Source organism: Hypomesus transpacificus, chromosome 8, assembly GCF_021917145.1.
Source record: "Hypomesus transpacificus isolate Combined female chromosome 8, fHypTra1, whole genome shotgun sequence".
Lineage (NCBI taxonomy): Eukaryota > Metazoa > Chordata > Actinopteri > Osmeriformes > Osmeridae > Hypomesus > Hypomesus transpacificus.
This window is the reverse complement of record NC_061067.1, coordinates 9,429,510-9,571,789: the sequence shown is the minus strand read 5'-3', so window position 1 is coordinate 9,571,789 and position 142,280 is coordinate 9,429,510. Positions and strand designations below refer to the sequence as shown.

The following is a 142,280-nucleotide window of genomic DNA, read 5'->3' as shown; positions in this document are numbered from 1 at the left end:
CGTTGTCTGATCAAGTGGGCCTGTGCGGCACTGACAGACCTAACTCTACGCCACAACATTGTATTTATTCATCTACCAAATGTGTTTTTTTTTGTCTGATCAAGTGGGCCTGTGCGGCACTGACAGACCTAACTCTACGCCACAACATTGTATTTATTCATTTAGCAAATGTTGTTTTGTTTTTTTTGTCTGATCAAGTGGGCCTGTGCAGCACTGACAGACCTAACTCTACGCCACAAGAACCCACAGTCATCTCCAGCCTTCAAAACCAACTCAAGATCATGTCACGCCACAGCAACCTACCAGCCACTCAACAGCCTTCCAAATCAACGCAAGATCACAACACAGCAGCAGTTTGTCACGCCATGACAAAGGACCAACAGAGCAACTCACCACCACACGACAACCAACCAGCACTTGTCACCACAGGGATAGTACGCCTCCAACCCTACAATTCACGTTGTCTGATCAAGTGGGCCTGTGCGGCACTGACAGACCTAACTCTACGCCACAACATTGTATTTATTCATCTACCAAATGTGTTTTTTTTTGTCTGATCAAGTGGGCCTGTGCGGCACTGACAGACCTAACTCTACGCCACAACATTGTATTTATTCATTTAGCAAATGTTGTTTTGTTTTTTTTGTCTGATCAAGTGGGCCTGTGCGGCACTGACAGACCTAACTCTACGCCACAAGAACCCACAGTCATCTCCAGCCTTCAAAACCAACTCAAGATCATGTCACGCCACAGCAACCTACCAGCCACTCAACAGCCTTCCAAATCAACGCAAGATCACAACACAGCAGCAGTTTGTCACGCCATGACAAAGGACCAACAGAGCAACTCACCACCACACGACAACCAACCAGCACTTGTCACCACAGGGATAGTACGCCTCCAACCCTACAATTCACGTTGTCTGATCAAGTGGGCCTGTGCGGAACTGACAGACCTAACTCTACGCCACAACATTGTATTTATTCATTTAGCAAATGTTTTGTTTTTTTTGTCTGATCAAGTGGGCCTGTGCGGCACTGACAGACCTAACTCTACGCCACAAGAACCCACAGTCATCTCCAGCCTTCAAAACCAACTCAAGATCATGTCACGCCACAGCAACCTACCAGCCACTCAACAGCCTTCCAAATCAACGCAAGATCACAACACAGCAGCAGTTTGTCACGCCATGACAAAGGACCAACAGAGCAACTCACCATCACACGACAACCAACCAGCACTTGTCACCATAGGGATAGTACGCCTCCAACCCTACAATTCACGTTGTCTGATCAAGTGGGCCTGTGCGGCACTGACAGACCTAACTCTACGCCACAACATTGTATTTATTCATCTACCAAATGTGTTTTTTTTTGTCTGATCAAGTGGGCCTGTGCGGCACTGACAGACCTAACTCTACGCCACAACATTGTATTTATTCATTTAGCAAATGTTGTTTTGTTTTTTTTGTCTGATCAAGTGGGCCTGTGCGGCACTGACAGACCTAACTCTACGCCACAAGAACCCACAGTCATCTCCAGCCTTCAAAACCAACTCAAGATCATGTCACGCCACAGCAACCTACCAGCCACTCAACAGCCTTCCAAATCAACGCAAGATCACAACACAGCAGCAGTTTGTCACGCCATGACAAAGGACCAACAGAGCAACTCACCACCACACGACAACCAACCAGCACTTGTCACCACAGGGATAGTACGCCTCCAACCCTACAATTCACGTTGTCTGATCAAGTGGGCCTGTGCGGAAATGACAGACCTAACTCTACGCCACAACATTGTATTTATTCATTTAGCAAATGTTTTGTTTTTTTTGTCTGATCAAGTGGGCCTGTGCGGCACTGACAGACCTAACTCTACGCCACAAGAACCCACAGTCATCTCCAGCCTTCAAAACCAACTCAAGATCATGTCACGCCACAGCAACCTACCAGCCACTCAACAGCCTTCCAAATCAACGCAAGATCACAACACAGCAGCAGTTTGTCACGCCATGACAAAGGACCAACAGAGCAACTCACCACCACACGACAACCAAACAGCACTTGTCACCACAGGGATAGTACGCCTCCAACCCTACAATTCACGTTGTCTGATCAAGTGGGCCTGTGCGGAAATGACAGACCTAACTCTACGCCACAACATTGTATTTATTCATTTAGCAAATGTTTTGTTTTTTTTGTCTGATCAAGTGGGCCTGTGCGGCACTGACAGACCTAACTCTACGCCACAAGAACCCACAGTCATCTCCAGCCTTCAAAACCAACTCAAGATCATGTCACGCCACAGCAACCTACCAGCCACTCAACAGCCTTCCAAATCAACGCAAGATCACAACACAGCAGCAGTTTGTCACGCCATGACAAAGGACCAACAGAGCAACTCACCATCACACGACAACCAACCAGCACTTGTCACCATAGGGATAGTACGCCTCCAACCCTACAATTCACGTTGTCTGATCAAGTGGGCCTGTGCGGCACTGACAGACCTAACTCTACGCCACAACATTGTATTTATTCATCTACCAAATGTGTTTTTTTTTGTCTGATCAAGTGGGCCTGTGCGGCACTGACAGACCTAACTCTACGCCACAACATTGTATTTATTCATTTAGCAAATGTTGTTTTGTTTTTTTTGTCTGATCAAGTGGGCCTGTGCGGCACTGACAGACCTAACTCTACGCCACAAGAACCCACAGTCATCTCCAGCCTTCAAAACCAACTCAAGATCATGTCACGCCACAGTAACCTACCAGCCACTCAACAGCCTTCCAAATCAACGCAAGATCACAACACAGCAGCAGTTTGTCACGCCATGACAAAGGACCAACAGAGCAACTCACCACCACACGACAACCAACCAGCACTTGTCACCACAGGGATAGTACGCCTCCAACCCTACAATTCACGTTGTCTGATCAAGTGGGCCTGTGCGGAAATGACAGCCCTAACTCTACGCCACAACATTGTATTTATTCATTTAGCAAATGTTTTGTTTTTTTTTGTCTGATCAAGTGGGCCTGTGCGGCACTGACAGACCTAACTCTACGCCACAAGAACCCACAGTCATCTCCAGCCTTCAAAACCAACTCAAGATCATGTCACGCCACAGCAACCTACCAGCCACTCAACAGCCTTCCAAATCAACGCAAGATCACAACACAGCAGCAGTTTGTCACGCCATGACAAAGGACCAACAGAGCAACTCACCATCACACGACAACCAACCAGCACTTGTCACCATAGGGATAGTACGCCTCCAACCCTACAATTCACGTTGTCTGATCAAGTGGGCCTGTGCGGCACTGACAGACCTAACTCTACGCCACAACATTGTATTTATTCATCTACCAAATGTGTTTTTTTTTGTCTGATCAAGTGGGCCTGTGCGGCACTGACAGACCTAACTCTACGCCACAAGAACCCACAGTCATCTCCAGCCTTCAAAACCAACTCAAGATCATGTCACGCCACAGCAACCTACCAGCCACTCAACAGCCTTCCAAATCAACGCAAGATCACAACACAGCAGCAGTTTGTCACGCCATGACAAAGGACCAACAGAGCAACTCACCACCACACGACAACCAAACAGCACTTGTCACCACAGGGATAGTACGCCTCCAACCCTACAATTCACGTTGTCTGATCAAGTGGGCCTGTGCGGAAATGACAGACCTAACTCTACGCCACAACATTGTATTTATTCATTTAGCAAATGTTTTGTTTTTTTTGTCTGATCAAGTGGGCCTGTGCGGCACTGACAGACCTAACTCTACGCCACAAGAACCCACAGTCATCTCCAGCCTTCAAAACCAACTCAAGATCATGTCACGCCACAGCAACCTACCAGCCACTCAACAGCCTTCCAAATCAACGCAAGATCACAACACAGCAGCAGTTTGTCACGCCATGACAAAGGACCAACAGAGCAACTCACCATCACACGACAACCAACCAGCACTTGTCACCATAGGGATAGTACGCCTCCAACCCTACAATTCACGTTGTCTGATCAAGTGGGCCTGTGCGGCACTGACAGACCTAACTCTACGCCACAACATTGTATTTATTCATCTACCAAATGTGTTTTTTTTTGTCTGATCAAGTGGGCCTGTGCGGCACTGACAGACCTAACTCTACGCCACAACATTGTATTTATTCATTTAGCAAATGTTGTTTTGTTTTTTTTGTCTGATCAAGTGGGCCTGTGCGGCACTGACAGACCTAAGTATACGCCACAAGAACCCACAGTCATCTCCAGCCTTCAAAACCAACTCAAGATCATGTCACGCCACAGCAACCTACCAGCCACTCAACAGCCTTCCAAATCAACGCAAGATCACAACACAGCAGCAGTTTGTCACGCCATGACAAAGGACCAACAGAGCAACTCACCACCACACGACAACCAACCAGCACTTGTCACCACAGGGATAGTACGCCTCCAACCCTACAATTCACGTTGTCTGATCAAGTGGGCCTGTGCGGAAATGACAGACCTAACTCTACGCCACAACATTGTATTTATTCATTTAGCAAATGTTTTGTTTTTTTTGTCTGATCAAGTGGGCCTGTGCGGCACTGACAGACCTAACTCTACGCCACAAGAACCCACAGTCATCTCCAGCCTTCAAAACCAACTCAAGATCATGTCACGCCACAGCAACCTACCAGCCACTCAACAGCCTTCCAAATCAACGCAAGATCACAACACAGCAGCAGTTTGTCACGCCATGACAAAGGACCAACAGAGCAACTCACCATCACACGACAACCAACCAGCACTTGTCACCATAGGGATAGTACGCCTCCAACCCTACAATTCACGTTGTCTGATCAAGTGGGCCTGTGCGGCACTGACAGACCTAACTCTACGCCACAACATTGTATTTATTCATCTACCAAATGTGTTTTTTTTTGTCTGATCAAGTGGGCCTGTGCGGCACTGACAGACCTAACTCTACGCCACAACATTGTATTTATTCATTTAGCAAATGTTGTTTTGTTTTTTTTGTCTGATCAAGTGGGCCTGTGCGGCACTGACAGACCTAACTCTACGCCACAAGAACCCACAGTCATCTCCAGCCTTCAAAACCAACTCAAGATCATGTCACGCCACAGCAACCTACCAGCCACTCAACAGCCTTCCAAATCAACGCAAGATCACAACACAGCAGCAGTTTGTCACGCCATGACAAAGGACCAACAGAGCAACTCACCACCACACGACAACCAACCAGCACTTGTCAGCACAGGGATAGTACGCCTCCAACCCTACAATTCACGTTGTCTGATCAAGTGGGCCTGTGCGGCAGTGACAGACCTAACTGTACGCCACAACATTGTATTTATTCATCTACCAAATGTGTTTTTTTTTTGTCTGATCAAGTGGGCCTGTGCGGCACTGACAGACCTAACTCTACGCCAGAACATTGTATTTATTCATTTAGCAAATGGTGTTTTGTTTTTTTTGTCTGATCAAGTGGGCCTGTGCGGCACTGACAGACCTAACTCTACGCCACAAGAACCCACAGTCATTTCCAGCCTTCAAAACCAACTCAAGATCATGTCACGCCACAGCAACCTACCAGCCACTCAACAGCCTTTCAAATCAATGCAAGATCACAACACAGCAGCAGTTTGTCACGCCATGACCAAGGACCAACAGAGCAACTCACCACCACACGACAACCAACCAGCACTTGTCACCACAGGGATAGTACGCCTCCAACCCTACAATTCACGTTGTCTGATCAAGTGGGCCTGTGCGGCACTGACAGACCTAACTCTACGCCACAAGAACCCACAGTCATCTCCAGCCTTCAAAACCAACTCAAGATCATGTCACGCCACAGCAACCTACCAGCCACTCAACAGCCTTCCAAATCAACGCAAGATCACAACACAGCAGCAGTTTGTCACGCCATGACAAAGGACCAACAGAGCAACTCACCACCACACGACAACCAACCAGCACTTGTCACCACAGGGATAGTACGCCTCCAACCCTACAATTCACGTTGTCTGATCAAGTGGGCCTGTGCGGCAGTGACAGACCTAACTGTACGCCACAACATTGTATTTATTCATCTACCAAATGTGTTTTTTTTTTGTCTGATCAAGTGGGCCTGTGCGGCACTGACAGACCTAACTCTACGCCACAAGAACCCACAGTCATCTCCAGCCTTCAAAACCAACTCAAGATCATGTCACGCCACAGCAACCTACCAGCCACTCAACAGCCTTCCAAATCAACGCAAGATCACAACACAGCAGCAGTTTGTCACGCCATGACAAAGGACCAACAGAGCAACTCACCACCACACGACAACCAACCAGCACTTGTCACCACAGGGATAGTACGCCTCCAACCCTACAATTCACGTTGTCTGATCAAGTGGGCCTGTGCGGCACTGACAGACCTAACTCTACGCCACAAGAACCCACAGTCATCTCCAGCCTTCAAAACCAACTCAAGATCATGTCACGCCACAGCAACCTACCAGCCACTCAACAGCCTTCCAAATCAACGCAAGATCACAACACAGCAGCAGTTTGTCACGCCATGACAAAGGACCAACAGAGCAACTCACCACCACACGACAACCAAACAGCACTTGTCACCACAGGGATAGTACGCCTCCAACCCTACAATTCACGTTGTCTGATCAAGTGGGCCTGTGCGGCACTGACAGACCTAACTCTACACCACAAGAACCCACAGTCATCTCCAGCCTTCAAAACCAACTCAAGATCATGTCACGCCACAGCAACCTACCAGCCACTCAACAGCCTTCCAAATCAATGCAAGATCACAACACAGCAGCAGTTTGTCACGCCATGACAAAGGACCAACAGAGCAACTCACCACCACACGACAACCAACCAGCACTTGTCACCACAGGGATAGTACGCCTCCAACCCTACAATGCACGTTGTCTGATCAAGTGGGCCTGTGCGGCAGTGACAGACCTAACTCTACGCCACAACATTGTATTTATTCATCTACCAAATGTTTTTTTTTTGTCTGATCAAGTGGGCCTGTGCGGCACTGACAGACCTAACTCTACGGCACAAGAACCCACAGTCATCTCCAGCCTTCAAAACCAACTTAAGATCATGTCAGTCCAGAGTAACCTACCAGCCACTCAACAGCCTTCCAAATCAACGCAAGATCACAACACAGCAGCAGTTTGTCACGCCATGGCAAAGGACCAACAGAGCAACTCACCACCACACGACAACCAACCAGCAATTGTCACCACAGGGATAGTACGCCTCCATCCCTACAATTCACGTTGTCTGATCAAGTGGGCCTGTGCGGCACTGACAGACCTAACTCTACGCCACAAGAACCCACAGTCATCTCCAGCCTTCAAAACCAACTCAAGATCATGTCACGCCACAGCAACCTACCAGCCACTCAACAGCCTTCCAAATCAACGCAAGATCACAACACAGCAGCAGTTTGTCACGCCATGACAAAGGACCAAAAGAGCAACTCACCACCACACGACAACCAACCAGCACTTGTCACCACAGGGATAGTACGCCTCCAACCCTACAATTCACGTTGTCTGATCAAGTGGGCCTGTGCGGCAGTGACAGACCTAACTCTACGCCACAACATTGTATTTATTCATCTACCAAATGTGTTTTTTTTTGTCTGATCAAGTGGCCCTGTGCGGCACTGACAGACCTAACTCTACGCCACAAAAACCCACAGTCATCTCCAGCCTTCAAAACCAACTCAAGATCATGTCACGCCACAGCAACCTACCAGCCACTCAACAGCCTTCCAAATCAACGCAAGATCACAACACAGCAGCAGTTTGTCACGCCATGACAAAGGACCAACAGAGCAACTCACCACCACACGACAACCAACCAGCACTTGTCACCACAGGGATAGTACGCCTCCAACCCTACAATTCACGTTGTCTGATCAAGTGGGCCTGTGCGGCACTGACAGACCTAACTCTACGCCACAACATTGTATTTATTCATTTAGCAAATGTTGTTTTGTTTTTTTTGTCTGATCAAGTGGGCCTGTGCGGCACTGACAGACCTAACTCTACGCCACAAGAACCCATAGTCATCTCCAGCCTTCAAAACCAACTCAAGATCATGTCACGCCACAGCAACCTACTAGCCACTCAACAGCCTTCCAAATCAACGCAAGATCACAACACAGCAGCAGTTTGTCACGCCATGACAAAGGACCAACAGAGCAACTCACCACCACACGACAACCAACCAGCACTTGTCACCATAGGGATAGTACGCCTCCAACCCTACAATTCACGTTGTCTGATCAAGTGGGCCTGTGCGGAAATGACAGACCTAACTCTAGGCCACAACATTGTATTTATTCATTTAGCAAATGTTTTGTTTTTTTTGTCTGATCAAGTGGGCCTGTGCGGCACTGACAGACCTAACTCTACGCCACAAGAACCCACAGTCATCTCCAGCCTTCAAAACCAACTCAAGATCATGTCACGCCACAGCAACCTACCAGCCACTCAACAGCCTTCCAAATCAACGCAAGATCACAACACAGCAGCAGTTTGTCACGCCATGACAAAGGACCAACAGAGCAACTCACCATCACACGACAACCAACCAGCACTTGTCACCATAGGGATAGTACGCCTCCAACCCTACAATTCACGTTGTCTGATCAAGTGGGCCTGTGCGGCACTGACAGACCTAACTCTACGCCACAACATTGTATTTATTCATCTACCAAATGTGTTTTTTTTTGTCTGATCAAGTGGGCCTGTGCGGCACTGACAGACCTAACTCTACGCCACAACATTGTATTTATTCATTTAGCAAATGTTGTTTTGTTTTTTTTGTCTGATCAAGTGGGCCTGTGCGGCACTGACAGACCTAACTCTACGCCACAAGAACCCACAGTCATCTCCAGCCTTCAAAACCAACTCAAGATCATGTCACGCCACAGCAACCTACCAGCCACTCAACAGCCTTCCAAATCAACGCAAGATCACAACACAGCAGCAGTTTGTCACGCCATGACAAAGGACCAACAGAGCAACTCACCACCACACGACAACCAACCAGCACTTGTCACCACAGGGATAGTACGCCTCCAACCCTACAATTCACGTTGTCTGATCAAGTGGGCCTGTGCGGAAATGACAGACCTAACTCTACGCCACAACATTGTATTTATTCATTTAGCAAATGTTTTGTTTTTTTTGTCTGATCAAGTGGGCCTGTGCGGCACTGACAGACCTAACTCTACGCCACAACATTGTATTTATTCATTTAGCAAATGTTGTTTTGTTTTTTTTGTCTGATCAAGTGGGCCTGTGCGGCACTGACAGACCTAACTCTACGCCACAAGAACCCACAGTCATCTCCAGCCTTCAAAACCAACTCAAGATCATGTCACGCCACAGCAACCTACCAGCCACTCAACAGCCTTCCAAATCAACGCAAGATCACAACACAGCAGCAGTTTGTCACGCCATGACAAAGGACCAACAGAGCAACTCACCACCACACGACAACCAACCAGCACTTGTCACCACAGGGATAGTACGCCTCCAACCCTACAATTCACGTTGTCTGATCAAGTGGGCCTGTGCGGAAATGACAGACCTAACTCTACGCCACAACATTGTATTTATTCATTTAGCAAATGTTTTGTTTTTTTTGTCTGATCAAGTGGGCCTGTGCGGCACTGACAGACCTAACTCTACGCCACAAGAACCCACAGTCATCTCCAGCCTTCAAAACCAACTCAAGATCATGTCACGCCACAGCAACCTACCAGCCACTCAACAGCCTTCCAAATCAATGCAAGATCACAACACAGCAGCAGTTTGTCACGCCATGACAAAGGACCAACAGAGAAACTCACCATCACACGACAACCAACCAGCACTTGTCACCATAGGGATAGTACGCCTCCAACCCTACAATTCACGTTGTCTGATCAAGTGGGCCTGTGCGGCACTGACAGACCTAACTCTACGCCACAACATTGTATTTATTCATCTACCAAATGTGTTTTTTTTTGTCTGATCAAGTGGGCCTGTGCGGCACTGACAGACCTAACTCTACGCCACAACATTGTATTTATTCATTTAGCAAATGTTGTTTTGTTTTTTTTGTCTGATCAAGTGGGCCTGTGCGGCACTGACAGACCTAACTCTACGCCACAAGAACCCACAGTCATCTCCAGCCTTCAAAACCAACTCAAGATCATGTCACGCCACAGCAACCTACCAGCCACTCAACAGCCTTCCAAATCAACGCAAGATCACAACACAGCAGCAGTTTGTCACGCCATGACAAAGGACCAACAGAGCAACTCACCACCACACGACAACCAACCAGCACTTGTCACCACAGGGATAGTACGCCTCCAACCCTACAATTCACGTTGTCTGATCAAGTGGGCCTGTGCGGAAATGACAGACCTAACTCTACGCCACAACATTGTATTTATTCATTTAGCAAATGTTTTGTTTTTTTTTGTCTGATCAAGTGGGCCTGTGCGGCACTGACAGACCTAACTCTACGCCACAAGAACCCACAGTCATCTCCAGCCTTCAAAACCAACTCAAGATCATGTCACGCCACAGCAACCTACCAGCCACTCAACAGCCTTCCAAATCAACGCAAGATCACAACACAGCAGCAGTTTGTCACGCCATGACAAAGGACCAAAAGAGCAACTCACCATCACACGACAACCAACCAGCACTTGTCACCATAGGGATAGTACGCCTCCAACCCTACAATTCACGTTGTCTGATCAAGTGGGCCTGTGCGGCACTGACAGACCTAACTCTACGCCACAACATTGTATTTATTCATCTACCAAATGTGTTTTTTTTTGTCTGATCAAGTGGGCCTGTGCGGCACTGACAGACCTAACTCTACGCCACAACATTGTATTTATTCATTTAGCAAATGTTGTTTTGTTTTTTTTGTCTGATCAAGTGGGCCTGTGCGGCACTGACAGACCTAACTCTACGCCACAAGAACCCACAGTCATCTCCAGCCTTCAAAACCAACTCAAGATCATGTCACGCCACAGCAACCTACCAGCCACTCAACAGCCTTCCAAATCAACGCAAGATCACAACACAGCAGCAGTTTGTCACGCCATGACAAAGGACCAACAGAGCAACTCACCACCACACGACAACCAACCAGCACTTGTCACCACAGGGATAGTACGCCTCCAACCCTACAATTCACGTTGTCTGATCAAGTGGGCCTGTGCGGAAATGACAGACCTAACTCTACGCCACAACATTGTATTTATTCATTTAGCAAATGTTTTGTTTTTTTTGTCTGATCAAGTGGGCCTGTGCGGCACTGACAGACCTAACTCTACGCCACAAGAACCCACAGTCATCTCCAGCCTTCAAAACCAACTCAAGATCATGTCACGCCACAGCAACCTACCAGCCACTCAACAGCCTTCCAAATCAACGCAAGATCACAACACAGCAGCAGTTTGTCACGCCATGACAAAGGACCAACAGAGCAACTCACCATCACACGACAACCAACCAGCACTTGTCACCATAGGGATAGTACGCCTCCAACCCTACAATTCACGTTGTCTGATCAAGTGGGCCTGTGCGGCACTGACAGACCTAACTCTACGCCACAACATTGTATTTATTCATCTACCAAATGTGTTTTTTTTTGTCTGATCAAGTGGGCCTGTGCGGCACTGACAGACCTAACTCTACGCCACAACATTGTATTTATTCATTTAGCAAATGTTGTTTTGTTTTTTTTGTCTGATCAAGTGGGCCTGTGCAGCACTGACAGACCTAACTCTACGCCACAAGAACCCACAGTCATCTCCAGCCTTCAAAACCAACTCAAGATCATGTCACGCCACAGCAACCTACCAGCCACTCAACAGCCTTCCAAATCAACGCAAGATCACAACACAGCAGCAGTTTGTCACGCCATGACAAAGGACCAACAGAGCAACTCACCACCACACGACAACCAACCAGCACTTGTCACCACAGGGATAGTACGCCTCCAACCCTACAATTCACGTTGTCTGATCAAGTGGGCCTGTGCGGAAATGACAGACCTAACTCTACGCCACAACATTGTATTTATTCATTTAGCAAATGTTTTGTTTTTTTTTGTCTGATCAAGTGGGCCTGTGCGGCACTGACAGACCTAACTCTACGCCACAAGAACCCACAGTCATCTCCAGCCTTCAAAACCAACTCAAGATCATGTCACGCCACAGCAACCTACCAGCCACTCAACAGCCTTCCAAATCAACGCAAGATCACAACACAGCAGCAGTTTGTCACGCCATGACAAAGGACCAACAGAGCAACTCACCATCACACGACAACCAACCAGCACTTGTCACCATAGGGATAGTACGCCTCCAACCCTACAATTCACGTTGTCTGATCAAGTGGGCCTGTGCGGCACTGACAGACCTAACTCTACGCCACAACATTGTATTTATTCATCTACCAAATGTGTTTTTTTTTGTCTGATCAAGTGGGCCTGTGCGGCACTGACAGACCTAACTCTACGCCACAAGAACCCACAGTCATCTCCAGCCTTCAAAACCAACTCAAGATCATGTCACGCCACAGCAACCTACCAGCCACTCAACAGCCTTCCAAATCAACGCAAGATCACAACACAGCAGCAGTTTGTCACGCCATGACAAAGGACCAACAGAGCAACTCACCACCACACGACAACCAAACAGCACTTGTCACCACAGGGATAGTACGCCTCCAACCCTACAATTCACGTTGTCTGATCAAGTGGGCCTGTGCGGAAATGACAGACCTAACTCTACGCCACAACATTGTATTTATTCATTTAGCAAATGTTTTGTTTTTTTTGTCTGATCAAGTGGGCCTGTGCGGCACTGACAGACCTAACTCTACGCCACAAGAACCCACAGTCATCTCCAGCCTTCAAAACCAACTCAAGATCATGTCACGCCACAGCAACCTACCAGCCACTCAACAGCCTTCCAAATCAACGCAAGATCACAACACAGCAGCAGTTTGTCACGCCATGACAAAGGACCAACAGAGCAACTCACCATCACACGACAACCAACCAGCACTTGTCACCATAGGGATAGTACGCCTCCAACCCTACAATTCACGTTGTCTGATCAAGTGGGCCTGTGCGGCACTGACAGACCTAACTCTACGCCACAACATTGTATTTATTCATCTACCAAATGTGTTTTTTTTTGTCTGATCAAGTGGGCCTGTGCGGCACTGACAGACCTAACTCTACGCCACAACATTGTATTTATTCATTTAGCAAATGTTGTTTTGTTTTTTTTGTCTGATCAAGTGGGCCTGTGCGGCACTGACAGACCTAACTCTACGCCACAAGAACCCACAGTCATCTCCAGCCTTCAAAACCAACTCAAGATCATGTCACGCCACAGTAACCTACCAGCCACTCAACAGCCTTCCAAATCAACGCAAGATCACAACACAGCAGCAGTTTGTCACGCCATGACAAAGGACCAACAGAGCAACTCACCACCACACGACAACCAACCAGCACTTGTCACCACAGGGATAGTACGCCTCCAACCCTACAATTCACGTTGTCTGATCAAGTGGGCCTGTGCGGAAATGACAGCCCTAACTCTACGCCACAACATTGTATTTATTCATTTAGCAAATGTTTTGTTTTTTTTTGTCTGATCAAGTGGGCCTGTGCGGCACTGACAGACCTAACTCTACGCCACAAGAACCCACAGTCATCTCCAGCCTTCAAAACCAACTCAAGATCATGTCACGCCACAGCAACCTACCAGCCACTCAACAGCCTTCCAAATCAACGCAAGATCACAACACAGCAGCAGTTTGTCACGCCATGACAAAGGACCAACAGAGCAACTCACCATCACACGACAACCAACCAGCACTTGTCACCATAGGGATAGTACGCCTCCAACCCTACAATTCACGTTGTCTGATCAAGTGGGCCTGTGCGGCACTGACAGACCTAACTCTACGCCACAACATTGTATTTATTCATCTACCAAATGTGTTTTTTTTTGTCTGATCAAGTGGGCCTGTGCGGCACTGACAGACCTAACTCTACGCCACAAGAACCCACAGTCATCTCCAGCCTTCAAAACCAACTCAAGATCATGTCACGCCACAGCAACCTACCAGCCACTCAACAGCCTTCCAAATCAACGCAAGATCACAACACAGCAGCAGTTTGTCACGCCATGACAAAGGACCAACAGAGCAACTCACCACCACACGACAACCAAACAGCACTTGTCACCACAGGGATAGTACGCCTCCAACCCTACAATTCACGTTGTCTGATCAAGTGGGCCTGTGCGGAAATGACAGACCTAACTCTACGCCACAACATTGTATTTATTCATTTAGCAAATGTTTTGTTTTTTTTGTCTGATCAAGTGGGCCTGTGCGGCACTGACAGACCTAACTCTACGCCACAAGAACCCACAGTCATCTCCAGCCTTCAAAACCAACTCAAGATCATGTCACGCCACAGCAACCTACCAGCCACTCAACAGCCTTCCAAATCAACGCAAGATCACAACACAGCAGCAGTTTGTCACGCCATGACAAAGGACCAACAGAGCAACTCACCATCACACGACAACCAACCAGCACTTGTCACCATAGGGATAGTACGCCTCCAACCCTACAATTCACGTTGTCTGATCAAGTGGGCCTGTGCGGCACTGACAGACCTAACTCTACGCCACAACATTGTATTTATTCATCTACCAAATGTGTTTTTTTTTGTCTGATCAAGTGGGCCTGTGCGGCACTGACAGACCTAACTCTACGCCACAAGAACCCACAGTCATCTCCAGCCTTCAAAACCAACTCAAGATCATGTCACGCCACAGCAACCTACCAGCCACTCAACAGCCTTCCAAATCAACGCAAGATCACAACACAGCAGCAGTTTGTCACGCCATGACAAAGGACCAACAGAGCAACTCACCACCACACGACAACCAACCAGCACTTGTCACCACAGGGATAGTACGCCTCCAACCCTACAATTCACGTTGTCTGATCAAGTGGGCCTGTGCGGAAATGACAGACCTAACTCTACGCCACAACATTGTATTTATTCATTTAGCAAATGTTTTGTTTTTTTTGTCTGATCAAGTGGGCCTGTGCGGCACTGACAGACCTAACTCTACGCCACAAGAACCCACAGTCATCTCCAGCCTTCAAAACCAACTCAAGATCATGTCACGCCACAGCAACCTACCAGCCACTCAACAGCCTTCCAAATCAACGCAAGATCACAACACAGCAGCAGTTTGTCACGCCATGACAAAGGACCAACAGAGCAACTCACCATCACACGACAACCAACCAGCACTTGTCACCATAGGGATAGTACGCCTCCAACCCTACAATTCACGTTGTCTGATCAAGTGGGCCTGTGCGGCACTGACAGACCTAACTCTACGCCACAACATTGTATTTATTCATCTACCAAATGTGTTTTTTTTTGTCTGATCAAGTGGGCCTGTGCGGCACTGACAGACCTAACTCTACGCCACAAGAACCCACAGTCATCTCCAGCCTTCAAAACCAACTCAAGATCATGTCACGCCACAGCAACCTACCAGCCACTCAACAGCCTTCCAAATCAACGCAAGATCACAACACAGCAGCAGTTTGTCACGCCATGACAAAGGACCAACAGAGCAACTCACCACCACACGACAACCAACCAGCACTTGTCAGCACAGGGATAGTACGCCTCCAACCCTACAATTCACGTTGTCTGATCAAGTGGGCCTGTGCGGCAGTGACAGACCTAACTGTACGCCACAACATTGTATTTATTCATCTACCAAATGTGTTTTTTTTTTGTCTGATCAAGTGGGCCTGTGCGGCACTGACAGACCTAACTCTACGCCACAACATTGTATTTATTCATTTAGCAAATGGTGTTTTGTTTTTTTTGTCTGATCAAGTGGGCCTGTGCGGCACTGACAGACCTAACTCTACGCCACAAGAACCCACAGTCATTTCCAGCCTTCAAAACCAACTCAAGATCATGTCACGCCACAGCAACCTACCAGCCACTCAACAGCCTTTCAAATCAATGCAAGATCACAACACAGCAGCAGTTTGTCACGCCATGACCAAGGACCAACAGAGCAACTCACCACCACACGACAACCAACCAGCACTTGTCACCACAGGGATAGTACGCCTCCAACCCTACAATTCACGTTGTCTGATCAAGTGGGCCTGTGCGGCACTGACAGACCTAACTCTACGCCACAAGAACCCACAGTCATCTCCAGCCTTCAAAACCAACTCAAGATCATGTCACGCCACAGCAACCTACCAGCCACTCAACAGCCTTCCAAATCAACGCAAGATCACAACACAGCAGCAGTTTGTCACGCCATGACAAAGGACCAACAGAGCAACTCACCACCACACGACAACCAACCAGCACTTGTCACCACAGGGATAGTACGCCTCCAACCCTACAATTCACGTTGTCTGATCAAGTGGGCCTGTGCGGCAGTGACAGACCTAACTGTACGCCACAACATTGTATTTATTCATCTACCAAATGTGGTTTTTTTTTGTCTGATCAAGTGGGCCTGTGCGGCACTGACAGACCTAACTCTACGCCACAAGAACCCACAGTCATCTCCAGCCTTCAAAACCAACTCAAGATCATGTCACGCCACAGCAACCTACCAGCCACTCAACAGCCTTCCAAATCAACGCAAGATCACAACACAGCAGCAGTTTGTCACGCCATGACAAAGGACCAACAGAGCAACTCACCACCACACGACAACCAACCAGCACTTGTCACCACAGGGATAGTACGCCTCCAACCCTACAATTCACGTTGTCTGATCAAGTGGGCCTGTGCGGCACTGACAGACCTAACTCTACGCCACAAGAACCCACAGTCATCTCCAGCCTTCAAAACCAACTCAAGATCATGTCACGCCACAGCAACCTACCAGCCACTCAACAGCCTTCCAAATCAACGCAAGATCACAACACAGCAGCAGTTTGTCACGCCATGACAAAGGACCAACAGAGCAACTCACCACCACACGACAACCAAACAGCACTTGTCACCACAGGGATAGTACGCCTCCAACCCTACAATTCACGTTGTCTGATCAAGTGGGCCTGTGCGGCACTGACAGACCTAACTCTACACCACAAGAACCCACAGTCATCTCCAGCCTTCAAAACCAACTCAAGATCATGTCACGCCACAGCAACCTACCAGCCACTCAACAGCCTTCCAAATCAATGCAAGATCACAACACAGCAGCAGTTTGTCACGCCATGACAAAGGACCAACAGAGCAACTCACCACCACACGACAACCAACCAGCACTTGTCACCACAGGGATAGTACGCCTCCAACCCTACAATGCACGTTGTCTGATCAAGTGGGCCTGTGCGGCAGTGACAGACCTAACTCTACGCCACAACATTGTATTTATTCATCTACCAAATGTTTTTTTTTTGTCTGATCAAGTGGGCCTGTGCGGCACTGACAGACCTAACTCTACGGCACAAGAACCCACAGTCATCTCCAGCCTTCAAAACCAACTTAAGATCATGTCAGTCCAGAGTAACCTACCAGCCACTCAACAGCCTTCCAAATCAACGCAAGATCACAACACAGCAGCAGTTTGTCACGCCATGGCAAAGGACCAACAGAGCAACTCACCACCACACGACAACCAACCAGCAATTGTCACCACAGGGATAGTACGCCTCCATCCCTACAATTCACGTTGTCTGATCAAGTGGGCCTGTGCGGCACTGACAGACCTAACTCTACGCCACAAGAACCCACAGTCATCTCCAGCCTTCAAAACCAACTCAAGATCATGTCACGCCACAGCAACCTACCAGCCACTCAACAGCCTTCCAAATCAACGCAAGATCACAACACAGCAGCAGTTTGTCACGCCATGACAAAGGACCAAAAGAGCAACTCACCACCACACGACAACCAACCAGCACTTGTCACCACAGGGATAGTACGCCTCCAACCCTACAATTCACGTTGTCTGATCAAGTGGGCCTGTGCGGCAGTGACAGACCTAACTCTACGCCACAACATTGTATTTATTCATCTACCAAATGTGTTTTTTTTTGTCTGATCAAGTGGCCCTGTGCGGCACTGACAGACCTAACTCTACGCCACAAAAACCCACAGTCATCTCCAGCCTTCAAAACCAACTCAAGATCATGTCACGCCACAGCAACCTACCAGCCACTCAACAGCCTTCCAAATCAACGCAAGATCACAACACAGCAGCAGTTTGTCACGCCATGACAAAGGACCAACAGAGCAACTCACCACCACACGACAACCAACCAGCACTTGTCACCATAGGGACAACCCAAAAAAAACACAAAAAAAACTTGACCATCTGTTGATGTATATATTTGTTATAGTTCCTGTTTCCCCTTCCCTCTCCCCCCCCCTTCCCTCCCCCCCCCCAGAAAAAAAAAAAACCTTTACCATCTGTTGATGTTCACTTTGTTATAGTTCCTGTTACCCCTTTCCCTCCCCCCCCCCTTCCCTCCCCCCCCCCTTCCCTCTCCCCCCCCCCCTTCTCCCCCCCCCCCTTCTCTCCCCCCCCTTCTCCCCCCCCCCCCCCAAAAAAAAAAAAAAAAAACTTCACCATCCGTTGATGTTCACTTTGTTATAGTTCCTGTTACCCCTTCCCTCTACAATTGATTGAATTAGCCGGTCTGTAGAGATCTTGGGACGAAGCCACTTTGTTTGTGTTTTACTGATGCAGAATTCGGTCAAATAAAATCGATAGACGTAGCCTAATGAGTGGCACATAACGTGAAGTAGGTCTAACATTGCATTTCATTTTATTTGAGTTTTAATAACTTGTCCAGTGCAGTGGGGCAAGTAGCACTAGCCTAAATTTCTCTTCCAGACTTCGAAAATCCACTCTTCCCGGAGAAGGCTTAGCTACATGGCTAGACTGTTGCTACAGATCAGAATCCATCATATCTTGGACACCCAAAATCAGCGAATCTTGCAGCCAAACCAAGTAGCCTATTCGGCGTCTAGCTGGCTACTTGTTACTAAGTTACAACTTTGTTGCATGAGCATTCTTTGTTAGCTACAAACTTCTGCTGGGCGTCTATAGCATATGGTCTAGCTGGCTATTTGTAAGTAACAACTTTGTTGCAGGAGCATTCTTTGTCTACGTTGCGAGCTAACAGTGTCCGGTAGGCTTCTTCGCTATAAATAATGATGTCCCTATAAATAATGATGTTAAACCGCACTTGCAGCGCTGCTTGATTGAATTAGCCGGTCTGTAGAGATCTTGGGACAAAGCCACTTTTTTGGTGTTTTACTGATGCAGAATTCTGTCAAATAAAATCGATAGACGTAGCCTAATGAGTGGCACATAACGTGAAGTAGGCCTAACATGGCATTTCATTGGGGTGTGCTTGCATCGGCAAGCACAAACCATTGTTATCTCACATATATATTATTATTATTTATTGTTTCTTTTCGCCCCCCTAAGGATACCTCAATATTTGGACTACATAGACAACGTCGATGTCAAAAGGTTCGTCTTGGTAGCGATTGCGTTGGTTGTATTGGGATTTACGTTCCATTGCACGGTTTAAGTAGAAATTGCATTTTTGTGGCGAAAAGTGAAGTTAACGGTGGCTAACTTGCTAGCCACAGTCACTGACGCCACTAACGTCACCAACGTCACGAAAACTCGCGTGACTATCTCTAGCAGAACATTAGTTTAGCAGCTCATGGGAGTCAGATGGCTGTGCGGTGAGGGAGTCGGGCTAGTAATCAGAAGGTTGCTGGATCGATTCCCCGCTGTGCCAAATGACGTTGTGTCTTTGGGCAAGGCACTTCACCCTCCTTGCCTCGGGGGGAATGTCCCTGTACTTACTGTAAGTCGCTCTGGATAAGAGCGTCTGCTAAATGACTAAGTGTAAATGTAAATGTAGCTCGTTAACTTCTGGGAGATGGCTAGGCTAACTGCTTTACTGCAAGGCAGCTGCAGAAACGCCACAAGCAAAGAGGCCTGGGTGACTATTTGCTCATTTTACTTCGTGATATTACACACAATTGTAATGTGTATTTTACAATACAAGCTAATATCATTAAGGAAGTACATCTACTTTCGGAAACAGTCTACTATTTCACTGAAGCATTAGCATCATGACATTAGCCTCGGTTGCCCGGGCAACACATACTACGGCGGTCTATGATGCATCTGTTTTCAATCGTTCAAATAAACATTCCTCACAAATACATTTTCGTTGTAGGATTTATTATGACATTAGATTACAAGTAAACGATTTGTGGGTAAAATTATCATTACCTGTGGTTTCAAACCAGTGTAGCTCACTGCATTGCTGTAGCCTAGTCTAGTAGCTAACAAAAACATCTCCACAGCTGTTTACAGTACTAGTAGGAAGTTGAACGGCGGCACATGTTTGCCACTAACCTTACTTAAATAAAAAGTATTTCAATAGGTGAAACTATCTGACTAGTCACTACTAACCTGAACTCCATTGCTACAGCCTAAACCTTGTCAATCTGTTCATGAAAATAATTCATTTCAGCCTAGACCATACAACGGAAGTAATGTTAAATCAAATTCAACCAACGCAATCGCTACCAAGACAGTCTAGCAGTAGTAGTAGCCTACAATTTACCGGGGCAACTTCTCCACACAGCAGGGCTATCTCGCATTTTGCCTTGTTACTGACAATGATCGCTACCACAGACATTTTTATGAATGAGTGATTTTCCCCTAAATAAATGTCAAGCTTATTTAGTCTACGTTTTTGGGGGCATATTTTCAGTTAGCCTATGGTACTATTTGAATCGCGATTCCATCTGAGATAGCTACTGCTGGTAACATTGTCGTTAAAATAAGCTTCAAAGGGTGTTCTTTATTAATGAATGAATGCAATAAGAGTAAGCTAAATGCCTGAAAATATCACAAGACGGGAAAAACCATACAGGAGCCTGGTGGCGAGGTACAGTGAGGTACAGTAGTGAAATGTTACTGATAGTGCAACCAGTAGCTGAAAGTGACAGAGTATAAGTGACTAGTGTGCAGTAAATCAATGTCCATATATCAGTGTCCATTCAGAAGCCTGATGGCCCTTGGGTAGAAACTGTTGTCCAGTCTGCGTGTGCGCGACCGGATGCTGCGGTAACGCCTGCCAGAAGGCAACGGGGTAAAGAGACTGAAAGATGGGTGGGAACAGTCTCTTAGAATCCTGCCGGCTTTCCTTAGGCAACGTGTGTAATAGGTGTCCTGTAGGGCTAATAAACTAAATAAACATTCCTCACAAATACATTTTCGTTGTAGGATTTATTATGACATTAGATTACAAGTAAACGATTTGTGGGTGAAATTATGTGGTTTAAAACCAGTGTAGCTCACTGCATTGCTGTAGCCTAGTCTAGTAGCTAACAAAAACATCTCAGCTGTTTACAGTAGGAAGGCACTACCCTTACTTAAATAAAAAGTCTTTCAATAGGTGAAACTATCTGACTAGTGACTACTAACCTGAACTCCATTGCCACAGCCTAAATGTTGTCAATCTGTTCATGAAAATAATTCATTTCAGCCTAGACCGTACAACAAAAGTAGGCTAATGTTAAATCGAATTCAACCAACGCAATCGCTACCAAGACAGTAGTAGCTATAGCCTACAATTTACCGGGGCAGCTTCTCCACACAGCAGGGCTATCTCACATGTTGCCTTGTTACTGACAATGATCGCTACCACTGACATTTTTATGAATGAGTGATTTCCTCCTAAATAAATGTCAAGCTTATTTACGTTTTTGGGGGCATATTTTCAGTTAGCCTATGGTATTATTTTAATCGCGATTCCATCTGAGATAGCTACTGCTGGTAACGTCGTTGTTAAAATAAGCTTCAAAGGGGGTTCTTAATTAATGAATGAATGCAATATGAATAAGCTAAATGCCTGAAAATATCACGAGAAGGGAAAAACTTACAATGACGTTTATTGGCTTAATGCTAAGAGCTTCTTAAGAGCGTTCTAAGAGCGTTCTAGAGCGCTCTTCGAACGTTCTTAAGAAGTTCTTATGAGCTTCTTAACGAATCTGGGAGACCTGGCCAATGACGTTTAAGTCATAGAGATTAGGTCAATTTTTACACCGGTCTGCCAAATGTATTCGTTTTGATTCAACTATGAGGTTCTGATCACCTATGAGGTTGCTGATCACCATTCCCTCTTGCAGGGGAAGAACGAGCATTCTTTGTTAGCTACAAACTTCTGCTGGGCGTCTAGCATATGGTGTAGCTGGCTAATTGTTACTAAGTAACAACTTTGTTGAAGGAGCATTCTTTGTACATTGCGAGCTAACAATGTCAGTTAGGCTTCTTCGCTATCAATAATGATGTCGCTATAAATAATGATGTTAAACCGAGACCACTAAGCCCTCAAAGAAAATGTATGGTCAAAGAAACAAAACAAAGGTTTGAGGTTACTCTGAAAATTATTAATAAAATAGGCTAATGTAATAATAAAACTGCTAAATCCTTCTCTAACTAGGCTCCTCTATCTTCCATGATGAAACATAACATTTTTTAAGTAGCCTAATCAATAAGCCTGCGCTTGCCCTCATTACAATGATGCCGATCAGGGCGGTAAAATTACAAAATAGGACGCGAGTGTCTCAGAAATAATATAGAGCTATTTGTCTTTAAGGCCAACCAATGAGAATATTGTGAACAAAAACAACACAGACGGCAAATAAACAGGCAGATGTTAGCCTTGCATTGTTTGAAAAAGAAGAAGCGGGAAGCCATCTAGTATATAATAGGCAGATGTTGGATGTTGGATCATATCACACCATGGAAAACCAAAGTCGTCCGCACGTCTGGATCGTTGGCAGCTCGTTGGTCTACTGGCTTGCGCGGCACGTGGAGGAGGTTGGACTGTACCCCGACCTTGCACTGGATTGCCATATTGAATGGGTAGGGGTGAGGGGCATGAGGTGGGCAACACCAGGGGCCTCATACATAAAGGATTGCGCAGCTTTCATACCAGAAGATGGCGTACCGCCAAAACTCGAAAAGTAGGCCTACCTACGCACAGAAATATTCACATGTATAAAACCGTTCATACGCCAGGTCCTGCGCACCTTTCCTTTATAAATCACAATCAACGTGAGATTGACCGCACGTGAACGAGCCACTGACCCCGCCTTGCCTCCTCCCATAAATTAATATACAGATGGCCTATAAATGCGCTCCTGAGGTCATTTCGTTGTCTGAATTAGGCCTACCATATTTCCTCGAAGAAACGGCGCACCAAAAATGAACGTTAAACACCGCAGCGTTTATTCGAAGAAATACGGTGACTGTGAGATCGAGGTTCTGACAACAGAGGTGGAGACGAGAAAATGTGTCCTGTTTGGCGGCCTGTCATCAGGTATTAGTGACAAAAGAAAGTCGGCAGAGTGGAAAACTGTCACTATTTGCGCCCTTTCTTGTTTTTAACCTGCAGCACTTTGAGATTTAGCTAAATGTAAAGTGCATCACAAATACAATTATCATTATTATTATAGGGCCATCAATGCTGTGGGTTTAGAGAACCGGACCAGGGCAGAAATTAAGAAGAAATGGTCCAATATAAAACTTTAAATGAAGAAACGAAAGGTGGCGCATGTAACAGTATGGCAGCTAAAGGGTTAGCGTGACATGCATTTTCTGAGTGATTTTGTCGTTCGTTTGACAGCCTCAATTTTAACAGAAGTTATTATGTGGTGTCGGTATAAACAGAAGGCTATATAGCATTTCCCGTTTCGGGTTTTGGCATTTTGATGTGATCATCCACATTAATGATCAAACTTTTATTTTTATGTTTTTTGAATAGTCAACGTCATAAACGTACTAGTAGAAACTTTATTTTGTAATGTTTGGTGAGTCTCTGCACTTTTCGGTTAGAATTCGCCATGTTACAGAGCCAGACAAAACTGCTCAAAAGTTTCTGTGACAGCCCGCACATTTTCACGTCAAGGAAATCTTTATACATCACAAAGTGTGCGTGAAAAACAGCGTACGCAAGCTTTTTTTGCGTACGCAACGTTTATACATGAGGCCCCAGGAGACGAGGCCCCAGGAGACTATGGGCAGCTGGGGCAGCCGCAAGCACACCCTCACAATTTCCCCAGACATTGTATGCTCTCTAGTTTAATTTGAGTTTTAATAACTTGTCCAGTGCAGTGGGGCAAGTAGCACTAGCCTAAATTTCTCTTCCAGACTTCGAAAATCCACTCTTCCCGGAGAAGGCTAGCTACATGGCTAGACTGTTGCTACAGATCAGAATCCTTCATATCTTGGACACCCAAAATCAGCGAATCTTGCAGCCAAATCAAGTAGCCTATATATATAGATAGGCCTTATATGGCTACAAACTTCTGCTGGGCGTCTAGTATATGGTCTAGCTGGCTATTTGTTATTAAGACAACTCTTTAATGTGACACATTAGGCTATTACATGCAGGTTTTAAATTGGCTAAATATACCGGTGTAAAAAATGACCTAATCTCTATGATTTAAACATCATTGTAAGTTTTTCCCTTCTCGTGATATTTTCAGGCATTAGTAGCCTACTCATTGCATTGATTCATAAGCTTCTTTTAAAAAATGTTACTGTACTGTACCAGCAGTAGCTATCTCAGATGGAATCGCAATTCAAATAGTACCATCTGCTAACTGAAAATATGCCCCCCAAAACGTAAATAAGCTTGACATTTATTTAGGGGAAATCCTGCATTCATAAAAATGTCAGTGATAGCGATCATTGTCAGTAACAAGGCAGAATGCGATAAGCCCTGTGTGGAGAAGCTGCCCCGGTAGATTGTACTACATACTAGACTGTTCGTCTTGGTACTGTAGCGATTGCATTGGTTGAGTTCGATTTAACGTTACATCCGTTGTACGGTCTAGGCTGAAATGAATTATTTTCATGAACCGATTGACAAAGTTTAGGTTGTGGCAATGGATGTGCCGCTGTTTGAATTCCTACTGTAAACAGCTGTGGAGATGTTTTTGTTAGCTAGCGTTAGTAGACTAGGCTACAGCGTTGCAGTGTCGTGAGCTATACTGGTTTGAAACCACTGGTAATTATAATTTTACCCACAAATCGTTTACTTGTAATCTATTGTCATAATATATCCGTGTGAGGAATGTTTATTTTAACAATTGAAAACAGATGCATCATAGACAGCTGTAGTATGTGTTTCCCGGGCAACAAAGGCTAATGTCATGATGCTAATGCTTCAGTGAAATAGTAGACTGTTTCCGAAAGTAGATGTACTTCCTTAATAATATTAGCTTATATTGTACATTACACATTACAACTGTGTGTCATATCACAAAGTAAAATGAGCAAATAGTTATCACCCAGGCCTCTTTGCTTGTGGCGTTTCTGCAGCTGCCTTGCAGTAAATCAGTTAGCTTAGCCATCTCCCATAAGTTAACAAGCTGCTAAACTAGCGAGCTTTTGTGACGTTAGTGACGTTAGTGGCGTCAGTGACTGTGGCTAGCAAGTTAGCCACCATTAGCTTCACCTTTTGCCACAAATTCTTAATGTCTACTTAAACCGTGCAACGGAACGTAAATCCCAATACAAGCAACTCAATCGCTACCAAGACGAAACCTTTGACACCTAGGTTGGCTATGTAGTCCAAATATTGACTGAGTTTTAGGGGTGTGAAGAGAAACAATAATAACTAGAGCGGGTACAATTTCTGGGGAAATTGTAGGGTGTGCTTACTTGCGTCGGTTGCAGGTGGGTCCGTTTTCCCTTCTAGTGATATTTTCAAGCATTTAGCCTACTCATATTGCATAATTCATTAAGAACACCCTTTGAAACAAGGAACCCCCTTTGAAACAAGCTACTGTAACAACGTTGTCACTGGCAGTATTTCAGATGGAATTGCGATTCAAATAGTACCGTCTGCTAACTGAAAATAAGCCCCCCAAAACGTAAATAAGTTCGATATTAATTTAGGGGTACATGGCTAATTCAAAAGCAGTTTGCTAGAGGCAAGCTAGCTGCTGTTGCTATCCACATTTCAATGATTGTTTGAAAGCGCCGGAAATGAGAACGTTTCTTTTGCAAGGGATAATGTGTAGAACGCCGGTCATTAACGGGAAAATAAGCCCCGACAGGGCGAACAGCACCTCGACGAGAAGCGGAGGGGTTTTGTTTCGCCTTGAAGGGGCTTATTTTCCCAATAATGACCGGCGTTCTATGCATTATCCCGCTTATTACACGGCTACTTGCCAATAAAAATAACTTAACACAGTTTGTCTTTTTACAATGTATTTGTTACCATTCGTATTGTTGATCAGCAGAGAAATTGTTCGCCATCCGAGGCAAAAAGGCCACTTCCCTTGACAGCGGTCAAATGTGCATAGCAACGGTCAAATATGAGAAAATTGTTCACCGCAGAACGTTGGGATGCCCCATTCAAGTAAATGGAGCATTCTGCAGCATTAAAGAACAGCCATAGACATAATAAAGCCATAGCTGTGGCAATGTGTGGCATTGAAGACAGTACTGTAGCCATGGGCGTCAGCAGCATTTTGAGAGTGGGGGGGACACATTATGCGGGGGGTCTGGGGGTTGTTCACCTAGAATTTTTTTAAAGATGTAGATGCAATTTCCTGCATTCTGGTGCATTTACCACAACAATTTACCATAGTTGTAATACATATAGGGGCTGGACAAATATTTTGAAAACTAAACTTCCCAATAAGCAATGGGACATCTTCAACTACCTGTCACCTTTCAGCACTCACCTTAGCAACAGAGCCGTCTCCACTGCCCCTGCATGCTGCCCCTGCCTCTGACTCACTCTCAATCTCTACCACCTATATCAGGAGACATGGAGATGCATTGAGCATTCTTTCATATTGATAATAATAAGCTTAATGTAGATTTTTCATATGAAGATTTCTGAGATGTAAATCATGTTATCAGCATTTAAAATTCAGAATTGGTATAGGTTTAGTAGCCTAATAATTATGTAGGCTACATAAAAAAAGCATCTCCCTAAAGCATGACTGGACAGTTCAGAAATGATCAAATTTGTGTTCAAACTTGTAGTCTTTTCCACAGATCACATCCTTAGGATGTAAGCTTTCAGAAAATACATGGTTTAGGTGGTTGAATCAGTTTCCCTAAATGGCACAGCCCAAAAACGTATCAGCCATATAGCCTACTCCATTTACCACTACCGAATTTATTATGCATTGGCAGCATACTAATATGGAGAGATGGACGTGTCTCTTGTCTCATTAGATAACATCCTACAGGGTATAAGCTTTCAGAGGATATATGGTTTTAATGGTTGAATCAGTTTTGCCTTCATGTTACAGACTAACATGTAGCAATAAAATTCTGCGAATTGCCAAAATTACAAGTTGAGCAACCTTATTTAAATTGAAAGACAATGTTAGACAAACTAGACAAACTGGCATGTTAGCTAAGGTTAACTCCAGATTAGCTCACGCTTGTTATGGCAATAAAAAAAACACCAGCAATTTATTTTGTAGCTACTTGGAAAAAAAATCCTTGTCATCTCTTTCTGCCTGAAACAGACGCCCCAGCTAACAAGGGACGTCCTGGGGACGTTCGGCGACGTTCCTATTTGGTCCCCTATAGGTCATACCGTGACGTTATCCTTAGGACGTCCCTAGGACGTCCTTAGGACGTTATTAAAGTTCCTAAAAGGTCACAATTTAGACAATTTAGTCCCAGGAACATCCCTGGTTGGTTATGATACGATATTATGTTAAAAAAAATTTGGGGACATTCGGGACGTTCCAGGAATGTCCCAGGAACGTCCCTGGTTAGTTATGATATGACATGTTTAAAACTTTCGGGGGACATTCGGGACGTCCCAGGAACGTCCCTGGTTGGTTATGATATGACATTATGTTTAAAACTTTCGGGGGGTTCCAGAACGTCATTCGTCATAAATGTAAATGACTAAATGTTGTTCATAACGTAACCATCTAAATTCCGAACTGATATTTTCGTTTGTGTGTCATTTTGTGATGTGAAATTGCTCGAGCTATAGCCTACTGTCACTCTGGAAACTGTCGTCGTCGTCGTCGTCGTCGTCGTCGTCGTCGTCGTCGTCGTCGTCGTCGTCGTCGTCGTCGTCATCTGCCGCTTGTCCGGGGATCGGGTCGCGGGGGGCAGCGACCTAAGCAGGGAGGCCCAGACTTCCCTCCCCCCGGCCACTTCCGCCAGCTCTTCCTGGGGGACCCCAAGGCGTTCCCAGGCCAGCCGAGAGACATAGTCCCTCCAGCGTGTCCTGGGTCTTCCCCGGGGCCTCTTCCCAGTGGGACGTGCCCGGAACACCTCACCAGGGAGGCGTCCAGGAGGCATCCTAATCAGATGCCCGAGCCACCTCAGCTGGCTCCTCTCGACGCGGAGGAGCAGCGGTTCTACTCTGAGCCCCTCCCGGATGACCGAGCTTCTCACCCTATCTCTAAGGGAGAGCCCGGACACCCTACGGAGAAAGCTCATTTCGGCCGCTTGTATTCGCGATCTCGTTCTTTCGGTCACTACCCATAGTTCGTGACCATAGGTGAGGGTAGGAACGTAGATCGACTGGTAAATAGAGAGCTTCGCCTTTCGACTCAGCTCCTTCTTCACCACGACGGACCGATGCAGAGCCCGCATCACTGCGGACGCCGCACCGATCCGCCTGTCGACCTCGCGCTCCATTCTTCCCTCACTCGTGAACAAGACCCCGAGATACTTGAACTCCTCCGCTTGGTTCAGGATCTCCTCCCCGACCCGGAGATGGCACTCCACCCTTTTCCGGTCGATTACCATGGCCTCAGATTTGGAGGTGCTGATTCGCATCCCAGCCGCTTCACATTCGGTTGCGAACCGCTCCAGTGAGAGCTGAAGGTCACGGCCCGATGAAGCCAACAGGACCACATCATCCGCAAAAAGCAGCGACCCGATCCTGAGGTCACCAAACCGGACCCCCTCAACACCCTGGCTGCGCCTAGAAATTCTGTCCATATAGGTAATGAACAGAATCGGTGACATAGGGCAGCCCTGGCGGAGTCCAACCCTCACCGGAAACAAGTTCGACTTACTACCGGCAATGCGGACCAAACTCTGGCACCGGTCGTACAGGGACCGGACAGCCCCGATCAGGAAATCCGGTACCCCGTACTCTCGGAGCACCCCCCACATGAGCCCCCGAGGGACACGGTCGAACGCCTTTTCCAAATCCACAAAACATGTGTAGACTGGTTGGGCGAACTCCCATGTACCCTCCAGGACTCCGCGGAGGGTATAAAGCTGGTCCACTGTTCCACGGCCAGGACGAAAACCACATTGCTCCTCCTGAATCCGAGGTTCGACAATCCGACGGACCCTCCTCTCCAGGACCCCTGAATAGACTTTCCCAGGGAGGCTGAGGAGTGTGATCCCCCTAAAGTTGGAGCACACCCTCCGGTCCCCCTTTTTAAAGAGGGGAACCACCACCCCGGTCTGCCAGTCCAGAGGCACTGTCCCCGATGTCCACGCGATGTTGCAGAGTCGTGTCAACCAAGACAGCCCTACAACATCCAGAGCCTTCAGGAACTCCGGGCGGACCTCATCCACCCCAGGGGCCCTGCCACCGCGGAGCTTTTCAACCACCTCGGCGACCTCAGCCCCAGAGATAGAAGGGCCCCCCCCGATGTCCCCAGACTCTGCCTCCACGTCGGAAAGCGTGTTGGTGGAATTAAGGAGGTCTTCGAAGTATTCCTTCCACCGATCCAGGACGTCCCCCGTCGAGGTCAGCAGCGCACCATCCCCACCGTATACAGTGTTGACAGAGCACTGCTTCCCCCTCCTGAGCCGCCGGATGGTGGTCCAGAACCTTTTTGAAGCCGTTCGGAAGTCATTCTCCATGGCCTCGCCGAACTCCTCCCATGCCCGGGTTTTTGCCTCCGCGACCGCCAAAGCCGCGTTCCGCTTGGCCTGCCGGTACACATCAGCTGCCTCTGGAGTCCTACCAGCCAACAAAGTCCGATAGGCCTCCTTCTTCAGCTTGACGGCATCCCTCACCTCCGGAGTCCACCACCGGGTCCGAGGGTTACCGCCGCGACATGCACCGACCGCCCTGCGGCCGCAGCTCCGGTCAGCCGCTTCAACAATGGAGGCCCGGAACATGGCCCATTCGGACTCAATGTCCCCGGCCCCCCCCCGAGACATGATCGAAGCTCTCCCGGAGGTGGGAGTTGAAGCTCCTTCTGACAGAGGGTTCCGCCAGACGTTCCCAGCAGACCCTCACATTACGTTTGGGCCTGCCAGGCCTGACCGGCGTCCTCCCCCACCATCGAAGCCAACTCACCACCAGGTGGTGATCAGTTGACAGCTCCGCCCCTCTCCTCACCCGAGTGTCCAAGACATGCGGCCCCAAGTCCGATGACACGACTACAAAGTCGATCATCGAACTGAGACCTCGGGTGTCCTGGTGCCAGGTGCACATATGGACACCCTTATGCTTGAACATGGTGTTCGTTATGGACAAACCGTGTCTAGCACAGAAGTCCAACAACAAAACACCACTCGGGTTCAGATCGGGGGGGGCCGTTCCTCCCAATCACGCCCCTCCAGGTCTCACTGTCATTGCCCACATGAGCATTGAAGTCCCCCAGGAGGACGAGGGAATCCCCAGGAGGAGCGCTTTCCAGCACCCCCCCCAGAGACTCCAAAAAGGGTGGGTACTCTGAGCTGCCGTTTGGTGCATAAGCACAAACGACAGTGAGGACCCGTCCCCCCACCCGAAGGCGGAGGGAGGCTACCCTCTCGTCCACCGGGGTGAACCCCAATGTACAGGCGCCGAACCGAGGGGAAACCAGTATTCCCACCCCAGCTCGACGCCTCTCACCAAGGGCAACTCCAGAGTGGAAGAGAGTCCAGCCCCTCTCAAGGAGACTGGTTCCGGAGCCCACGCTGTGCGTCGAGGCGAGGCCGACTATATCTAGCCGGAAACTCTCTACCTCGCGCACCAGCTCAGGCTCCTTTCCCGCCAGCGAGGTGACGTTCCACGTCCCTAAAGCTAACTTTTGCAGCCGAGGATCGGACCGCCAAGGCCCCCGCCTTCGGCCGCCGCCCGTCTCACACTGCACCCGACCCCCATGACCCCTCCTGCGGATGGTGAGCCCACTGGAAGAGGGTCCCACGTTGTCTCTTCGGGCTGTGCCCGACCGGGCCCCATGGGAAAAGGCCCGGCCACCAGGCGCTCGCCATCGAGCCCCACCCCCGGGCCTGGCTCCAGGGGGGGGGCCCCGGTGACCCGCTTCCGGGCAGGGGCAACTGAGAACCATTGTTGTATTTCTTCATGGTTGGTTTTTTGAGCCACTCTTTGTCTGGTCTTTCACCTGGAACCTGTTTGCCTTGGGTGACCCTACCAGGGGCATGAAGCCCCCGACAACATAGCTTCCAGGATCACTAGGACACGCAAACCCCTCCACCGCGGTAAGGTGGTGACTCAAGGAGGGGATTTAAAGTTGTGTATATGCATTTTTTTCTTTTCAATTACAATTACAACCTCTCCATCATATTGTATCCTTTTGGCATTGGAAAGATCTCAATGAGAGCTTTAATTTCATTTTTTATAATCATATTTGCCCAACATGGCACTCATGCCTCTTTGGTTCCAAGCTCCACAACCCTTCCTAAAAGGAACCGAGATATAATCACCCTCCTTGTTCTCAAGATAATAGACATGACCCAAATACATGTTTTACTCGTTTAGCGACGTAACAAACGATAGCTTCGGCCCAAACCTAATGAAAAACCACATCAGAAATATCTTCAACCAACGCACATCCACACATGGTAGGTCCGGCAGGCCATCTGTTTCACTGTTGGCCCAGTTGACCGCCTGTTTCTGGAGAACATGCTCTGGGGTATCAAGCTGGCGTCTGCATCTGATATGGGCCAGAGGGCATCTCCAAGACGTCACGCAATGCTCACATGGCTCCCTCCGAAAGCCTCACTATGGCTGCCATGCATGGGGCCGGGTGCATGAGACATGCCCAGACACAACACTTTGCCCTCACTGTCTGAGGTTAGCAGCACTGAACGAGTCTAATTTAGCAATCTCAGTCAAGTCTGTAGGGGTACAATGCTTTCGAAAACGGTGTTTCATTTCGTTCGAGACCAATTCAATGAAGATCTCAACTGAAAACGTTTTAGTCTAGGACTAGGCTTGGCTCATGGTCCACTTTGGCTGTGCAAGCATGCAGTGAAGAGGACTCCGATTCTACCTGTTGAGTGTTCAATCAGATAACAGGAGATGAGGAGCGTCACTTACTGAGATCCGCCCCAAGATCTCATCCCCAGCTGCCTATAGGTCAGTCGTGACTGTTTGTGACGCCAGGGGTCAGCCGTGGTCTTATCGGAGCAACGACCGAGGGCGCTCAACTCGGACCACAATCAATTGTTTTATGCATTACTGCAACAGTGACTCAACATGGGGCGTGGGGCGTGGGGCGTGCTCGAGCTGAATCATCCAGTGTTCCTTACAGCTGGCCCATAAAGGCTACACAACAACATTCTCCAATCACAGAAGTCTTTCATGTGGTTGAAGCTCACTGCAGGATCACTCTAAGTGAGACAGCGAGAAACATCTGGACCAATCACCTGTTGTTGTGGCTGGAGCGGTATCGTAACCACGGGTCAAGCAGAGTGCGCAAATGTACCTATTGCTTTGACCTAGGTAGAAATGGGATCCCATTCACCGTGATACAAGCTTCCGCTGGGAAAAAAAAACCATTTGGCAAATGAATCATCAGCAGCCTCAAAGTCAATCAGGGGGACTTATCTAACACTGAAACCCCCATCTTCCCTCTGCCTCACCGCTGGCAGCGGATAATGACCGCGTGTGGAAACTCGTCGAGCCAAACACGAGGAGGGTAAACAAACGCGGGGTAACGTTGCGGGCACGTGAGACAAAAAGAATCTCTCCCGCTCAGGCCTCGAGGCAGCCTCTGCTGGGGCGAAGAGAGAGAGAATGACCATCGAGAGAAACTCAAGGACGAGCGCAGGGAGCTTTGACCATTGGGCGACAACTTTCTCTCCTCTCCTCGCCGCCCCCCTCCCAATCCCCCCCCCCCCCCCCCCCCACCCCCCCATTCGCCCAGCGATCGAGTGGGAGAGAGGACACAAAGCCCATCTCTGCCTTTTCTCATCATTCAATCTTTGTACAGTAGCTCTATCGCTCGCTCGCCTATTCAAAGGGCCAGGGTCCTTCAAACTGCCTCCTGAGTCCTCTCTCTCTCTCTCTCTCTCTCTCTCTCTCTGTCTCTCTCTCTGCATTTCTCTCGCTACCTATCTCCCTTTTCTCACTCGGCTCGAGTTACCATAGGAACGGCACGTCTTTAACAGCTGAATTCCACATTGGGAACACCATTGGGTCTGTATAAACACATTAAATCACTGTTATTGACCATTAGTTTGCTGATTGGTTCTGAGTGCTAATTCAGTTGGTTTCTAAAAGAAACATATCCATCAAAAACGTAATTCCAGTCCAAACACTAGGCACTTGTTACAAGTTGAAAGTTCAGGATTGGGACTGGTTAGATTGCCGTGTGTTAAGGGAGGATATTACAGTAACATAGTCTGGTGATTGTTGAATCGGATTCCACGTACAGTATTTCTTCGAATAAACGCCGCCCTCGAATAAACGCTGCCCTCGAATAAACGCCACACCAAAAATGAACGTTGTGTTACAAACGCCTGAAAAATATGAAAACGGTTATTTATTTGGTTAAATTCAACCCCAGTATTTATTACAAATGTACATAACTTTCTGCTCGGCTTTCTGTTTGAAAGCTAATGTGTATGAACGTTTCGGCATGCTGCTTCAGATTTCTACACAATGTAGAACACTTGTACTTGAGACAGTTGTACTACCAACGCACACCTAATTGATAGCCAATGAGAAAGGGAGTTGCCGCACTCATAGACAAACAAAGAATAGACAAGGTCAGCGGTAAATGAAACCTGCATTTTTAGCTGCATGATTCATTTGTTCATTTGTTACAATGCCAACAACAAAGTTGTCTATGGCTGCACTGCAGCTACAATTCACAAAATCTCTCTTACTAATTAAACGTCGCCCTTGAATAAACACTGCACCAAAAATGAACGTTATTTAATATACGCCGTGGCGTTTATTCAAAGAAATACGGTATTCCATAAATGTCATACAATGAATAAAGAAACAGAGAGAGAGAGAGAGAGAGAGAGAGAGAGAGAGAGAGAGAGAGAGAGGGGGGGGGAGGAGAGGGAGAGAGAGAGAGAGAGAGAGAGAGAGAGAGAGAGAGAGAGAGAGAGAGAGAGAGAGAGAGAGAGAGAGAGAGAGAAGAAAAAGAGAAGGAGAGAGAGGATGAGAAAGGAGAGAGTGTGTGAATGGTGCATATGGACCCTTACAGTTAAGAGTCTCCTTACCAACTCCTCATGTAACGACTGTGCCGCAGTCAGAAGTAAACAACACCTAATCCTTCATGCTCTGGTTCTCTCTCTCTCTCTCCATGTTTCTCACAACCACTCTCTTTCCCGATCTCTCTTTTGTCCTGGCCCAAGTCACATGGCTTTTTTTCTTTAAAATACTGGACAGGTCAAGAGGGATGTACAGTTATTTGAGTGCCAGGAGTTAGAAGTCACACAACACCATTCTACCAATCAAAGATCCATGCATGTCAATCAAATGTCTGGTCCACATTTCTGTGAATCAAAGGCCAAATCAGTGAAGCGACAGTGAAACTCCTGTCAGTTACAATGGCTCCATAATTGCCTTTGTCCTTCACTGTGGTGCTATTCTAATTAGCCCTGTTCTGAAGCACATAGATTACAGTGACAGAGAAAATGTGGGTGGAACAAGGGTACAATACACTCATAATTCATCAGGTAAAAGCTCTCTCTTACAGCAAGGAAGGCATCAGAGAAAAGGGAGAAAGAAAGAGAGAAAGAAAGCCTTTTCTAAACTGAACTGAGAGAGAGAGTAAGTGAGAGCTAGACAGTGAGTGATATATACAGTAGGGCGAGAGATAGAGATAGAGAGGGAGAGTGCGAGAGCGATAGAGATATATATGGAGAGAGAGCGATGGAGACAGTGAAAGGGTGATTTAGTAACAGAAGAGAGAGAGAGAGACAAGGACAGAGACAGAGAGACAAGGACAGAGACATGGATGACAAGAACTTAATTGTCCGTTTCTGTCACATTCTGTCCTCCTCTGAAACAAGTGCCCTTAGCTGCAACCCTGAATGCCTATCCTCTCTATATCTCCCTCTATCTCTCCCTCCCCCCCCCCCCTCTCTCTCTCTCTCTCCTGGCTTGACTTGTCTCCTCTCTCTAAATCTCTTTGTGTGTAGATTTGCGTCCCTCGTTATCTCCTGTGTTGTGTCTTGCGGTTTGAAACACAATCTGTCTTTCACACTCTCTCTCTCGTCTATATTTGGTGTCATTTGTCACCACGTTTCCTCTTCGTTGCCCTCCCATGTATAACAGCAGTATTGTGTACAGCTTTAATTTTATGCACTTGTTCCTTGTCAATTGCATTATTATATTGTGTTTGACTGGCACCAACCCTGCCTCACTGAGTCACCATTCGGCCATGACACAAGAGCACGAGAAGAGTGTTCATCTTACATAAGCTCTCCCCTCTGCGAAGGCCAAGACACACACACACACCCACGCACGCACACAAAGGCCCTGAACCAATCAAAGCAGCGATGACCTGTGGGTTTCAGCAGCACCACACACACCGACACGGAACAGGTGAACGCACACGCGAGTGTACGCCAACGCGCAAAAGGATCTTCTGTTTCTCTCGTGCTGTGACCAGAGGGCAGTGTTGAACGGGGGGGGGGGGGGGGGGGGGGGGGGGGGTTGAACTAAGAGGCCTGTGCTGTAGAGCACATAGAGCAAGCGTAGCATGGCTAGTCTGGGAGCCTAGCAAAGGGCTTGCAGACAGCTGAAGGACTGACAGGATGCCTCCCCGAGGACCATCCACTTCCACTCTGGTACATTCTTGTTTGGGCCTAGAACGCACTCTGTTTGTATGCCGTCTTTCATGTGGGAGGATCGAGGTTCTCATATCCATCTTCCACTAGGCACAATGACATATTCATGATGGATAAAGGGAGAGACGGTACGGACCATTGCTCGTATCTGTGCAATATTGTCAGCACTGAAATGGGTTTTCAACCCACACGCATCATGGTGCTTGTGTTATGATGGATGTTTCATATTCCTCCAATTTGGGTAAAAAATCCTTTTAGGTTCAGGGCAAGTGACAAACTCAACCCCTTTCGCTACCAAACAAAACAAACAACCTCCTCCGTTCTTTTTGAAGTACATTGCATTTCAATAATGCATTCACACTGAACTTTGTGGTGCTTCCTCAAGCCAAAGGTTTGAGTATAAAACATTCCAACAATCCTTTTACTCCCTCCTCTGAGGGACTGTTTGGTTCCCGATAGCACTGCCCTGGCACTGACCTTTAACCTTTAACCCTGGCTATGAGGCCCCATGCCCACACCAGACCAGGCAGAGCACTGGCCTTACTTAACACATCCCTGGATGTCAATCCTCGCTGCCAGAAGGTATGGCTGCGCACATGGGATCGCAGCTCTTGCTCTCCATTCTCTCCACCGCCATTGGCTGTGTCAGGGAGATGTCCATCTCGGTTGCCATAGGGGCTGTCGACCTGGCGAAATACAAGGTCAAGCTCAAGACTCGGAAAACACCCTACAGTACATTTCCTGTTGATGTTGCTTTCTCTTTGCGCTGTTTTCTTCTCCGTGTTGAGACAAGGGTGGTTCGGTGTGTCAGCCGCCCACCGTAGAGTCATGCCATAGACAACAGCCTGGTGTGTGTCAACTCATAGCCCACGTGTTAGGATAAATCCCCCAATCTTCATACACCCAGTGGAGCAGGCGGGCTGTGGAGGGACAGCACCTCAGTGGCTGGGGGCTGACCCGCTTGAGGTGGCCGCTAGCTGGCTCTCCCACCACCTGAGGTCGGCCCTGACATCCAGGGAAAGGGTTGTGCCTGTGCTGCACTGTGAAGTTCAAGCTTTGTCTTGTGGGTTTTTTAAGTCAGGGTTTGGATCCTTAGCCTTTAACGTTCCAGGGGATACCCACCCCATGATTTGACCTATAGGTGGGACAGTGGTTGGTAGACACCAGGGATCCCAGTTCAGCCAGGTGTCACATGATATCCAGTTAGCCAGTCAAACAAGACTATGCAGGTACAAACACAATCATACACTACATACAAATGGAAGTAAGTACATGGATAAACTAAACATTGTGAACACACACAGCAGCACCATGCTGATAAAAGCACGGTCTGGTAGGATGCCCTTTCACCACTAGGTGGAGATATTCACTATTAAATGCATTTTGATTCATTTCAAAATAATAGGACCACACTGATTGGTCAAACACTAAGCGGTGTTTGTGCCGGGGTAAATTAAGATTTTTTTCTGACACTGTTTTATCATTAATTTTTTGGAAAACCCAGCAATTTGATATTCCGTATCTTAAGATATTAGCATAGTTATGTTGGTTGTGTACTTAGTGTCACTGGTGGAATTGGCTAAATAAAATCATTTGCGACCTGTTTTTCTTCAAACTCACCATTTAACCAAACTGCAGTGTTGCAGTGGGGATGTGGTTGTGTTTGAGGTTGATTCAAACATTACAGAGAAATTACATGAAGAAAAGTGCTGCACTGTCACACACACACTCTCCTCTCTTCTCCTTGACATAAATTAGCACCACAGGCCACAGATGGTTTCAGAGGAGAAGATGTCAGTCCCTCTCAGAAAACAGGAGGCTGTTTATATCTAGAGGGTTTTGTCCTGGAGTGGTTTTTCCAGATGTCCTCTCTTTCCCCAAGAAGCTAGGCAATATTTATATGTATTCATATACTAAGAACATATACACCATATAACTATAAGTATATATAGTTGAATGAAGTCAATCAATGGATTTGAAATGTAAACAGCAGTCTGTTACCTTTGTATTTGATCTATTTGTGACAGTTTAATTTACAGTTTTCAAAACAGGAGTAATGCCTGCAGTCTAAACCATGACCATGTCCTTATATACAGCACACATCATTCCCAAATCCTTCAGGGATGTGTTTTCATTGTGCTGTAAGGGCTGGCGGAAAGTTGAATTCCCTAAAACTGGACACAGCTGGACTTTCAGTTGGTTCTATTCAAACCTAGCCAGCACAACAAGACTGAAAATAACCTCAATAAATATCCTATTCAGTTGCTAATTTGTCATTGTCATTCATGGATACAAGTCGAACAAAGTGGATTTCTGTCTTCTTTCATTCAGGAAACAGGTTTTGTGTCAAACAATGACCACGATGCCATACTATGAGTGTTTGCACAAATCTATGTTTTGAACGAGCTGAGTATAAGGTAGCAGGCCAGTTTAGGATTCTTAAGTATGTCCCATAGTCACATTAAAGGCCACTAAATTATTTGAGATGGCAGTCAATGGGTTTTCCGACTGGGAGTATAGGGGAAACACTAGCGGCCTGGGGTAACCTAGGTGAGCACGTATGGGGAACGGATGTGGTATTCTGGTGGGTGTCTGGGGAGGCTGGTGAGGCACCAACAATAGGGCTTGTGTTGAAGTAAAACCTTTCAAAAAGCTTACTCATCATGAAACAACGCTGACCTCCTATAGACGAACATAACAATGAGTTATAGGCCTATGCTAGAATGCATGTTTAAACAATTGCTGAGAAATAAGAGAGAAACGACAATGAAAATCTCTCATTAGGCCAACAAGAAGGTCCACAGCATATTACGGGGCCAATGTGAAGCTTACACTAAAAGCTGAAATCCAGTAATAGCTTAATGGGAACTTGTGTGTAAGCTTAAGTCGTTTTTCTTACCGCCAAAAGATTCCGAGACAGCTTCCAAAGACCGCGCGAGACCACCGCTGTCTTGCGCTTTCAGCACCTTGGAGAGCGACTCCCGTGTGTCCTGACGTTGACCACCTCGTTGGCACGAGAACATTGTCGACCGAAGACTTCTCCGCTTTTCTGGAATGGACTTGCAACGCTCCGTCTCTGCTGTAGAGCCGACTTGCACTACAGTGTTCCTGGTTTTTGTAACTGCAGATGTAGCGGAACCCATAGCAGTAGATCGACGTACGTTCCACTGCTGATGACAACTCAAAAAGTTAACCGATTAATCAAATGTTTCGGTTGAAGTGTTGTCTTGGGTCAACCGGAGCATGCAGACCATCATGTCCACCATTACAAACAAACAATGTGCAAAAAGGGGGCAAAACTAGGCTGTTTTAGAACAAATGTGTTTGTCCAAACGCTGTTCTTGCAAGTCAATAATGTTGTGTGTAATTCAACAACTAAAGTTGCCCACGAGTTTTACGCATGGACGGTCACCCGCACCCCCGGGGTGCGCCAGTGACGCATGCAGGCGCCTGCAATCGTTGGAGTTCCGTTAAAAGTGCAAAGCCATGACAGGAAATCGAGGCATTCAATAATTCAACATCTCAAGAGTCTCTGTTTGTTTTGCTGGCCAAAATATTACACGCACTTACAAGGTCACAGAGTATCAGCATGTAGGCTATTCTATTGTACAGACTCGAATTCCTAGCTCCAACTACAACACTCAAAACTAGAACATACTTTTAGCCAAAGGGGGTCACTGAAAGTCCACACCTAATAATGGGCAGTAATTAGGGCAACCATCAGTAGGATGGCACAAATCAACACTATATTGATAAACACTATATTGACCATACAAGTGCTGTCCTATGGAGGGAGAAAAGAGTACACAGTGATTTAACCCAGTTGTACCATATAAACAGCCGCTGCCTGACATCCAACGGGATTGACTGATACTCAAGGAAGTACCATCAATTGTCCGCTAGATGGTAGTCCTATATCGCACAAAGCCCTTCGATAGTGCTAAATTAGCGATTCGGCTGAATTCCTAGTCAAGATCGTTTTTTAAAACGATAATAAGACAACCTTGTTTTTGTTATTTAAATGTACTGAACATAAATAACGAAAAACATCAGATGTTTTGTTTTTCTTCAAAGTTGTATTGAGGTTCAGAAGCAGAGACCGTTTGGTGTTGGTGTAGGTTGCGTACATGAAACAGTGCTTCAGTCTTTATTCATGATAATTTGGTAAAATTTGATAAGAAAAGAAAACAGCCATTGTGTCAGTGTTGCTGTGGTTACAGAGTGTAAACTAGAGGCTGCAGCAGTGATGGACAGAAACATTCAGTATAGCTGGTTTCTTCTCTAAACAATGTTCTAATTCTACTCTACTGTAGGATATCAGCACAACCCTATCAGCAAGCCCCTCTATCATGGTGACAAGGCACTTTTAAAGCTGTTCTTAAAATGTTTGCACGGTTTGTTTTTGTGTTTAAGTATACTTTTAACGGTCACTGAAATTAACAGAAATATCCCCTATTCCTTCTCCCCATTTCTCAATGTGTCAGCAGTCCTCAAGCGGAGGCAGATCTCTTCTTCTTGAGTCTTGCTGGAAAAACTCCAGCTCATCATCTCTCAATGTTGACCTATCCTCCTCCATGGATTCTGAAGTAATAAAGATGATTGGACAAACAAATTATGTGTACAAAAATCCAATCATATCCAATTACAAAGTCCAACAAATAGGTGACATGATATCTGAAATCCAATATGTTAAAACATGATTGCTTCATGTTGTTGTTATTTTTCATTGTCACAAAATGTACTTTGTCTCCATAAGTACAGTCCAGTCAAGACACTCACGTATTAGATTTGAACATTATTGATAACCATGACACGGACATAGGTATCTAATGGAAGCACTCCCTGCCTCCTCGATGCGACACATACATACATGACATATGAGGCAGGGAGCAAAAGAGATGTAATCCCCCTGATGGATAGAACATACAGACAGCAAGGGGGAGAAGGGGATGTCGGAGGGTGTCAGCTGCACCGATCAAACAGCAACCGGGAGTGAGTGTGTGCGTATCCGTGCAGCCTTTTAATGCCGCCTTATCGGACGTGGCCCAATGGGCTTGAGCTGGCTAACACAGGTGTAGTTAATGAGCGTATGACGCACACTGTCCGAGTGCCATGCCTGAACTAGCGTCGCTCATTGTGTCCTGTAGAGCTGGGAAGTGAAGTTCCATTATGGACTGTTTCTATCATTCATGTATTTTCAGGGCCTTGGCTTCTACTGGGACTCTGCTGCTGTAGAACAAACGGCCTGGGAGCTGTGCTGCCAAAAGCCATGTCGTCAGGAATTTGTCCTCAATACAGTTCAATTAATTGCAATGATTTTCAATCGTTTTATAATAGAAAACTGTTGAAAGGGGGATTCAACTTACCACTCAGGTTTAGAGTAGAAGAGACATTTTGCATATGAGTGGTAATTCTGGGAGAGAGAATGAAAGAAGACACAGGGATTGAGGGACGACAATGGGGGTGAAGAGAGAGGATAGAACAGGGAAAGCGCATTAGACAGATTCCAGAAACGGCCATATATGACAGACTAATCATCCTAAACCGCCAATTTAGGGAGAACGACTGGTAGTAACCAGGTTGTTAGAGAGTTTGTTCAGCTCATGCACACACACACACACACAAACACACACTTTCTTTATCTTTATCTCTCTGTCTCCTCTTCCTGTAAATCTATTAGTATCACTCTCCTCTGCACTGTACCCCCCCCTTCCTTTATCGGTCTCGAGCCGAAGGTCTCCTCCAGCTCCCTCATCTGTCGTTCCAGAGTCTCGTGCTGGCAGGGTGAGTGGAGGTATAGGGATGGGACGTATGGCACTGACGCGTCAATGCTTGTGTCGCAAAGCCAATACGCACAGTTTCGATCTTTGGATTGTAAAACACTGATGCCCTTCTAGCTCCATTTACTCATTAGGTGTGAGTCAGTTGTGATCAGATTATGCTGCAAAAAAACATAACTGAAACAGAACTGAATTTCTCACATCCCTGCCGGTGTTCTTATCTCTACCACCTGTCTCTGGTTTTCTCCGTGCACTTTTCCATGCAAGGGTTAAACTAAATGCAGGAAAATGCAATGATGCAAGTCTTGAGGTCACTGGCTAATCACCTGGGTTGGACACACTGCAGCAGAACTGTTACATTCTATTTTACAGCGGTTGATTGCTGTCCAGCCTCTGCATTGGATCGAATGGTTATACTGAGACTGCGCAGCAGCCTGGCAGTCGGGCACTGAACCGGATCGGTGTAACATCCTGGTAGCCCTGTGGTGCACTGTAGCCTCTGAGCTATCTTGATCTTGTCAACGTTTTCTGAATGACTAAATGTAAATGTCATTTTCTTTGTCACACCTCACAGCTTTTTCGACAGGCATGATCACCATACTGCACAACAAGTTTAGCGCTCTGCTAAACTACTCTACACCCCTTCAGCTCATGAATACACTCTGGCAGCGTGGACAGAAGGTTTTTTGTAGCTGTTAGATTTAGGCATTTTGAAACTTCAACACATCATGTCACATACTTGCAACAACCACTAAAGGTCAGGTTCCATAGCACAAGCTAGAGCCATCGAGATGGCTCCAGGCCATTTGTCTGGAGCCATCAGACATGGTTCCTGGCTTCTGTGTGTCTTGGAGCTAGAGACATGAGTTGGCTTTTGTCTACAACCACCACAAGATGGTTGAGGCCACAAGGCATGAGCATCTATATGGCCATACCTGGCTATGGACCCAGTCAAGATAGACTTTCTCCTCTGACCTCCAGACACACCCATCCCTTCGCCTTTACACCTTTTGTAATTTCCACACTATAAATGCTTGTACATTTCTGTAATGACTGAGAAGAAGAAGCAAGAAGGCCAACGCCGTGAGCAGCAGACGTGCCTAGTGCATGCTGGTGTTGTGTCGCGGTGACCGTGGCTAGTGGCTGAATAAAACACATTCTCTCGCTAAGCCGTCTTCTACAAGTCTGTTATTCCTGAACAAACTCACTTGAACCAAGCCCGGGCCTTCGACGATTTCGCCGGAAAGCAGCGCAATCTTTCATAGCGTACATAGTCTCAAAATTAGTGTAATTATGACTTTCCCCCAAAATCGGTCTGATTTGCTTCTTTTGTCCCACATATCCAACATGGCTGCTGAGAATTCCTTTATTTACTCCGAGAGTTGCGTGTGATGAAGTATCCGGATACGTTTCCCTGCACAAATTCCCTCCATGTCTTTGACTTTGGAGTGGACTGCTGTTTAGTTCACACACAATAAGCCATTTTTCCGGTGTGATGTCCCTTTTCAATTCCTTTTCCCATTTGGCCTTAATCCAGCTTTCCTCACAGACCCAGTCAGATGCATTTTGAGGAATTCAAAAATGTTCATCTGTGGATAATTTAGAGGATGATAGAAATGATTCAAATGGACTGAAACAAGACATGTGAAATGCAGAGCAGCATTGGGAAACACTACGTTTCATTTATTATTACATCATCTGCTTAAATTCACAACCTAAATGTGTGTGTGTGTGTGTGTGTATGTGTTTTAGTATACAAAACAAAAGAAGCCTCTCCTGTGTAAGAACAAGTATTGTCTTGTGGGAACCAGAACTATGTCAGAATTGGAGTAAAACTATGCGGAAAGGAGAGGCCTCAATATCTTATCAATCTTTATCATGAAAATATCTGTCACACTGAAATGACAGTTAAAATATCTGACTTTTAGTTTACCAGAACTCTTCCTGGTCCCTGTCCCACTTTTACCTTCACGGAAGTATTCATGCTTTACTTAATCTAAAGTCTTGAAGTCTTGAAAATAAACATTTTTACAGTCTAGAGGGTCCTAAAATGTAAAAATATTCTTACATTGATTGGCTGCTGAACTTGACCATCCGAAAGACTTGAAATACTTATAATAGGGTCCACGAATGGTCATGTTTTGCCATTGGTCGATTGCACAATGCTTTAAAAGGAAAATAAATGTATATCCCTGTTACGCCACAACTTTAGTGGCCCTATGGGGCAAACAAACATTCCAAAACAAACATTCCACCACCGACCCAAAACAACTACTAAAAACACCCTTTAAAAGTACAAAATCCATGGGATTTATTACAAACCAGTACACAAAACTACATGACTAAATATCATGACAATTTATCACAACACTACACAATCCCAGGTTGAGAGGCAGCAAGCAGTTCCCAAACTAGAAGTCTCCCATCTGCAGCAGGAAACTGGAGTCTTTATCTGCTGCTTGATCACCTGGCCAGGTGCATCTTATCTGGCAATCAGGGGGAACCCAACCTGGGCGGAGCTACAGAAAAGGGATGGAAAGTGACAAACAAAGAACACAACACATGTGGTCGTAACAAGCCCTTCTGTGTGTCACACCAGCTTTATTTCATGCTTCCGTGTTCTAACCACACACACATACACACGCACACTTCTGAGTGAGCTCTATTACTTTGTTTGGAGGAAATGTGACTGTGATACATTTACATTTAGTCATTTAGCAGACGCTCTTATCCAGAGCGACTTACAGCAAGTACAGGGACATTACCCCCAAGGCAAGTAGGGTAAAATGCCTTGCCCATGGACACAACGTCATTTGCCACGGCCGGGAATCGATCTGACAACCTTCAGATTACTAGTCTGATTAACCGCTTAGCCATCTGACTAACTACTGTTTATTTTATGTTGAACAACTACGAACAAAATGGGCATTTTAATCATGTTTGAAGTAAGGGCATTTAAGTCATATTTGAACTATCATTATATTTACATGGCTGACATTTAAGAAAGTTTCTCAGTTAGAGAGATATTTGTTCTTCGTTTTTCTGCTTTTTACTGCAGCAACCCCAAACCCTCACTCCTCAGTGGACTGTTATTTTTAAGTTTTTCAGTTATAGATAAATTTTTTCTGCATTTAACTGCAGCAACTGAACACTCAGAGTGGACTCTGTTGAACAGGTCACTAGGGAGTTTTTTTCCCGTAGTGACAGGAGACTCTTTTCAGCTTTTTCAGCAGCCCTCAGCAAGAGCGAGGACATGTGAGAGGGCATGAAGGCTTTCTTTTTGTCTGCACGTCCCAAAGTAAGATCTTTTTATTTTAACTTTAAAGCAAAACTGAACGCCCACTGGGTGTAGGTGGGCTGAAGATGAAATTCAGTTCTTGACATTGTAATAAAACTCAGCTATTTTTTCATGTGTTAATGTTTAGGTTGGACTCTGCTGATTATCATTATCAGTTGAGTAGTCAGGTGCAATGTCCTTCTAATAACGCCACATGTATGGCAGATCAAAGTCAAAACCTGTATGGACACTAGGGCAGGCCTGCATCGACGTGAGACCAGCATTGGATCTATTATGTTTCCTTGCCCAGCACTAAGAGAGACAGGATCAGTCAACAGTGAACAGCCTCCTCTCTCTCTTGATCCTCATCAGTTTATTTGTGTTCCTTTTGCACACCGCTATGAGCCATGTGCATGACATGAACAGACGACAGCAGCAGAGAGATGCTCAGGCAGTTATGTGTGTGTGTGTATACACAGTATAAGTATGTATGTATTTATTCATTTTTTAATGTAAAATATATGTATTTATTCATTCAGTTCTTCAATTTATTCACACTTTTATCCACAACGACTCAGTACAGTAGAGATATCCATCTATTTGAGTATGTGTGAATTCCCTAGCTATCAAGCCATCATCTTGGTGTTATGAGCACTTCATTCTACCACTTCTTCCAGGTGAGGTGAGGACACAGGCCTGTCTTGAGGTGAGGGCGTAAAATGTGTATCGTGTATGTGTCGTGCATGTCTTGAATGTTTGTGTGCGTGTATAAATCTGTGGCCTTTTTGTACATACACCTAGCGTTGACAAGATCCTGACAATGTATACCTGTATATACCAATGTATACTGTGTACCTGACAATAAAAGACTTGAACTTGAACAATGAGAATGTGCACTAGTGTAATACTGCACAGTCATCTTTGAAACATCTGATAGAATTGTATCTGTATGCTGCATAATAAAGATGTCATACAATATTATTGAGTTATTGAGTACAAAGTTTAACTATGTAACAAGTAAAAAATAATAATAATTACATTCTGTCCAGCAGTTTTCAACATGCTTCAGACAACGGGCCCACATGCCCTTTGTGAAATGACTGAATAATGATTAATACTAGTGCAGTTTGCTGGCTAGTTTTGTTGATAGCTAAGATTAGCTAGTGTTTGATACAGATTTATCAGGACTCTGGCATGGAACAGAGATTGCTATCTTTTTGTGTCACTAATCGAGTATATCTGGAGAACTGCGTAATGGAGATGTATATTGAAGCATGACGCAAGCAGTTAAATGTAATTTTGAGTACAGTAAGCTTTAATGATCACCAAAGTCACAAGAAGATAGATATAAATCATTATAATTATTTTTTCAACTAACAGTTCTGGAAAGTACAACCAAATGTCAGGATCACTTCAGGATATTTGAAGTCTCTGGATACTGTTGGTTAAAATCTGCAAAATAGGTGTGTTTATCCATATGAACCAAACTGGAACCGGATAACAGAACAGAAGCATAGCATGATTATGACTGTTCTAATTAAGGATGTGTTGGAAGATCAAAAAATTATTAAAGGGTGCGTAATGATTAAGTAATTGAGCTGCAGGGTTTTTCCAGCAGGGCTGCCTCTGTGTTAGAGCAGTGCTCAGTGCTCAGCGCAGTCGTAGATGGCATCATTCTTCAGGATGAGCCAGAGATGGCCCAGATCATAAGACACATGTTTCACCTGTCTGCTGTAGAGAGGAATGCGGGTCCAGCCGGTACCTTCAGGTTTACAGGTAGACGTGGAATCCCTGCAATGGAGACATTTCACTTCTATTCATGAGGGAATCATTTACAGTTGAGAGTAAGATGTATCACTATTATGAAATTATGACAAAATACAGAAGAGCTTGTGAAGACAAACCTGCGGTACACGTCTCCTACAGAATTCACTCCATAGACAGACCCGTCACTTCCCACCTCGATCATAGACAGGCGACCTGGAACCCCCTGCCAGGTACCTTCCCCCTCACAATTAAAGGAGCTCACCCCCTAGATAGAGGACCCAACAAAGACTGATAAGCAAATTAAATTAATTTATTGATTAGCAATTATTCAGCCCAGTCCAGCCTTACCTTCCTCACAAAGATGTAATCATTACTGTTAACACCCCAGCAGCTGTAAGGACCACAGCTGTAGTACTTCAGTCTGCCAGGGATATTGCGCCAGTTCAAAGCACTGTTTCTTTTACTGTAGCCAACTGTGTTCTTCTTTGGAAGACAGAAGATGGCATCTCCATGATTGGCTCCTGCCACAAACTGGTCTCCACCAGCATCAATCTGCTTCAAGAGACCTGATCCAAAACAAAAACATGAACTTATGGTTTCTCATGATCCCATATGGAAAAGGTCTGTAAAAAAACATATATGAATTACACTTGTCATGTACAACACTGGCACAACACATCTCTGAGAAAGAGCTTGCATATACATTTCACACAGAAATGGTACAAGGTCCTTCAACATGCTAAGTAGTTCATATATAAAACACTGTTTTTTGTGTTACCTTATCTGAAAGGGGCCATAATTAGGTTTGTTAACACACTGTTATTATACTATATCAAAATGAACATAGATGCATTTTACAATCTTTCTCCATATGGGTTGACATCATCAACTAGACACATTCTTTTTCTGTTAAATCTTACCAGCACATTCCTATGGAATTATACAGGTGCACATTGAGGTTGTAGACACATTGCACTTTTATCTGTTTTAAAATGACTACATGCAAACCTTGTCTGTATTGGTGGCTCACAATTCCATATATTGTTATTAGTGTAGTTATTCTTACCAGGTACATTCACCCAGTTAGCCCCAACTAGTTTAAAGATGTGATTCGCTCTGTTGGCTCCCCAGACTCCTGCAGGTCCCACGGTGACATGCTTCAGTTTGCCTGGCAACTGTGTCCATGACGATCCATACCTTGTGAAGATGCAGTCGTGTTTGTTGACCCCGAACACTTGTCCAACACTTACATCAATCTGCACCAGGGCACCAGAGACACGCTTACATCTATACGCTGCAAGACAAAAAATGACTTAAATGGGGTGGTGGTTGGGGGGTGGAGGGGGGTTGTCAGACACAGCAGGGAAAGATGGAAGATCAAAAAAATGGGGGTGGTGGGGTTCAGAAGTAGTATGACAGATGAGGGAAATCTGGAAAACATGCACAGGATGCAACAGTCAGACAAACTTACCCGCACACGAAGTCGGCAACAGACAGTGCAGGGCAAAGAGGAGTGTTGCGATACGGAGAGCCATGGCCCACCCAGATTTTTATACCAACCAATGTCCGTCACAACTATGTCAGAAGGGGAGTAAAACTATGCGGAAAGTAGTGGCCTCACCACCACAACTCAAGTTTGAGCAGATTTTATCAACAACCCATCTGTCACACTGAGATGAGTATATCATTTATCTGACTTGTATTTTCACAGAACTCTTCCTGGTCCCTGTCCCACTTTCCCCTTCAAGGAAGTATTACGTAATGCATGACTTGTATTCAGTGCCAATCAATGTGAGCTCTTTTTGATACACTTTGACATATCCTATATGAGTTGCAGGTAACCCCCCTCAGAAGGTGACATATCCCTCCATTTGTCTGTGTGACTGTGATCCCTATCACTAAACACCAAATTCCATGTGATTCATTATTATACCAGACTAAATGACTTCGGTATTAAACTTTACGCAAATCCGTATTGTATTAATTATAAATCTGTGCACTTGAGTGTTGTGTTATTTTATTTAAATGAAACGTAACATGATAGGACTAGGTAGGTCTATACAGTGCCCAGAAAACAAATGTTGATGATTCGTCAACATTGTCAACAGTAATAATATTGAGTAAAAATAGAGTCCCCCCAGTTCACAATAGGCCTACATATCACAAATGTTAAGAATAAGAAAAAATCTGTGTAATCTAGTTTAATTGTTAAAAAGACTATCGTATAAATACTGTCCACCCGAATTAACACATCGTATTGTGAATGCGAGTCTGGATTCCCGAGTTTGCGCCCCAGTGCAGGGAACCTCGGATGTTATTCTCTAACTTTTACTGTGAGAAAATGACACAATTCTACATTAATGCACTTAGCAGACGCTTTTATCCAAAGCGACTTCCAAGAGAGAGCTTTACAAAAGAGCATAGGTCACTGATCATAACAACGAGGTAGCCCCAAACATTGCCAGCAGCCAAAACATGAAGCATACATTGTGAAAAACCAAATAAGTGCCAAAGGGAAGAAACATAAGAGCATGCAGTTAAACAAGTTACAATTAAACAACATGAAACTCAAAAAAGTGCAAGAGTGTACCTGCAGAAGAACAATCGGTAAAGCTTTTGAATAATGGTCCGTTGTTAATGAGGAGCTATGCAGAAAGTAATAGGTAGTTCTACATTAACACTGAATTTAACACTATTAACTGATATGGAACCAAGATTAACTAAGCAGAAAGTAATAGCGAATTTAGTACAAAGGTAGCTCCTTGGTAGGTATTTGAGTATTACTAAATAAATATATCCTCATTGAGAACTAATTGTGAACTATGACCAATTAAGAAAGAATAACCAGTCAGTGTCCCTGATGGAGGAGGGAAGCTGATTCCACCATTGGGGGGCCAGACAGGAGAAGAGCTTGTGTTGGAACCGAGCGCTCTTGAGCGGTGGGACCACCAGACGGTTGTCAGAAGAAGACCGTAGGTGGCGGGTGGGGGTGTAAGGCTGGAGGAGAGACTTGATGTAGTCGGGTGCAGTCCCGTTCACCGCTCGGAAGGTCCGTACCAGAGTCTTGAATCTGATACGGGCCGTGATGGGAAGCCAGTGGAGGGAGGTGAGGGGCGGGGTAACATGGGAGCGTCTGGGTAGATTGAAGACCAGACGGGCCGCCGCGTTCTGAATCCTCTGGAGAGGGCGGGTTGCGCATGCAATTCTAACGGCCCACAGATGTATCACAATATTTTAATGTGCGAGCACTAATGAACAAAATGAACACATTTTGTAGCCTGAATTAAAATATTAAATAACGTAGGGGAGTCTACCGTCGGAGACCACCACTACGCCTCATTCAGCCAGTTTAAACAGCTGCTAGATGACGCTGTCCATTTTTCTATTTTCTGATAGTATTAAGAACAAGACAAAGACTGGACACAAAACAGGAACCTAAATACACGAAGCAAACGACACACATGTGGACACAATGATGCTAACGAGAACGAGACACAGGTGAAGACAATGACAGGGAAACACTAGGGCAGGGCAAAAAACTGAAACCGGGGGGGCACGGCTGTGGCCGCGACAGTACCCCCCTCTCAAGGGACGTCACCGGACGTCCCACAAGGCCGGGTAGGGGGTCGGAGCAGGTCCAGAGGACGACCCGGAGGCAGGGCAGAGGGTCGGGGCAGGTCCGGAGGTCGGCCCGGAGGCAGGGCAGAGGGTCGGGGCAGGTCCGGGGAACCACCCGGGGGCAGGACGGGCACAGGGGAGAGGAGGGGACAGGAGGCGCCTGGGAGCGCGGACGAGGAGGCAGTACAGAGCACAGTACAGAGATAATCATGTGTGAGGATGAGAAGTCACATTTCTGGAATGATGAGGTGCACAACAGCCTGGCAGAGTTTAATTCCTCATTTTTCAGATCATGTCATATTTACCTTCATTCTTAGAAGTCATGTGACCCACAACTCCTAGGAATGCTCAGGATTTCTATTGGAGCGTCATCTGAAAAACAACTGCATTTCCTCAAACAAGACATGGTTTCGATTGAGCCCTTTACCAGCACAGCACGGGCAGGATGTTCTTCTACTACAGAAAGTTTCAGTTTAAAATAATTTCCTCATAAGTGAAATGGTTTCAACAAAACCCAGAGAGAGAGAGAGAGAGAGAGAGAGAGAGAGAGAGAGAGAGAGAGAGAGAGAGAGAGAGAGAGAGAGAGAGAGAGAGAGAGAGAGAGAGAGAGAGAGAGAGAGAGAGAGAGAGAGAGAGAGAGAGAGAGAGAGAGAGAGAGAGAAAGATAGATAGATAGATAGAGACGGGGGGAGAGAGAGAAAGTGACAGAGAGAGAGCGGGAGGGAAGGCCATAAAAGAGAGAAAGTGACAGAGAGAGAGGGTAAGTGACAAAAAGGGTGAGGGTTCGTATGCCCCCCCCCCTCACTGTTTTCACTGTGAGCACTGGGGTGCTCGGTGCTATCTGAGAATTTATTTGGCTCCCAATACCACTGTCCTGGCACTGACCTTTAACCTTTAACAATGGCAAGGCCCCATGCCCACACCACACCAGGAAGAGCACTGGCCTTACTTAACACATCCCTGGATGTCAATCCTCGCTGCCAGAAGGTATGGCTGCGCACATGGGATCGCAGCTCTTGCTCTCCATTCTCTCCACCGCCATTGGCTGTGTCAGGGAGATGTCCATCTCGGTTGCCATAGGGGCTGTCGATATGGCGAAAAACAAGGTCAACCTCAAGTCGCACCCTACAAGTCGAACAAAGTGGCTTTCTGCACTAATCCAACACATTCACACTGTCATGCTGATCCTCAGTTAATTGATAATTCATGCAATATTATCCTTTTTAATATCTATTTAATATCTTATACTTTACCTATTGTTTAGTTGTTTAGAATTGTTAGTCTATTGTAAATTTCTACTTTTTATTTATTTAAGTATATGTTTATTTCATGCACCTTCCCGCCACAGTAAATTCCTTGTTTGTGTAGATGTACATAGAAAATCAATCACTGGGACTCTGCTGGTGTAGAACAAACGGCCTGGGAGCTGTGCGGCCAAAAGCCATGTCGTCAGGAATTTGTCCTCAATACAGTTTCTACACACCGAAACCCATTCCCATGCATCGTTGCTATAGATCGTTGCCCCCGACGACAACACGGGGGTGTACAGAAGACAACAACTGAGTACATCGGAGAGGGGTTTGCTGAAGTCAGACAGTGCCACCTGGAGGACATGGGCTGCCTTTACAGACAACGAGGGCAGCGTGAGGGTTAAATGTGTTTTTGACTAGCTCTTCTCACTAAATGTTTTGTTGCTAGTTGGTAATTGTACCCCGAGTGCCAATAGAATTATGTAACGCACACTATTTGAAATGTGTTTGTTGTTGTGTCTCAATGATTTTTTTTGTATTTACCTAAACTAGTATTTACCTAAATAAAAACTATTGTTTTCATTCACGGGTTACTCTTCATGGGGACTGAGGGCAGGCCTATATAAGGTAAAGGGGTAGGGGGGGTGGCCAGGTCCAAGGTGATGTCAGAGGCCTAGCAAAGCACCCTTTGTCATGGGATCGTCATGGAGCCAGCTACCCCAGGGCAGAGCCCCCAACTCGGGCTCTCCCACAGGCCAACCTGCAGGTGAACGGGTATCACGATCTGGGGGGGATTGAGCCTCCTAGGTGGGTGTGCAGTAAGTCCCAGGTCCTCCGTCACAGAACCACAAATTCCAAATCTAAATGTAATTCAGCTTTATTTAAACAATCAAGGAAACAAAGCCAAAAATAACTTTTTAAGAAAGCTCTGCCAGAAAAAATTCCAAGAAATGATGATTATATAATATTATGTTAACACATTTGTATGTTGTTTAGTGTCTGCTAAACTAATTACATGTGTGTGTGTGCGCACGTGTCTAAAACCCTATGCAAAAAACTAATGGGTTGCAAATGTAATAATATAATAACTTGACAGTGATGGGACAATGATGCTCAATCTAATTAAGCCGACTCTCATTCATAGACCAAAGATTAAACAATTTTTTATTTTTATTTTTAAATACAAATTGTTTAAAAAATAAGATTGTACAAGAATGAGACGTTGTACCAGAATTTTACAGAACCGCTATAAATTCATCCTCTTCATCATTCTTTGAAGCCAAGTGTTGAATGTAAGTAGGGGTCCATATCATACAGGAGACGTCTCATCACAAAACATGACTCATTTCCTTTCCTCAGGACCATGTCGATGGTCGCCCTCGCTCTCTCTTCCCTCTGTGTCTCCACCTTCAACGCCTCTCGCTCACCATTGCTGATCACTCCCTCCTGCAGAAGTCTATCCAGCACATTATCCAGGACAGGCTTGGACACTTGCTCCACAAACCCCAGTCTTGCAGAGCGCAGCTGCTCCTCTGCAGAGCCCTTCTGAGCATGCTCAGTCTGCCTGCCTCCCAGCGATGAGGAACCTGCTTGTGTGGAGGAAACCCAGATGTGTTCAGCTGTTCGGAGATCAAGTGTTTCCTGTGTTCTGCACTACTTCCTGCGTTGCTGTTTTTTCTGCGACCGACCGACCAATCCAGACTCAATCGACCAATACTTTCCACATCGACTAAAGATTTGGTCGACTATTAAGGGGCAGTACTATACTTTAGAGTGGGTGGGGCTTCCTTCTATTCAAATATCTTTGTGAGTGGGACTGGCATCAGGTTGGTGGACGTTGTTGCCAATCATTCACTTCAGTAAAGTTCTGCAGAAACAGAAGCCTGAATGTGGACCCTGAGGATGTCTTGTACCTGTTAGTGGAACACGTGCCGCCCACGCCTCCTCTCCTTTTCCCGCCTTCGCCAGAAGCCTCAGCCCCACCTCCTCTGCGTGGGGGCTGAGAAACACCTGGAAGGTGGGGTGGTAGTTTGGACCGTAGTTCCAGTAGAGCTGAACACGCTGGACCACAAACGAGAGCATTGTTAGCCCCCTAAATCTGAACCGTCTGTCTGATTTGGACAATGTCATGTTTTAAGGGGGAACCAAATGAGGATGAAATAAACCCAGATCATATAAAAAAAAAGGTTAGGAACCTAACGTTAGACAACGACATTATTACATGATGAGCGAGTTTACCTTCGGTTGGATCAATTCGGCCTCCACCGCATCACAGCAGAGGCTGTAGACTTCTCCGTGAGAGAGTGTGCAGTCCGAACACACGTCTATGAAGGAGCCCACTCTCTGCATCCTCCCCACCTGAAACAACACCATGTATTCAACATGTCAGCATTTCACCTTCTTGGCAAAGCTCACCAATGTCTAACCTTTATTTCAGTGGTTCTCAATCCTGGTCCTCGGGAGCCCCTCCCCTGCATGTTTTAGACGTTTCCCTCCTCAAACACACCTGATTCAAATGAATGGGTCGTTATTAGGAGCATTCATTTGAATCAGGTGTGTTGGAGCAGGGACATATCTCAAACATGCAGGGCAGGGGGTCCCGAGGACCAGGGTTGAGAACCACTGCTTTATTTGACCACTTTCAATCCATCCTTAAAGGACTTGTGGTGCAACCATGGCGATTAAATACTGATGTGTTCTGGGCGTGTTGGAAGGACTACCTCTTGGTATGGAACGTTGTGTGGCAGAACCACCAGGTTGAGAATAGAGCGCTTGGGGCCTAGTAGTTGGAGGAAGGGCAGCACCTTCCCCCTACTGGTGAGAAAGGGTATGACCCGTCTCACCAGACCCCATAGGGGCAGGTCTGTGATGTTCACCACCACATGCGTGTCGGTCACCCTCAGGGGAGGCAAAAGCTCCACGTCATCACCACTGACATGAGCCACAGACAAGGACTTGAGACCCGCTCCTGTAAAACAGCCAGGTGTCATTCAGCGGAACTTCAGAGTGGAGTAGGGCAAGCGTGGTGTGAGTGAGTTGTGAGAGGTGTGGAACTCACCGGAGGGAATCTCACAGTGTGGGAGGTGCAGCTGAGAGACGGAGCCCTGAGGACAGCTGATGTTGAACAGGGGTCCTGCAGGCATCTGGCCTGTGGAGACCAGCATACCTTCGTCCCATTGGACAGTTTTGTAGAGCACCTCCCCCTCTCCCTCCATCTGAAAGGCCAGACCTGTCAACTTGCACTGGAACACACCTGCATGGGGGCACTGGAGCCTGGGGGACACGGGACAACAGTGATTATGTCCTTTATGGTAAAAATACAGGAGAAGATTAAGAATACCTCTTATAACATAAAACTGAACCATTACCTGTATGTAGTCTCTGAAAGTTGTGAAGTTAATTCTGGCATCAGAGAAGTCGGGATCTGATAAGAAAAGAGAAATTCAAATCATCAAACTGTAACGTTCTTCACATACCTGTCACTTTAGAATAACAACTGTAGTTGTTACAGATAATCTGCTAGTCTACGTACCGGTCCTTGTGTTACCATGCTGTGTGCAGGTTCAGGGTTTAATCTGGTGTGTGGAGATCTCTGTGGTTTAATCCCTGAGTTCAAATTGAGAGTCAATTTGAGTTCAAATACCCCTATCCGTTGCTATGGAATATTAAAATGATGGGTATCGAATTGGTTCTACTAACAATTATGTACAGTATGTACCAGAGCTGCTGTTAGTACAGTAAATAGTCAGATACTAACAGTTTGGAGAGACACCTTCTATACTCTTGGCTCTTTTCAGAGGCAGTGGTGATGATGTCTGATACTCTTCTGAACTCCAGTTAATTTCTTTACAAACATCCATCTCAGGGTAAAACACATCTCCACTGTTTGCTGCTACCATCTCATCTATCTTGTCCGGCAGCTCAGTGACCTGAGCGTCATCACCCCTGTTCTCACTGTTGAGGACGTTATACCACATTTCTCAACAAGCCACTGGAGGGCCTTCTCTTCTCTGTCAATGTGCTGCTCAATGGTTGTGTCCCCCAGACAGTCCCCATAAGTGAACAGTCCCCCCCCCCCCCCCTCGGCAGCACAATCCTCAGCTCTGAGAGATGGAGGGAGTTACCTGTCAGAGACAGAGGGAGAGAGAGCAACAAAGAGGAATAGAAGGAGAAACAGAGAGAAAAATGTAGTTTAGAGTCTCATTCATCTTTTTCATATTATAAATGTACTGAAAGATTGAATAGTGGTCAATTATACTGTGTTGGTAAATACAACTGTCAATAAACTACGGTGTGTTCTTAATCAAATACACCGTTTATACCTGAGATGGTGCAAAAAACCCTTCAAACGTTCGCCTTAACAAACGCTAACATGATACACTTCCTGTTCGTGGTTAAAATTGGACTGAAACACTGAAATGAAGACTGCTTACCTGAAGCCATTGTTGATTCTCCTCCGTTTGGTTTCCTTGTCTTTTTACTCCTGGAGAAATCGGAGTACTAGCAAGGTCAAAAAATATCCAAGTTATGCCTACGTTATAAACAGAAATTGGACAAGATACACTGAATGAAGTAACATAGACGCGCAAACACAAGTGAAATGTCGTCTCGAGGTGGGGGGCGGGATTTCCTTGTACGCAGCAAAATGTTGGTTGGCCCCACCAAATCTCACTCCAAGGTTTTTTGAAAAGTTAGCAGTCCTGTTAGCCTAAACAATTGTTACCGAGGTGCTACGTGACCTAGTGCTAACATCCTAAACCCTAAATCCTAAATCTGTTAAATTCAGACCGAGAATCTTGTAACGTGGGTATTGCTGCTGTTTTAAAATTAATTTGTTGATCTGGCTCACAACTAATTCTACATTCGATTTACATTTAACCATACCACACAGCCTAGGACGACGAGGGAAAGTTGTCTGTTGGTGAAAGAGAAACTACTAGACCAAAGTTGTTTTTGAGGATAACTGCGGAAGTACAGAGTGCCACGTGACAGGCACTGTACACAGGTGTAATCTGGATGAGCGCTTCGACATAACTTCATAACTCGAATAACTTGCGGCCATGTTTTGCTTTGGATTTCCTTCAGACATGTTGATCTGGCGCTTAAGAAATTAAAATCACAGCCTTGATACTGTAATGGTACTGGAAAAGATCTCAAACAATGTAACTGATATAAGTTTTGCCTTATGCATCTAGGGCACTTTGCAGTGATCAGATATATCGTAAAAAATGTGTTTGCACGATGTTAGTGACAATGGTTTACATTAAACTTAAACTCTAAAGAGCCATTGAAGCTCATTACATTTATTTTCCTCAGAACGGATTGGATAGTTGAGAGAGAGTGAACAAATGAAAGAGGAAAGATCATTACAGGGCGAACAAGAGCAAGGTTTGCCTTTCACTGTACAACCATGTCCACATGACCGGATCAATATTGAAAAGAGCAAGGAAAACTCCAATATTCACTTCAATCTTTAATCAAAACAAAATAGCGTTACAATAAAAAACACACCTTAATTAGATGCATTTCCGATTATACATGCCTTCCAAATGGGCTTGGTTTTAAGGGGCCCCCCTTGAAAATCTGACGAAATCTGAAGAGTTCTGTGAGACCCCCATTGGTAAGGCCCTCGTTCTGCTTTTAACTTCAAACAACACCATTTATTTTTCAAAGGTTTGTTGAGGTGGTACAAATCACACAGTCTCTCCACCCGCTCCCGGAACTTCAGTTACACGTTCAAATCTTGACTGAAACGGGTGAAGAATGAGCCAGACGGCCAGGTGTTTAAAGAGTTGCTCCATACAATTTCAGGATCACCGTGGTGCAGAAGAATAACATAGTGGAGCTCAAGGTACACCCCTCCACATGAAACATTTACATTTGATTCATTTGGCACACCCAAAGTTACATCCAAACAGTGAAGTACATCCGAGAATCAAGGATCAGAAGTGCTTAGTGTGGTGGAGGACAGTCAGGGTCTGCATGTTTTATTTGCATTTCGAAGGTCGAAATCATAAAAAAAACGATCACTCTTTAATGATACAACCACAGAAGAACATTCACCACTCTCCCTTCATGTAAACAATTAAGTCAAGCAAGTTCAGGCAAAACGTTTTTTACCAAAATGTATCCTAATTCCTCTCCTAAAGGGTCCGCTAAAGGAACACATAAACTTTCAGATCTATAAAGATTTCAAGGAAACACAAACACTGTTTGACCTCACCCAGATGCTTGGTGAACAGTATTAGCTGTGAGTTTACGCTGCTGGGGTACGGTGTGCATGCTCACGTCTTCCCATCTGTCTGGCCCATACCATCGTTGCCGTGGGAGCAGGATTCCGTGATGGTCTAGGCTTCGGGGACAACACCAAGGCTGCCGTCATCCGTCTGGGTCTCTTGGAGATAGTGTCCTTCTCCAAGCTCTTCTGCAAGATGAGGAAGAAATGCCTTTCAAACTCAGTATCCAATTTAGGTTACAGCCGGAACACAAACACGCACACGTGTGTGTGTGTGTTGTATCCCTGAAAAGGGGAGATATCAATACTTGGACACAATGCATTCCTTCTGGCGGCCTCTACCGGCCTCTGCAGGCATGACTAATCAATCACAAACGTCATCTCTCAAATGGCTCAACAAGTAGATCAAAGATTATACATTGCCTGTTTATGACCTGTTTATAAATTAATTTCCATGTTATGCCCCTTTGACCTATTCAATTGATCAATGATCAGCTTCCAAAATAAAATAAATCAACCACAAAATCAATCTATCACATGTGTACTGTAGGCCTATATGAATGAAAGATAAGATAGACTATATGGGCAAATAGCAAGGCTGAAATGTGATCAATACTGTTTGAGCAGGAGCACATAATAAATCCTTGATTTCTCCCCCAAAGGGCCAGGTTCTCCAAGGTCAGTCCCACTGATGGTTTCTTTGTGCGGATACTTGATCATACTTTATCTCCACATCTGGGGAATATTAAAATGAGGAGCTGGAGGTAGAGATGATCAACGGTCGGAAGCTGCAAGGTCCATAAACCTCTGTTGAAGTGTACAATGTTTTGATGAAAAGAGACATGGTGAAACAGTGACTCCAACATCTCCCTCTCTTTAAAGAGGTGTTAGCATTAGCATGAACATTAGCCTTAACATTAACGTCAGCCTTAACATTAGCATTAGCTAACACTGGCCTCTGTCCATTTTTTTTCACGAGCCAAAACAATGTGGTTTATTAACATCTGCTACATTGATGTAAGTGGTACATCAATGCATACATTTACAACTTGGTGCCATGTGTATCTGCCTCTCAGGTACCCACTGTAGGCAGGAGTTCTTCACCTGCGTTCAAAACCACCCTCGTCAGCACATGAGAAGGGGGAAGCTGACCTCAGCCAGAGACCGCTCCTGAAGTAACGCTACTCTACCACCGGGGGGAGGGGTTCTCTAACTCCAAGCATATACACACTGTGCCTATTAGAACAACATATCGAAATCTGTTTTATGTTAAATGTGTTTTTGACTAGATCTTCTCACTAAATGTTTTGTTGGTCATTTTACCTGACTGCTAATGCAATTATGAAACGCACACCATTTGAAATTTGTTTTTTGTTGTGTTTAAATAATGAAATACGTCGTTTTTTTAAAACTTTTTTTGTGTAGTGCAGAACTACTATTTACCTAAATAAAAAGAATTGTTTCAATTCATGGATTATTCTTCATGGGAAACGAGGGCAAACTGATGTAAGGTAAAGGGTTAGGGGGGGGGGGGGGGGGTGGACAGGTCTGAGGTGAACCAGAACCCCACCACACACAACCATTTATTTCAACCATACACACAGCCACACAACTCTCATCCAACCACACACACAAACCCACAACCATAATCTCTCATCCAACCACACAAAAACCCACATTCCTCCCCCACAATCCCCTAAACTCACAGGCAGGAACTAGATGTTAGGGAAGAAGTGGATGTCGGGCCATTCCGTCAGGAAGTAGTCTTTGTCCCCAGGAAGACCAGGGAATGCTCAGACAGGTATCTCCTGATCTTCCAGATGTTGTAGAGGGTGAATCTACACGACCAGGAGACTACAGCAATGTGGGCAGTGAGGGTGAGCTTGTCATCCATGGTAACCCCGAAGTTCCTGGCAGAGGATGATATGTCTATGCAGCTCTCTCATCCACTACCTCAGTGATTTTCAACCACTGTGCCGCGTTGTGCCGTGAGAGATCGTCAGGTGTGTGGTGAGACCCTCTTAAAAGATTCCGACAAAGCTTCCAAATACCGTGCGAGACAACCGCTGTCTTGCGTGTTCAGCACCTTGGAGAGCAACTCCCGTGTGTTCTGACTTTGACCACCGTTGGCACGAGAACATTGTCGACCGTTATCTTCTCCGCTTCTCTGGGATGGACTTGCAACGCTCCGTTTCTGCTAGAGAGCCAACTTGCACTACAGTGTTCCTGGTTTTGCAAACGCATATGTCGCGGAACCCATAACAGTAGATGGACGTGCTGCATGATTCCTGTGCTGTCCTAATAACTCAAAAAGTTAACCGATTAATCAAATGTTTCGGATGAAGTTCTTGTCTTAGATCAACCGGAGCATGCAACATCTCGAGTCTCTGTTTTGCTGGCCAAAATATTACACGCACATGCAAGAATGTGAGATTCAGCAAGTTATTCTAGCGTATATAGTCGAATTCCTAGCTCCAATTAGAACACTCCAAACTAAAACACACCTTTAGTCAAAGGGGGTCAATGAAAGTCCACACCTAGTGGGCAGTAATTAGGGCAACCATCAATGGGATGGCACAAATCAACACTATATTGACAAACCCTATATTGTCCAGACAAGCGCCTGGGGAGGGACAAAAGAGCACACAGTGGTTTAACCCAGCTGTCCCAAATAAATAACGTCTGATGGCCACCGTAATTGACTGATCCTTAAGAAAGTACCATCAATTGTCCGCTAGAGGGTAGTCATGTATTACACAAAGCCCCTCGATTGTGATAAATGAGCTATTCGGCTAAATTCCAAGTCAAGGTAGTCTTTTAAAAGGATAATTAGACGACCTTATATTTGCTATTTAAATGTACTTAAAATAAATAATGAAAAACACATCAGATGCTTTGTTTTTCTTCCAAGTTTTATTGAGGTACAGAAGCAGAGACCGTTTGGTGTTGGTGTAGGTTGCGTACATAAAACAGTGCTTCAGTCTTTATTCATGATAATTTGGTAAAATTTGATAAGAAAAGAAAACAGCCATTGTGTCAGTGTTGCTGTGGTTACAGAGTGTAAACTAGAGACTGCAGCAGTGATGGACAGAAACATTCAGTATAGTTGGTTTCTTCTCCAAACAATGTTCTATTTCTACTCTACTGTAGGATATCAGCACAACCCTATCAGCAAGCCCCTCTATCATGGTGACAAGGCACTTTTAAAGCTGTTCTTAAAATGTTTGCACGGTTTGTTTTTGTGTTTATGTATACTTTTAACGCTCACTGAAATTAACAGAAATATCCCCCTATTCCCTCTCCCCATTTCTCAATGTGTCAGCAGTCCTCCAGCGGAGGCGGATCTCTTCTTCTTGAGTCTTGCTGGCATCACTCCAGCTCATCATGATTCTGAGTCGACTCATTGATGACCTATTGGAGAAAAGACAGGATTTTCGGATGTCATTAGATGATCTCTACTGGTTTTTCTATGCTACCAATATGTGTCCTACTGATTTTCAGTCAATCGATCATTCATAGAAGACTCACATGTCCATCTCTGGTCTCAATAGTCTTGATCACAACCTTTTTGGACAGGTTGTCCATCATTGGTCGAGCCTCCACCATGGATTCTAAAGTAATAGCGATGATTGGACAACTAAAGTGTGTATATACATATCCAATTTACATAAGTCATATCCAATTACAAAGTCCAAAAATAGGGGCAATTACTTACATAACACCTGAAATCCAATTTGATAAACATGACTGCTTCATGTTTGTTGTCACCCCCCAAAACTGTTGCCTTTATAAGTACAATTTATGTCCTGTAGAGCTGGGAAGTGAAGTTCCATTATGGATTCTATCTATAATTCATGTATTTTCAGGGCCTTGGTTTCTACTGGGACTCTGCTGGTGTAGAACAAACGGCCTGGGAGCTGTGCTGCCAAAAGCCATGTCGTCACTAATTTGTCCTCAATACAGTTCTATTCACTGCAGTGGTTTTCAATAGTTTTATAATAGAAAACTGTTTAAAGGGGCATTCAACTTACCTCTCAGGTTGAAAGAAGAGAAGTTGGGCATAGGAGTGGTAATTCTGGGAGAAAGAGAGAATGAAAGGAGAAAGAGGGATTGAGGGACAACAATGGGGGGGGGGGGGGGGGAAGAGAGGGGCGGACAGTTGGGGAGGGAGGGAAGGGGATAGAGCAGGGAAAGCACATTAGACAGACAGCGGAGGATTCCAGAAACTGGCATGTAAAGCACAGACAGACTAATCTTCCTAATCCGCCAACCTCAGGAGAATGACTGGTAGTAACCAGGCTGTTCCAGAGTTCATTTAGCCTGACTCATGTACACGCGCACACACACACACAAACTCTCTTTATCTCTCTCTCTCTCCCCCCCCCCTCCCTCCCTTTCTCTCTCTATCCTCTCCGTCTCCTCTTCCTGTAAACCTATGACACGGTATCACTCTCCCCCATTCCTTCACCCCCGTCTTATTCCTTCTCCCCGGTGTCACCTGCTCTCCTCTCCCTCCAGAAGTTTCCTGTAGGTGGCGATCTCGATGTCCAGGGCCATCTTGACGTTGAGCAGGTCCTGGTACTCCCTGAGGTGGCGAGCCATCTCGTCCTTCATGTTGCGGATGTCATCCTCCAGACGGAGGATGGTGTCCTGGTAGTTAGCCGCCTCCAGGCCGAAGGTCTCCTCCAGCTCCCTCATCTGTCGTTCCAGAGACTCGTTCTGTGGGAGGGACGCGGATTTGGCGGTCAGTCTCATACGAACGGCATCCACCCTTAAACAAAAACTCAAATTCCTCTTTGTGTTCGTAAATGCTACTTGGAAGACGAGCTCGAGCGGGGGGCTTGTTCGCTCGAGCGTCAAACTAAATTGGACGTTTCATGCCGGCGTCAAGGTGGCGTCTCCTCCTCCTTTCCTCACTCTGTCAAATCGAGCCCTGAGGAGAACAGCCCCCCCTCGCTGGAGCCGCGGTTCTATTTTAATGCTTCAAGTCTCATTAAAGTTGCATGCGCCTTGACTCAGCACATGATCAGAATAGCCGGTTCTCTGCTACAGTATGCTGAGGTACGGTTCTGAGGGGGCGGGTTAGGGACGGGAGGCTCTGAAAGGAAACGAGGCTGGCGTGAGATAAACCTCCCTTTTTAATTTGATTTTGAGGTGACAAAGCTTATCCTGGATCAGCATTAACGGGTGAAGCCTCTTTGTCGTCTGAGCGGAGCCGAGGGCACTGGAGACAGGAAGCGAGGGGGCTTACCGTTCCTTTGAGGGCTTCCACGTCGCAGGTGAGGACCTGCACTTGACGCCTGTACTCGTTGGCATCCTGCTTGGCCTGGCGAATGGCGTCGGTGTTGCGCGCCGCCGCCTCAGTCAGGTCGGTGAACTGGAAGGTTGCCGGGGGGGGGGGGGGGGAAGGAAAAGCGCATTAGACAGAGCATCGGACGGTCCCATGCCATGCCACACAAACACTGACTCATCTTACTAGTAGGCGGATGGGGGGGACTTATATTGATTGTAACCGGGGCATTGTTAGGACAGCACCACATGTATTCAATGTTCGTTGCCTGCATTCAGTAAAGTGAGGTCGGGTTAGGTTGAGAGCGTTGGTGTGACGGTGGAAAGGAAAGCGCGCGTGTGTGTGTGTGTGTGTGAGAGAGACAGTTATACGACTGACGCTTGCGTCAGGAGTGTCCTCGTACCCTGAGATTAAGTGATGAAATCCCTCTCTCCTCCCTCCATCTTTCATCCCAGTCTTACTGTTTCACTCCAATGGGATCTGTCCCTACCTAAACTGATCTTTTACAAAAAATAAGGACAACATGCTACCCCCCCAAAAATCCCCTTGATTCCCCTTGGTGAAGATCAATATGCTTTTAAACGAGAGAGTGTGTGTGTGATTTTGTGTGTGTGTGTGTGCAACGTGAAGGACTCTCCTGGATCTCCCTCAGGGGGATTAGCCACTCTCAGCAGAACAGATGGTACCGCACACACACACACACACACACGCACGCACACACACACACACGTAGAATAACAGAAACAAACGTATCCGTCCACTGACCTTTGACTTGTACCAGTCCTCGGAATCCTGCATGTTCTTGTTGGCCAGAGTCTCGTACTGCAGCCGGACATCCCTCAGAGCGGTGGTCAGGTCAGGCTTGACCACGTCCATGTCTATCTGAACATGCTGCTCGTGCATCTGAGCATGCAGGTCAGCGACCTCCTGCACACCGAGCAGGGAAGAGGTGGGGAGAGGTGAGGAGGGGAGAGCAGAATTGAGGAGAGGAAAGCATTCAGTATAGGTCTGCTTGCTGCAGTATTACCATCCTATATAATGTTTGACCCATTATTGGGTTGTTACACATGAACACATACTTTTCGACAAGGCGAAACCTGTCATCCAGTGTGTCGACGTCACCCAACAGATGACTTAGCCATCAAGCCCTTTCTCCCCGGCACATACTTAATCATTCCATGTGCTATCCTGATCCACTCCCTCATAAGCCTCGGTGCTCTATTCCAGTGTGGGTAATCACCATGGCAATGACCCCTGAAGGGTTGACAGGCTGATCCAATCAGGGCTGGGTGACAGTGGCGTGCAGAACGCCGTCTCTGACATGGCCCCTGAAAGGATCTGGAACTGGCCTCCAGCTACCCCAGATGAATACCTTCAAAGTCATTGCGTCAAGTGGCGAGTCTGTCGCCATCTCTCACCTCGTCATGCACCTTCCTGAGGAAGATGATCTCCTCCTGTAGAGACTCCACCTTCCTCTCCAGGTCCAGGCGGGCCAGGGAGGCGTTGTCCACATCCTATACACACAACACACGACGACACACAACACAGGATTGGTGTATTCTCCATACCGGTCATCCATCCAGCATCGTAAACATCCACCATGTGCTGTGAGCTTCTCATGTTACTGTCGGAAATCTCCTTTTGACCTGAGTGTCAGATGATTGCATTTGCATTGCATTTGCATTGCATTTGTTGTTGTGTCTTAGCAAACCTCACTGCTAATCGGCGCAGCGCAGCCTGGGTATGTGGGCTGATTAAGACAGACCGTGTCCTGTGTTTGTCTTCAGTAACACAAGCAACAGGAAGGGAGATAATGAGATTACCAACTTCCCGTATTTAAAGTCAAAGACGATCGCACAATTATAAATATGCCAGTGGGAAATCCTCATTTTAGGTAGGTGTCTTTGAATTGTCTATGAGAGAATCTCAAAATGTTGCAGGTCAATTACATCAAATAGCCTACATTCTATGCTCAATTAGGTCCAATTTTCTATTGATCCAAGCATAAGGTGGCACCAGATTGCTTTCTGCTCTCAACCGTGGCTTCCCAAAGGGCTCTCAGTGCCAGCACCAGATGTACTTGACCAAACACGGTCAGCTTTTGTCTGGCTGCTGCTACAAGTAGCGGCCTGTGTCATCGCACACACACAGCCACACACAAACACACGTTTACACAAACACACAGACAAACACAGCCCTCCGCCTCCCACCAGTTCATGGTTGTGTTGCCTACTCGGACAACAGCTTGCTTTGTCATTTACCCACAAACCCCCTCTCCCCCATCCAGTGCAGTAACAATGGCGTGAGGGAGAAACAGCTTTCCTGCCATAATGTCCCCCGGACAAAGCCCACTATTGAGCACTGCCTTAGGCCACTGACTGGCAGGAGGGCTTGTAAGACTTGGCAAGACACACTGACACACACACCACACACACACGCACCAAGTCAAACTTCTAGGCCTTTGTTGAGTCATTTGAACTGGATGTACCACTTCCCTCCTCTCATTATTAAATAATGAATTTGATAAAATACATTTTATTCCGATTATTCCATCTTGTTTCTTTAGACAATATTTGTGGACTGATCAAACAGACTAGGGGATGGCAGGGGCGTAGGCCTACCCAAAAACTAAAATATATCCGAAAAAGTATGCACCGGGTGCACACTGCAAAGTAAATAAGTAAAAAACCCTGAAAAGATGCCTATCCATATTTATCTAGGCCTACCCAAAAATATTTTTCTGGCTAAGCCCCTTGTCCGTGGTAGATTATTTGACTGCAGATTAAGAGGTTGCAGGATCAAATCCAACCGGGTACATCGCCTAGGTCTGCTAAATGAATACTTTAGCAATGCTACCAGATTGATATGGACTTTTCATGGGACTGCATTGGAGCTGAACCCAGAATATTGCTCTGGGCAATCTGAGGTTTCATCTGTAACCACCCGGTTACAGAGTAGAGACAACAAAGCCTGTTTCTACTGTAGATCTCTATCCACGTCCATCAACAAGGTAGGTGGGGTTGAAACCACACCCAGTTTTTTCACAGTGCAACCCCATATATTCCAACATCAAAAATGACACATTATACTTCATTCATTAAAATAATCAGATGTTGTTATGGACTGGTTCTGGAGAATGAACTCGTCTGACTGATTGACTGGTTGTATACAGCAAACGACTACTTAATGCTTCAGATCAATAAACCAGGCATCGCTGTGTGGGAGCCTTCCTAACAAAGGCTTGGGATCAGCTATGGTATGCCTTACATCTGGAGTTATTCTGTCATTTCCAAGGGGGGTTTATTCAAAGGGAAAGTGCTTCACATGAACTGGATAACATGCAGTACCTGTCTGTAGCTCTGTAGGTTATGTTCTGCCTCCTCTTTCTGCAGCATTTCCTCCTGAAGTCTGGATGGGAGATTGGAAAGTATTACACAATGCAGCCCCCACAAGTACCACACCCACATCGGAGAGAAAATCACGGAGCAGTAAAGCCAGAACACCGAAAGAACCTTCAACATGGAATATGTTTTACTCTTTTGCATCGTAGACGCTCTAGTCAAGAATCAGCAGCTGGTCACTGTCAAAATTACAAACAGTTAAGGCTGTGCAGTTTCCTGAAAAAACATTTCGTGATGGCGTAATAAGTTGATGGCAAAACACAGAAAGGCAATCGTGTTTTTCTGCGTTTTTAACTAAAGAAAGGCATCCAATCTAATGCTAGCCAGAGCCAGCAAAAAATGATTAACAATAGTCTTTTAATCTGTGGGTTGTTTCGGATCTGCATGCGTTAGAACTATTGCTTGAGGCAACGATTGTTTTCTTCTTAATTAGGGTAATTAATGAATGGCACTTATTTGAGCGTAATTTATACATAGACAGTAAGTAGACTATATTTAGTTGTGTGAAGTTCGTTCATACTTTTCTCTGAGCCGCTCTATGTCGTCCCCCAGGTTGTCCCGGTCCACTTCGACCCGAGCTTTCTCATTTGTCAGCTGGTCCACCTGCCGCCGTAGTTCTCTCATCTCATCCTCGTAGAGGTCCCCGATGCGGGACGTTCCTTTCCCTTTGAGCTGCTCCAGCTCCGCGATCAAAATCTTATTCTGCTGCTCCAGAAATCGCACCTTGTCGATATAGTTGGCGAACCTGTCGTTGAGATGTATCATCTCCGCTTTTTCGTTGGTCCTGTTGGCTTTGAACTCTATGTTGATGGCATCCGAGAGAGCGAAGTCAACGTTATCCGATGAAAGTCGGGGCATTGGGGCACTGCTACGGAGACGGTTGGTCTTGGATGCAAAGATGCTAGGCGGCGCGGAGGACACACTATAGGACATCCTGGAGGAGCGCACGGGGCTCGAGTACTGGCGGCTTGAGAAAGTCGACCGGGCCATTGCGGGACGCTCTCCGCCGAACATCCTCTTGTAGGAGGAGGGTTGCCGGGTGGTGGTTGACCGGTTGCTCATCATTTTGTAATCCGTTGGTCCCTAAAATTACAATTTTCTTCAAACGATAAAGGGATTTTCCACAGACAGATGCAGATTCTGCAGGACTTTCAAATGACTGTGATGGATAGCAAGTTCAATTTACCACTGACCCAGCGAGAACTCCGCATTGGACCAGAGTCGTCTTTATAGTCCACTCCCTATGCTAATGACATAGCTGTGCACGGAGTTTGAGTGACACAGCTGGGAGCCTGTTAAACAGCGGCATGCGTTCAGATAGAACGGTTCATGCCTTCTGTTCAAGGGGTGTTTTCCAACTAGGTAAAACCAATGCAGTGCGTCATTTAATGCATTTTACGCTTGAGCCCTAATAGGCCGTATGAATTAACACAGGGTATTTGGTGTACGGATATGCTGTTGGTATCAATCCTTTAAGGGAATTATCTAGAAACCAGATTTTTGCAAGTGAGCCTTAACACCATGTATTCATTTTCCAAATTTTTTATTTAGATCTGCCTATTTAATTTGATATTTGTATTCGCATATTAGCCTACATAAATATAAAAAGTCTAACAAACATGTTGCTCAGACAAGGCATAATAGTTTACTATAAAATCGTAGACCTGTCTCTTATTTCTTTCAAGAGGCATCCAGTGCGATTCCTAACATCGGAACATCCGGAACCTTTCTTTTTAATACCGTCTTTGATCGGAACTGCACCGACAGGCACACGTGTGCTTGTTTACATGCTGCTTTCAAGCCGCAATGTCTTAGTTAAATATGGATAACATCAGGGTATTAGAGTTGTACAGCGGAATTGGAGGAATGCATTATGCTCTGAAAGGTATTAAAACAATACTTGATATGTATTGACAGCGAAAGTGTATGCTATAGCTAAAAGCTGTCGTCTTTGGCTTGAGTAGATTCAAGGGAAAGCGAACATTAAATAGCATGACAACCAGCTGCAAAGTTATCTGTTATTATGTTAGTAGGTACAGTGATATTACTAGATTAATGACTGCTGACTGGCCTCCTTTTGTTTTCATGTTATATACTTTTGAATAGTTGTTTGTTTTTTTGTCTTACGTGGGGAATGTGGCCTAACTCTATTGGCAAGTTTGCTAGCTCATACAGTACGTGCACAATGAGTTCATCCGTTCACACCTTGGCTTTCAACAGGTGTCACTGTCTTCATGTCGATGGTCTTCAGTCTTGTATGGGTGTGTCAGTCAGCTTCATAATGATTGACTAGAAACATCGTCCAGCGCCGTCAGGATTGACTTGAGTTAACAAGATAACATGTTGAATAACCAACCTAACAGCAATCAAAACACATGTTCGACATATCATTTCCATGTCTTTTCTCCAGAGAGTGGGGTGGCCGCAGAAGTGGTGGCTGCTGTGGATGTGAACACCACAGCCAATGAAATCTACAAACACAACTTCCCCAGCACTCTCCTCAGGCCCAAGACCATCGAGGTGAGCCTGACCCCTGACCCCACTCACGCTGACATAATTTAGGATTAAATGGCGTCTCACCCAAACAGTAAGCCTGACCCCACCTGAAATCATTTCCACTGTAACTTATAAGCGGACAAACAACCTTGGTTACCTATTAAAAGTGAATTCAAAAGGAAAAGGAAAACAGTAGTTATTATTATAATGGGAATACTTCGAAATCATTTTTCATCATCCACAAATTTGGTGTTTTCTAGGGTGTTTGTATGTCTCATGACCAGTTTTCTAATAAACATTTGGAGGTGAAACAGTAACTGCAGATGGTTAGTGTAGGGGTAAAGGTTGTTTGCTTTGTCAGCATCCAGTTCGGATGCACAAGCCTTATAACACGTCTGTTATAGAGCATCTAATTAAAGTTTAGGGAAATGGTACCTCTGACCTGCAGTATAATATTGTTTCCTGTCTTGGTTGTGAAACTATCGAACATGAAAAAAGTCAATCCCTGTAAGTTAGTATATCTGCCGTGTGATTGAGCCGCATTATCTAACAACTTATATACCATAGTTAGACTCACACTGTGGGCTACTATGAATGGCAGTAGCAAGTGACATTGACACCTGGCCACTGATTTTGTCATTAACAATGATTTTTTGTTGTTGGTTTTTTAGGGAATGACATTGGACGATTTCGATAAATTCGCCTTTGACATGATTTTGATGAGCCCACCTTGCCAACCTTTCACCAGGTGCGTTTTTGAGTGCGTCTGCCTGTGTCCGGCCCATAGCCTTTAGAAAACACAAACCAAACTGTATGACGTGTGACATTTAAATGAATGGATGTTTTGCTCTGTAGAATTGGCCTACAGGGTGACGTATCTGACCCCAGAACAAAGAGTTTCCTCTATATCCTGGATCTACTGCCCAGGTCAGACACTTACATACCTTTTTTAGACCCTTTAGAAATGAGAATCAGCCGTGGCTTGTCATTGGCCACCACTTCGTTGTCTAATGCCCCCCTTTGTTGCCTATTTCTGTCGCCATTGAATCATTGCCTGGTTTACAAAAGGGGTTACTGATATGTAGTAGGTTCTTTGTTTCACACAAAGCTCATGGACAAGTTGATCACCAGGGCTTGTTATTTGTCTTTATTGTGTATAAGAGTCCTTTCTGGAACTGAAGGGTGTTCATGTGCGTCGCTATGAAGTAGGCTTCTGTTTCCAAAATGTCCCCCTTCTCTGTTCTCAGGAATTCAAAAACGGTGATTTATATTTGTTATCCCTTTTTAAAAAAATCCCTTTTCCCTATATCTATAGACTCATTAAACTGCCACGCTTTATCCTGTTGGAGAACGTAAAAGGATTCGAGACCTCCTCTGCCAGGTAACCGTGGATACGGGTAGGGTCCGGGGCGAGCAGGGGTTACCATGGTAGCACCTTTGGCAGCCAACGGGGTCCCGGGACATGCTGTGTGCTTGTTCTTGTCTCTGTCACGGTACAGCAACACTTTCTGCCTCAGTAGGAAAACACCAGCAGCCCATGTCTCTGCTATCAAGTCACTGGCCTGCCTGTGATTCACTGCAGGGCCATTTTTACACAACATGCCAACAGTCCCTCATGTTACCAAGTTGTTATACAACTTTATACCGCATATCTAACATGTGCTATCTGCTCTTCCCTAGGGACTCTCTGGTAAGCACCCTAAAGGACTGTGGATACACCTACCAGGAGCTAATGGTCTCCCCAACAAGTGTAAGAAATGTTTGTAACACGGGATAAACCTACAGTCAGATCAGATGGCGAGCAGGCAGCACCTTCTCCTTCCGTCCTCTATTCAGCGTACCCTAACTCAGCTGTGATGATTGAACTCATGATTTGTGAACACAGCTGGGGATCCCCAACTCCAGACTTCGATACTTCCTGATTGCCAAGGCTCCACCCGGAAGCTTCTCCTTCCACACCTCCTCCGAGGTGAGAACCAGACGTCTTAACGCTGCTCTTAAGCATGTTAATGATTATAGCTCGCTACAGTATATTCTAGTGAGGCCTATACATGCCATGGTATTTCAGGTACTGTATGACTGAGTCCTGATAGCTTTAATGTTATTTTAAAGTGACAATACTCTTTTCTTCCTTGAATAGATTCTAGAAGGCTTCCCGTCTCCTGCTGTTCAGGTTGTTCCAGAACCTTCCTTAGTCGAGCCTGCTTCCTGTAGAAGCGCCTGCCAGGAGGAAGACGAGGAGAAACAGGAAGAAGGAGAGGGGCAAATCCTGTACAAACTAGAGACGGCCAAACAAGCTGACAGGAAGTCGAGTCAGAACAATGACACGTCGCTGCGACAGATCCGAGACTTCCTGGAGCTCGTAGCAGGAGAAGGGACGGAGGACGGCGAGGAGGCAGAGAAATACCTCCTCCCAGCTAAGACCCTCCTGCGCTACGCTCTGCTGATGGACATAGTCAGACCCACCTGTAGACGATCGGTTTGCTTCACCAAAGGGTATTGAACCCCGCTGCTGTATCTCCTCTGGAAATGAATGCCCGTCTCTCTCTTTCAATCTGGAAAGATTATTGTAAACTACAATTATACATTATTTCCCCCCAGTTGGTGTCATTTGTCGCAATGCAGAAGTGTACCTTCATAACAACTCCTCCATTGTGTGCCATCGTCTTTTCCTCAGCTATGGCCACTACGTAGAAGGAACCGGCTCTGTCCTACAGTCTTGCTCGGAGACAGAGGTAGGTCTCCGAGATCCACAAACAGAACTCACAAATAGGACGCCACGCACGCCGTCATTTCCGAACGTTTCCGTGTTGGCGTCGTGCAGGTGGAGGAAGCATTCAGAGGTCTGGAGCAGCTGTCGGAGGAGGAGAAGCTGAAGCAGCTGTCCAGGCTGAGGCTGCGCTACTTCACCCCCAGAGAGATCGCCAACCTCATGGGCTTCCCCAAGACCTTCAGTGAGCCAGGCACACACACACGCACACTCCAACCTGCTCTTAACATGTCTGTAAATACATAGCACTAAGTACTGGGGAAGCAAAACAAAAGTATGAAATGAATGGTCACAGGAATGTGGAATTTATTTGCCCCCCGTCCCCACCGCCAAACCTTTATTAAACTTGCTGTCTTTATCTTTCTCCTTCAGCCTTTCCAGAGAACATCACAACCAAGCAGCAATACAGAGTTCTGGGCAACAGTCTGAATGTTCATGTGGTGTCTAGACTCATACAGCTAATGGTGTCCTAACCACAAAAAACCCTCCTGGAGAGGAGGAAAAGAGACTTGATAATCAGACCTTTCTGGAAGAAATGTAGCCTGACTGGGCTAGCCAGGCTGAGTTGGACTACAACTCCATGGAGTCATTGTTTAACTTCCCCCCCTGATACGAATGGCCGTGTGTCGACCAGTTTCCATGCTCTGCTCATCTATTGTTCTGGATGGATGGAGATCAAATGCTGCTGTTGGTTGGTTGGTGCCGCTGTATGTGTGGGTTCAAATCCCCAAAAGACTACAGCAACTTGAGTTTAGCTTGATTCCTAACTGAATAAAATGTTAAATAAATGCTTTAAAAAAACTTGTATTCTGTTTTTTTTTTTTTTATTATTATTGAACTGTGTCTTTTTCAGAAGATGATCAAATGTTTATCTTTATCAAAGACGTCCAAGTGATGTAAAATATTCGTAACCTATGTTCCAGCACGTTTTATCGAACTTCATTCAGACCTCAACCTGCACCTCAACATATCCCATTGTAAAACTGAGACCTAAAAAACAAAGGTTTTCAATCCGTCTCTGCTTTCCTCTTAGCTAATGTTCCCAGCAATTCCCTCAACCCTTGGTTACTCATCTCCAAAAGCATGTGATGGGCCATGTCAATCACCTCATAAAGAGGTATAACGGCTATGTAATGACACCAGCAAGCCTCCTTCCCCATATCCTTGCCTCCCTCAGTAAGTTTAGGGAGTTTTTACAGGTCCAAGCGTGCGGCCTTTGGGAGATCTTTAGAGTCCAAGTGCTCATCAGTACGGAGCTATCCAGAGTCACTGGAGCACAGAGCTGGTTCAGACAACAGAAAAGTGTCGGTAGCGTCTGGGGGCAGCTCTCTCAGCATGGCTTGGACACAGCGGCCCGTCTGGTTGGTGTTCGGCCTCCTCTTCCTCGCAGGACTGCAGGGGGACCCGGGGGGGCACGGCCACGGACGCAGCAAGAGGGACCTCAGCAATGACCAGTGAGTTTGGGCGATCACGGTTTGTATCCATTGAAATGTGTTTGGTGTAATGTGAGGGCTTTGGATGACGGAAGAACAACATGTGTCTGTTTAGTTTGGTGTTTTGATGTAATGCACACTCATTTTATGTTTGGTATTTCTCAACATCGACTCTACTGTAAGTTATTAAATGGACGCATCTTTGGTTTGAAATGCTGTGTCACGTGTCTTGAAACTCACACAATATCAGGAATGGGATCGTCCTTGTCATATTATTTAACTTGGGGGGGGGGGGGGGGGGGACACATTTAGTATTCCGAGAAACATGTTACTGGTGTATATGTCTGTAGGCCACGGATGCTATCAGACAACGGTCACCTGGTCTTCTCCACGGGAGACAACAAAGAGATCCGCTTCCAGACCTCCGGAGCAGGCTCTGTTAAAGTGGGGAACGAGGACCTCACACAACTCATGAGTCAGGTGAGGACACGGCACACACGGCACACACGTCACACACACACATACAAACACAGGCACAAACACATATTTCAGTGTGCATCCCTGTTGTGAATCTCTTCTCTCGGTTCCGGTATCTGGGGCTTCAGTTTTCTGAATGTGTGTCTGTTGTATTCTAATTGGATCAAACCTTGTGATGTTGTTAGCGTCCCCATGGAAATGGCACCCACAACATTGAGATGATTCTTTTATCTAATCTGGTCCTAACCTTGCTGACATTTTGAGGTAGCCATTGGCGTGAATGGGTTATGGTTAAGGTTCTGCTGACCCTATTCCAAATATTGCATCTTTCTAGAATGTTCCTATGAGCGTGTATGACTACAGAGCTGCTGGCTCTCACATGAGCAGGTGAATCATTACCTGCGGCCCGCAGACACAGCATTTCTGTTGGAAGCCGGTCCACCATAAAAATATTATTACTTTTTACAACTTCTCTATCTCTAAAGCACATTTTGATTGAAACAACGACTGTGTGATGACAGGACCCACGATGTTCTAATATTACACGTTGTCATTCCTTTTGTGATTTCAGATCAAGACTAACAAAGCTGACATCGACACTATAAAAGCCAGTGGCGGGGGAACGTCACCTGAGGTCACCAACAAACTCCAGGAGCTTGAAACAAAGGTCAGACACATTTACATATAATCATTTAGTAGACGCTCTTATCCAGAGCGACTGACAGTAAGTACAGGGACATTCCCCCCGAGGCAAGTAGGGTGAAGTGCCTTGCCCAAGGACACAACGTCATTTGGCACGGCGGGGAATCGATCCGGCAACTTTCTGATTACTAACCCGACTCCCTCACCGCTCAGCCATCTGACTCCCTCCCAACACTCCGTGCCATGGTCTATCGTCAGTCCATACACCATATAGCCTCGATCAGCTGTTGTTAATCCATCCATCTTGTTTTCCTTCCCTCCTTTCAGGTTACTTCACTCGAAACAAAAGTCACAGCATTGGAACAGGTAAACGTACAGGCCCTTATCCACCCACGTCGTTCCAGAGCCGTCCTGGTCTGCGACGGCCTTGTGTGACCATGAGCATCCCCCCCGTCCCCCCCCCCCTCCCCCGTCCCCCCCCCCTCCCCCGTCCCCCCTCCCCCTCTCTCTCGTTGCCCCTCCAGACGGTTCAGAGGAGGACGTGCACCAGTAACCCCTGTCAGAACGGAGGCACCTGCCTGGACCTCCTGGACTCCTTTCGCTGCATGTGCCCCAGCAACTGGGGGGTGAGTCCTACACCCCCACCACACAGGGTCACAAAACCAGAGACGTGCTAGTGTGTTGAATAAACAATGGTGGTTTTGTGTGTGTGTGTGTGTGTGTGTGTTATTCACCGCAGGGCCCTAACTGTGCTGCGGATGTGAATGAATGTCAGACTCTGACGGGGTCGGCCCAGGGTTGCCAGAACGGGGCGACGTGTGTCAACACGCCCGGATCCTTTACGTAAGCCCTCGCCCCTCAGCCCTCACCCATCACTCCTCCCCCATCCCCCCTCGGCCCTCAACCCTCGCCCATCACCCCTCGCCCCTCAGCCCTCGCCCATCACTCCTCCCCTATCCCCCCTCGCCCATCACCCCTCAGCGTTTCAGCACTGGTGTTACCATGCAAGTTGAACGGGTCGACCTCTGTCCTCCTCTCTCCCCCCATCAGGTGCACTTGTTCTCCGGAATGGTCGGGGTCCCAGTGCACGGTTCGCTACGACGACTGCAGGGGCGGAGCCCAGGATCTGTGCGTGCACGGGATGTGTATCGACGCGGACAGGGTCGTTCCCAACCAGGTACCTCTGACTCTCTCGGTCTGGAACATTCTCGACAGGGATAGATTCGGGGATAAAGACAGAAGTCCTATCTCTGTGGGAACCTCTCCAGCCTTCGTTTATGTCTGAGTTGTGTGGTTTCTGCAGGGGCGTGTCAGGACATAGGCAACCTAGGGCATCACCCAGGGGGTCGGTCACCCCTCAATAATACCAATATTTGGGGGACAATACCATGTATTGTTTATCAAATCATATTATAAATGAATATCAAGTTTTTACGAGTCACGTTAAGACTTCTTCAATTGTCATGTGAGATAAAGAGAGATTATTTTTCCCGCATCTGCTGTTCCACTTTTTAAAATGTGTTTTGTGTTTAGATTAGTCAAATCAAAAAGGGGTTGCGGATCTCGCTTAGGGCACCAGAATGGACACAAACACTGAGCAGCCCTTTAGTCTATCCCTTCATAGGTGTGGAGTCACAGCAGTTTCTTTTCAGCTCTATTCAGTTACATGGAAAACCAATGGTCTTCCCTGACTAGACCGTGGTTTTCTCCGTACTGGCTAAGTGGCTTTCATTAATTATGACTAGACTAGAACATTCCTCACAGCCAAGCGCTCTTCCCTGCTCCGCGCAATTAGCTCTCGGAGATGAATGGCCAATTAGTTTGGACGAGACACGGCTCGTTGGAACAAAGCTTGATTAAGGACCCCCATCGGAGGTTAAGAAATGTTTTTCATAATTAACCAGTACCGCCCCAGCACGCTGGGTAGTCAATTACACTCTCTCATTCTAGATAGGTCATCTTGACGGGTCATGTATTATGCCGTGACCTTTCAAAACGGCTCACTTACAAACATAAATGGCTATGGCTCTATGAACTCAAAGTAAATCTATTGAAATCGACATATTTAATGGCTCGTGTAAAAATGCATCATGAGAGCACAGCTTCAAAATGCATATTATATGTACACATTCGATTGAATATTCCAGTGAAACTAGACCAGTCGTGTCAACAGGAATCCATCCATGCCCTGTGCTCTTGTGTCTGTGCAGCCCATGTACAAGTGTATTTGTGAGACGGGATGGGGCTCTCCGCCTGGTATCCCAGCATGCACGGCAGACGTGGACGAGTGTAGCCTTCCGACCAAGCCCTGCTCCGGAAACCCTCCAGTGGACTGCTTCAACACTCCAGGCTCCTTCTACTGTGGCTCTTGCCCTGCAGGTGAGCCCTCTGACCTGAGGTCGGATCCCTTCCGCAATGCTTTATGGGATGGAAAGAAAGAAGTCACTCGACGATTCTAGAAGAACTAGAAGATTCTAGAGACTGGGAACACAGGACAGTGCAACACTGGCGATAGACTGCCTGGAACTCTGCTCTCCCTGAGCAGGACCTGAATCAGAGATCATGATCTGACTAGGCACGCTTTGGATCTTGTCTCAGTACTCTGAAAATAGTAACATCCTGATTGAATCGCCTCCCCGGACGACCAGCCAAAGTGGTAGAGCTGTCCATGTCTGGGGGTGTGTGTGTGAGCGTGTGTCGTGTGTTTGTCTGACAGAGAATGAGAGAGAGACAGATACAGTAGACCGTGCGGCAGTCAAACGCAACAGCGTGACCCTCTACCCTACTACAGCGGGTGCCATGCTTCTCCTCAGGTTGGCACGGCAACGGGTACAGCTGCCAGGACGTGAACGAGTGCTCCACCAACAACGGCGGCTGCTCCACCTCTCCCATGGTGCCATGCCTCAACACCATGGGTTCCTACCACTGTGGAACCTGTCCTCCAGGTCTGAGAGCGTGATGTCACTTGTGAAGTTTGGTAACACGGTGCATGTAAATACAGACAGGATGTCACGGTGAGGAGAGTGGTTACTCGCTTGGTTCATGGATTTGTTGGTCCCTGTGCAGGATATGAGGGCGATGGAAGGTCTTGCACTAAGGTGAACATCTGTGCCAGCAACAATGGAGGGTGCTATCCCATGGCTACCTGCACCGCCACGCCAGGTACACACACGCACGCACACGCACGGACGCTGATATGGATGTTTCTTCGGTAAAAAAAAAAAACCTTAGTCAATATCTGTCCCACAAATGTCCATAACATGTGCGCACCTGCACACACACGCACACACAGCCTTATCTTTCAGTATTTACTGCATCTCATGATCACCTGCAGTGTGCATAAGACCGAGCCATTAAGTCAGGTGTTTACAGCTGTACCAACCGGTTACACCCAGTTTAAAGGGAGCAAATCTTTACTTTGATGATGATAGGGTCATAAAATCACACAGAGACAGCAAAGGAGGAAGGAAATAGCCTGACATGTTACCCAACCTTACCTACCCAATCCTTCTTGTACATTCTTTAAACTTTAATTACGCTTTAAGCTTTTTTTTTTACATTCATAAGGATCGTTTCACCAGATCCTTGTTCTGAGAAGTTAAGTCGAGTGCCTGACAGACAACAGTCATATATTGTGGCCTCTGTAATGTAATGTTAACAATCATTTCAAGCATAGTTTCCTCCTAAACAGACCAGAATACAGATACCTAACATCTTACATTGCACTCGTATAGTCATATCTTTATATTTCTTGATTTCTTCACGTACCATATCTATTGCTAAGCGGCAGCCTACCAAAGCTACTTCAATTATCACTGTGGCCCCTTCACCTCCAGCATGTGGTAAAACTCTAACGTCCCCCCTGTCCTCCAGGCTCCAGTCTCCCAGTGTGCACCTGTCCTCCAGGGTACGTGGGCAATGGCTACGGCCCCACAGGCTGCACCCAGACCAGCGACGTCTGCCAGACCCACAACCCCTGTATCAACGGCCAGTGTGTGGTGAGTCACTCAGCCCCAACCGGTGTGGACTCGACCCATCCTGGTCCACCCGGCAACAGGCATAGCAGGGCTCGGTTGTGAGATGTGATTGGGGGAAATTACTGTTGTCCGTCCACCCCAGCCAACCACCAGCAGCCAGGGGTACATGTGCACCTGCAGCCCGGGCTGGGGCGGGGTGAACTGCGACCAGAACGTCAACGAGTGTGCCAGCAGCCCCTGTCAGAACGGGGGCACCTGCACCGACGGCCTCAACGGCTTCACCTGCACCTGCAACGACCAGTGGACGGGCCCGCTCTGCCAGACCCCCCAGCAAGGTAAGAGGCCTGGGGAGGGGGGGTTTGTGTGGGGGGAGGGTGGGAGGGTATTAGTGGGGCGGGCAGAGATTGAGAGTTCTGAGGTGTTGCGCCGTGTCATTGGATTCGTGCAGTGGGTGTGTGTGTACAGGGAGTCAGGTGGCTGAGCGGTTAGGGAATTGGGCTAGTAATCTGAAGGTTTCCAGTTCGATTCCCGGCCACATCAAATGACGTTGTGGTCCTTGGGCAAGGCCCTTCACCCTACTTGCCTCGGGGGGAATGTACTTACTGTAAATCGCTCTGGATAAGAGCGTCTGCTAAATGACTAAATGTGTGTCTTATAACCTGTGTGTGTGTGTTTCAGCGTGCGGTGGCAACCTGTATGGTCCAGCCGGAACCTTCAGCTACCCCAACACCCCTGGCAGTGACCAGTACGACCATGCGGTCAGCTGTGCCTGGGTGATCCGAGCGGACGCCAGCAAGGTCAGTGTTTGGACGTCGATCGGATGGCAACCATTTTTGGGGGGGTCTTCACACAGAGTGTTCTATCCTGCCGTAGAACGTGTGGACCTAACCAGACGTTCTGTGTTTTTTTCCTTCTCTCTCCCTCCAGATTCTGCGCATCACGTTCCCTCACTTCGACCTGGAGCACAGCGCCAACTGTAACTTTGACTTCCTGCAGATCCACGATGGCGACAGCGCCTCCTCCTTCATGCTGGGGAAATACTGCGGCACCAACGCTCCGGCCGAACTCCACAGCTCCCACAATGCACTGTACTTCTGGTTCCGCTCCGACCACTCGGTCAGCGCCGGGGGCTTCACTGTGGCCTGGGAGTCTCAGGACCCAGGTGTGTGTGTGTGTGTGTGAGGGAGTGAGTGAGTGTGTGTGTGTGTGTGTGTGAGTGTGTGTGAGTGAGTGAGTGTGTGTGAGTAAGTGTGTGTGTGTGTGTGAGAGTGAGTATATGTGTGTGTGTGTGGGTGTGAGTGAGTGTGTGTGAGTAAGTGTGTGTGTGTGTGTGTGTGTGTGTGAGAGTGAGTATATGTGTGTGTGTGGGTGTGAGTGAGTGTGTTTGTATGTGTGTGTGTAAGTGTGACTGTGTGTGACTGTGTGTGTGTGTGTGTGTGTGTATGGGTGTGTGTGTATGAGAATATAAGTTTGTGTATATAATATGTGTGAGTCTCTGAATCTAAAATCTGTGTTTCTGCGTGTCCCCAGTATGTGGTGGCCAGCTAACCGCTCCCCATGGAAACATCAACTCACCCGGTTACCCTGGCAACTACCCCCCGGGTCGGGACTGTTACTGGATGCTGGACGTAGGCCCTGGCCTGCTCATCACCTTCGCTTTCGGAACACTCAGCCTGGAAAATCACCCCGACTGTGAATATGACTACCTGGAGGTGAGGCGCCATGGCAACACTGAGGCAGTCCCATTGAGGACTAATGACTGAATGAATTAAAGAATGAACTAAGAATGAATGAATAAATGAAGGAAGAAAGAAAGAAGGAAACAAACCAACAAAGAAAGGAAAGGTGGGAGGAAAGTCAGCAAGAAGCTTCAGGGAAGGTGCTCTCTCCACCTGCCTTAACTAATCTGGGTTCCCTTGGGTTCTAGATCCGGGATGGTCTCCTCCCAGAAGACCCGCTTCTGGGGAAGTACTGCAGTTCCTCCTCCCCCGCTCCAGTCCGGACCACGGGCCCTGCAGCCTGGGTCCACTTCCACTCTGACTTCATCACAAACGACAGAGGTTTCCACATCACCTACATAACCACCCCGTGTAAGACTCGTTTCTGTGGTCATGACATTGAATATACACACACACACACAATTACACTCTTCTCACAGTAAAAAAAACGTTCAAACCACTCTCGGGGAGAGGTTTTCCCAGCATTAAGATTTTTGTCAATCCTTCTCTCAATTTGGTTTGTTTTCAATCCACTTCCTGTTTTGGGGATCAGCCTGACTTTATTTCCTGGTGCCTGTGTGTGTCTCAGCTGACCCCGGGTGTGGAGGGACTTTCACGGAGAGCGAAGGCATCCTCATCTCTCCTAACTGGCCCAACAGCTACGCTCACAACCGCCAGTGCATCTACGTCCTCCGACTTCCTGTCGGAGAAGTGGTGTCCCTCAACTTCACTCACATGGACCTGGAGACGCACACTGGATGCCTGTTCGACTATGTGGAGGTGGGAGGCGGGCATCGTGTGTGTGTGTGAGTGTGTGCGTGTGTGTGTGTGTGTGTGGGGGGGGGGGGGGTGCTGATAAGAATGTGATCGTTTGTGTCATTTTATGTGGAGTTGTTTACTGTTGAACGGAATTATGAGAAGATTTATATTTGTTTATGGGGATCCGGGGACTGTATTTATATATCCTACCTCCACCTCCTCCACCTTCACCACCTCCTCCTTTTCCAACTCCTCTTCCTCTACCAACTCCTCCACCTCCTCCCCCCTCGCAGGTGCGTGACGGTGCCAGCGAGACAGCTCCCCTGATCGGGAAGTACTGCGGCACCACCCTGCCTGCGCCCATCTCCACCACCTCCCACTTCCTCTGGCTGCGCTTCAAATCAGACAGCTCAGTCAGCAGGTCTGGCTTCAGGGCCCTCTACGAAGTCGGTGAGACCTCCAAAAGAACCTCCGTTTGTGCTGCACAACACGGTATCTCCAAGTCTGAGAAGAGACTTGGGGTACTCGAATAGTTAAGATCCATGACGCCCTTGTCTGAAGCTGGGGCAGATAGGGACTGGAGGTGGTGCAGCCGTGTAGACTGGAGAGGCTGGTCTCTACGGGTTAGAGATCCCCTATCCTGGGCTCTGCCAAACCCTTATCTCATTGATCTCTCTCCTGGTAATGACGTTTTCCTTACCCATACCCCTCCTTCCCCCCAGCCCCCCAGTAGGGGGTACTTCCAGCCCGCTGCAGTTAGGCTGGGTGGGGCTGTGTGAGATGGAAATAAAAAGGGCTTGTAAATTAAGCTGACGCTCCCGTGGGTGTGTGTGTGTATGTGTGCATGCATGTGTGTGTGTGTGTATGTGATTTACCGCACCTATTATACAGGCATAGATGGTTCTGCTCCGCTAGCACTTTTGCCTGTGATTAAACATGCTCTTGAACCGTGCAGAAGAAACCCTGAAGGTCAGCCAAGCGAGCTTTTTATGCCCCTATCCCTCCTTCCCTCCATCCTCCCCTCCGCGATTCCCTTCATCCATCCAACCCCCGCCACCCTCCCTCCCCTCAATCCACCTCTCCACTCTACAAACCCCCTCCGTCTCCCTGTGGTAATGGGGCGTCCGACGGCCTGCATTAGCAGAGCTGTGTGGAGTCCCAGTATGAATATCTGATGTGCTTCCGAATGTGTGTGTGTGTTCCTCTCACACGCAAGTGCGGTGCTGCGGGAGGCAGCAGGCCAAACAGTACTGGAAATGACCGGAATGTTCTGTGACAGAAAACTGAATTCACGCAAATGTTCCTAGTCCCTGTCCCGGCCTCACCCAAGTCTCCCTCTCCCTCCTCCGTTTCTCCCCAGGTTGTGGTGGCACTTTCTCAGGGACGGGTCAGATTCGATCGCCCTTCCACCCCGTGGCCTACCCCCACAACAAGGAGTGCGAGTGGGTCATCAACCAGCCCATAGGATACATCGTCACGCTCAACTTCCTGTCCTTCGACATCGAGGGTGGAACCTGTCGATACGACTTTGTTGAAGTATGTCGCCATGGAGCGTGTGTGATGTTTCGACATTCGCTGCACATACGTAACACGGAATCGGTGATATCTGACCGAAAGATAAACAACACTCTCTGTAGGTCAGAGATGGTTCCACGGTCAGCTCTCCTCTGATTGGACAATACTGTGGCGGCACAGCACCCCCCATGATCCGGTCCACCCAGAGGTCCCTGTACATCCGCTTCAAGACCGACGCCTCGGTCAGCAACATGGGCTTCACGGCCGCCTACGACAAGGTCATGGATGGTAAGTCCTCTCTCCAGACAGCGTGGTATGTGGAGGGGATGTGGATAAGGGATTTATGTTGGTGAGAGGACTAGGTCCGTTCCTCTTATCCTCTCTCCTGTTCTCCCCGTCCGCTCTCGCTTTCTCTCTTCCCCTCTCTCTCTTTCTCTCCCTCTTTCTTGCGCTCTCGCTCTCTCTCTGTTTATTTCTCCTTTTCTTTCTCCCCTGCCCTCTCTCTCCCCCTCTGTTTCTCTCTCCCCCCTCCTCCCAGGTTGTGGGGGCACTCTCATCAGCTCATCCGGTTCCTTCAAAAGTCCCGGCCACCCCAACGGTTACCCGCACGGCGCCAACTGCACCTGGTTCATTTCCGTCGTCCCCGGCAACATCATCCGGCTCATGTTCACCTCCTTCAACATGGAGTACCACGTCAACTGTGACTTTGATTACGTGGAGGTGTACGACAATGGCACTGTGCAGACGGGCACCAAGATCGGCAGGTAAGCGACCATACGAAACCATGGCAACCACAGTTTGGCCTATTGAACTACTCTGGTGGTATAAAAAGAATGGAAGTCAAGTCCGAACCTTAAGGATTGACGGAATTCTTACTACCTTAAAAAAATATACCTGTGTAATATTTTGGATATGTATTTTGAGTTTTTGTGATGACATCTGGGGATTTTTTCTTCTGTGTAGATTCCCAGTGTTAATTTGAAGTGTTGTCTGATTTCCCCTGTGTGTGTCTGTGTGTGTGTGTGTGTTTAGGTACTGTGGGCGATCTGTCCCTCCATCCCTAACCAGCACAGACAACCTGTTGACCGTGCTGTTTGTGTCAGACACCAGCCTGGCTATAGAGGGATTCGCCGCAAACTACATTTCCATCAATGCCACCACTGGTACCGTCAACAGAAAAACAAATAAACACCCAAACATTTCTTGTGACATTTCGAGGGTTAATGGGGTTCAAATGGGGGTTCAAACCTAGTTTACATGTACATTCTCCAACGGTAAAATGGACGACGACAATGATGATTAAAATAGAACTGCTCACTCTCAGCCTTGTTGCATCACACATCGCCATTTCATCCTTCAACCTTTCGGACCTTGTCTTTCTCCCTCCATCTCTCCCTCTCTTTGCGTCCGCTCTCCCTCAGACTGCAGCGAGGTGTTCACGGCTCCCACGGGAGAGTTCAGCTCCCCCAACTACCCCAACAACTACCCCCTGAACCGGGAGTGCATCTTCACCATCGTCGTGGAGCTCAACATGCAGATCATGCTGAACTTCACCGACTTTGACCTGGAGGGCAACCTGCCCAGCTGCGGTTTTGACTACGTGGAGATCAGGTGAGAGAGGACGGGTTCACGCCTCGCAGGAGAGACGAGGCGTCGTCTCGGGTTCAGGCTCTCTGGACTTGTAGTTGTCTTCATGTCGATGTTCTCTGACTTGTACATCTCTCTCTCTCTCCCTGTCTTTCTCTCTCTCGCTTTGTCTACCTCTCTCTCTTTGTCTCTCTCTTTGTCTGTCTCTCTCTCTCTCTTCTTTCATCTTTTCTCAGAGATGGAGGTTACGAGACGTCACCCTTGATTGGCAAGTTCTGCTCCAATCAGGGACCCCCGGTCCTGGTGTCTCATAGCAACCGCCTGTGGATCAAGTTCCGTTCCGACAACGTAATCAATAGAAGGGGTTTCACAGCCCACTGGGATGGCACGCAGACAGGTGTGTGTGTGTGGGGGTGTTTGTGTGTGTACAGTATGTCTACGTAAGCGCATACACCTTTCTGAATGTCCTTCAATTCTTCGCCCACCGGAACGGTCTCCAACCACCCGCCACCTCTTCCAAACCCCCCTCCCCTCCACTCTCCACCAGGCTGTGGAGGGAACCTGTTCACCAGCAGTGGAGCGTTCTCCTCACCGGGCTACCCCCTCCCCTACCACCCCAACGTGGAATGCTACTGGAGGATCAGGTCCAGCCAGGGCAGCCAGCTCCAGCTCACCTTCGGAGACTTCCACCTGGAGGCCGGCAGCTGTAGCTTTGACTACCTGGCGGTAAGGGACACACACACACTCTCCACAACACCCCAATGTTAGGGAGACGTCTTTAACACTGGAAAGTCCAAAACAAACCAGTACATCCAGTTTGGCTGAATGGGAAATGAACCGCATGTACTGTGTGTATGTGTGTGTGTGTGTGTGTGTGTGTGCTATACAGGTATATGACGGGAACAGCACCAATGCTCCAGAGCTGGCTAAGCTGTGTGGAAATGTGAACCCTGCGCCCATCAACGCCTCCAACAACGAGCTCTATGTTAAACTACGGACGGACAGTAGCGTCAGTGCAGGGGGCTTCTTGGCTTCCTATAGGACCAGTGAGTCACCGCACACACCCTCATTCACCCCCTCTGTCACACACACACACACTTTATGACCCTGTTGATCCAACACACACAGTCCTCAAATTCCCTAACGACTTCAACCTCACACTCAGACACGCAGTTCATAACAGGACCCAGGTTACCAACGTTGGCATCCCCACAATCCCTTTCTTTGGTTTCCATGGAAACGGCCAGGGTTATATGAGGTTCACCAGGGAACCGTGCTGAAAACAAGCCCGGCGAACTTGACGTTAAGATACTCACTTCACAAAGGAATGACGACTTTTAAGACAGGGGCACCTCTGTTTCATTCTCCCGGCCGTTGGTTCCCTTTGGAAGGGCTGCAGAAAGGAGACGAGGTCACTAGTGGAGTCTGTCTTGTTTAGTCCCGGTGCCCTTGCCAGCTTGGCATTCTTTCTGCTCCATGTTCTCGGTCTCTGACTCTCTAATTAAACCGCGAAGTAGGAGGGAGGTCGACCTGGCTCCCACATTCTGTCTGACTTGGATAAAAACATCACGGGTAGACTTACAGTGGTAGAATTAATTAATTTTAATTTTAATTAAAATATCCACATGAAATGTCACAATTACACTTTGCTTTGAGCCATCAAATTCTATTCACAGGACTCTGTCAAAGTACTGTATCCCTAAGTCAGTAACATTTAGAAAACCTTCTCTGTGTTTCCCCCTAGACTGTGAGGGTGTAGTCATTGGCAACAAGAGCAGAGGGGTACTAGAGTCCCTGAACTACCCCAACAACTACCCCTTCAGCTCCCTGTGCAGCTGGACCATCCAAACCACCATGGGCAACACCATCAACTACACCTTCACGACCTTTGATCTGGAGAGAACGAGTGCCTCCTGTGCTTTCGACTATTTCAAGGTAACTCAAATACACACACATTTCACACACACACACACAGAACCACACTGCATTAAGCAATTGGTAGGTTTCTACTGGGATGTGGGAATACAGTTTCTCATGTTTGTGCTTTCTGCCAGTTTTCCATCTGTTGTAGCTAAAAACACATTTGTCTGGAATGCACTCCAGTTGTGGTCTGTCATAGAGTACGTACACGGCAACAGCTCTGAATCCTGAGGACTTGACTCATCCACACAAAGGAAATGTCTTAGGAAAGAAAATACCAGTGGGGGTTTTTTTCCGGGTGGCCCCCTCGGTCGCCATGACAACTCAGATACACATGACATCACCCACTGCTGGGTTAAAGACGGTTGTTCTGTGTGTGTGTAGGTTCCCTGGAGACTTTCATTTTTTTCCCTCTTTGTTGTTGGCACTCTTTAGCTAAGCTGATCTCATCCCGTGTGTGTGTGTGTGTGTGTGTGTGTGTGTGTGTGTGTGTGTGTGTGTGTGTGCGCGCGCGCTTGTGCTGTGATAGAATGGCTGCAACATAGAAACAGAATGACTGATCTCGGTTTCCCAGCATCTGGACACATCTAAACAAACTTCCTCTGCGCTTCGAATGTATCTTCAAAACACAACGGTGGCCTTGCTGAAACAAACAGTTCTGTTTCAGGCCCCTGTTGAGTTTTGGCACGATTTCGCGTCTTGTCATACGTACACCCTCGAGGTATGCAGCTGATGTAACAGTGAAAGATCCCATCGATAGAACAGACCCCCCTGAAGCATGTTCTGACTCTGTCTGCCACTCACAGCTAGCTGCACCACCTCAAGATGACGCACTGTTCCTTCATTGTTTTGATTTGACAGACAGGTGTCCTCTAAGCTGACTTGTGTTAGTCACACAACTGTATGCTGACAGGAGTTTGAAAACGTCCTCGGTTTTCTCCCTTCTCTCTCGGCCTTGGAATAGTTGCTGTCGTTCATCAACAGCTGGTGACGCGATCCAGAATATTTTTGGAATCTGTTCAGGCTATTTCTCTGGATAAGAGCGTCTGCTAAATGACTAAATGTATTTAAAAATGTATTCTTCAATTTTCTTTCCCTGTGTTTTTGTGAGCGCTTGTCCGATTTTTTAGGAGTCTTTGGCTGTGTCGTGTATCGTTGCAAAACCATAATTCCCAACCCGTCTCTACTTCCTCACAGCTCTACAATGGGCCTAACGCACAGGCTCCTCTGATTGGAACGTTCTGTGGGAACACGCCCCCTCCAGCCAACGCCACCTCTGGCTCCTCCCTCCACGTGGTGTTCCGCTCTGATTCGTCCATCTCACTGTCAGGGTTCCAGATGCTCTGGTATCAGAATGGTACGACCAACCCTGGAACAGCACAATATCAATATTTTCTAATCCGCTCAATTCATTTGGGGTTGGTCCAATCAGATCCACTGACTCAGTGTCTCCCTCTACAGGCTGTGGTGGGGAGTTGCTTGGACCGAGCGGTACCTTCCATAGTCCAGAGTACCCTGACAGATACCCGATGAACCGCGAGTGTATCTGGTACATCAGCACAACCCCTGGCAGCAGCGTCACCCTCACCATCTACGAGTTTGACGTGGAGTATCACCCCAACTGCAACTACGACGTCCTGGAGGTGCGTGGTGGAGGACGTGGTGGCCGGGCCGGCTGATTGGTCGGTCAACCTTGGTCGGTCAACCCTCTCACGGCTCTCTCTGTCCCTCACTCTCTCTCTCTCTCTCTCTCTCTCTCTCTCTCTCTCTCTCTCTCTCTCTCTCTCTCTCTATCTCTCGCTCTCGCTCTCTCTCTCTCTCTCATTCTCTCTCTCTCTCTTTCTCTCTCTCTCTCTTTTTCTCTCGCTCTTTATCAGTCTTTCTCTATCTCTGTCCCTGTCTGTCTGTATGTATGTATGTATGTATGTCTCATCACCCTGTGTCTCTGGTGCAGCGTTGTGTGGTGTACCCAGACCCTCTGAGGGCAGAGGGAGAGGGCAGAGTAGCTCACGCCAGTGGAATGCTGCCCCCCCCACGGCCCAGTGAATGGAGCTGGCAGGGCAGAATTGAGCTGGACACCACAGCTCAAAGAGCCAGAGAAAGCCTGAGGCCGAGGGAGGGGGGTATCAAAGAGAGAGACACAGAAGGAGAGACTTGAAACAAAATCCAGGTCCACAAACCAAGTCCTCGCTAAGGACACTGCCTGTGGTCTGCTTTTCAATGCCTCCATCCTGTCCCTGGAACATCGACAACAACCCGTGCAGTAGTCTCACCAAGCAGTCACCTCACCCCTTCCCAACCCTGACCCCCTGCCCTTTGCCCTTGTCCCAGGTGTATGGAGGTCCCGACATGAGCGCCCCGCGCCTGGCCCAGCTTTGCACCACCACCTCCACCCCCCTGCAGGTGTCCAGCACAGGGAACCTGATCACCGTACGCTTCAAGTCAGACGATTACGTCAGCGGCCGAGGGTTCAACGCCAGCTGGGCCGAGCTCCAGGGAGGTGGGTGACCGCGGACGTGGGCGGCCGAGACAATACGACCGCATCGCGTACCTACGAGCATGTCTTCATCTCTGTCATGAATGCATTCGTGATTTTCGTGATGCCTTTATCGTCATTACGCATTCAGTGTGCATGGGGGTCAGATGGCTGAGCGGTTAGGGAATCGGGCTATTAATCAGAAGGTTGCCAGTTCGATTCCCGGCTTTGCAAAATGGCGTTGTGTCCTTGGGCAAGGCACTTTACCCTACTTGTCTCGCTGGGAATGTTCCTGTACTTTCTGTAAGTCGCTCTGGATAAGAGCGTAAATGACTAAATGTAAATGTAATGTAAATGCATTCAAACACATCGGATGTGCCACGAACATCCACGTCCCTATCTCTCCCTCTCCCAGGTTGTGGTGGGCCAGTGACCGCTCCCTACGGTGAGATCCACTCCCCCTCCTACCCCAACAACTATCCCAACAACGTGGACTGCTCCTGGATGATCACCGTGGACGAGGGCCACCGCGTCCTCTTCAACTTCTCCGATTTGGACATCGAGAACCACTCCGACTGTCTGTGGGACTACGTGGCGGTGAGGAGGGCTTGAAGGAAGATGTACAGCTCGGTGCATTCTGTCGTGGGACGCACGGGAATTGGTAGTCACGTTGCTCTCTCTCTCTCTCTGTCTCTCTCTCTGTCTCTCTCTCTGTCTCTCTCTCTGTCTCTCTCTCTGTCTCTCTCTCTCTCTCTCTCTCTCTCTCTCTCTCTCTCTGTCTCTCTCTCTCTCTCTCTCTCTCTGTCTCTGTCTCTCTCTCCCTCCACACCCCGTTTCTCTGTAGATCCACGACGGGCCAAGCGGCTTGTTTCCGTTGCTGGCTCACGTGTGTGGTCAGGTCCATCCGCCGGCCATCATCTCCACTCAGAACATCATCTTCGTGCGCTTCCGCTCCGACAACAGCATGAGTCACCGTGGCTTCAGCGCCCAGTTCTCCGAGGGTTGGTTCATAGCTGACGCTCTGTTTCTTCGTCAATCCATTTCCCTTCCCTTTTTCTAAGCCAGTGGTGAACAATGTATTTCTTTGTCGCTCAGTTCTGTGGTATATTTTCTCACGGGGCGCTTTTCATGGGCATTTCTTCATCAATATCCAGTGACTTTGGTTTTCATTCAAGTTTTGATTGGAAACCGTGGAAATGGTTTGTTTCTTTGTCCTCCTCTCAGCTTGTGGAGCCACCATCTTGACTGACGATATGGGTGGAGCCATCACCTCTCCTCGGTACCCTGCTTCCTACCCAGCCAATCAGAACTGCAGCTGGATCATCAGAGCCCAGGAGCCATGTGAGTCAGCCAATCAATGTACCAGCAGCATCAAAGAACGTACATTAACCTCATTGGCTGGCCATGTTGACCTTTGATGGCAAACAATCAGTGTGTAAACAGTACACATAGATTCAATTTCAGACCTCGTATAGGACAAATTGGTCATTTTGTTGTTAAATGTACACATTCATGAATTGCCTTGTGTGACTGGTTTAAGTGATGCTGTGACGTCTGCTCTTCACAGTCAACCATGTGACCTTGTCCTTTACTGACTTTGAACTGGAGATGAACAACGCGAACTGTTCCCATGATGTACTGGAGATCCTGGATGGAGATAACTACCAAGCCCCAACTATCGGTAGGGATCTCAGAGAAGTGTACAATCACTATGTCATACCTACTGTACTTTATTTACATTTCACTTACATGTCATTAGTACTGTACAGCACAGCAAAAATACAATCCTTTTCACTGCAACAATCTCCATCTATTTATTTTGTGATGATTTTTCTGTCTCAGGTCGTTACTGTGGAAATGAGGTTCCACACCCTCTAACGTCGTTTAGCAACGCCCTGGTTGTCAAGTTCATCTCAGACTCGTCTGTCGGACGGAAAGGCTTCAGAGCCACTTACTCGGCCTCCACCTCAAGTAAACTATGTTCTACTGTCACCAAACCAGCCCTGAGGTGACACATAGGCCATCATCACTGATCATTTCTCTCCCTTCCTCTCCTCTCATCCCCTACCATCTCTCTCATTGTATCCCTCCTCTCCTCTCCTCTCCTCTCCTCTCCTCTCCTCTCCTCTCCTCTCCTCTCCTCTCCTCTCCTCTCCTCTCCTCTCATCTCCTCTCCTCTCCTCCCCTCCCCTCCTCTCCTCTCCTCTCCTCCCCTCCCCTCCCCCCTCCCCTCCCCTCTAGGCTGTGGAGGAGAATTATACATGGAGACAGGGGCCTTCAACAGTCCTAACTACCCCGACACCTATCCTCCCAACGTAGAGTGTGTCTGGACCATCACCAGTTCTCCAGGCAACTTCCTACAGCTCTCCTTCATGTAAGTCTCCTATCTCCTTATGCTGCCATAATCATGTATAACTATATCTATAAACAATGTTTCTTCTCTTCCCCTGCCAGTGCGTTCCAGCTGCAGCAGAGTTCGGGCTGCAACAACGACTTCCTGGAGATCCGCGAGGGCAACTCTGCGGGCGCTCTGGTTGGCCGGTTCTGCGGGGACTCCCTCCCTTCCAACTACACGTCTCTCATCGGCCACATCCTCTGGGTCAAGTTCCGCTCTGATGCCTCCGTCAGTGGATCTGGCTTCAGGCTGACCTTTTCCCATTGTGAGTGTGTGTGTGTGTATGCGTGCAAAAGTGTTTGTGTCAACTCATTTCCTAATGTCTTCAGAACACATTTAGTATAGTATATGTATGACAATATTACTGATGAATACTTTATCTCTCTTTCTTCTCCTCTTCCTCATTGTCCTAATGTTCTTCCTCCTCCTCCTCTTCTTCACTCCCCACCTCCACCTCCAGTGTATGGTAATGACATCACTGGAGAGTCCGGGCAGCTGGCGTCGCCCCTGTACCCTCGTACGTACCCCAGCAACGCCGACTACCGCTGGACCATCACCGTGGACGGAGACAGCTACGTCCAGATACGCTTCCTGGACATTGACATCGAGGACCTGTACGACTGCTACTACGACAATCTCAAGGTGTGTGTGTGAATGTGTCTTGTGTGTCTGTGCGTGACTGTATGTATACGTGCGGGTGTCTCCGACAAACGCGTGTGCGTGGTTCCCTCGTCTCTGACCTCCCCATGCGACCATCTCAGATCTTCGACGGCCCCAACGTGCACGCCTACTCCCTGGGCACATTCTGTGGCGTGAGAACGCCCCCCTCGGTCACCAGCTCCGGGAGCACCGTCACCCTGGAGTTCCAGTCCGACAACGTCATCGGTGGGAGGGGCTTCCTTATTGAGTGGACGGCCATACATAACTCTGGACCCCTGCCCACCATAGCACCAGGTCAGAATCGCCGCTTCTCAGCCTGAATACATTTCTCGTGTGTGTGTGTTTGTGTGTGTTTTCCTATCCTTATGGGGACATCTCCATGTTTCTGCCCTCAGGTGCTTGTGGTGGGGCTCTGATGCCCGGTGACACCCCCAGGTTCATGTTCTCTCCTGGCTGGCCGGAGGTGTACCCTCTCAACCAGGAGTGCACCTGGGTGATCCGCTCTCCTGACTCCACCGTGGAGTTTAACCTTCTGTATCTGGACATGGAGGACTACCCCAACTGTTACTTCGACAGCCTGGTCATCAGAGATGGTCAGTCGCCACGACTACACACACCAGGCCCTCTAAGACTTCCAGATATCCAGTTTCTCCTCTCTTGTCCTTTAATCAAATTGTATTATTTTTATCATTTTGAATTTAATCACATTTATATTATTTATTATAAATATGATTATAAGCAATGTCACAAAGGGCTTCACATACACCCATAGAACTGCACCTAAATCAACTTAAACAAAGACAAGACAAGGCATGGCATACAAATGACTTATCTCTGCTCTCAACATCGCAGTGCACGGTTACTACAGTTATTCAGTCTTCAGCATGACCCGCAAGTCATCTCTTCTTCATTCTAACACGTATTTCCTGTGTTGGCATGTTGGTCTCTCCCTCCTCCAGGTGAGACCAACCTGTCTCCCCTGCTGGCCACCGTGTGTGGTCGCCAGCTACCTGGTCCCATCCACTCCAGTGGAGACTCCATGTTCCTGCGCTTCACCTCCGACAGCAGCCTCAGCGGCCGGGGCTTCAACGCGTCCTACTCCAAGGGTGAGGTTACGACCCCGGTCGAATCGCAAAACAAATGGAACGTATTCATCCGACCCCTTTTTACAAGCAGTGTCTCAGAGGCCTTCACATACGGCCCACAGAGCCGCACCTAGACCAACCTAACACCCTCAAGTTTGAAGCCGGTTGAGTTTAAAGCTGGATGTTTTGTAACTTTTCAAATGTTTCGGTATGTGTCCGTCGACCCAGGCTGCGGGGGTCTCCTGCATGCGGACAGGGGGGTTCTCTCCACCCCTCGCTATCCCCAGAACTACCAGCCGGATCTGGACTGTAGCTGGCACGTCATGGTCACCCCTGGGTTCCGCGTGTCCGTCAACTTCGAGACTCAGTTCCAGATCCAAGGCTTCGGGAGACTCTGTAGCACTGGAGACTATGTCGAGGTACGTCCAGATCGCTGGGGAACCGGACTGGTGAACGAGTCTACCCTGAGGATAATACACGTGTACTTGAATCTGTGTGGTATCTGTCAGCGCCCATAGCTGCAGTTTAACTGCCTAATTAGTAGCGGGTTGGGATGACAGGCAAATTAGGTTATTCATGTTGGAATGAAGGGAAAGCGAGGGAGCACTTTTGAAAGCCACAGCAGTGCAGCACGGAACACTCCACACCCTCAATGCTTTCTGCAGATTCGATTTCCACAGTAAGTGATATTGATTGTAATGTGATCCCTCCACTTTACCCCAACACACAAACACAAACACACACTTCATCTCCTCTAGCTGAGGAATGGGCCAGACGTCTCGGCCCCCTCCATCGGGGGTCGTTTGTGCGGGGCGAGCCCCCCCTCCGTCATCCAGACGACAGACAACGACCTGCACGTCCGCTTCGTGTCGGATCACACCAACGAGGCCGTCGGCTTCAAGCTGACCTTCGAGGCCCACAGCTTGGGTAAACTCATCCCATTCGTCCTGGGCACCTGAAGTGTATTGTTACTCTCTTATCACACAATTCTACCAGGTTTCGAAAAATGGCATCGGCAATCAGGAGAATGCATGAACGTAGTATCCATCCATACAATGCAAAAAGATGCGTTGATATTTTCCTTGGTTGTGAATTTTGTTCTTTTATGAAGGACATTAACACTGTCCTTTGACCCCCAATCTAACCCTGCCCCCAGCCTGTGGAGGGGTGATAAAACTAAGGGACACAGATCCACCAGGCTACATCACGTCCCCCAACTACCCCCAGAACTACCCCCAGAACATCGACTGCGTCTGGGTGATCACCGTGCCCAACGGAGAGTCCGTCCAGATTGACTTCGAGGAGGACTTCTACATCGAGCCGACCACTACGTAAGATGGAAGCGTTTCAAATGAACTTGCGTCGAGTTGGTTCATTTTAATGGATCTCCTAACTATGTTCATGGGGGTTCAGATGGCTGAGTGGTTAGGGAATTGGGCTTTTAATCAGCAGGTTGCCGGTTCGATTCCCAGCCGTGCAATTACGTTGTGACCTTGACCAAGGCACTTCACCCTACTAGCCTCGGAGGGAATGTACCTGTACTTACTGCAAGTCGCTCTGGATTAGAGCATCTGCGAAATGACTACATGTAATGTAAATGTAACTATGTCCATGCCGTGTTTCTGCCTCTCTCAGGTGCACGTATGACTACCTGGAGCTGAGAGATGGCGCCACGTTGGACGCTGACCCCATCGCCAGGCTGTGCGGCAGCACCCGCCCCTCCACCCAGCACTCCACCGCCTCCTCCATGCTGCTGCGCTTCCGCACGGACACCAGCGTCGTGCACAAGGGCTTCAAGGCCAAGTACTCCATCGGTACGGAGTCAGCGTGGTGGATTTTGTACTCTACTTCAAAGGCCGTTTTTCGGGGAGTTGAATCAATGAGAGTTCATAGACTCAAGGTCTTTCTCGGGGGGCAACTACTGTTGGGATGTTTCCTTCCAACTGTCCTTTCCTCCCCCTCCAGCCACCTGTGGGGGCACCTACATCGCTGAGAGCGGCACCATCAAGAGTCCAGGTTACCCCACCACCCACTACCCCGACAGCTCCACCTGTGAGTGGTACCTGGAGGGGCCCACGGGCCACTACCTCACCCTCATGTACGACGCCCTGAACCTGCAGGATTCCCAAGACTGCACCTCCGACTACGTGGAGATCAGAGAGTACAACGCTTCAGGTACTGTTGACGTTCGGCCATTTTGATGGTTGTTCGTTTTTTTTGTGCCACGTTTTGTTGCTAAGAGTTCCCTGTCGCTCTGACCGAGGTTCTCTTGGGTGGATGGGTTTGGATAGTCTAAACGCCCTGGTCTGATTGGGGGGATGAGAGCTTACCAATGCTACGCCGTCTTATCTCCTCGCTGAGCAAGGTTATCCTCACCAGGCTCAGCTGAGATGTTTTCCTACTTCCCTGCATTTCGGGGTCGATGCTGAGTGCAGACAGGCCCGCGGGTTTGAGCATGCTGTCTGGTTACAGGCTGTTTTCTCCAAAACTGCATACCCTTCAGTTTTATCTCTGTTTTATGTCTCTCAGATGAACTGTTCAGGGTCTCGTTCTACAAGGTCAGCTTCCCCAGTGAGCATGGATGGAATGCAGACTCCTGTCTCTTTATCAGGGCTGAAACATAGAAGTCATATTTTTCTAGCATTACTTACATTTCAATCAGCACTTACCAAACAGACTTAACAGACAGGGAGTCAGTGATGAGAAGGGATAGTCGATCAGCAATAAGAGGCCTCGTTTCCTGTGGGTTGTTCCTGTGCTTCATATCGCCTCTCAGCTACTTGATTTCCCTGATATCTAGGTCCATGCCCAGGTTAGAGAATGTCCATTAATACAAGGTTTCATAAATAAATAAATACATCTTTGTAGCAGTACTTACCAGTTCCTTACTCCTTGTGACACCTGCAAACATGTCACTTCTCTGCACGCTGTGTGTAAGATCGTGTCGTCACGTCAACTGGCAAGAGACTGCGCCCACTGGATGATGTTGCACTTAAGCGATGAAGATGTCTATGTTCTATTTCTTTCTTCCTGCCTGGTAGCTGATATGTGATTATGCTGCTAAGTGGCTAGTAAATCAGTCCGTTCTTCCGCTGTGCTTTCTATACGTACTGTACCTCACCTTGGATCAAAGTGACTGCTACTGAGACATTAACCAATACTATGTCAACGCGAAAATGACAACAGTAGCTTGCTAACCTGTTTGTTGTTGTGCAGGGCGATTTCTGGGTAAACACTGTGGCAGCAGCATGCCTGCTCCCATAGACACCAGTGACAGCTTTACCTATGTCAAGTTCGTAAGCGACAGCAGCACCAACGCACCAGGGTTCAGCCTCTCGTTCCATGCCAGTGTGGAAGGTAAGCGACCTGAACGACCACTGACAGATGCGCGATTTCTCATCGATGTTCCAACTCTGTGTTCCGCTTCTAACCCGTGCCCGTCTCCCTCCTCTCCGCCCTCCCTTCCCCCATCTCTGCCCGTCCGCAGTGTGTGGAGGGGTGCTGAACGCCCCCACGGGGACTATCTCGTCTCCCAACTACCCCAACCTGTACCCCCACAGTCGACTGTGCCACTGGGAGATCCGCGTGGCCCAGGGGCGCAGGGTCACCCTCACCATCAACGACCTGCGTCTGGAAGAAGGCAGCTCGTCCTGCAGCTACGACTACGTCGATGTGGGTCCCGCTCTCTGTCCTCTGGTCTGACCGGAGGTCATGAGTTAGAGTCATTCAAGCCTTTAAGAGTTTAGGTTCTCGATTACTTTCGAGGTGCTGGTCATTGTTTGATAGGTATTAAGGCCCGCTAACATGCTTATTAACCATAAGTAAGATTGGGAAGTAAGACTATGTAAGTGTTAATAAAATTGGTATGGTTCTGAGATGGGTTATAGTAAGATTTTAAGTTTAATAGGCAATAAGGCCCCTATGCTTATCAACATCAATTTGTGTTAATAAGTCCTTATCTCCTATTAACTAATGCTTATTAGAAGCACCTTTATCTATTTGATCTGCAGTGCGCCTTTCTTGCACTCAGAGCGCTAGATACGGAAACAGATCATCATTTGACTCATGTACACAGACATAGATTTGAACCTCGGGTAAATCGTGTTTCGGGTACAACTCCATGAGTCTTGGACACCTTCACCTCGGTGCAGTTTCGAACCCACACTCCTGCCCTTGCCTCTACCCCAGGTTTTCAACGGATTGGCAGCTGACGCTCCGCGCCTGCAGCGCTACTGTGGCACGGTGCCCGCCGGCACGCAGGTGTGGTCGTCTGGCAACACCATGTCCGTGGTGTTCCGTACCGACGCGTCCGTCTCCCACGGGGGCTTCACTGCGGACTACTCGTCCGACGAGGACGCAGGTAGGAGGAGGGAGCCCCGGAGTTAGGCCGGTCAGGGTTTCTAGTCGGGAAAGTGTGGTGCTGTAGTGTGTATTTATGTGCAGAACCAGGACTGTAAGTGTGTTTCTGTATGTTGTGTCACGTGTTGAAGGTTGATGTTTATGCTACTGTGCAGTGCCGAAACATGGGTTTAAGGATTGTGTTTTGTTTTCAAACTGTTTGTTTCTTCTTCTAGTGTGTGGTGGGATCCTGAATGATCCTGCTGGAGGGAACTTCACCTCTCCAGGCTACCTCACCTCCAACTACAGCAGCAACCTCAACTGTGAGTGGTTGATCCAGAACCCCATCCAGGTCAACTCCTCCATCGTGGTTCTGCTGGAGAACCTTCACCTGGAGGCCCACCAGAGCTGCCTGACAGACTACCTCGAGTTCCGCCTGGGTGAGTTTCTCAGAGCCTTTCTGTGCCAGGGTATTTGTAGGAGAGGAAGTGAGAGTTGAGGCGCGTTTGATTTCATCTCTCTGTTCCTCCCCCAGGTGGTTCCGATGGGGAGCTGCTAGCCAAGTTCTGCGGCAACACCCTGCCCCCTGTTCCCCTGGTAGTTTCCACCTCCGAACTCTGGGTCCACTTCCAGACAAACAACGCTGTGGAAGATTTAGGCTTCATGGCCATGTATCAGTTCTCTGGTGTGTCCCATGCTCCTTAAACTATACCTTCAACCGCTAATGGAGATACACTGACCACGACAACAAATTGACCTCAACAATGGCTGCTAATTGTCTTAGTTGCCAATTGTCAAGTGAATGCCAAACCAAGAGAAAAACTAAGATGAACGTTGCCATAACCTCCAGGGAACAAGGTTTTGGAAGAACATCCATTGTGCAGCATAGTTCTGCCTAACCCTCTTCCCCTCCTTCCTTCCCTCTCCCCAGGCTGTGGTGGCTGGCAGAGAGGGGAGGAAGGGGGAATCTCCAGCCCTGCGTACCCCAACAACTACCCCATGAACAGCCGCTGTGCTTGGCTCCTGGAGGCCCCCGAGGGCCACACCATCACTGTGAGTGGGACCACGACAGGCAATGTAGCAACCAGACTGGTCAGACTGTTGTTGGGTTATGCCAAAGTGTCGAAGCTCAGTTTAAACTTTGGAAAAGCTTGTATTTAACGCATGTGTTCCTACGTTACGGGCCTGGCGACCAGTGGCGTAGCCACAAGGGGGCCTGGAGGGGCCTAGGTCCCCCTTTTTACATGCCCCCCCCCCCTAGATTTCTGAATGCTTACCCCAAAAATGAAGGATTTGTCAATTTTTTTTGTTTTCAGTTGTTTTCGGCCTCCTTATTTTGAGATGACAATTCTGGCTAAGCTAATGCTGGCAACCCGTCTTTGCCTGCATTAACCCTTAAACGTCACTTTCTATGCTCCTCTAGTTGACCTTCACCTATTTCCACGTGGAGGCTCACAGCCAGTGTTCCTGGGACTCAGTCACCATCTTCAACGGCGCCTCCTCAGGATCTCCCATCATTGGCCAGTACTGTGGCATCACCTCACCAGGAACCATCAAGTCTGGGTCCAATAAGATGGTGGTGGTCTTCCTGGCTGACCACCTGGTTGCCCATGGAGGGTTCGCCGCTACCTGGTCATCTGACTCTTCAGGTGAGGATGGACCAATCGGTGACCAGCATGAGACGTTGTCCTTGAGTTGAAATGTTAGTGGACGTGACTCACTGCCTGTGTTTGACCCAAGGTTGTGGAGGGGTGATCCATGCTGACACAGGCGCCATCAAGTCCCCTAACTACCCTCTAAACTTCCCTGCCAACATTGAGTGCTCCTGGACGATTATTGCCCACGAGGGAAATCACCTGGAAATGAGTTTCAACAGCGACTTCCAGATTCCAGACAGCGGTGGGCAATGCCAGAGCAGCTATGTCAAGGTGCCCCAAAGAACGCCGTACCAAAACACCTTTTTATTTACATTTGTATTATTATATTTCCCTCTACTGTGCATAGAAAATACTGTAGCTACGAATGTAAAGGAATTATCCTCCCATTTGTTGACTAAGTTGTTTGTGGTTGTCTTTGTATGGAAGAGTTCATATTGGAGTAAGATGTGAGAGGGTTTGGGGAGTGATACCCTCTCTACAGGACCCTACATGTTTACGGCTGGTGGCAGTAAACACACGTATAGGAGCGGAACATGTTTAGTTTGCTGAGCCCAGCAGAAACACACACACTAACGCTCTCGGCTGGATTTACAGCGTGTGCAGGATTTTTAATCAGTGTTCGAGGGTGACACGTTTATTTACGAGACTGAATGAAAGCAAGGTCACTCTCTATTTCTCTCTCTCCCTCTCTCTCTCCCCCTCTCTCTCTCCCCCTCTCTCTGTCCCTCTCTCTCTGTCCCTCTCTCTGTCCCTCTTTATCTGTCCCTATTTCTCTGTCCCTCTCACTGTCCCTCTCTCTGTCCCTCTCTCTGTCCCTCTCTCTCTGTCCCTCTCTGTCCCTCTTTCTCTCCCTCTCTCCCCCCCCCTCTCCCCCTCTCTCCCCGTCTCTCTCTTCTCCCCCCCCTCTCTCTCTCCCTCTCTATGGTTGATGTCCTGTTTGTGATGCAGCCCATGTATCCTGCAGGTGTGGTCAGGCGACACAGAAGCCAACGAGGCCCTGCTGGCCACGGGCTGTGGCTCCACGGCCCCCGCCGCCATCATCGCCCCCTTCAACACCATCACCACCCGCTTCCAGTCCACAGGCTCCCCTGGCAAAGGCTTCTTGGCCTCCTTCGTCACACGTTAGTAACACACGTGGGATAGCCGGGGATGAGTCCACAACTTTCTCGTGAATGAATGGCACTTGACGTGAATGAAATGTTTCGAAAGTGTGTGTTAGGTGTATTATGAGGGGAATAGACGTTCATGCCTGGTGTTGTTTTGGAAAGACAAACTCATTTGGCTCAGTTGGTCACAGCAGAATCTGTAGACATTTGTGTTCCCCTGAGAGGGAAGTTTAGCACTATAGTGTCATCATCATCACCCTGATCATCATCACCCTGATCATCATCACCCTGATCATCATCATCCTGATCATCATCACCCTGATCATCATCACCCTGATCATCATCATCCTGATCATCATCACCCTGATCATCATCACCCTGATCATCATCACCCTGATCATCATCACCCTGATCATCATCATCCTAATCATCATCACCCTGATCATCATCACCCTGATCATCATCACCCTGATCATCATCATCCTAATCATCATCATCCTAATCATCATCACCCTGATCATCATCATCCTAATCATCATCATTGTTTCTCCAACTCAGGTTGTGGAGCCAACTTCACAGCCCCCACAGGCAAGGTGCTGTCACCCAACTACCCTGCCCAGTACCCCTACAGCTCCAACTGTGACTACTTGATCGACGCTGGGAACCAAACTGTGATCCTCCTCACCTTCAAGACCTTCCAGGTTGAAAGTAAGAGGAGGCGGGGCCTTGGGGTTTCCCCCTGTGATGTCATCGTTTCAGTACCTCCCTATTGGACGAGCCTCAGGCTTTCGTCTCATCGTTGTTGTTTCAATGCAGATTGCGTTGATTGGTCTTCAACCCTGTTCTCAGGGCTCACTGGGCTGGGTGTTTCTAGATGTTTCCTTGCTTCAACAAACGTGATTCAGATGAATGGGTAGCAGGCTTCTGCAGAGCTCGCTAGCAACCCATACATCTAAATCAAGTGTGTTGGACAAAGGAAACATCTAGAACATACCGGAAAGGACAGCGAGAACCAGAATTGAAGACCAATGCAGTGCACCCAGTGTGCTGCTTTTCACCCGTGTCGTTCTTCCCCCACAGTGCACAGCACCTGTGTCTACGACGGGGTGAAGGTGTACCAGGGCCGGTCTCCCACGGGCACCCCCCTCGCCAAGGTGTGCGGACACACCATCCCAGGCCCCTTCTCCACCTTCGGCCCCATGCTCGTCAACTTCTACTCCGACTCGGTCATCAACGACAACGGCTTCATGGCCGAGTACAGAGCCATACGTGAGTGCTTTGGCAACCAGTGCCGTGCGCGTTGTATCGGGTCAGGGGACTTGTGTACGATGTCTCTTCAAATGTCGGCCTCCATTCACACAGTTTCACGGTAGGATGGCTATGCTAGGGTCGGATTGACTTGATCATCGCGCTTTGCCAGCCGGATGTTTTTCATTCCACAGTGAGATGGGAGGGCTGGGGCTGTGAGGGGGGCTGTGGGTGTGGGTCTGGCTGGCTCCGGGGCCCCCTTGCCCCCTGGCATGAAGCCTCCATGACTGGGGGGGGGCTGTTTACCCCGCTGGGGGAATGTGCCATCCAGCCCTCCATTCAGCCCACTGTGGAGAATGTTAGGAATGGGGAGACACTGCGCTTTTGAACAATCAGAGGGGATTTGAAAGAGAGAGAATGAAGAATAGAAAGAGAGAAAATGAAAGATAGAGAGAGAGAGAGGAAGAGAGAGGGATGAGACGAGAGAAAGAGGTTGTGTATGAGTATGAGAACGAGAGATGGTCAGAAAGAAGGAATGAGAGATGGTGTCTGAGAATGAGAGTTAGAGAGATCCAGGTGCAACTCATGCTTTCTCCACACACACACACAAACACGCACTCACCACCAATCTCCCCTATATTCATGTGACTTTTCTCTGACGTGTCTGTCTGAACACTCAGACTCACAGGATTTTTAATCACTCTGGGATCGTTAAGCCCTGTGGTAACAAGGCAGCCATTATAGCCTGTTACAATGAAGAGGGAACCGCACTTCATTAGATGATAACTCAGACCTGGACCATGACTAATGACTTCACTGCCAGGGTCAGATTCACACAGACTGACTCTGTATTAAGACATGACTTAGTATATGAAGTATATTATGGTTTCACTCTGCCAGTTAGCTATGGCTTTTATCTAAAGCAACTGATGTAGAAGGGAACACACATAACATGAGCTGAACTTGAACAAGCCATTTATACATAGTTTTTGCAATAAACAAATGGTTTCGATGTTATGGTATATCTGACGGTCATGTATGAAAATGATACTATTTATTAACACGACCCTGAAATAATCCTAACAATATTTTCTCTCTTTGCTAGCATGTGGAGGGGTTTTCAACAGCACTGCAGGTACCGTTAGCAGCCCAGCTCTGTCTGTTGTGAACTACCACCACAACATCAACTGTACCTACCACATTGCTGTCAAAGACAACCGGATCATCGATCTCAAGTGAGTCCTCAGACAGACAGTCTGGCTGGCCTTGGTTTTCAATTCACAGCACAGCGACTCATACGAGCACTTAGGAGTGGAGATCAATCCATCTCTTTTTATTGTTCTTCCGATGGGACGTTTGAACAAACCGTCATCTTTGACAATGCGTCGTTTTCGGGACATAAGGTCCGTTCTACGAGACATCCGCTCTCCTTCTGACGAAACAATCCTTCCCCTCTGCAGATTCAACACCTTCCAGATTGAGGCGTCCTCCACCTGCCAGTTTGACTACGTGGCGGTCTACGACGGGCCCAACACCCTGGCCCCCCTGATGGGAAGGTTCTGTGGCAGCCAGCTGCCCCCGGACCTCCGCTCCTCCACCAATCAGCTGTTCATCGTCTTCAGGACCGACGCGTCCATCCACGGCCTGGGCTGGAGAGCCACCTATAGGGAGACTCTAGGTAGGTCGACTTCCGGGTAGGTCGGCATCGGTCACGTGTGGTCCGCTCTGAATCGTTTACATGAAAGCTGCTCGTGTAGTGTGCTAAAAGTTGAGGTTGAAAGAGAATCAAAGATGTCTAGTCACAGTGACTCAAGAACACTGATTATCTTGGAAACTACACTATGTGAGTGATTTTTTTTTCATGTTTTTTTTTCTGCCGGCAGTTGTCTTGCAGTGTCCTCTAGTCAAAGATTGGGAGTCTTTGAAATAAATACTGTGTATGGTTTTAGGATTCTCTTACATATACTGCTGTTCTGCAAGCCTAAACCCAACAATATATATGTCAAAGATGGGCATTCATGTTTTGTATCGCCATATTTGTTCAGACTTTAAATACCTCAGGCCACTAGAGTCCAATGGATTTCAGTCAGCTAGTTAGACAGGGCAGAGTTGTTCTTCTCTCTCCTATTTCAGGCTCTTGTTTTGCTTGTCTCAAATCATGTTTCGGGCTTACAAATGTCCACCCATGAGGTCATTCTTGGTGAGTGAGTCAGGGCCCTGAGCAGTGTTTGGTTAACCCTGGGGGTGGGGGGAGAGGGCTGTGTCGGGCCCAGGGACTGTCCTCTGCACAGAAGCTGCTTTTGTCCACGACAGAAGCTGCAGGCCAGACATATTAGTGTACCCAGACTGGGCTGAGAGGGAGAGGACGATGACGAGAAGAGCGGATGGGCGAGAGAGAAAGGATATAAGACAATGAAGCCTGAAGTTAAAAAGAAGGGGGTTCAACCACAGATTCCGTCACTGTCTCACCATAAGACACCCCCTCTGTGTGTGCCACATTAAAATCCTGCCCCCCTCCCTCTGTCACAATTAAATCATTCTCCAATTGTCCTTCTCCCCTATTGCCCGTGAATGGGGGACCAGACTTGTCTGTGGTGGATGTCCGAACTGAATGTGGGAGGGGGAAGATTTATTGGTTGCACACACATTCACTCTTCCATGGGAACATGTTGGACGGGTCACAGCCTCAACCGTATTTATATCCAGGATCGGTCTACAAATGCCTACATACACCAGCCATGTGGGAAGCCAACTCAGACAGCAGTATGGGGTGACAGCTGAGCTACATTACTTTGGAGGATGGAGAAAAAAAAGAAGGAAAAGCTATATGAAGTGTACCTAAGTCACCCCAGTGTATGACCTGTTACTGCCACCTGCTGGGCAGTACGAGAAGAACATCCAGGCAACGAAGAAATGTTTCGAGTGGAAATGATGTGGTGATATGCTTTGCTTGGTAGAAACCAACACTTAGCTGTATGTGTGTGTGTTCTGTGTGTGTGTGTGTGCTGTGTCTCTCTTTCCCCCAGGTGAGGCCCAGGGATGTGGAGGTTACCTCTCCATGCCCATGGGAATGTTTGGCTCTCCAGACATTAACATGGACGGTCGCTATGAACCTCTTCTGGACTGCATGTGGACCATCTCCTTGCCCGTCAACAAACAGGTCAACGTGACCTTCTCTCCCTTCGAGCTGGAGGGCTCCGCCACCACCAACTGTCGATACGACTCTGTCAGGGTAAACACTGGAGCCCCTGCTTGACCCTTGGTTCATTCATTGTTTTGTTTGTTTCGTCATTCATTCGTTTGAATCGGATAGGCAAAATTGGGAGCTACTACCATAACCCATTCCTATTCCTTTCTCGCTTTCCATCTCTTTCCCTCTTTTCTTTCCACCCCACACCCTCCCTCCCTTCCTCCCTCTCCCTCCCTCCCTCCCTCCCTCCCTCCCTCCCTCCCTCCCTCCCTCCCTCCCTCCCTCCCTCTCTCTCTCCCTCCCTCCCTCCCTCCCTCCCTCCCTCCCTCCCTCCCTCCCTCCCTCCCTCCCTCCCTCCCTCCCTCTCTCCCTCCCTCCCTCCCTCCCTCCCTCCCTCCCTCTCTCCCTCTCTCTCCCTCTCTCTCTCTCTCTCTCTCTCTCTCTCTCTCTCTCTCTCTCTCTCTCTCTCTCTCTCTCTCTCCACCCCGCTCTCCCCCGTAACCAGATCTATGATGGTGAAAACTCCAACTACCCGCTGGTTGGGAAGTTCTGTGGTAACGACGTCCCAGGTCCTTTTGTGTCGGCCGGTAACTTCCTGACCGTGCACTTTGTCTCAGACAGCGTGATCCAACTCAAGGGTTTCAACGCCACCTACAGGGCAGTCGACAGTAAGACAACCGTAATCACCCCTCCAGAGGCAACCTAAATATGAACACTGTGGAAAAGTTGTGTTATGTATGTAGCGCACAGTGCTCAGTTTGTGTGTGTGTGTGTGCCTTTCCCCATCCATCCAGGACTGTGCGGAGGCAACCTGAACGCCACGACAACGGCCCAGACCCTGACGTCGCCCCACCACCCCAATGCCTACCCGGACTTCACGTCCTGTCGGTGGGTTCTGGACGCGCCCCCCCAGGAGAGCGTTAAGATCGTGGTGCAGCAGTTGCACCTGCAGCCCAGCCAGAGCTGCAGCACCAACTACGTGGAGCTGACGGACTTGCCGTTGGTGAGAGTTCCCAGGGAGGAAGACGGGTGTAGGAACATGGGCAGATGAAAAATGAGGACAGATTCGCAAAAAAAATCCTCCATCCCAATTGATTACGAATTCATCATTTGTGCCTCGGGGGGCTTTCGTCCAGGCGAAACCGCCAATGCGGCGCTCACGCTCAGGAACTTCTGTCCCTGTTTCGTGTTTCACAGGGAGACTATGGGCAGTCGCACAAGTTCTGCGCGGCGGACACCCGCGTCCCTGACTTCTACAGCTACGGGAGGACCATGTTGGTCACCTTCAAGTCCGACGCCTTCGTCGCCGGCAACGGCATGAGCCTCACCTATCAGGTGGCAGGTAAAAAAAACAAAAAAAAACACGTCTTCACATGGCATAGCTCCTGCTTCTCTTTCACCCCAACCTCCCACTCTTGGATGACTCTGCGCTGGTCTGAGCTGTTGGTGCCTTCATCCCAGGTTGTAGTCGGACCTACGAGCAGGAGTACGGGTACCTGAAGAGCCCTGGCTGGCCGGAGGTCTACCCACACAACATGGACTGCACCATCATCCTCAAGGCTCCGCAGAACAACTCCATCTCCTTGTTCTTCAACAGCTTCGACGTGGAGAGTCACAGCGCCTGCAACTACGACTATCTGGAGGTGAGAAACCCGGGGTGGGCACGAAGCCAACACACACGCACTCAACTGTTTCCACGGTGGTGCAGACACATGCGCACACACAAACACTGAACTAGTTCCACAGAGGGGCACAAAGACACACACGCGCACAAAGTGAGATACTTCTAGAGTGGTGCCCAAAGACGCACACACCGGACTACTTCCTGAGTGGTGCACAAAGAACACACACACACACACTGAACTACTTCCACAGTTCGGCCACAAAGACATAAACACGGATGCCCCGTCTGTTGGTTGTGCACGCTCAGCACGCTCCCTACTCCCCGCTCTGCCCAGGTGCGTAACGGCAGCACAGCGGACGCCCCTCTGCTGGGGAAGTTCTGTGGGAGCACGATCCCCGACCCGGTCTTCCCCCGCGCCAACCAGCTGTACCTCCGCTTCAAGAGCGACTTCTCGGGCACCCGCGACGGCTTCGAGGCCACGTGGACCTCCTCGCCTCAAGGTCAGACACCCGTAGACTGGACTCACGGCCAGGCACGCTTTTTGGGGAAAGACACGGACGCATGGACAGTGTCTGGAAGTGTCGACTGGCCACACGCTGTATCTCTTTAGGCATGGGATCCATTCAGGAATCAAAGCCACAGACTCGGCGTTAGCAAGGATCACATTCAGCCTCGTGTTTTGACAAGGGGTTTCAAAATTTGATTGGATTGACTGCCCTTGGATGTCGTTGCAATGGGGATTCCTGTGTGTGTTGTCTTGCCAGGTTGTGGAGGCTTGCTGTACGGAGACCATGGGTCTGTGGCCAGTCCTAACTACCCTGGCACGTATGCCAACGGGACGCACTGTGAGTGGGGCATCCGGGCCCCCAGCGGACGTGTGGTAACCGTGATGTTTGCCCAGATCGCCATCGACGACCCGGGAGACTGCCAGAACAACTTCCTGAAGCTCTACGATGGCCATGACGCCAGCACTCCTCCTATTGGTCCATATTGTGGAGCCGTGAGTTTCTTAACGATGACCTAAAAAAAAAAAATCTAACATTTGGCGCTTTATATCTTTCTGGTTTGTCTTCATAGAGTAAGAGGATATGAAGACTCTGTTCTATATCTCTTCTCAAGACGGTTTTTAATTAGTCATATTGTTTCTGTGCTTCCTGTTGTCACGCTGCCCTGTGAATCATGGGATTACATCAGGGACCACACAGTCACTGTTTTAACCCCCCCCCCTTCTCTTTTTATTTCTAGGAGACAAACATTGCTCCTTTCACGGCGTCCTCTCATCACGTATACATCGTGTTCCAGGCCCAGTACGCTGTCCTGCCCTCAGGGTTCAGGCTTACGTGGAGCAGCTAGGAGGAACAGCACACACAGTTTACACCTTCTAGAATCGAGTGAAAACGAAACACATGAAGTGCCCATCTTTGCAGACCAATTACGTGTATATACTTGCAAATGATCTCAAATTGTACCTAAGAATGTACTTGAATCAAGTTGATTTTTTTGTAGATCATTTTCTAAAGAATTATTCTGTGTTTTTCCATGAGTTTGTGAAGAGGTGGCGTAATAAAAAAAAAAAGAAATCTACATTTGACTGAATGTGTGTCTGAGACATCATTTCCACAAAGGACAGCGGAGCATTAACATGCAAGGACTTTATTTGTTAACAGTTTGCAGTATTGTATAACAGTGGCAACTCTGTTGACTTTTCTCTGGGCTCTTTATGCTCATTTTAAATGATCGCAGCATAAACATAAACGTGTGCCTTCAAAACAAAAAAACAGTTCCCTTTTTACAATACTGAAAAAATACCTTGTTCTGATTTAAATACTTGGCTTACGCTTTGAAAATAAAAATATGCATTATATGAAATATAACCATTGCTTATTGGGTAATACTGTAGTACCAAATGCAAATATATGCAAATAATCTGTCTCTCTGTAACATCTTACGCATTTCATGCAAGAACAAAACAATATGGATGCCTGTGCATACAAAAAGGCTGTATAGACTGTATGAAAATAGAAAATATCAAACCAAGATGTGCACCAATTATGTTACAAATACCTTGCAATAGAAAAAGGTCAAAGGGAATGACCAGATAACAACAGTCCACCTGGAACAGCCAGGTACAGGACCAGAGTTCGTGCCCGATAACTGGCTACCGACACTTGCATCGACTCGGTTCAAAGCTGACCACCCCCTTTTCATACACGTCCCTGACCCAGGTATCAACTCATTCCAGTTCAATGGAGGGAAAATACATCTGCATCTAGATTATTGCATTAGTCATTTATGGTATGCAAGTTTATGCGTGAAAATCGCTACTGATGATGTGAACACAATGTCAACCCAACACTTGCTCTGCCTTCTCATCTTACAGAACCTAGACACTGTTGAATGTTACAGGTAGAAAAAATTGTCTTTCGCTCTCCAGGTGCCGACATATTTATTTCAGTGACATTTAGCTTCAAATGTTTATTGCCTTAATAATGAACTCAGTACTGTTAGTCAACGTTTATTTGGATAGTTCACCTGGTCTATGGATGGGTCTGTACATGAGTGTATGTAGAGGGCCATTAGACACTCACTACACTATTGCCATTCTGTTCATCGTTTCTTGACAGTTTGAGTGTTTGCAGTTGGTCAGGGGATTCTCCAAATTGCGGAAAATGTAATTATGATACCAAAATACGTTCTTACAAATAAAATGTGACATGAGGTCAAAAAAAAAAAAATCGATTTTTTTTACACGTACTGTAATGTTTAACACAAATGGACCTTTGCAACAAACACAGTAGTGTGTCCAATCTATACAGCTACATGTTTGTATTCCTTTTTTTTTTATTGAGGGGGGGGAAAAAGCACTTTTGAAAATGTGATATACTCACGTGACATCTCAAAAATGAACGTACGCGAGCAACTTAATTTGCGCGGTTGGATCTAGACCTCTTGCACATCAAAATATATGTTCTTTTTTTTTGTACAATATGAGGTTTCATTAACAAAAATAAATACGTATGTGGAATGACGTGTTTGATACGTGTTGGGATTGCTCATCCTGAACGATGAGCTCCACCCCAGTACGAAGGGGTCTGACGGCCTGCATCAACGGCATGACGCAATGCACGCTAACAGCTAACACACCATCGCTACAAGCAATGCAACCCCCCTGGTGGCGGATGCTGGTAACACATGGTACAGATATAAAGCAGTTACTCTAAAAGTGGACCTACTGAAATTCAACTATCAGCAATTCAGCTATTCCAACAAACCGTCCAGTAACATGACCCTTTATTGCATATCAACTATCAACCGTTTATTTGTTGGAGCATTTGTGGATCATCAAAAGCAGCTGCTAAAAGTCGAGCGCGGATGAGATTTTGATGAGCTCCTTGAACTGGAACAACGTTGTGCAACAGTATTGCTCTCAATGACACTTTCAAAAGCACAGCGTCCCAAGGTTTGATCCAGCCTTACTACGCACATTCTAAGTCTCCATGACCACACACACGTACAAGAATAAAGACTAGGGGGGCTTCAGTTATTGGTTATGCCCCCTCCCCCCTCTGCCCCCCCAAGACTACTTCTTAAATGGTTATTCCCAACATAGGTAAGAAAATATACAGTTCTTTAGCGATAAACATTAAGCGACGGTTTGAATAAAACCTCTTATGTACATTTGGTGTAGGGTAACACTGATTGTAACGCAACACGTCCTTCTTATTGTGTTTCTAGTTTTGTGTTTTGTTTCTTTTACATTCATATTTCAGCACTGAGCCACTAGGGGGCTGGAGTGCTCTGGAAGTCAATGACATGCATTTACAAGAAAATAACAAAATGGTTGAAAACAGCAACAAAAGAAAAACAGGAAGACCATTCGGTTCAGGAAAACCCAGATGACAAATGCGAGTTGAGGAAGAGGAGGATGACGAGGAGGAGGATGGACAGGGGTGAAGGCCGTAGTTTGGCAGTTAACAGGTTCTTTCGGAGCACCAGGTGGGTGTGTAAACACTGCAGCTGTTGTTTTAGGCTGTTTCCTGTTGGTGTATTTGTGTGACTTGTGTGTTTGTACTAAGTTGTGCTGTGAGGGGCCAATAGGGTCGTGACATGACGATGAGGGACTTTGATCGGACAACTTGGCGGGTGGAACCAACCAGAGAAGAGCTGGTTGCGGAAGCCTTGCAAGAAGTCGGGCTACACTCTCTCCACACGGCTGGGGTCATAGGAGTCTGGGGAGAAGACAGAAACGTACCATCAGGCCTCGTCTAAAAAGTCACACACAGAGCCATTTCACACATACGAACCCACACAAATGTCTTGCGCTAAGAGAAGAGTGTCTGGCGTGTACCTGAGACCGACAGCAGTTCTTCGTCTTCTAGCGCCGTCGAGCCACAGGGGACATTGAAGCTGAGGGGAAGGGTGATCTCTCTTTTGGCCACGGTGGCGCTGCTACGAAGCCTGGGCTGGGGCTTGGGTTTGGGCAGCAGAGGAGGCTTCTGGGGCCTAGGAAGGGGCTTGGGCCTTCCCTCCGTCTCCTGGTTGCGCTTCTTCCTCCTGACTTCCTCCCCTCGGTTCACTTCCCATTCCGTCTGTCCTCTGGCCCCTTCTTTTTTTGACTCCGCCGAAAGTTTCTTCGCCGCCTCCTCTGCGATTCTCAATTTGACCTTTTTCTCAATCTCGTCCTCCTCCTCTATTTTCAACTCGCCCCCTTTCTCCTCCTCCTCTGCTATTTTCAATTCCACCTCGTTCTCAACCTCCTCCTCTGCTATTTTCAATTCCACCTCCTCCTCCTCTTCTATTTTCAGCTCTCCTTCTTCCTCCTCCTCCTCCTGCTCGGTAGTGAGCGCTGCCTCTGGTTCTGTCCCGTCCTCATCCTCATGTTCGGTCTTCATCTCTGCCTGTTGTTCTTTATCTTCCTCTCCCAGTTCTCCCTCCTCTTCTTGCTCCCGTGTGCTCTCCTCCGCCTCGTTTCTCCCCCCATCTCTCTCCGCGCTGGCGCAGTCTATTGCTTCTTCCTTCTCCACCTCCGCCTCCTGCTCCATGTCCTCCGTTGGAGTCATCCTCTCCCCGATGTCCCCGTATCCCTGCTGTTCTCCCATGGCCGCTCCCTTGCTCTCTCTGTCTTTCTCGCCTTCCTCCTCTCCGCCTCCCCCCTGCTCATTTCTCTCTCCCTCCTCCTCTCCTCCTCCCCCCTGCTCCTCAGGTCTCTCTCCGTCCTCCTCTCCTCCTCCTCCCAGCTCCCCCTCTCTCTCTCCCTCCTCCACCTCTCCCGTTCCGTCCTCCTCCACTCCTCCAGACTCCGACCTCCTGATGCCAAGGCCGGACTCGCGGGACTCGGAGTCTCCCTGCTCCACATGACCCAAAATCTCCACGACAGTTCTGCCCGGCAATAGAACCGAGCAGGAAGACAAGGATGAGGTCGAGGAAGAGGAGGCTAGCTCGTCCTCCGCCAGGTCCCCAGTCACCCCGGACATCCCATGGGCCGCTTTCTCCCCGCGACTCATGCTGAGGGCCAGCTCCTGGTCCGGGGTGACGGGGAGAGACAGGGGAAGCTTGCTGGGGGGGAATTCCGGCAGATCCAGAACCAGCGAGTTCCTCTCTCCGCCTGGCGGCAGTTGGATGTCGCCTTCTTTCGCCGGATGGCACTCTTCTTCACGCTTGTCCTCGCGGGGGCTGTCGTCTCCACCGTTTCCTGCCTCCTCTTCTTCTTCTTCTTCCTCCTCCTCCTCCGCTGCTTGCTGTACGTGTTCCTCCAAGGACCCCGCTGTCACTTGCTCTGACTGTCTGCTCACTTGCTGCGTCTCTCTGTCGGCCTCCTTGTCCTGTCTGCCGAGGTCTTCGCTGTCTCCTGGGTGTCCCTCGCTGTCTGGGCTGGCGGCGCCTGGGTCTCCCTGCTCGCTCCCCCCTCCCCGGTCCAGGCTGGCGGCCTCCTGCCCCTCCCCTTCGTCCTGGGTGTCTCTGGTCCCCAGGGCCTCCACAGGCACGGCTATGCCGAGGATCCTGGCAGCCCGCTGCTCGATGGACTCGTTCTCGGGAATGCCCTTGGCGCACTTGACCTCGTAGAGGTTGCTGAGGTCCTCCGGCGGCAGGGCGTTGGCCTTCTCCTGGATCAGCAGGCTCTCCAGGTGCCTGTCGGCCAGCGTGGCCTCGTCGCCCCACCCCGGGGTCTCCTGGCGGACGCGGGTAGCGAGCGTCCCCCTCGTCCTCGTGGGCGAAGGCCGGCTCCCTGGGGAGCCTGGCGGCGCGTGGGGAGCCCTCTTCTCTCGGGGGCCTGCTGGTCTCACTCCTGGCCCTGCGGAGGTTCAGGGTAGGGATGGTCTTCCTCTCCAAGGCCCTGACCCCCTCCACCGTTCTGGAGGGAGGCTCCGGCTTGGAGGCGTCCAGGACGCCCTCGCTGCGGTGCTTCACCACGGAGAGTCGGCTCTCCCAGGACATGTGCAGGCACGGGGGTCCCTCCAGGGGTTCTGACAGCGAGGAGAGGGGGAGGGAGAGAGGAGAGTAGGAGAAGGGGAGGGGGGAGCGCTGGTGGGGCTCCCCGGGGCCCCCGGGGGCCTCTGTGTACACGGTCAGCCCCACGTCCCTCAGCAGGGACTCCTGGGGGACGGGGATGTCCTGCCTGTAGGCTCGGCCAGGCTCTGTCTGGGCTAGGGGGGCATAGTCTCTGGGGCCAGGGTGCGAGGGTATGTCTTCCCTGGGTGGTCTGATGGAGGAGACCATGGTGGGGGTCCTGCCAGGCGCGGGTCTGGAGAAGGCGCTTCTCGCTTCCCCGTGGCTCGGCCGGTTCTGGCTCTGCTCGCCCAGGCCGGTTGCTTCCCTCACCGGGTCAACGGTGGCTGTGTGCTGGGATCTTCCAGCCTGGCTGAGCTCCAGGGTGTGTTGGACGGCCTCCTCCAGGTCTCGCAGACACGGCTCTGCGCCGGGCCGCTTTCCAATCTGCTCCTCCATCTCCTTGTTGATAAACTCCAGCTCCTCGATGGCGTCACACGGCCTCCGGTTCACCGGCTTCAGCAGGAACTGGCCGAAGGCTACCTGCTCGCTGCATGGCTCGTCTGCGGGCTTGGGGCCACTCCTCTTAGGGGAGGAAAGCTGCTCGGCTCCCCCTACGGGCCCGGAGGACGGAGTTGGGAGAGACGGGGGCTGGCCAGAGCCTGGAGAGGGTAAAGGCGGCATCTGGGAGGTACCAGCTGGAGGTAGAGACAGGGGCTGAGCTGGGCTGATACTGAGGCGGGAGAAGGCGCTATTGCTGGAGGGGTGGAGGTTCTTCTGGCCTGCCATGGAGTAGGAGCTGTAGGAGCCAGCGCTGCAGTCTGTCCCCATGCCACCGTCAGCGGGGATCTCTGAGGAGGCTGGCTGGCCTGGCTCCGGACCCCCCGGACCAGGAGGACTCTGAGGGGAGCTTTTGGCTACCACAGGGGGGCTGACAGTCTGGGTCTCCTGGTTGCGGTACTGGTCCCCGGGCCACGAGCCCGCGTAGCAGAGCTCCTTGTCGGCCATGGCCTGGAGCGACCAGGCGTCCACGATCTCCTTCCTGAGAGGGGCCCTCTTCGAGTTCCTCATGCAGTAGGAGCTGCTGGTGCTTATGTGGGGGAGGGGGTGGGGCTTGAGGGACATCTCGGTCAGGGATTGGCTGCGGAGGCTTTGGCTGTTCCACGGTCGACCGGCGGCGGGCTCGACGGCGGCGGCGGGCTCGACGGCGGCGGTGTCGGCGGCGCCCGGGCCTGGCGCCGTGCTGTTGTTGTTCTGGTCGGCCGGCGGCGCCTTGGCCTGGATCTGGATGGGGACGGACACGAGGCAGAAGATGGTCTCGCTGACCCTCCTCTTGGAGTTCCTGTTGCCGTCCGGGCCTGAGTCTGGAGCGATCTTCTTCACCTGCGTGATGGTGGCTGTCTCGGAGAAGGCCTGCTCGGAGCGGGCGCTCTGCCCGCACGGCGGAGGGGGCTGGAAGGCTGAGGACGGGCCTTTGGGATATCTGTCGTTACAGTTTTGGTCGGTCGCTGGGAAGTTGTTGTTCTCAGTGTTCTTGTGCAAATCACCGCGGGGCCACCTGTTCTGGTTGGCGTCGTGGTCGCCCGGGGACGGCGGGCCGGGCGGCGGGAAGGGGCTGGCGCGGTGCCCCAGGGGCGGGGGCAGGAAGGCACTGTCGTCTGACGGGGAGGAGGGCGGGGGCTCGGACACGGTGACGCTGGGAAGCTCGGTGTTGCGGACGTGCCGGACCATGTCGGCGTCCGCCACGAGGGAGTTGCCGGAGGTACTGGCCGAGATGTGGCGGACGCGGGGGTCGTCGAAGGGGATGTACTGGACCACTCCGGGCGGCTGGGGGCTGTAGCCGGGGTACAGCTTCCTTCTGCTGGGGAGGTGGGCCCACTCTCTCTGGGGGTCGGGCCAGGAGCCCCCTGGGTGTCTGGTGTACCAGTGAACTCCGTCTGGCGCCACCTGCTGGTACACCACCTCCCCTCTGTACCTGTAGCCCACAGGGATTTCACCAAAGGGACCCCTATGTCCCCCTCTCAGGACTGGAGCTCTCTTATAAGACGGGGGAGGATTGTAGCCTGGAGGCTCCGCACCAGACCCCCCTGACTCCTGTGCAAAGTAGTCCAGTCGGGGGTCGCCTGACCTGGGATTGGGGATGGGGGTTCTTTCCCTGGCCTGGGGGGCTGGGCTGTCCCCAGACAACATCTCACAGCTACCCCGGGTCTGTTGGTGCACCTCGTAGGAGGGGGGGCGGAGCGGCCGGGAAAAGCGGGGCTTTGGTGTGACGGCGGCCTGGTTGGCACTGGCCGGACGGCTGATCTCAAAGTGCCGCCGGCCGTAAGGGTCGTGGCCGGGGTGGCCAGGGTGGCCGTTGACCCTCCTGTAGAGATTGTGACCCGTGCTGGACACATCCACGTACTGCAGGCTGTCCGGCGGCAGCATGCGGGGCAGCGACTGGGACTTGGCTTTGGTCCTGGGCAGGACGGCGCCGTCTGGCGTGCGGGAGTGGTTCCGCATCTGCTCCCGAGCCCACTGCTCGGCCTCGCAGTCGGACAGCTGGCGGCCGAAGCTGGAGGCGGGGCGCCACTCGTCCGTGCCCAGGCTCTGGCACTTCCTCTCGGCCGCCATCCGCCACTGGTGGAGGGCGGCCTCCCTCTCTCTGGAGCGGGCCTGCGCCTGGGCCTGGGCCTGGGCCTTGGCCTGAACCTGGGCTTGGTTGGCCCAGATCTGCCTCTCTGTCTGGCGCTCCTCTGTAGGTACATCCGGCCCTCTCTGCTGCTGCCCATCGGTTCTGCTGTAGCCGCCTCCCCCTCCTCCCCCTCCTCCTCCTCTGGGCTCTCTGAAGTCAGCGTAGTCCAGCAGAACAGAGAAGTCTTGGCCTCTCCTCCTCCAGTAGGCCACGTCTCGTTCTCTGGGTGCTCTGGACTGGGGGTACACACCCCTGGGCCCGTCACAGAACCTGAACACACACACACACACAGACGGGACAAACATCAGCTTTTGTTGTGTTCAGTGGAACACAGTTGTCAGCTGTCTTTGACACAATCTAATTCTACAATTAACAGTACTTTTTTTTTTTGTCAGACCTCAACATGCTAGTATTTTAGATGAATAGTCATCTTATAGCTTGTATGCCTGGTTGCAAGTGTAGCGCTGTTGTGATTCTTGTAAAAACCATAAGGAGGCGCCGGCTCACCACAAGTGGAAAATCATAATTTTGTTGTGTGACAGTCTGCACACATTCTGGATCACCACGCCATGAGATATCGGGCATTTGTCCTTCGAAACAGACAAAGCGATCATAATATGGACAGCTTAAAGTCCTAAGCTAACCTCCACTGAAACGCCATTAGATCCGTCCCGGCAGACCAAACTGGCTGACGGACGAGGAGACCTGACTACTGCGCGCGTGTGGGGCTGTCTCCATGTGCTGTGGACCTCTTCACGACGACAGACGTGAACAGGTCCACAGTGAAGGTCCCTGCGTCGAGAGGCTCGCCAGGCTATTTCTGTCTGCGCGGAGAGAGTGAGTGACAAGGATGTCAACAAACCAGCACGTGGCCCCTCCCCGGGCCGAGCGCTCCTGCTCTGTCATGCGTGGGTCCGACACAGACATACGCCCGGGTGAACCGTACCATGATAATCACTTACGTTAGGGTTCTGGCTCATACCGTACAGTTAAGCCTGCCAATCGTTGGCCTCGATAGCTGTGAGCAGCCACAACGTGATGGCTGAGTGACTGAAGCAAGCTTTATTTCTTTCTTATTCAATTAAGCTGCCGGGCAAACTGACTTGAGGCACTGTTAGCAGAATATGACCACGGATGCCTACCCAAGTAGGGACAACGTTATAGGCGGGGCCAATATCCCACTGCAGCCGTCAATTATGTTCAAGGTCAAATGACTGTTTGAAGGCTTGTTCACACACTGATGTCACTATCTCTTTGGCGGGCTGGATGCTAAACAAAAACAAGGTAGTCGACGGGCCCATCTAACTGTGTGGATGTGGGAGCATCTGTATTGACTCTGCGTCTCTGAGTCCACAAATCCCAAACCACGACTGGCTCCACTGGCCTGCCAGTCGACGAGATGACATCACAGAGCAGAGTGTGTCGCTAGGCAAATTACAGGCTTCGCTGCGAAAAGACCGACTTGAAAAAGGTCTCAATTGCATAACTCCTGGCAGCACTAAAAATAGCCGCGTCTCAATATACATATTTAAATGCTGCTGTGTTTCCATTATTAATGGGAATGTGTTATATAAGAAAGTGTAACTCGCTGCAGCGACGGAGCGGGCTATCGATCAGACTCTGGGGTTGTTTTTCTCCTCGCACCTCCGTAAGTGTGTGTGTGTGCAAATCCAGGCATGCTCGAAAGGGGCGCTGGCTGGGTGTGTTTACAACAACAGTGAAGTCCCATGTGTCAGATGAAGCCTCCAGTAGCATTCTACCTCTTCCCTTTCCCCTGCCTTAACTGAGGAGGGAGGGAGGGAGGGAGCTCAAGGATGGGGAGAGAGAGAGAGAGAGCAGTGTGAGGAGGTTCACTAAGTGGTGCAACATCCTTGATGCAGAAGACCTTGACTTGAGGTCTGTCTTCACTACCTTGTGGCCACATCACAACAACAGCATGCTAGAGAAGTCAATAAATAACAAAATAATGAAAGGTTAACCCATGAGGCGACAGCAAAGACAACACAAAAAACAACAACAACACACAATCACTCACCCGCTATCGGACGTCATAGAATCCCCCAACGACTGCGTGTCTCCATGGCTATTGCCGGGCTGATTTCTGTCACGGCACTCATTGTCGTTGGGTGGGTACCCCCTGGACCCGTACGGACCCCCGTCCCGCCCGAACCCGTTCACCGGCCCGTGGCCAAGCCTGTTCTCCAGGATTTCCCGCCGGCAGTCGCTGTGGCGGCCGCCGTCGTAGGCCGGGGGTGAGGGCGAGGGGGCGTCGAGGGCGGGGGTGGGGGCGGGCGTCGGGGCGGGGGTGGGCAGCTTGTATCCGTGGGATATGAGCAGGTCCTCCACGCTGTACATGGTGGCATTGGTTTGGCTGGTGTGTTTGTCTGTGTCAGGTGTGGAGGGACGGGGGGCTGCAACGGGGGTCTGTCTCTTCCCCTACGAGCGGTGGCGGGCACCTCGACACAGCTGCACCGCTGAGGCCATCACTGGGAGGGAGGGAAACGATAGAGGGAGAGGGAGAGAGGGAGAGAGGGAGAGAGAGAGAGAGAGGGGGGGGGAGAAAGAGAGAGAGAGATGTTGTTTCGATCGTCATCTCTCCTCATTCCTGACTCTTCGTGTCCCGTCTCGCTCTACTCGGTTGGACGGTCTGAAGGAGAACACATAGCCCCCCCCCCTTTTCAAGCCTCCATGACAAACCGCTCTCTCCTCCGCCGCCTCAGACCCCACCCTTTCTCCCCCTCCCATCTCATCTCATCTCTCCTTGTTCTCTCCTCCTCAGTTTCCCTCCCTTCCTTTTCCCCCCCGTCTACGCTCCTCGTCTCTCTGCATCCCGCAACGAGGCGCTTTCCATGAGCTGAGACAGCAACCTCACCCAAACCCCTGCTCGCTGGGGGGTGGGGAGGTACTGTAAAACTAAAAACAAACCGCAAATGAATCCGTATCATCACTGCTGTGGCGGGATAGACCAGACAGACGCATGGCTGGAGTCACAGGCATCTCCCTGTGGACCTGTAGCCTGTGGCTCCGCTGCTTAGCACACGTTCAGTCTCCTCTCGCGGTTACTGGAGCGTGCTGAATGTCCAGCGTCTGGAGGGAGACGAGTGGCAGGTACTAGAGGGTGGAGGGGGGGGGGGGCTAGCCAGGCTGGTACCAGAGAGTTGAGGGGGGCTAGGCTAGGCTAGCAAGCCTGGGGTAGGTTCCAGAGGGTGGAGGAGAGCTAGCTAAGCCAGCTAGATCGGGGTCGGTAACAGAGGGTGGAGGGGGCCGAGGCTAACTATCCTGGGGTGGGAACCAGAGGGTGGAGGAGGGCTAGCTAGCTTAGCTAGGCTAGGGTAGGTACTACCAGAGGGTGGATGAGGCTAGCCTTGCCAGGCTGGGGTAGGTACTACCAGAGGGTGGATGAGGCTAGCCTTGCTAGGCTGGGGTAGGTACTACCAAAGAGTGGAGGGGGCTTGGCAAGCCACTAATGGGCTAATCAACATTTGTAGGGGCTCTCCTTTTTCTTTTCTCTCCATACATCCATCTATCCTTCCTTCTTTCATTCTTTCCCTCCTTCACCGTCCATCTATTATTCCATACAACCATCCTTCCTCCTCCTCAGTTCCTGATGGTGAGGTGTCTAGCCAGCCGCACACAGGCTCAGGGAGGTTGTAGGCATCTGTCTAAAAAAAACTGCCAGTAAGTGATTATTCTGTTTGTTTTGTAGAGGCCAGGGTAAACTGATGTTTACTACATCCCCACAGCAGATGCCACAGCACTGCTACTCCATATCTCTGTCCCACATAGACACTAACCAACGACAAGACTAAGCCCCTTAGGGATGGCAACCGAATTTACATAGGCCTAATAACTGAAACCTATGCTTCAGTTACTGAATCAGAACATAGGAATAAAGGAACAGATTTGCCTTGACCTACACTCGAAGCAAGGATCAACTTTGAAACCTTCCCTGCCGCTCTGTAGCTCTGTCCTCCACCTGTGTCTAATGATACCGGCTGATTAACGGGATCTAAGAGCGTGAAATGCTGCTCTCTTTGTATATCTGGACCCCGCTAATGCGATTCACTTTCTCATTTAAAACTTTAAACCTGTTAGTTTTGGAGGATCGACTCTCGGAGCTCCCTCAGTGATAGACCTGGCCTGCTTTTTCCAGGTTTAGCTCTTGCCAGCATCTATTTGGGGTAGCCTATCTTTCCCTGTCTGTGCTTGTTTCAGTTCTGGTAAGAAGGTGTTTGTCAACACTCTGCACGTAATCGGACTGTCCGATTGGGCCATTGATCAGAACCGCCACACTTCAACTAATCCCACGAAACTTGCTAATAGAATCCAGAGGAGAAGCAGGATTCTAAAGTGTCACGGTGTCAAAAAATGACTGATGTGACTATCACAGCGGCTAGATTGGCTCCGAGTTCTGAGTCAAAGCTTGTAGTTGAAGATCAGATGTCACAGCCCTTCCTTCCTGTAGATTAGCACGTTAGCATCTGAAGATCAAGGGCTGTTTGGAAAACAAACGGGCTGTTTTGGCAGTGACATGTGATACTGGCATGCGTGGTTCAGGGGCGAGTCCATATGCCGCCCCGCTTAATGCTAATCCTAATTCTACGACTACCGCTGCCATGACGAGTTGCTCGGAAGCTTATCTTGCGTATCAGTCAAAATGAGGCAGAGGATTTCCCGAAAAGCTCGACCCCTCATGACCACCCACCCACACCCATCCTCACCCCCCCCCCTGGTTTCCCAAAGCAAGCTCAGTAAAATACTACTAATTCTGTTACGCAATGGAATTACCCATTTTGATATTGAATTGAGAAAAAGTGCCCTGATTCAGGCAGAAGGCTTAAACAAAGGTCTGCTTTGATTCCCATCAAACACAACAGCATTGTGTTGTGCTACAATGTGTAGTTTGTGTGAGCGAGCAATATAGGCCTAGCCATGCTGACAACATGCTGGGCACCATTCTGGAAAAGTGCAAATCTGGAGCATTTTAATGATTTTCGAAAGAGAAATTAATGAACTTCTTTATTAATAACACATGCATGCTCGGTAAGCAAGTATAAAGAATGAATAAAACAGAACCACATGCAGCTCAATCCTGACCTCAAAGACTCAAATCGTTTCTCCACAAAGGTTTGACTGGCGCTACTGAGGTAGGAGACTCCAATCCGATCAAGAGGTGTTTGTTTTTTCGGCGGTCAAGTGTGCTTTTTGGCAAGGGCATGTCTCGTTTATAATTAAATAAAGCATTTTTAGAAGTGTGAGGGCCTGTGCTAGGCGGCAGGCCCATGCCCTGACTAACGGAGGCTACAACACCAGAAGGCTGGAGGAGGCTGACAGCTTCCAGGTTGACAGTTTGGTGTCAGCTACTTATTCATGGCCCAAGTGAGACGAGGGCAAAGGAAGGAGAGGGGGGCGGGGAGGGGCAGAAGAAGGGAGAGAAGGATGGAGATGAGCAGAGAAGAGGGGAGTGTGTGTGTGTGAGAGAGAGAGAGATATGGGGGAAAGAGAGAGAGAGAGAGAGAGAGAGAGAGAGAGAGAGAGAGAGAGAGAGAGATGAGAGAGAGAGAGTGAGAACAAGAGAGAGGGAGGGGAGATAAAGAGCAGCTGAAAATCGAGGTAGATAGCAAGGCCGAGAAATGGAGCGAGAAGTGATGGCGGAAGAAGGAGAAAGAGAGAACTAAACAGAGAGTGGGAGAGACTGAAAAAGAGAGTGAAAGACGGAGAGAGAAAAAAGAGACAGAATGATAAAGAGAGAGTGCCTTAGCTAGCATGTCCTGCAAGAACCAGGCTAGGGAGACACAGGTGAGGAGCTGGAATCAGGATGAGCTTCTTTCCCTGTGCTTACGTTGAACCAGTAACGAGGCCCGGACTGATGTTCAACTAAACACGGCCTGAGGGCAGGAGCCAACAAAACAATAACCATGCATATTAAAATGGGCAGGAGGAGGTTCAGACACGGGCGTTTAATGGGCAAAAACAAATTCCCCAAAACATTTTGCAATGTTTATAGGCCAAATATCTTCAGGATGAGATGCAGACATGCGCTCACATTCAGACGTGATGTGTTTTTGTGGCGATGACAACATCTGACATTCATCAATGCTTTGGGCGTTCACATTGTTTTTGGCCTTGGACGCTAAGAGGACATGAAGGAGAAAAGAACTGTTCTGTTGTTATGGTTATTCCGACAGCCCGCTCACTTTAGGTTTAGTCCACTTGGCAATGTGAAAAATGGGTTATCAAAGTCCCAGGCTTGAATCCCAAACTTCCGGGTGCTTCTGCTGAACTTGGCCTAGGCCTGGTCTCAGTCTCCCAGTGGTCTCTGAGAACCCCTTCTGCATATTGTTCTTAATCAGACCTGGATTTGGCTCAAACCCTAACCAGGAGAGTACTGTGTACGTGTGAGTGAGATTGTGTGAGTGAGTGAGCGAGTGAGGCGCTCATGTCTCTGTTCTGTTGGTGTGTGTGGGTGTGTGCGTGTGTGTGTGTGTGTGTGTGGGCTGTCTGGTCCCACCACAGAGCCCTCTGCAAACAGCGTCTTCATTGTTTGCCTTTGTGACGTCGCCATCGACCAGTGGAGCCCTCTTCCTGAGGATGTGCGTCGCTAGGGCGACTGAGAGACGAGTCGCTCGCAAGTGTTTCCAATCAGCTCTCACCACCAGGCCCCTGAGACAACAGACAGGGCCCGGGGGCCCTGGAATGACAGTCTAAGGAACAAATGTGGAGGAATGAAATGTATACTGCTCATTCAATGCTGCTATGTTCTGTTGAATAGAAAGACAATCGATACCTCATACAAAATGTGTAATGACAATGTTGAACGTATATTCCAAATATGATCAATGATTCAGATATTATGACGATGAAATGATATTCCAAATGTCTGATTGTGCACCAGAATGGGACTGTGTCTGTGAAAGTGAGAAGAAGGCCATGCTCAGGAGAATGGATCCTTTTGGGAGAAGGGGGGAGGGGGGGGTGCACGGGGTGATGTGATTGGCTACAGAGAATGAGGTCAGGGCCTGTGAGAGCTACTGGACATGGGGGGGGGGGGGGGGGGGGGCAAGATGACCACACCAAGGGACAATGGGCCTCACAACTCTTGAGAATCAACACCAGGTGATAAGGAGATACATTAGGCCACACGACTCTGTGGGTCTAGAGAGGATGAGACAGAACCGGTTTCAGGCGGTGGAGGATGCATCCCTTGGAGGACAATGTATCCTTTGCACCTGGTCAACCTCATCAGACCTTTGGGTCTGCCACCCTGGATGGTCTGCCCCCTGGGACATCACCAGACCCTGGTACTGCCCGCCTAACTTAGCTGCCCAAAGACTTCTTCAATCGAATAGGATGGGGCCATCCTCGCCCCATCGTCTTTGGACCAATCACCTGACAAACACCTCCCTCTCAGGAGGGGTACAAGACCTGTGTGCCCTGCACAGGTCAGGCAGAATTGGACTGGGCAGAAACTCTTTCTCGGATTTCTGTCAAGACCATTCTCACGAGGGCCTTTGTTTTCTCTACTCTGTGAAGCGAGACTGGTAACATCGACTGGTATCACTGATCTAGACTGAGACACACCCGTGTGCTGTATCCATTGTCTGATTGCATCATTTCTTATCAATAAACTACAAACTTGGTCTGGCACTTAACCTCGTATTCTTCTCCACCCAAACTACCAAAGCCAGCAGACCTTCCCTCTTCCAGGCCCATACTTCATCCTGAGCCACCCTGGAACACTGTGGATCTCTGGCTGCTGGGCTGGAGGTCTCACTAGCTACGTCCCCACCTCGAGTGGGAGCATCACGGGGATTAGCGTGATCTGACTGGATTCTGACTGGAGCATGAGATAGTTCTGAATCAGAGCATAGGTGTGTGACTGGAAAGCCCTTAATACCCTGTCAGGAGTTTTGAAGTCGCTCAGCGTTAGCCTACTGCTGTGAGTTGAGGCCTCCGTCTAGGGGCGCCGTCCTTGCACGCAAACAGCTGATCCCACAAGCAACACATCTGTGATTCCCGCCCTGCCTCGTGTTTGGCGGGTTTTCAAGTTGAGGTCAATGAGGTTGGGTCCTATTTTAGGTTAAAGATAAAGGGGCTGATGGGTTGCACATTCCCTTACTCGCTACCCCAGACTCCTGGTCTGCAGGCCTATTGTTTTTTGGCCTATTTTATTCCTTAGGCTTGGCTATCAATGCATATCTATTCCACACCCTTCTGGAGGACAAGGGATTGGCCAGCCCTTCTCACCCCACATGGTCATTAAGCTTGCACGGAAAGCGTTAGGCTATACAACACACCCACAACGTTATTTTGTTGTCAAACTCCCATGGCAACAGTTGTTTCCCTTTTTTTGTGATTGGCTATGCAGTGCCCTGACAATAGCATGAAGGGTCCATTCCCTTCACGCTGTCTTCGCTCCACAATCTTTTACAGAAGGGCTCTACTGGCAGAGGAATCGAGGCAGGATGCGTTCCAAAACCATGGAGTAACACATTACAGACCACAGGAAGACTCACTCACTCCCGACTACATGTGTGGGTCAGGCTTTGATAGGGTTCCTAGCCAACTGACTTTGCTTATTGATCAATCCAATTAAGAGTCGGATATAGATACTACAGAAAAGCCTTTCACACAGCATCATGCACGCTTGGGGAAAGTGCGTTGTGTAGTTGGTGTATGTACGTACGTATGTGTGTGTGTGTGTGTGTATGTAGACTACAGTACTGTACGTAACAGACTTTGCTAATTCTTCTTTGTTTCTAGGGCTTAGCCTTATTTTGCTGAAAGGAACTTCCATTGACGTCACGTAAGAGGTTCTTCGCTCAACTGAATGCTCGGTGCACACCCGGCTCGTGTGGAAATCTCCTGACAAAGGTTGTGCCCAAAGATGGAGCCAATGCAAGCATTAGTTAAGGTAAGAATACATCTGGGAAAACATCAGGAAAGATTACCAGCTGATATCAAAGTGAAATGTCTGTCTGATACACTGTTCCAATAGGATTTAACGTCAGGGGCATCCACGCTAGGTCAATCGCTAAGCAACATCTCATACGGATCACCCATTGCCTAGCGGGGTTTTGTGTTCCAACAACTGCCGTTACGCAACCTGAACCCTAATTATCCCAAATCCAGTGCACACTGCAGGCGAACGCAGGAGTGCTACGGGTCCTCAGGCCCTGCACTCCAATAACAAACCTGTCTGCTCGGCCTAAAGCATTGGACTCCGCTGTATTTTGGCCCCATTCTCCTGCACTAGGCCCGCTGGAGTTGCAGGTCCTGACCCTGTCCCAGGGCCCAGCTGGTCTCCTGGTCATTAGAGCACCATCAAGATCCTGGCCTACCTTGGACTGACAGTGGCTTGGCTTATCAGACTGTGATCAAAGGACAAGCGCACACTGGGGCCCTGCTAATCATCTGTGGACTGGATAGTTACAGGTAGGGTGCACACGGGATGACCAACCGACCGAACCAAACGCGAGGCGAAGGACGGGGGGGGGTTGTTTTCGACATGGTTTCTGGTAAATGATGTAATCCGTTTATGGATAGCCATCCATCAGCCGAGTCGACCCAAATATTTTTTACGATTCTTACTTTTGCTGTCTTAGATTAACCTGGATGTGGAGAACTACAATTCCCAAAAGCCAAACTGGGTTAGAAAACACCTCCCCATGATCGCAATACCAGCCAGTACTCTCCCTAGGGCTTAATCACTGCACTGGAAATCTGAAATCTGGAATGAGATCTAACATCTAGGCCAATCGTGACATGCAGAAATGTGAGGGTATCACCAGACATCTGCCCCACATATGGCTGTCTATAGGTTAGTAATAGCCGCTAAATCGCAAATGTGCGTTCAATCGCATGCCTCAAATCTCACTTCATTACCTCAACTTCACACTGGCCAGAGAGCATTGGCAGATGTTGCAGCGGTGGCTGTTCATGGGTGAATTCAACAGACCTTTTGTTTGAGTGGTTGTGGCACATCACTTGTGCTAAGGCCTGCGGAAATGGTAAACATACTTAAGTAGACGCCCACGTGTTCTCACAGGCCGACTTCTTTTTTTGGGGGAAAAGGTGCTGATTCTCAGAAGGATCTCCATCAAGTGTACTGGCACGACTCATCATCCGTCCGGGGTCACATGACCCGCCAGACTGTGAGATTGGAGATGGGAAATCCCTGCAAGAGATAACAGGCCGCTGGTGCCTAGCGAAATGGCGGCCCTATTGACTAACGGCGCACGCTCGAGTAAAAGGCCTGGCCACAGTATGGGTTTATCATGAGTATGAGTATTTAACACACACTTTTGTTTACAGTCCCATCCTTTCACACAAGAGACTGGGATGTAGGCTCAGAGCGAAAAGAATTGTTCACAGATATTGGAAAGCAGGCATTCCTAGTTTATGGGCTGTGATAAACAGCCTGGTTCTATGAGGACTACCACACAGAAAGAGAAAGGCTCTCTGACTTAACACAGGCTTCTGGAAGGGAACTTCCATGACTCATTTTGCGTCCAAGCCACAAATGCCTTTGTGAAACCGGTCATCGCTTTCCTCCTCTCTTCGAAGTGAAGTGAGGAACTTCCACCTTCACTTCCAACTCCGTCAGCACTACCCTGCCACCCCCCCCCCCTCCACCACGACCCTCCCTGTGCCGCTGAGGGCATTCAACAGGCCTTGCCTTCCCACACCCCACACCCCTGGCACCGTCACATTCACACACACACACCCACATATACACACACACTGGATAAACAACCCATCGAACAATGTCGATTCAATAAGACTGGCTGAGTTCAGAATGTTTGCCCACTCAAATGAAACCACACACACAGGCCTAACTTAATCAAGACTGGCTATTAACATTAGGACAGGCCATAATCGGCAACCAGCTCAATATTAAACTATCCCAAACTCATGATTTTCAAATAATGAGCTGATTTTGCTCAGGTAGGTGAATGTTAATCAAATATAGGTCTGACTGACATGGGAGCATTGGTCACTAAAGGTATCACATCTGCCCTCTAGAGGACACTTGGGGAACAGCTGGTGAGATAAACAGCAACTTGCTCTCAACCCTTTTAACACGTCATGAAAACCTTCGAAACTATCAATTTGCTTCTTTAGTGCAATCCCTTCACCAGCTACATATAATTAAATTGCATGCAGACCACCTGTAAATACACATATGCTCATTTTTTTGACAGGACTACATTTAAGTCTTGTCGTCCATCCTCAATTAATTTCCTGTCCTTACAGTACAATAGTATTTATTTTGTAGTGAACACGTGAATTTGCTATGCATTTTCATAGTCTATTCAGCCTAATCATGCAATGTTATGTTCGAGATATCTCTATCTGGGGTAGAGAAATTGCACTTTAAATTGTTAACTGATGTATAGTATTGACACTGTTTGAGGACTGCCTCGTGGCTGGTTTTTATGATATTTCTCCAACAGTGGGCTACTTTAATGAAGTTTGTTACACAATATAATTACTGTGATGCGCACTTAGTCCTGCCTGAAGCAACAACTGAGACACGCAGGAGTTGCGTTTGATCAAGAGTGTTCATGCAAATATGCTGCAGGTGTGACTGAGAAGGAGATCAAAGCAAGCGCCTAAACTTGGTCAACCATTTGCCGCTGTTGCTGGGGTCATTACTGAATCTCGTTTGCCATTTGTTGGTCAATACATCAACATCTAGCCTTTCCAGCAACACAGAAAAACGGATGTTTGGGCTCACTTGAGTTTATACAGTTAACATTCACCATCTTATTAGTAAGGTCGATGACGGCTCATCAGACGCAGGTAGCGCATCGCCATCTGAATCAGTTTAACCTTCAACTGAGTGATGCTAGCGGCAAACGCTAGCTAGCACTCTCCCCTTCCATCTAGCGCACTAGAAGTTGAAATTTTTTTTTCCAGGGGTCCCTTACATTCGTTGCTAAATCCTTTATTGCTCTATCATATCTTGAAAACGTCTATAGCGCCAGTGTTTCATAGCAATACTGTCCAGCTTTTCATAAAAGCTAGCAAATGCACACTGATGATCAGCAGATTGTCTGCAAGTAACATTAGAGGACCGATATTGAACACCGTCTGTCTACTTATTCAGCCTCCACATATGCTATCAAATAAAACAGCCTTTTAAACCGCGAACTGTCTAATTTGTCGTTGGTATGTCAATCATACGACTAGCCGTATTGACTGTGGTAAAACGCCCGCGACCATTGAACCCAGACACTTTTTTTTTACCTGGAAGATGCGTCGTCGTGCTTGCTGTCTCGTAGTTCCCTGCGTTCAGTACCGCTGTAGCACTGGACTGCTGCTGCCGAGTATTTGCTGAGCCTGACTATTCTTCGGGGGCGGCTGCTTGAGGGGCGCAAGCAAATGCTTAAACGCGCCCAATATTTGAGCTTGGGGTAGGGTAGGGGGATCGTTTTTTCCTACGTGCCTGCTGCAGTTAGAGTGTGATATTTTTGAGGAGGGCATATCGACCATAGGCCCAACTTTGTCTTGATACTTACTTTTATTTTACATTGGTAATTAAATAATGAGCCACGAAACCCAGTTGAGTAGGCGTGCCACGAAGTGCTAAATTTATGAGCATAATACAAAACTTGGTTCTAACTCAATAAAATATTGCATAGGGATTATTGTCCCACAACACCCATATCCCACTACACGCACTTTTCTCCCACCTGTATTAGTGCTGAACGTTAGCATATGAATAGTCGTGCCATGTTCCCACTAACCCACGAACATAATATTGACACAGATGTTGAATATCACTGAATCCTCAAAATCTAAGGGGGCTATTTTCTGGCCAACTCAACCTGTGCATTCCCACAGCGGAAAGAACTGTAGTCTAGCCTCCATGACTCACTCATTTGAACATTGAAATACATCCTCTAATTTATTTGTAAAGGGTGCTCTGTCTTTACAGTTCACAGCTGCTCTTAATGTGTTCCCTTGGTGATTGACCCCCAGCAAAATGGTCATGTTTACAGTACAGTAAAAAGTCAGCTCAACATGAAATTACCTACTTGATACTTATCTGCTTCCTGCTAACCTACCCCATTGTTTGAGTGCGTTGCAGCAATATCATCTCCTGCGACCAAAAGAAAAACATGTAAGTCATGAGAGTGCGTGCATGGTTATTGTAGGGAGAGAGGAAGAGAGAGGGAGAGTGAAATACATGTAGTCTTTGAAGTTAGAAACCAAGTAAAGCATGGCGCAACATATAAATAGGCTATTTAAATCAACACAAATAGCTGTGTGGCTGTCCTCAATACTCTCAGCACCATAGCATGTGCCATAGATACCGATGTTTGTCCAATTCAGTCTGACTGACCGGTTGTCTCGTGCACCTGCACATTACCCTGAAGCCCAAGGGGTTTGTTAACCCTTTAATGCATGTCTCATTAGACTGTATTCACTGAACCCTTGCTGCAAATGTATACCGTGCACTCCTATACAGTCCGTAGTGTCTGTTTCTCATTCTAGCTCATACGCGGCTCGGTATACCATAACAGGCTGCAAGTATGCAGCCTTCACGCGGTGAAGTCATCACTCTTCGTTTTGCCGGCTGAGTTTCTGGGTTTCTCAGCTCAGTGAGCTGTGCTGCCTGTGATCGTAGGAGGGCCTGGCTGATGCCATTTCTGATTCACTCACCTGGAGGTGCAGGATTGTTTTCAGAGGAAGAATCTAGCAAACTTGGGAGCCCCAGCAAATGTGATCTATTTTATTGCCGTGCTTTCAGTGGCAAGACTTCATACGGTGCATGTCGGGACCTCACATTCTCTCACGTCTGGGCGATTCTTTCGAGGGACACCACGTTTCGGAGGTAGTTATAAAGCAGACATATGCACGTTGCCCCCCAAAAACAAGGAAGCATGAGAAACCTACATGAAACAGGATTTTTTCCTCCCTAAGATCACCAGGTCCCAGGCTTTTAGAGAGTAGTTCGGTAGTAGTAAAAGCTTTCGTCGGGCCACTTTCTTCCCTACACTGAGATTGGTATCATAGGACAGTAGAGATTACCCTTAAGTGATTCCAGAGTCGCCCAGCTTACTTCAACCTCTTGGGGGATAGAGAAATGTTAGTCTAGCTGCGTTGCTGGTTCCAGTTGTGACCATTAGTGGTTCGAAGGGCTGAGTCCCTTTAAAGGTCTCCTATATTATTTGTTTTCACCTTGACTAGCAAAAGTCTTTCAAAAAATCTATTTTTGTGAGCCGTACCAGACCAACTGATCATTTTCCAACTTTTGGTGGATTGTGTTTGGGAGTTATTTGTACGTTGTAATAGCAATTTTTCTGTCAGGAGAAATCCAGAGTATGTAGACTGCTGTAGATTTGTGTTCAGTGTACCTTGGACCGAGATTTAATCACAAAGCCTATGCTTTTTCTTACTACACAAGAGGAATGTGCTAAACTTGGCCCAGCTATAATAACCGGCTCTGCATTTGCAGTCTCCACAAACCAAAACTGTCCATTTCCCATCTAGGGTCTTCACCGGACCTATAATTTAGACTATTTAAGGAATCTGGAGACTATTCTGTTGCCATTTTATCCTCATTGCCTCTATGGAGCCACAAGACATCCTTAACCCAAACAATTGTACCACAATGCCATTCGGAAACAAAACAACTATATTTTGATGGTACTTTCCAAAGTTGATTCTGTCCATTGCACATGACACGTGTACGAGTATCAGCAAATATCAGCTCGAGCCATAAACGCAGGCATGTCATAGGGTTTGTCTGCATTTGACTGTGCAAAGCATTAACAAATGACCACACATTCCAAGTGTATGTTAATGTCTGCTCAAGTTGGTTCAATTCAAAGAGTAAAAAAAGACTGCTCTGCAAAAACGGTATGATGTCACTCATCTCTTGCACACAGAAGGATGTTGAATAACAGGACTGATCCATTTAATGGAGAAATGAATGTGTAGTGAAGGATATTGAATGATGTCACTGCACCACATCGCCCGCAACCCTCTCTCTCGCACACGGGCTATCTAATCAACTCAGTCTCTTCCTCCGGAAAGCTCGCATGTTTTCCCCAGCTTTTCAACTGTATCTACTGAAGTTGAAAAGGTTATGGGCCAATGTTACGCAATCAGGTACACACAGAGTCAAACACACAGTTAGCTGAAGCGCCCCATTAGTGGACTCGACGTGTTGCCCACCATCCAAACAGTTTTCCGAGCCGCTCACTCACACATAATAAAAACCACAATCACAGTAGACCTACAGCAACAAAGCTAATCTTTAAATGGCTGGTTTGACGGAACAAAGCGCCTCGTGTAACACGGCCCAGATGTGGAGAGGGTCCAACAGTATGTGGTCTCTGGGCTCGCCGGCCTGGCGGTGCAAAGTCACCCAGAGGCATCTGCCAGGGAGATCAGAGGGTGGCTGGGCGGGGGGGAGGGGGGGGGAGGGGGGGGGCTCTGTGTGTGTGTATTGTTAGTGCGCTGTGGGGTTTTAAGTTTGGGCCCCAGCTGGGAAACCTGGTTATTGTTGTAAGGTAAGGGATCTGCACTGAAGGGTTTAGGTGTGTGTGTGGGGGGGTGCTCTTGACACGTAGCGGATCATGTAAAGCCTCGCTCACCCCTGAACTGATGCTGCAAACAGCTGCCTTGTGTTGATGTTGAGATTCACTTTGATCTACTGCGATGGGAAAGCAGCTACTGGCTTTCCCATGGCAAGACAGAGCCACTCTGGAGGAGTCTGTGGTCAGGGCCACGGTGTGCAAACAGGAACACCTACGGTGCAGCATACACCCTATTTGTTTCCACAAGTTTTCATCTGAAGTCGATAAAAAAACCAAGTAGCTCCCTTGCTCAAATGTAACCCACGTAAGTATCTACAAAGGATATGTGATTGTCGTATTCACCGAGGAACGAATGAAAGGTAGATATCTTCAGATAGTATTTTGAGAAGATAAGATACAACAAGACCAGCACAGGTACTCTGCCCAGAGGCCCTGCACTGGGGTATGTGACGTCCGTTTGTGACGTGTTGAAATTTGAGCAGCGCCGTTGCTCGGACAAGCATGTGACCTCTGGGATTCTCCCGCCAGAGAAGACATCACCCGAGCGTGGCCCTCGCGCTCGTTCCTATTGGACGCGGAGTACCCCAGGAAACACGGGAGAGGCCTTCGACTGACGCGACACACATGGCCCTGACACCCCGACTGAAATATATGACGCTGTCTCCCGCTGCGCCGAGAGCCGCCAGCGATTTAATCGACGTGCTGTTTGAGTGACATTACAACATTGAGCAATGCGAGTGTGGCTTGGCCATCCTCACAGTGCGTTCCTTCAGGACTGGGGGCTGGCAGCTCAGTGAATCACTCCGTGTGTGTTTTACCATCCCAGTGTGGTGTTTGCTCTGCTGCCTGCTCCAAGTATCACTTTGCTGCTACAGGGCCGAATACACAGACCCCTTTTTAATCGACGCAGTCCAAGAAATACAGGCTGTTCCCCTCGGGACGGAGCTGGCCATCCCAGACACGTGCACACACACACACACACACACACACACACACACACACACACACACACACACACACACAGCATTGTCCAATAGCTACGCTCTACGGATATTAGAGGAACCGTTGCATAGCTGCGATATCTATACCTGTTGGATATGCACAGCTTCGAAGCCACTAACAGTTTAGAGCAACATGCGGAATTTGAGATGGCCTGAAGTGGTAGGAGGAGGGATCGATGGCCAATAAAGAGACCATTAAGAGGAGAGAAGAAGAAGGAGAGTGTTTGGTGGGGCTGACGTGGCGAGCGCTATGAGTGATGTCACCCCCCCCTGCCCTGCACGGTACCAGGCACAGCCTGACCACCCCCCCCCCCCCCTTGGCGTCCCATCCCTCCACCCAGAGAGGAGGGTGATGACGGGAAAGCGAGCCCCCCCCCCCCCCCCCCCCCAGCACCCCGGTAGAGCGTGGGGCTCAAACATGTGACGAGATAAACCCCATCTGGAGCACCAACAGGGCCTCACTTCAGCAGTCAACAACACAGAGACGCCGAGGAGAAATGAGTCCATTGTGCGTGTCACGACCCTCAGTCACTCACTGACACTGACTAATACCGGAGTCGAGTGACTTATTACAGCACTCATCGCAGCCACAATACCGAGTCTGAAACTTAGGTTACACGAAAGGTGTTGACTGTTCGTTTGTTGATGTTCAGGCCGGTGGCCCTTCCTGTATGGATAAGATTCATACATTCAGTTATTCCTGTGGCCATAATCTATTTTTAAATGGATGGCTGGTTGGGTGTTTACCCCACATTTTAGTCAATGTTGATGCCTTGAATTCTAGGAATTGTTAAACAGGTATTTGCTGCGAAATAAATAACACATACCTAAAGCTTGCATCATGGGAACCCACCCCCCCCCTCACACACACACACGCCACACAAACATTATCGGCAGAGTTCAGTCGTGGGGGCCCACAGTGTGAGAGATGGATGACAGACAGGGCCCCATGATACAGTGCGCACACACACACGGTTGGGCTTCCTCTCTCGGTTTCCTTCCCGTCTCTCGATATCTCTCCCAGGCATGAGGACAGAGCTTTTCGTGGGTCCACCCCTGGTCCTCAGGCCTCACAGCGGCCACTGTTAGCTTTTCACCGAAATCCTCCGGCTGACTAATTATAGTGTCGGGCTATCTGCAGCCCTCGTGTTCCCAGTCCACCCCTCGTGTCTGGACAGTGAGTTCTGCCCCCCCCCACCAGATGTGGGGCAGCCAGTCCACTGCAGGCACGCCGCGTACCTCGGCTGTCTCTGGAATACTTGAGGAATGTTATCCTGCGCAGGGGGGGGGGGGGGGGGGGAGGGGAGGGAGGGGGGGTAGGGTGTAATGGCTGAGCGAGAAAAGGACTTCCTACCGTGTGGGTGTCCACACCCATCTGTCGCTATAGCGATACCCTTCCATAGAAGTTCCGTTGTTTGCGTTTCCGCTGGGTAAAGTGGTACAATTGTCGGAACACTTTGAGAATTTGGTCTCGAATGTGACTGTACGAAACCTTGTTTTGTGCGTCACACATTTGTTGATATATTTCCAATAAATGTATTTCCTTTTATCCAAAGGAACCTTCAGAGGGGTTTCGAACCTGCAACCTCTGGCGTGGCAGATTAATGCTGAGCTAAATCTATAGTGTTTCTGAACTGTACCCTTGGAACTTGAAGACAGGGGGTTCACCACGGATGAGGCCTCAACGGGTCTCCCTTAGATGGGACCTACCACAGACATCAGATAGAGGGAGAGGTCTGGATGAGGACGGGGAGAGGGAGAGGTGCTGGGAGAGTGTATCCAAACAAAACCGCCTGGCTCTTCAGGCTCAATTGAACATTAAATCACTTTCGGGGAGGAAAAAAATGACATCATGTTATTTTTTGTGGAGTTGAAATGCATGTGTTTGAGCAAGGTACACACAGAGGGTATGGAAGTCGAGCCAGACAGTTTTAAAGACGGTTTGTTGTTTCTCAAACAGTGCTTATCCTGAAGGAATCTGACCACTCCAAACATGGATGTTGTTTTGCTCTGTGAAGTCCTGCTCTGGTCAAATACAATTTGCAAATACTGACAGTTACCTGAGGTGATTTGATCTATTTCTGTCAGTTTGAATGAAATCAATGGAGTGCTCAAGGTAAACCTAATGAACTTCACCATGTTAAGGGGGGGGCTGTCCAAAACAGTGGCTTTGTGTGTTTGGGGTGACTGTGTAGGACAGTGTGTGAGTGTGTGTGTGTGTGCGTGTAAAGGGGAGTTGTACAGTGATGCGCGTGGAAGGAGGACAGTTGAGTGAACAACAACTGGAGCGGCTGCAGGAAGTTGTGGTCTAAATGTGGATGTTCTGTTGTCCCCGTCCCACCCTGGCTATTGTGAAAGACCCAGCCCGCTTCCAAACACATGCGTAGGCTGGAACCTTCCGAGTCGACACGCTCCCATTGTTGTGAAACAAGACTGGAGGTGAACGGCGGACAGGAGGATGAGACTCGTTGGATGACGCTCAGATGGGATGGAGTTCACGTCAGGTTAGGGTTAGGAGCCCACTCTTGTTCCAGCTGCAGATCTAAGCAGAACGGCATTCAGCCAGCTGGATGGCCGACCTGCTGGCTGGCTGGCTGACTGGATGGATGACTGGCTGACTGGCTGTTTGGCCAGCTGGCTGACCAGCCAGTCAGCCAGCTGGTTGGCTGGCTTTTAATTGTTTTGCTGGCTGGCTCCTGGCTGTGGTTTGGAATGGAGCTAACCTGTGATCAGAAGCCAGTCGGCCCTGCCACCTCCCTGTTCCTCTGTAAACACTGCTAATCTGCAGTCCAGCTGCCCCTCAGGAACACCAGAGGTTGTGTGTGTGTGTGTTTGTGGGGAAGCCTGTCTTGTTCAGCCCGGCCACTCAAACCAGAGTTTTCCTCTGATCATCCTCCTCCTCATTATTATCACCACTATCACCGTCATCAACCTTGACGATCACCAACACCACAGCAGGTCAACATTAGTGCCGTTGATAAAACCAGACATGAAATGCGGTATCAGAAACCACACAGACGTAATCCCAGACCCTTCCTGTATCAGCCACTACAAAGCTTTTATAGGATATTTGAACCTGGGTGGACTGGATCTGCAGTGAGAGTGAAATGGACTACTTGCTTTTTACTTAGAGTACAGTTGGTCCAGGGGGGATTTACTAACCGCCACAAGCCTATGATCCTACACACACACACAAACTGACACAGACACTCACACACACACACTCACTCACTCAGTCAGAGCAGGATGGTTCTCCACTTGGATGCCAGGCTATTACAACAGAGCCGAACCACTTCTGTCTACCATGGATAGAGAGAGAGAGAGGGAGGGAGGGAGAGAGGGAGAGAGAGAGAGAGAGAGAGAGAGAGAGAGAGAGAGAAGAGAGGGACATAGAGAGATCAGAGAGGTAGAGAGAGAGAGAGGGAAAGAGAGAGAGAAAGAGAGAGAGAAAAGGGATGGAGAAAGAGAGAGAGAGAGAGAGAGAGAGAGAGAGAGAGAGAGAGAGAGAGAGAGAGAGAGAGAGAGAGAGAGAGAGAGAGAGGGGGAGAAAGGGAGAATGTTCTGACTAGACGATGCCATAAAAACCTGAGGCAGTAGAGACCACCAACGTAGAGGCCTTTGTAGGGCTCTTGTTTAGCGGTTGGTTTCCACCACAAGTTTAGTGGATATTACAGGGTTGCATGTCCGGTGGCACACTGCGCTGATGTCTGCAGAAGCAGAGAGGTCAAAGAAAACATTGAGAACCTTCTAGAAATGGGACAGGGTTTGATGAGGTTACTTTTGCCATAAGAAACAGCCGTATCGTTTCCCCGATACATTATTATTGGGAGAGGAAATCTTGTCAGTTGTATGGGTGACTAGCAAGCACTTTGTGACAGGTCAATCAATGTGGTAAAAGGATGAGCCACACAACAAGGATGCCATTGAGGACTTGTAATTAAATTAGGTCGACAAAGCAACATCTGTCTCTGGTGCAGACGCTGTCTCTCTCTGTCAATGTCTCTCTCTCTATGTCTCTCTCTATGTCTCTCTCTATGTCTCTCTCTATGTCTCTCTCTATGTCTCTCTCTATGTCTCTCTCTATGTCTCTCTCTCTCTCTCTCTCTCTCTCTCTCTCTCTCTCTCTCTCTCTCTCTCTGACTGTCCTCCACCATGTCTCTCTCTCTCTGTTTCTCTATCCTTTTCCTCTCTTACACTGTACCACACTTTCTCTCTCTCTGCCCCCCCCCCCCCAACCCCCCCTTCCTCCACTCCCCACCCTTTCTATTGCTGAGTCGTTTCAAGGACTGTTGTCAATACCGGTTATTAATTACAGGAAAAGTGTCACGTTTAACTGCGATTCCAGCCCTCCAGCCCCCAGCCCCCAGCCCCCCCACCCTTCAGCCCCCTCAGCCCCTAGGTCCCCCAGCCCTGACAGAAGGCATCTCTGGAGAAGGCAGAGACGGAGGCACACCCTTCTCCTCTGTGTGTGGGAAACCGGCCAGCCACGGTCTCAAGCTGCATTCCCTAAACGAGATAGCACCCTGGGAAAAAGAGATACCGTTGCCTTGTGATACTGTACCACTCCAAACACAACCGCGATAACAACAAACTATAAATACAGGACTTAAAGACAACCTCGTATCGATAAGCTTTCTCAGCCTCATGGAACAGCGCAAGCTCCTCTCAGAGCATTCCGTAGCGGGTCTGTGTTTATTCTTGCCATTGGATCTAGTAATTGTTTCAAAATAACAAATTTCCTATCTGGATTTTCAGTGTATTAAATGTCTTTGTGGTTCTGGTGTACTGTCTGAGTATGTCGGTTTGATAATTTGCAGTCTGCAATAAAGAGGGAGTGATGAGTGTTCTTGGAAATCGACTGCACACACTACAGGGCTTACGCCAAACTGACTGATGGCATCGAGAGTTCACTCTAAGTGCTAAGTCCAAGTTGAGAGCAGGGCCCTAGTCAGCAGCTGAACCTACAACACTGGGTCGACAAGGGCAGGTCCTTAACCACCACCCTTACTCCCCCAATCCCTCGCACTCTGGCCTCGTGCCTCAAGGACAACCTCGCACACACAACAAACAGTGTGTCATGCGGCCTTGTTTGTGTTGGAAATCAAATATGTAGCGATGCCGGCCTCTGATAAGTTGGAAATGATGGAAGTTTGCTGTCCCAGAGGTAAGGGAGAAATTAGACGAATACACTGTTCTGGGACAAACGATACACAGTTGTGTCTGACACAGTAATGTGTTCAGCTGAATTCTGGAAACTCTATTTCAGGCCAGGAAACAGGGAAAACAAGCAATGATTTGTTTAACTCCCTGTCACACTAACTGGCAGACTCAGGTCAAATACAATTTTCAAACACAATCAATACTTAAACATGATTTCATTTCAGCTCAAGTCCAACGGATGGAGCAGTGGCATAAATATAAACCTAAGGTGAATCAAAACTCTTCTAGAAACTTTAAGTGAGAGCCAGTTTCCTACCTGAATCTCAGAGGGGGTTGCTGGTAGCGCCGGCGGCAGGTCAAACATTAGAGGAAGCGGGGGCAAAGGTCAATCCCCGGGGCAGTATGAAGCGGGTGTTTCACTCCTACGGGTCAGCACCCCGAGACCCTCAGGTCTCCTGGGGGGTGGGGGGGTGGGGGAGGGGGGTGGTTAGTGGTTTGCATGCTTGAGCAAAGACACCCTACCCGAATCTGGGCTTTTGGGGAAGAAAAACAAACAAACAAACAGGTACCTTAATGAGAGAAAAAGAGCCGTTGCAGTGCGCCTTCTCCTGTTCCTGACGTGCAAACGTCATGCGACTCAAAGAGAAGCCTCGTAAAAACGGATGAGAATAAAGCTGACTGAGAGGGTAAGGCATTGGCAGTCGACTGCACCTCAAACCCTAAACTACCACCTTGTGATTATATGTGTGCCGCTAAATGTAGAGCCCAACATGAAAGTGTATGATTAAAAGAAATGATTGCGCAGGTATGTAACGCATACACACACTTAGACACACACACACTTAGACACACACACACACACACGTAGACTCCCTACCCCAGTCTGACGCTACAGATTGCTCACATATGTTATCCTGGCAGTCAGCCACCTGCCTCTCTCTCTCCCCTACACAAGAGGGCTGTGTGTGTAAGTGTGTGTGTGTGTGTGTGTGTGGCGGGGGGAGACAACCAGCCCAGATCCTGGATCAGCAGTACCTGGCTGAACCAGAGAACAGACAGTCTAACTTTAGATTCAACAGGAACAAGTGTACATATGTCTCCACAGCCACATCGTCTGCTGATGGCACATCAAACGCCAGTTGAAATCACCCTGGCTGGTTCAACTACAAGGGAGCTGAGTGCCATGTTTCATCCACATCAGCACGCGCGCATCTTCACTCAGCACGCAGGGATACCTCGAGTGTCCCGCTTGTTTGATAATGAGGGAGTTTGGAAAGAGGAGAGGGGAAGAGAGGAGAGCAGAGGATGGAGAGCAGAGGAAAGGAGAGAAGGTGTAAGCACCCTCACCTTGCGCTTTGTGGGTTCAGAGAGAGGACACAGTCTAGAAAGCAGATGCTCTTTCCTCCAATCAACCCACTGCACTACTGTTCACCCCGACACTGTAAAAGTGATGTCCCTGAGGAGAAACACAATAAAGAACTCCCCTCTCTCCTCCCTTTCTCTAGCGTTCTCCTTCTCTCCGTGATAAAAACAGATTTGTGGGCCAGAGACAGAGGCCTGTGTGGTTCTGGGTGCTCTGCATATCAGCAGCAGCCAGATAGGAAGGAGAGAGTCACGGTGAAGGAGTGAGGAGTGAGGAGAGAGAGAGAGAGAGAGAGAGAGAGCGGGAGAGAGAGAGCGGGAGAGAGAGAGAAAGAGAGAGAGGGAGAAGGAATGAGAGGTGAAACACGCTACTTTCTTCTTTCCTTCCTTCCATCGCTCTGGCGGCACACCCATGTTTTGATTTGCAGGACAAGGCGGAGTGCAGGAATTGGCCAGACGGCAGGGGTGGGATTCATGTAACTTAAACTGGTGCGAGGGCAGACGTTGTTCTCCCATTAACTTCCTGCTAGTAGCTTATTGCAACACAGCTAGATTCATACCAGACACAGTGACCTCTACCAGGAATGCTGAACATCTACACACCTTCTCGTCTGTACGGACACTCTATGCATGAGCTATACCAAAGCCATGACTTTAACGATGGACTATTTGAACAGAGATTCGAGCCTCCTCAGTCTGTAATCTCAATGCTTACTGTCTGTGTTACTGTCATGTCATTGAATGGCTGTGGAGTGGGCTCGGTTCCATTGGCAGAGAACAAGGGCAAGCATTGAACACATCCATAATGAAGCTTGCACATCGCACACAAAAACACAGAATGCAGGTCTTCAACAAAGAGAGAAGAGAGAGAAAGAGAGAGAGAGAGGTTGGGGGGGGTAGAGAAAACCTACTTCCATGTCTCTGAAGTCATTTTGAAATAGAAATGGAAATCTCTTCTAAAGATCAGGGTGGTTATTATGCAGGGGGAACAGGAAATTCTCTCTCTCCATTACAGCAAGGAGAAAAGGAGGCTTTAACGTGTGCCCCCAGTATCCAAAATATCAAAGCTCTGCCGTAATTACTATTTCAAGTCGAAGGGACTCAACCATTTCCCCACTCCTCTGTTCAACTTCTCACTGGAAACTTCAAAGGGTTGCAGCTTTTCTTTTTATAACTCTGATTTTCTTTCCCAGTTTAAACAAAGGGAACAGAAACACAACCAAAGGACGGGAGGATAAGACCAGGCGGTGTAGCCGAACGCCGCCTCACTGATCCAACATACTGTGTCTGTCCGAAACATGACAAAGTGGTCAGCTGACCTCTGGGGAGCGTGATTGTAGTGAGATGGATGAGGAGAGGAGAGGAGGGGAGAGCGTAGAGGAGAGCTTAGAGGAAAGGAGAGAGGAGTGGAGAAAAGAAAAATGAAGTTGTGATGAACTTGACCGATGCAAAAAACGATGGAAGCTATTCTGAAGGGAGGGGGTTCATTATCCAGGATTCGTCTGAGATTCTGTTCATCCCATAAGAGGCAGCTGTGTGTGTGTGTGTGTGTGTGTGTGTGGAAGGGGGGGGGGGGTCCAATCCAGAGCCCACAACTCTCTACCAGTGACAGGGAAGCAGAGGATGTCTATCAACCTGATAACATAAACAGACTTGATCCCAGATTACAGCAACTCCACTTTCTCCACTGTCTGTACCCTGGCATCCTCTTTCACCAGCCTGTCTAGACTAGTCTGCAGCGGTCTGTATACTGATCAGTACGCTCAGGGCAGGGGTGAGGTGGGTCAAAGGTAGGCGAGGGAGAAACGTTTACCTGTAATCACTCTTCCAATGAATATCTCTCCATCCTGTCACTCTCGCTCAAACTCCTCCACGACAACAAACAGACTTGAGTAAACGATAGCCAAAACTGATGGATCGGAGCGCTCTGTTTTGATTCACACCCAGCAGCGCTACGCTCAATCCGAGGACCCCACCCCGACCGCCCCACGTTGCCTAATTGCATGTGGGTTAACATCGAGGCGAGGGTGGAAAATTCCAGAGCAGTAAGATAGCTTCACTCCTGGTCTCCCTCTCTCCAAATTAAAGGCATGTGTGGAATTTCATGCCAGAGACCTGACAGGGAGGAGAGGAGGAGCGGGGAGGGAGGGAGGGAGGGAGGGAAAGAGGGGTGAGGAAATAGAAGAGGGAGAGACCTCGGGAGCGGCACATGTGCTCCTCCTTCAGCGACCCCCCACTCTCCCCCTTCCTCCCCCAATCCCCCTCCATCCCCCCCCCCCCCTCCTCCCCCCACCCCCCATGCGGCCCAGCAGAATAAAGGCATTATGGAGGCTGAAGTCCGGCTGCACATGCCCCAAATGCCTCCTTAATCAAAGGAAAATAAACCTGGCCGCGGTCGGCCCACCGGTGTCTGGGCGAGTCAACCTGTCCCAGCGGCCCGGAATTGGAACCTGCTGTTGGGGGGGGGGGGTTGGGGTCTGGGCAGGGCTCCTGGGCCCCCGGTCCCCGACGCACAGGAAGAGACCCTCCACCGTGGAGAAACCGCTCCATCATCCGGGGCAGGACAGCCACCTATTTACGGAGATCTTCCCCCCCGAAAACAAACCCCTCGAGCGACCTTCCGCAGCACTCTGTTGGCTGTCGTCGGAAGTCGAAGCCAACACGGCTCTCACTCACGCGTGCGTGGTTTGCCGGGCCTCCACTCTGCGTCTCCAGCCGTACCCCTGACAAAACGCAGAGCAACACGAGCACTCTACCCCCCCCCCCCCCCCCCCAACACGGCAGCATCGAAGGGCTCGCGACACACCCCAGAGCAACTCTCGTTTCCCGGCATTCGGAGTCGGCAGTTTGCTCAGCGTGAGGCTCGGGCCATGGAAAACAACATCGACATCATTCTGCTCTTAAGTCTTCAGCATGTCCTCCTCTTCCTCCCCAGACAGCCAGCCTGCATTCTCCCAGACAGAGCTATCGTGTTACCTTAATGAATCCCATTAGCCAAGCTAGGCTAGGCCCGGGCTCTGCTGGGCTTCCAACACAGCACACTGGACTGCACTGTGTGTGTGTGTGAGAGAGAGACAGACGGAAAGAGAGAGAGACAGAGAGAGACAGATCAAGAAAAGGAAGGAGCCAACTGGACTGCATTACTTGGAAACGGGACCTTTAATGAACTCTCAACCCGGAGCGGAAACACACAGACCACACCGCGTCCTCGTCCGAGCTCCCACACAATAACGCTCTCTTCCAGTCCCAGAGCCCCCTCCAGAGCGAAGAGTCGGAGAGGGAGAGAGGGGAGGGAGGCAGGAGGCTGTGGCAGGGAGGGGGTATGGTCCTATGGAATGGTTCCTCCCAGCTGGGAGGACTGGACGGTTGGTGGGGGTGAACTCAAACAGCGTCGGCCCCCGTGCGGGTCGTAATGAAGGGCAGCCGGCCGGGTAACAGGGGCTGCACGCTATGGGACCTGGGGGGTGGGAGGGGGGGTGGCGCTGACCCCTCGACCTCACTGACAGTGACCGGGTGACTCTGCTCGGGGGAAGGATGGTTGTTCTCCACGCCCTCACCCATCTGATCCCCCAGGAAGCAGCCCTCCGAGAGGAAACTGTCCAAGTCAGTCGCCGTCAGTGAAGCCAGTGAAGTCCTGCAACAATCTGATGAGGTCCGAGAAAACGAGAGCCGTTTCGATAACGGGGAAAAATCAAGCCGAATCAAGTCTCACTATTTCACAACGGCAAGAGCCAAAAGACTCTGTTTGGAGGGAAAGGCCTTGGGAACTAGACTATCCCATCGTTTTTGACAACAAGCAGATGAGTTCAGTTTGGAGTATGTAACCTCGGACCTGGATGCTAGCCTGACCGCTCACCCAGACATCCCAGGCCAGTCTAGCCAGCCTGGCTCCCTGCTCTCTGGGCAGTCTAGCAACACTCTCTAATGAGCTGCACACTGGGATCCAGTCGATTGGTACACACCAACACACGCGTCCACGCACCCACGCGCACAAACACACATATACATGTGCACCCATCCACCCACACGCATGCACACCTCTTAACGAGGCAGTGTGTTCAACTCTGGGGACCGGGTACGGTAGCTGCTTCATTAACCAGACCGTGAACCTTCGCAGGAAGCCGATAGGCCCGTTTATTAGGCTCCGTGATTATGCAAGCCGAACCGGGTAGCCTCTA

General features: G+C 48.4%; 6 protein-coding genes across 19 annotated transcripts; 2 read left to right on the top strand and 4 right to left on the bottom strand.

Annotated features, from left to right (window-relative positions):
• Positions 1–46,536: 46,536 nt before the first annotated feature.
• Positions 46,537–48,634, bottom strand: LOC124470099 (fish-egg lectin-like). Its single transcript, XM_047023826.1, has 5 exons — positions 48,469–48,634; positions 48,064–48,291; positions 47,346–47,563; positions 47,135–47,262; positions 46,537–47,021 (listed from the first exon to the last, which is right to left on the bottom strand). The coding sequence occupies exons 1-5, from the start codon at positions 48,530–48,532 to the stop codon at positions 46,874–46,876; spliced, it is 786 nt and encodes a 261-aa protein (XP_046879782.1). The 5' UTR covers positions 48,533–48,634; the 3' UTR covers positions 46,537–46,873.
• A 4,092-nt stretch (positions 48,635–52,726) lies between these two features.
• LOC124470075 (NACHT, LRR and PYD domains-containing protein 1-like) lies at positions 52,727–56,835 on the bottom strand. 12 transcript variants are annotated; one of them, XM_047023778.1, is made up of 10 exons: positions 56,750–56,835; positions 56,299–56,396; positions 55,623–55,989; positions 55,398–55,471; positions 55,234–55,289; positions 54,924–55,138; positions 54,586–54,833; positions 54,104–54,223; positions 53,779–53,926; positions 52,727–53,454 (listed from the first exon to the last, which is right to left on the bottom strand). In XM_047023778.1, exons 3-10 carry the CDS (start codon positions 55,840–55,842, stop codon positions 53,132–53,134), a joined length of 1,404 nt encoding a protein of 467 aa, XP_046879734.1. In that variant the 5' UTR covers positions 55,843–55,989; positions 56,299–56,396; positions 56,750–56,835; the 3' UTR covers positions 52,727–53,131. The 12 variants fall into 12 exon arrangements, with proteins under 12 accessions (XP_046879734.1, XP_046879735.1, XP_046879733.1 ...); XM_047023779.1 differs by having other exon boundaries at positions 56,299–56,365; positions 56,750–56,825; XM_047023777.1 differs by having other exon boundaries at positions 56,299–56,825.
• A 4,156-nt stretch (positions 56,836–60,991) lies between these two features.
• Positions 60,992–68,011, bottom strand: vim (vimentin). Its single transcript, XM_047023786.1, has 9 exons — positions 67,312–68,011; positions 66,738–66,798; positions 64,809–64,904; positions 64,156–64,317; positions 63,352–63,477; positions 62,599–62,819; positions 62,132–62,175; positions 61,629–61,711; positions 60,992–61,511 (listed from the first exon to the last, which is right to left on the bottom strand). Exons 1-9 carry the CDS (start codon positions 67,854–67,856, stop codon positions 61,470–61,472), a joined length of 1,380 nt encoding a protein of 459 aa, XP_046879742.1. The 5' UTR covers positions 67,857–68,011; the 3' UTR covers positions 60,992–61,469.
• A 521-nt stretch (positions 68,012–68,532) lies between these two features.
• trdmt1 (tRNA aspartic acid methyltransferase 1) lies at positions 68,533–72,851 on the top strand. Of its 3 annotated transcripts, XM_047023803.1 has the most exons (12): positions 68,543–68,676; positions 69,012–69,052; positions 69,202–69,311; positions 69,959–70,035; positions 70,143–70,214; positions 70,603–70,668; positions 70,968–71,037; positions 71,173–71,256; positions 71,428–71,783; positions 71,965–72,022; positions 72,112–72,241; positions 72,430–72,843. In XM_047023803.1, exons 2-12 carry the CDS (start codon positions 69,049–69,051, stop codon positions 72,528–72,530), a joined length of 1,128 nt encoding a protein of 375 aa, XP_046879759.1. In that variant the 5' UTR covers positions 68,543–68,676; positions 69,012–69,048; the 3' UTR covers positions 72,531–72,843. The 3 variants fall into 3 exon arrangements, with proteins under 3 accessions (XP_046879758.1, XP_046879759.1, XP_046879757.1); XM_047023802.1 differs by lacking the exon at positions 69,012–69,052 and having other exon boundaries at positions 68,533–68,676; XM_047023801.1 differs by having other exon boundaries at positions 68,551–68,676; positions 69,012–69,311; positions 72,430–72,851.
• Positions 72,852–73,392: 541 nt separating this feature from the next.
• On the top strand, positions 73,393–108,600 carry cubn (cubilin (intrinsic factor-cobalamin receptor)). Its single transcript, XM_047024075.1, has 67 exons — positions 73,393–73,511; positions 73,841–73,970; positions 74,539–74,634; positions 74,937–74,975; positions 75,134–75,235; positions 75,349–75,452; positions 75,660–75,786; positions 76,820–76,988; positions 77,423–77,554; positions 77,676–77,771; positions 78,483–78,604; positions 78,729–78,921; positions 79,265–79,383; positions 79,514–79,748; positions 80,117–80,298; positions 80,514–80,676; positions 80,894–81,084; positions 81,357–81,513; positions 82,424–82,599; positions 82,701–82,866; positions 83,117–83,342; positions 83,611–83,741; positions 84,000–84,189; positions 84,402–84,562; positions 84,713–84,891; positions 85,055–85,211; positions 85,910–86,100; positions 87,283–87,442; positions 87,547–87,728; positions 88,417–88,585; positions 88,977–89,158; positions 89,406–89,562; positions 89,786–89,902; positions 90,129–90,242; positions 90,404–90,532; positions 90,803–90,935; positions 91,016–91,221; positions 91,417–91,598; positions 91,718–91,910; positions 92,012–92,209; positions 92,576–92,722; positions 92,930–93,120; positions 93,460–93,628; positions 93,858–94,032; positions 94,337–94,515; positions 94,667–94,876; positions 95,918–96,058; positions 96,189–96,373; positions 96,890–97,061; positions 97,276–97,479; positions 97,575–97,724; positions 97,971–98,092; positions 98,463–98,688; positions 98,780–98,967; positions 99,662–99,818; positions 100,362–100,511; positions 100,884–101,072; positions 102,157–102,286; positions 102,512–102,729; positions 104,078–104,283; positions 104,747–104,909; positions 105,036–105,244; positions 105,439–105,583; positions 105,703–105,884; positions 106,200–106,365; positions 106,630–106,865; positions 107,111–108,600. The coding sequence occupies exons 1-67, from the start codon at positions 73,393–73,395 to the stop codon at positions 107,216–107,218; spliced, it is 10,893 nt and encodes a 3,630-aa protein (XP_046880031.1). The 3' UTR covers positions 107,219–108,600.
• Positions 108,601–108,709: 109 nt separating this feature from the next.
• On the bottom strand, positions 108,710–127,471 carry jcada (junctional cadherin 5 associated a). The gene is made up of 5 exons (XM_047024077.1): positions 127,278–127,471; positions 117,061–117,511; positions 112,292–115,295; positions 110,214–111,468; positions 108,710–110,094 (listed from the first exon to the last, which is right to left on the bottom strand). The coding sequence occupies exons 2-5, from the start codon at positions 117,378–117,380 to the stop codon at positions 110,060–110,062; spliced, it is 4,614 nt and encodes a 1,537-aa protein (XP_046880033.1). The 5' UTR covers positions 117,381–117,511; positions 127,278–127,471; the 3' UTR covers positions 108,710–110,059.
• Positions 127,472–142,280: the final 14,809 nt, after the last annotated feature.

What these genes read in the sequence shown, in the direction of transcription:
- LOC124470099 (XM_047023826.1), bottom strand. Translation starts at nt 48,532, where the DNA reads ATGGCTCTCCGTATCGCAACACTCCTCTTTGCCCTGCACTGTCTGTTG. An exon ending in TAACTGGGTGAATGTACCTG is followed by an intron (nt 47,564 to 48,063) that starts GTAAGAATAACT and finishes GTTTTGGATCAG; the next exon opens with GTCTCTTGAAGCAGATTGAT. An exon ending in GTAGGAGACGTGTACCGCAG is followed by an intron (nt 47,022 to 47,134) that starts GTTTGTCTTCAC and finishes TCTCCATTGCAG; the next exon opens with GGATTCCACGTCTACCTGTA.
- LOC124470075 (XM_047023778.1), bottom strand. Translation starts at nt 55,842, where the DNA reads ATGTGGTATAACGTCCTCAACAGTGAGAACAGGGGTGATGACGCTCAG. An exon ending in CTTTCAGAGACTACATACAG is followed by an intron (nt 55,139 to 55,233) that starts GTAATGGTTCAG and finishes CGTGTCCCCCAG; the next exon opens with GCTCCAGTGCCCCCATGCAG. An exon ending in GGCACGTGTTCCACTAACAG is followed by an intron (nt 53,455 to 53,778) that starts GTACAAGACATC and finishes CCTCCACACAAG; the next exon opens with CAGGTTCCTCATCGCTGGGA.
- vim (XM_047023786.1), bottom strand. Translation starts at nt 67,856, where the DNA reads ATGATGAGCAACCGGTCAACCACCACCCGGCAACCCTCCTCCTACAAG. An exon ending in CTCTTCTTTCAACCTGAGAG is followed by an intron (nt 61,712 to 62,131) that starts GTAAGTTGAATG and finishes CTATTACTTTAG; the next exon opens with AATCCATGGTGGAGGCTCGA. An exon ending in TTGAGACCAGAGATGGACAT is followed by an intron (nt 61,512 to 61,628) that starts GTGAGTCTTCTA and finishes TTTCTCCAATAG; the next exon opens with GTCATCAATGAGTCGACTCA.
- trdmt1 (XM_047023801.1), top strand. Translation starts at nt 69,132, where the DNA reads ATGTTGAATAACCAACCTAACAGCAATCAAAACACATGTTCGACATAT. An exon ending in ATCCTGGATCTACTGCCCAG is followed by an intron (nt 70,215 to 70,602) that starts GTCAGACACTTA and finishes CTATATCTATAG; the next exon opens with ACTCATTAAACTGCCACGCT. An exon ending in CCTTCCACACCTCCTCCGAG is followed by an intron (nt 71,257 to 71,427) that starts GTGAGAACCAGA and finishes TTCCTTGAATAG; the next exon opens with ATTCTAGAAGGCTTCCCGTC.
- cubn (XM_047024075.1), top strand. Translation starts at nt 73,393, where the DNA reads ATGGCTTGGACACAGCGGCCCGTCTGGTTGGTGTTCGGCCTCCTCTTC. An exon ending in GTCTGTGGGACTACGTGGCG is followed by an intron (nt 89,159 to 89,405) that starts GTGAGGAGGGCT and finishes GTTTCTCTGTAG; the next exon opens with ATCCACGACGGGCCAAGCGG. An exon ending in CACCTATAGGGAGACTCTAG is followed by an intron (nt 102,730 to 104,077) that starts GTAGGTCGACTT and finishes TCTTTCCCCCAG; the next exon opens with GTGAGGCCCAGGGATGTGGA.
- jcada (XM_047024077.1), bottom strand. Translation starts at nt 117,380, where the DNA reads ATGTACAGCGTGGAGGACCTGCTCATATCCCACGGATACAAGCTGCCC. An exon ending in CGTGCCTGCACATGTCCTGG is followed by an intron (nt 111,469 to 112,291) that starts GAGAGCCGACTC and finishes CTGCCGCCAGGC; the next exon opens with GGAGAGAGGAACTCGCTGGT. An exon ending in AGAACTGCTGTCGGTCTCAG is followed by an intron (nt 110,095 to 110,213) that starts GTACACGCCAGA and finishes TCTTCTCCCCAG; the next exon opens with ACTCCTATGACCCCAGCCGT.